We start from the raw sequence: 120,197 nt of genomic DNA, 5'->3' as shown, positions 1-120,197 counted from the left end.
AGGGTGGCAGCCCTCAGTGGCTTTTGGCTACTCCACTAGAGAGCAAAAACCACTTTTTTTATGGTTCTGTGGTAAAGCACTCTTTATGGGAGTTCAGCATTTTTATTGCACAGATGGTTGGAAAAAACATTGGATACTGAGGAAAAAAAAAGATCATTATTAGATCTGGGGCAGGAAAGGACAGTTTCTGTGAATCCCTCCAAACCACAATCAAGGTAAAGCTAAAGAGTTTTGCAGTGAGTGTTATTTGTGCTTAAAAGGTTTGCAAAGACAAAGGGTAGCAACACTCAGGCTGTACTCTGCAACATCCATGTACAAACCATAAGATTATGAGTCAAATTTATACTAAAGGGGTATGAAAGCACTAGTCTTATTCCAAAGCCTTACTGTCAGGCAGCTTCTACTGTGAGCAATGAACATTACACAGGTCGTTCTGGGCACAGGAGATACAGAGCAGTTTTCCTCCAGGAGCTGATTTAGCAGAACCAGAGTGCTGGAAATTTACAATTCTGAAGTTATCAAAGTCTGTTTGTAAACCTGGTGCTTGCCTGCGGGTTGTTCCCATTCCTTGCACAAGGGCTCACCCTATCAAGTATTCTCTAAAGGAATTGCCTCCCCTGCTAGTCTGGATGTTTTCTCTGTTCCTCTGTTAGCAGTTGTTTTGCTGATTCACTGTGAACTGCCTGTTTAAACCTTTATAACCGTGACAAGGCCACCTTTTGCATTAGGAGCAAGCAAAATTTATTCAAGCTGCCACTGACTGGTATGTCTTTATAGCTCTCACTTCTAGCAGCCCTTACAAGGCACATGTTCAAGGAAGTCCATCGCCTGACCATCTTTTGTTGCCTGTGACAGTTTCACAGCTTTTCTTAGCATTGCCACAAGCCATCTTCCTTGTTTTAAAACAGTGTGTTGTGTATACAGGCTTTCAGCTCCTTTCACGTATGTGGTGTTATTCAGATGCTTTCTGACATAAGGTGTCAAGCTCTCTGCCTTCACTCGAGTGTTTCTAGTATAAATCGGTAAAATTGCCTTTAAGTCCTGAAGAACTTAGGAGCTTACCTTAGCTGAAGATGTTTTTGCTTAATGTTTCAACATATTGTTCTTAATAGCACATCTGTGAACTGCTCGAAGCAAGTAAGTGGCTGAAGTGTCCTTGCAATGCAGCAAAACCTCGTTGGAAAGGGACACTTGGGACTAGTACCATGTCAGGGATGCTTAGATTATTTAAGGACCTGATAAAATACTTGGCAGGGTCAAGACAAAGAACCCAAAAGACAGAAGCTTTGTTAGTTCAGTCATGACAGAGTCACTCACAACTGCACACAGACCAGCTGCTCTTGCAAAGCAGTCATGCTCTGGTGTATGAAGACACAATTGGAGACCAGTCCAACAGCTGCTAAACATCCCAAACTCCTGGTGAGGTTGATGAGCACAGGATGCTCCTCACCTCACCAACACAAGCACATTGAAAGTAAGAGCCAAAAAGTACCTAAGAGTCATTTACTCTAAAGGCAGTCAGTACTACTTCTTAGATATTCCATCTATAGATCTGTTCATGTTACCAGAGGTATTTAGATCACCTGAATCACTACAGTTAGACCTGAATTTTACCAAAACTAGAATAACTCCCAAGTTTCCTGGTTCCTTAGTTTTATACTTCTTACTGCTAGCAATTCCAACCCATATGAATTTTAAACGTGTTTAGATGTCATTGAGTTAAGACAACAAAAAACCAAAATACAGCAACAAAACCCCATCAGATATGGTGTTTTCACATTAAATAGAATGTGAAATTCTATGATGCACAATGGAGAATGACAGAGGAGAAATGCTGTTAAGGCATTTTTCCAGGGTAGGGGCTGTCTGGTTAGTAATACTCATCTCCTCACATCACCCAGTGCTTCTCCCACTCTCCTTGTAGGTATTTCTTAAGCCCTTTCATTTGGGAAACTGTAACTGCCTTACAGCCCATTTGCTGCTTCCCAAATTTTTCTTCCTGCCTGGTGGGCTTATAAACTCCAGGCTCTTTTGTGGACTTGAATAATAGGTGACTTTCCATTAGAACATGGACAAAAGCCATTTCTGCCAATATACAAGAATATTATTCTTAAAAAATATAGGCAGAAGGACATCCTCTATTTGAGAAGATGCTTTGGAAAAAGTGTCATAACAATAAAGAGTCAGTTACCCGAGAGTGCAATTTAGAGAGACATCATGGGAAGAGTTGCTTTAATTAGTGTGGTTGTTATATCTGTTGCCTTGCTTAAATTGCAGATGTGCCTTCCGCCACCTCGTATCTAGGAGCAAGGACTCCACAGGGACTGGGCCCAGGAAGTCTTTTTAACCAAAATCAGATGCAACAATTTATATCAGCTGAGCTTGAGCTCTGTGGGCCTAGTGAAAGTCTCTATGGAACACTTGAAATGCAGATAGGTAAGAAATGAAGATCAAAAAAACAGCTAGCCAGGAAACAGAGCCCTTTAGATAACCTGCAAACCAATCTCATGCTTTTCCAGCCCAGTGCAAGCAGCAATGACCACTGCAAAGCACATGGAAGCAGAGTTCCTGCAGTTACAGCCAGGGACAGCTAGAGAGGAATTGCCTCCTTAGAACTGGATCTGTCATCCTGGGTCCTGCCTGACCAGGGCCAAACAGGTGTGGATAAACACCTCCCCTGCTCTGCTACCTTCTAATGCAGCTCAGAACACAATTTGCCTTTTTTGCAAGGAGAGCACACCGTCAGCATAGATGCTTGTCATCAGAGCCAACATTCAGCTTACAGAGGCTGGGACAGACCAGCCTTGCCAAGGAGTAGGAGGAGGGCACAGGCTACAGCCTTCTCTAAATGATACATGATTTGATCCCGTTCCCAATGTAGCCAAACTACCAGCACCAGTGGGTGTTTGACCCGGGAGCTGTACTAAGAATATCCAAAATCATCATCTTCTTATGCAATTACAGAGCTATCTCGTAGCTACTTTGTGTGCTGAGGCAAGATGGGCACTCAGCTGCTCAGAGAATAAGGCCTGAGTTCGACTTGCCCAGCTTTTATATGCTCTTGAAATGCTGCCCTATGGTTAGTGGGCTTGTGCCAACAGAACCAAATCCTGTCTGCCCTTTACTGCAAGGCATTTCCCACACCTCCTGGATAAATGTTCACTCTTCCTTCTACCTCCTCTGCTTCAAGCTCCAGCCAACTGTCATCCCCTGGGAGCCAAACATTTACTGCATGAAAACCCCAATACATGACAACTAACCTCTCTCAGTGCTTCTGTCAAGGCAACTGCTGCCTTTCAAGCTGATTTCACTGGCTAATTAAGCATGGAGGCACACCAGACTGCCAACTGAATGGTGGTTGCAGCATCCATCACTCCAGCAGACTCCAATCTAATGGGCTACAGCTTGAGAGCCCAGACCAGCTTGTTCACTGGAATGGAAAACCCATTGTTTACTGTGCTCTAAAATTCCCCGAGTTATAAAGAGGGGAAAAAAACCCAAACAAAAACCCGTTATGTTCTCCAGCCTTGAAAACATTAATTATGAATTATGAAGAGAGAAAAAACACCTGCTCCCCTTTTATCATTAACATTTTATGTATTACACCTTTCAGTCTCTTTCCAAACATTAAAGCTCCCAAGGTTCTTCAGAGGTAGTAAAAAGTACATCGCCACTCCAAGTCCCATTTGCCTACAGAGCCATCTCATCTGCTGTTTCCACCAGGGATGCAGTTTGCTTTCCTGCCATGGGTGTGCTTGGCTTCCTTTGTGCACGTGCACGTGTAGTTTGGATGCAGTGGCTTCCCCATGTGTTTGTTGGAGCATCGTCCTTCCTGTTGACTCAGTAGTACACACAAAAAAATGACTGTGAACTGTGATGTGTTATTTATATGGTTTCTTTTACCCTCTGCAATGGTTTAGATCCTTCTGAAGATCCTGACAAACAGAGCAGAGCCTAAATGGCATTTAGTTACATAAAGTGTAAGGCAACTAGACCAAGAGGAAGAGGGTATTGAGATGGGCCCAAGGATGTTGTGTACCAAAGCCACCTGGAGTGTCCCACACAGCTCCACGCTCATGTTCTCACCCCAGCTACATCTGAATTTGAAAAAGGAGCCCAAACAAAACACTTTCTTCTCTCACTGGGAGGAAATAACATATCTTAAACAGCAACAGAGATAACAACTACTTATCTTTAGTGAGGACACTAGATTACAAGATTAGGACTGTAATTGTTGATGCCTATCCTGATCAAATCAAGATCTGAACACATCTGGGATATGAAAGATCTCAATACAACACACATTTGTTTTAATGAAAATATTTTCAAACTAAAGAAGGAAGAATTTAAATTGCCTATTAGCATAAAGGGACTAGATGACAAATTGCTGCAAGTACATTTAAGTTGCAACTTTATTCAAAGAAACACCACTGATGTTTACAGAAAATGAAAATAAAGTTTCACTAAGTACTGAAATCTGACCTCAATGTATAATTTCAAATCCTTTAAGACAGGTACAACATCATAACAGGGTATTTTTGATTCATCAGAGCCAAAGATTTTACAGTCTGGAAAACAAAACAAAACAAAACCCTGATGACCTATTTTACATTTATATCCCAAATGAAAGAGCCAAGATAAAAAGAATAACTTTTTTCTTGACCTAGTAATATTGACAGAGACAATAATAATATTTCCGAGGCTGAAATTTGGCTCTGATAGATGAGAAAATAATTCATGAATTTGATTTTTTTTAAGAGAAGAGATCAGCAAACATCAGCAAAAATATCATGTTTATGCAGGTCTGTTTCTAAGAAGATAGCTAAAGAGTGGCTATCTGGATTGGGCAGGTTTTTGCTGTGGATTGACTATTAAAAATTAGATATAATCAAAATATAGCAGATATACAGAGCTCAAGACTGGTTTGACCCTCTCCTGCAATGGATTACTTTGTTTTGAGAATTTTAAGTAACGTTTAAATGTTTTAAAGTGACAGAATCCCACATGTCTTGTCTTTTTTTTTTCAAACCTGACCCTAATTCCCAGCTGCAATTTTGCAACCAGTGGTTTCATTCCAACAGGCAGTTAATCAAGGGCTGCTACTACTCTGGTAAAGGGGCAGGACAGAGTCTGTTCCTGGGGATGTGTGGGAGTATTGGACGCCACTGACCAGACAGGAAGCCAAGCCAACTCAACTTCTGCAGGGAATAAACAAAGCTAAAGAAACAAACAAGCAAACAACAACAGCAAAAAAATCCCCACATAACCAGGAAGGTATCAGGGAATATCTGTAAGTAAGTAGTTTTGGTTGAATGTCTCTGTTCCAGCATCTCCAGGTCTGTTTTGGTCTCCTCCAGGTCAGCCTTCTTGCCTGTCTTCAGCAAGTCATCATCCTCCCCTGTTCCCTTTACTCCCATTCCTGCCTCATCCTTCTGTGTAGTCCATTGTAATTCTATTGCCATAAAAATCCAGAGACACAAAACACTTATTCTGATTTGGCTGTACATTCTCCTGGCATCTATCCTCTTGACTCAACTAGCAACCTGCACAAGGCAGCAGCCACCTCCAGTCCTTCCTTCTGCACCACCAGGGGCAGAGGGGGACAAATTCTTCTAGATCCTCTCACAGTCTCACTGCTGGGCAGGTAACAGAAGGTGCAACCTGCAAGATCCCATCTTTGACAGCCGCCAATCAAACTTCCGAAATCACCATCACACTCTATAAAGTGCCACTTAATAATGACCACAGGTTACAAGATGAGAATGTCTTAGAAGACAGATGCTTCTCTCGTGAATAGCTATAAAACCACACTGAAGTGTTGTACATGCTCATACTTGGAGTTTCAAGATCATGAAATTTAGGAAAGTCCGTTTCTCAAAAAATCAAGGCATGCCAGCTTTTCCATGAAAATTCTCTCCTACCTCAGGGATGCAAAGCACCACACTATGGCATGCACTCCCAACCTTCCACCCTCCTGCTAAGGGCTGCTTTTGCAGTGCTTTCAACATTAGAGGAGAAAATGTTGTTTGTTACGCTGGTTTCCACCACCAGATCCCCACACTAAAGCATCTGCGTGCAGCATTACCGTACTTTCGTAATTTCATCCACAATCCCGATCGAGTTGCAAGTGCCATTAACCACAAGTTCAGCTCTTGCAGACCTCACTACAGGCAGTCTTTTTGCCACTTGAGTGTACAGCACAAAAAACCACTGGTGATTCATAAGCATCAGCACTGCAAAACTCGAGAGCAAAAGAATTTTTCTGAACTTCGTACAGCTCATCAAACAGAAAGTACTGAAACACAAAGAGCAGAAATTACTAGATCTCTGATATAAGCTCCAAACATTCTTTTACATTTGAAGTATCTGCCTCTTAAAAGTGTTTTTCCATCTCAGTTAAATAATACCTGTTAGATAACCAGAAACAGAAATTGCTTGGGAGCTTCCTGCACTTGTTTATCAACTTTCTTTGATAAAAGTATACATCTGAACAAGTTTATTTTGCAAAGAAACAAAAATAGCTTCACTGAGTTTATATCAGGTAATTAAGACAAGAGACAGGAGAGACAGCTTCTTTAGATAAATCAGTTCCTAAAAGGCATAAGCAATAAGTCCATGAAAACATCTGTTTTCCCCAAAAACTTTTGCTGATAAAAAATTTTTCCAAAGAATGGTATGGTATAGGACAAAATTTCTTGAATTTGTGTTCCCCAAGAGATTGCACACAATTTCTGAAATAGGATACAGCCAAACAGCACAGCCATTCTGAAAACATGAGCTTTTCCACAGAAACTGTTCATCCCCACAGCCAACCCCCCTCTCACTGCTGAAGAATACATTTAGTGCAGGTAATTCAATCTGCAACTTGCACTGCAGCTTACACACTGAGCTACCTGCACTAAAATTATTCCACAAGATCATGATATACTCACAGGACAAAAGACTTACCCAGTTCTATTTTCTTTTAAAAGTTTCCTTTTCATATTTTTCCATAAACATTTCTCTCCTACATAAGTTTTATTTGTTAAGTACCCATGCCTATCTGATCAGTGACAGAAAGTAATTGTGGTCATGCCACAACTCAAATAAAAGAACAGTATTCCAAACTTGAAGCTGGAAAAAAAAAAAAAAGTTCACGTGCAGAGCAGGTATTTATCTTCCTCTTCAGCTGAAAAGTGATTCACTCAGTCAGCTGTTTCCCAAGAAATAGTATTGGCCTTGATCACTTCAGCTGAGATTAATTTAAGGAGTATGACAAAGTATGGTCAGCTCTAAGAGCATTTGATTGCAGAAAGCCCTGCAATAAACACCAGTGTTACTGGAGAATGATGTGAAGGGATAGGTACTCAGATGCTATATATTGCCTTTTGTGTAGAAAACATTGAAATCAGGGCTGCAACTTACCAGAAACCTATTTATTGTTTGCTTAATCAAGATCAGAAACACTTGGCCATTTTATGTCTTTTGATCCTGATTCAGGAATACCTTAAAATCATGTGCTTTAAGGTCTGCCATGTCAGAAACACGTTTGCTTGCTGTGGTGAGTTAGTTCTACATCTTTGGTTCTACAACTTTGAAGCCTATTTCCATCAACTGCCTGGTGACACCATCTGAATTTCAGAAATTGTTGTCCTTGGTTTGAATGTGAACAGATTTGCTTCAGCTCCTCATGCTTCTCTCTACTAGTAAATGCCCAAAAGCATGTGTTTTATAACCAAGAGGGGAAAAAAAAGCACTGAGTTAACTTTACTGTTGAATTTGTAAAATTCCTATTGCTATCAAACCAGAGCAGGTGTTTGGACAGCTTAGGTTTATTGAACTTAAATAGCAAATGGTTCCCTTTCAATTAAAAAAAGGTCATTTCCCTGGTTGTCTGCGATGCCTCATGCAAGTGGAGGAGCACACACAAGTTGCTGTGTGGAGAAAATGAGCTAAATTTCACCAAGAACAGACAGTAATCAACAATCCACTGGTAAACAAAAGCACTGCTCTGTCCACAGCAGAACACAGTGGGGTGTTGCTCTGCCCCTGAACATGTTTAAGTGCCTATTTAAGCTTGCAGAGCTGATAGGAGAATGCAAGCATCCAAATCCTCATGTCTATGTGGGTAGTTATTTGAGCTGAACAGAGAGAGACGCAAAAACACACAGCTGTTGGACAGAACCAGGGATGGCTGGTCAGGATCTAGAGTGTCCATGGCCATGGATGTTCCTAGGATGCAGTGGTGCTGGGTACCCACACACACTTTGCCATGTTTATGGAAACATTGCATTTTGCTACTACTTTTTGTCAGGACCCACATATTTCACTGGTTCCACATCAGATGGAAGAGCCTCCCCCAGCTGCTCAGAGCTCAGTGCTCTCAGCTGCCAGGCCTAGGCAGGATTTAAAACACATGAGACTCAGAGCTTTGCTTTTAGGTGGCTGAGTACTGAGCCTAAATTTTACATCAAGATTTATTGGATGGCATCGAGACGGGGAAAATTACTTCTGTGAGAACATACATACAATAGCAACATTGCTTCATCTAAAAAGTCTAATTTTTGGTGTATTCTACATAATAACTTTCATCTCTCTCTGCTAATGTAATGAGGTCTGTCCAACATTTTAATTTCAAATCCAGTTTTGGATAACAAATCCACCTTCCCGCCCCCCCCCAAGGAAAAAAGAATCCAGTCTCCAGGAACTAAATCAATAACAGCATTAAAGGAGGACTGGCTAGTGAAGACAGTTTGGGAATTAGATTTTTTTTCTGTTTTTAATGCCAAGAAACTAAGCTATTACAACTAATAACACAGGAGGTATTCAATTTATTCCCAGCCATACCTGAATGCACCCACTTTCAACACTAATACATCACGAATTTGATCAATGTCATGGTATTTTTCCACTAAGTTACTCAAATCACTGATGCATTTGAAGTAAAGGTAGTGTTTGAAAACAGCAAATGAAACCTTTACCAAAGAAAAATTAGTGTTGAAATACAAAAGTAAAAGCAGGCAACTTTACATAGCTAGATAGATTAGCCTTCCAAAAATTAGCCTTTCACCTCTAGTCAGCCTAGCAGCATGTAGGAGAAAGCCCTAACATGCTGAAGAAATCAAGATTTCTTGACCCGCAATCCTACTAGCCTCACAGCTTGTCATGTCTTATTATTCCTGAGAGAGGCATATGAGCTAAATGCTGGTAGAAATCCTGCAACAACAAACATCTCATCATTGTCCACCTGTAGGAAGTAACCTTTCCTGCAACAGCTGCAATAAACACCAAAGAAAATACTCATATTAGTGGATCAAGTTCTCCGTCTTCTTGTACCAGAGACAAGAAGTGAAAGACCTATGGGTCAAGATTCAGAATTTAATTAATGTGCTGGTCTCTGATACAACGGCTGTGCAATGACCCTGACAAAAGAAGTAAATGCAGATATCTTTTCTAGTATTCCCACAGAGGCATCAGGTCATGCAAATAAGCAGAATGTGCTCGTATGACTTTGCAATCCATTTTTTTCTGACCCTCTCTCCAGAGCAGGGATCTGTTAGAGAAATCTTTTGTGCATGGCTGTTCCTATAGTGTGGAGGGCAAGACAACGCAATCCCACAGCTGAAATTTCTTGTCCCTCAAGAATTACAGTGTTAAATAACAAAACCAGAGATAAGAGCTGAGTTAAAACTAACGCATCTATGTCTAGGCTAGGAAGAGTTTGGCATGGAAGTCTTGCTATTATTAGACATTTCCTGCTATTTTCCTACCCAGTAGGAAAGAGATGCATTTTGAAGAACTCCAATCACAGTGGATCAGATGGGGAAATGTTATACTAATTTCCTCTTGGCTTTTAAGCACAGAGAAAGACAATCCACCTTTTTGTGGTTTGGGGGCTTGGTTCCCACTCCTCTCCATCTTGTTAGAGTTCCACTGTGATGGATTAAGTGAGATGCTCCTCATGCATCAGCTTCCATAAGTGTTTCTAAGTATTATTATCTCTTTGAGCTGCTTCTCTTCCACCTCTCACACTCTGTGCACTGTTGTAAACATGTATCTATTCTTCTTTCTATCCAGTATTCAGCATTTTAACTGGTGATTAGTACTGGAGATTCCAACACCTCCTCAGGATGCATCCTTCCACTCCAGAGAAGCAAGAGTAACAGGCTGTAAATGCCACCCACTCCTTTGAAGGGAACAGAATGTGGTCCTCCTGCATGGCCAGTCCTTTCAGAGAACCATCTGACATAGAAAAGCAACCCCCCTGCCCACACCACGAGGTATTCCCTGACGTTTTGCTAGGGATGGTGTGGCTCCCATGGGCAGGGACAGCATAGCACACGAGCTGCTTCACAGGATAGCAATTTATTCCTAAAGTTTGCTCGTGCTTTGGCAGGCAAACACACTTGTTGATTAAATACCACTAATAACTCAAGCCAAGAGCAGATTGTGGTCAAAGAGGTGCCTGGATACTTTTGGGCCACAACATCACCTCAAGATGACAGAACAACTCCTATTTTTTGTCTGCTTGCATTCATCCCTATTTATATGCAAGAGAAAGGAAAGCAAAGCTGGCTACATGTAATCATTACCTCATTTTATCTATATATGGCACATGAAGTTAATCAAAGGGATTTAAGATAAAAGTACTTTCTTGACAACTTTTTGGGTGAGTGGGAAATAACCATGAATGGGAGAAGAGTTTTGCAGACTTGGTCCTGCTGGACTCTGAGCAATGCTGTAATTCCTTTCTTTCCAAATGCAGGGCTATCAAATGGCACTGGAATTGCACTGAACAACAAAGTGAGTGTTTTTCTGGTCTGAAGGCAGACTTTAAAGCAAAAGGACAGAGGGGGAAAGGTGTTTTTCCTTCTCTGGGAGAGCAAGTTCTGCCTGAACCTCATGATCATTTCTTGCTGACACTGGAAGAAGCAGCTGGGAGTGAAGGAGCACTTGGAGGTGCTTAAAAAACCCATAAGGAGGTAGATTATCCAGCACTACAGAATCCTTCTTCGTCCATATTGTCTTTCTCCCCCAGCTCTGACAGGTTGAATGGCTCTTTCTTTTTGTCTGGAAAATGGGCATCTTTTATTGTCTACACAGGGATTTCCAGGTAAGAGTCTTATCAGTTGATAAGATGAGCTATAGAGAACAATACTTGTTTGCTTGAAGGGTGGATAGCTGCAAGAAAACTGCTAGCTGAGAGTTATTCACATTTATTGGTCTGTAAATCATTTCACTGTCTCATCAAAAGTGCTAGGTTAGAACACGACTTTATGTTTACTTATAGAGCTCCTTTCGTCTCAGAGGGATTACATCAGCACATGCTGGCATGCAGCTACCTCTGGGGTGTTATTCTGTTTCCATAAAAGCCATGGAAACACTAACAGAGCGAAGTGTGAAATCCAGTGAGAGCAGCAGAGGGCTGTGCAGGCTCAGACCAAGGGCCTGCCTAGCTCAGCGTCCTGCCTGCAGCACAAGCAAATGTGGGCACCCAGAGGAAAAAAAAATAATATGGCATGTATATGCTTTAAAAAAAAAAAAAAAAAAAAGAAGATACTTCTCTTTCCAGCCTTCAAGTCTTTTCAGTTCAGGGCATTTCCTGAATCCGTATGACAAACTTTTGCATCCACAGCTTTCTCTGGCAAGCAGCTCCACGTCTGCTGCCTGCTGTGTGAAAACCCACTTCCTTTTCCTTGTTTTGATTGTGTCTCCCACTAGCTCAGTTTGCTCTGACTCCTAGTTCTTGTACTAGAAAATAGTTTGAGGCTTAAGGACACACTAAACTGGGAAGAAAGAGAAAAGCTCATTGTAGGTAGGATTCTAGGGTTCTTTTTTTTTTTTTTTTTCCAAAATAAGAGAGGAAAACAGATCTTGGCAAACCTTGCAAATCTTTAGAGAGCAAGTATTTATACACAAATATTTCTTAAAATTCCAAGGGGAAAAAATGAGGGTAAAATACCCCTTCAATTACTTGAGCTGAGGTTCCCTCCTCCTTCCTTCCTTCCTTCCTTCCTTCCTTCCTTCCACCCTCCACACCAGAACTGTGGGTCTCAGTTCAATGAGCTTAATAGGTAGGTCTGCCATAAACTGGCAAGGACCAAGCTCCCTGATTCCTTACTTGCTGTCACCTTCAACTACCTCTTGCCTGTGTCATGAAACCAAAGTTTGCTAGAAAAAGTGGCAAATGCTCCAGCTAAAAACTCTCTGGCAGCACAATCTGTCTATAATGACAAGAGCTGTTTATTTCAATTAGAAAAATAAATTAGTTTTTTCTGCAGCTGGATCACTGCAGGAGGGCTTGGAGACATCAGCAGATTAAAAATATGGATATTAAATATTTGTTGTATTTCAATATGGCATCTCATTTTCTCCGCTATTAATAGAGGTGTTAACATCTTAAATTTGAAGGGAAGGCAGATTACATTCCATGTTACATTAGCTGCTAAAACACTATCTTGCATTAGGTACGTGCAGAAAACACTCTTAATTTAAGAGTTGCCTTGAAGTGGAGACTGGATCTTAGAATATTTCCTCTTTCCACTTTACATACAGCAAATTCCTTACATCTCACCTTGTAACTTGACTTAGTTGAGAGGCTACAACAGGTTATGCTTCTACACTTAACTTTTCTTTATATATGAAGTTTTCTGCTGGAATAATTTACCCTGACACCAACCAAGAAAATCACAATTCTCATTACATGTCTAGAAAACAACACAGAAAAGTAGAAAGTAAACAAAGCTGTAAAGCAAGGAATTGAAACTGGGAAAATCAATTCCAGAATGTGACTAATAATGGCTGCTGTGATTACAGCAACTAGCATTACAAAAATCCTTAGTACAACATGCAGGGTTCCAGACTGTTTGTTAAAGTGGTCCAAAATAGCTCCCTCACTCATTTAATGCCAGTAGAATGTGAATTCGAATGCATTCACCTGTAAGCTAAGTGGTTTTTTTGTTGTTGTTTTGGGGTTTTTTTGTAATACATCTGCCCTGCCGCACTTGCAGATTTAACAGTCACAAGGATATTTTAAATATATTCATGCTTGGCTTCTTTAGCTGCCCTTTATGAGAAGTTTAGAAGTGCTGTGTGAACTTCATGGTCCACAGAAACAGACTGAGATATTTACAGATACAAAGCAAGTCTTAAAAAGGCAAATGGGCAAATGACTATGAGGCTGCTGAATGAATCTTGTTTGTAGTTACAATTAAATGCTGCCATAAATAATTCCTATTTCTCATGCAGATTTTTTTTTTTAAAGTAATACCCAGGTGGTTCTGCAGTTTTTGTTTGGAACTCTAAAGCAAATGAGCAAATCATGCCTAGGGGAATAAACAACATTCTTCCATGGACTTTGGCCAAATAAGCCAAACCATTTCCTTTTTCACTTTCTGTTTTGAAAAATTCTGGATTTGTTCATGTCCCTATAGAGCATGCACTGTTCCAAAATGTGAAACATCTTTTATTGTTAAAACTAGGGGATTCTGACAGGTGAAATCCAGCATTACACTTCCAGGTCTTTGCTGAAATTTGGCACTGAATGCAGCAGACAAGGGACTATCTGTCACAGGAGTCCAACAGAAGAAAATACATCTAAAACAGCAAAGGGAGCCTGAAACTCCTGAGTTCAAAGAAAGAAGAGAACTTTTAAAAGCCAGACTTGCAAGCTGGTGCTGCCCAGGCACTGCTCTGTGTCTCACTGCCCATGTTTGAAAAGTCCCAGGCACCAAGAGACTGTGGGTGCAGGTCCTGAGCTGTTCTGTAGCACGTTACACACACGTTCCATCCATGATTAGAGTTTACTGTTCTTCCCTTTCAATTTTAGTTGCACCACTCCTCTACACCTATTTTATTTTGAAATAAACGTGACACTGCACAAAAAGAAGGAGACCCCATTTCTTTTGTTTTCAGATCCCGTAAATTCCACTCGGAATACATTAGGGAACTAAAGCTGTGATGGGATCCTGTACCACAAGAGGCTACATTTTCCTGATTAAGTAATCAGCACTACATTTAAAAAGGTCTGTTGTAGCATCTTTTTCTAGAGAAAAAGGAATTTGATGTAGCTGATAAGCAAAATAAAAGTCTTTCTCAGCATATTAGGCATAGCACATTCCTAGGTAGGGCCTCCAAAATTTCAGTGGATGTGATAAACAAAAGGATGATTTTTTTCCCCTCAAAATGTGATAAACATGCTGTGCTGCTTCTCAGCATCAGTTAAAATACCAAACATATTTTAAGGCTTTAAATGTGGAGCTAATAGTACACTCATATAAAGATTTTATGAACAGCAATAATCACCACTTTAAGAATAAGTTTTCTTTTATATGCCTTGGTTGTAGTTGGGTAAAAATATCAGCTTAAGAGAAAACTATGAGCTGGAATCAACTGGGGAAAAATTTCTATACCAGAATTTCCAAGTTTTTGCTAAGAACTCACTTTAAAGGAGAACAGACAACACTAAATAAATAAAGTATGTTGCTTCAAGCACCAGTGATTCGTTTTGACTTGCATTCTGTACTCCACAGAAACCAAAACAAGATGTTTTGACAGCATTCTGACAAGATTATTAGGGGTAATTAATCAATTCCCATGAAACGTTTCAATTTCAGCAGGAAAGTAGAACTGCCAAGATTGCTGATGTCTCTGGTAGAGGCACCTGAGAAGGTTTTGTTACAGTGACTGCTTCTCAGGTGACAGCTTCTCTGTGTTTATACAGAATGTGCTTCACCCATCTGTATTCATTTGTTATGGTGGTTGGTTGTGGTTAGATTTCATATCATGTACACCAGCCTGTAAAATTCGACATTGTAAGGGAAGAAGATAATGATTGTAGCTGTGGTAACACCTGTAGCCCTCACACATGCAGGCTTCACAGACAGCCAAGGAAAGCTTCACAGAAGCAATGGTCTTTGCTTTACTAGAAAACAAAACCAAAACTATTTTGATTATGTTTTAGCAGGGCCTGTTGCAGTAGGACAAGGGGTAATGTTTTCAAACTGAAGGATGATCTATTTAGAGCAGATGCAGGAAAGAATTTTTTTATGATAACAGTGGTGAAACACTGGCACAAGTTGCCCAGAGAGGTGGCAGATGCCACATTCCTGGAAGCACTCAAGGTCAGGTTGGACAGGGCCTTAAGCAACCTGATCTAGCTGAAGATGTCCCTGCTCATTGCAGGGGGGTTGGACTAGGTTAAGGACTTCAATTCTTAACCTGCTGGCTTCACCTGTGTTCTCTGACCCAGCACTTCTGTAAAGGTCCTTTCCAACCCAGACTGTTTTACAATTTTATGATTCCATTCAAAAGACTACTATCCTTTTCTACATTTTATTACTCTCTTCTCAGGCTCATGCCACAGTGTCTGTCTGGCCACACAGATTTTCAACACAAATGTAGAAGACAGACATTTGGCAGCTCTCAAAAATATAGACAGATACTTCATACCTACTGGGGACAAAGCATCATGGAAGCTTACAAGTTCCACTCAATAGACAGCCCAGGTTCTTAGAAAAAGACACTTTCTTTATTTCCAGTGATGCTTAGAAGTGGCAGAAGTAAACAGCTGAGGCCTTGGAGATGGGCTAAGCACTGAGCTGCCTGGGGAAGGAATCTGAGGTTGCTGGATATGGGGTTTTGTCTCTCGCTTACCCATCTTCCTGTATTTTACTCCTTAACCTGCTGGCTTCACCTGTCTTCTCTGATCTAGCCCCTTTGTTTTATACCATCATCCCATGAATTCCCTCGTACAGATCACCTGCAGTTCCCACAGTTGCATCCTTACAGGTAAAGCACAGGTCTAGAAAAAGACACCCTCAGCACAGCCGTAGACTCAGGAGAGGGAAGCAATACTTTTTATCACTTACACGAATTCCTGGAGTGATTACTTGGTCAATTCAGCACATTGGTACATAGTGTAAAGCCAACCAGAACTATCAAAGATCGGTATAAACCCACCCAGACACTCCCTGTATATTTTCCAGGTTTGGTACTCCTGGTTCATGCTATTCTGCAGCTGCCCAGCTGTGCACTCAAAGCATGTGCAATGAGACTCAGAACTGATTTCATGTGACTCTGAGTGAGTGCTACCTTGCTACCACCATATTACAAGCAGCTAGTCTGTTTGAAACCTTTTTTGAGCACGCGTGTATCAAAGAAAAACAAGTAAATCTATTTGTGGCCCCTGCCATCTTCCCTCACACCAGGGTGGCCCCAAGACTGGGACTCGAACCGACCATCAAGCACTGTACAGAAGTAGGGCACTGCCAGCATCTACACTGGAAAGCCAGAAACAGCATTTTCTTTTTAAGAACCATGCTGGCGTTCATAGAATCATAGAAAGGCTTGGGCTGGAAGGGTCCTTAAAGAACACCCAGTTCCAAGCTCCTGGCATGGGCAGGGATGCCACCCACTAGACAAGTTTAATCAAAGTCCCATCCAATGTGGCCTCGAACATTTTCAGGGATGGGGCAGCCACAGCTTCTCTAAGCAATCTCTCACACAGCCTCGGCAACCTCTGAGTAAAGACTTTCTTCCTAACCAAATCATTACTCTTTTAGTTTAAAACCATTTCCCCTTGTCCTATGACTATCAGCTTGTGTAAAAAGTTGTTCCCCTCTTTTTTACGATTCTCAAGAGTAGGTGGCAGCACTGCCATCAGTCAGGCACAGCTGTTGGCAAGCAGTCTCCCTTGTCTGTGCTGGACTTAATAAAAGGTTGCTCTACCCAGCACAGAAATTTTAACAGAAGGGAAAGGGTTTGACATTTTGCATCATTTAGTGAAATGCCAGACATCTGCAGGGCATGAGAGGGCACTCTGTGTTCCCACTCCACCTTCTGCATCCTCCCGTGGGGATCTGGAGTCCATGCCCAGGCATCATATCCTCCCCCTCAGCCCTGCACTGTGGGGAAGGCAACAGCTCTCCACTGCAGTAAATCATCTGTCAGTTCTTGTCGATGCCATATTCCCCTTCATGCTCTTGGACTGGCTCTTTACAGCACATGCCTGTAAAGATTAGGCTTTAGTAGAGCCTTCAGTGTGATGAAACCACCTTTGGAGATCTTGCACTGTTACGACTCTGGTCTTAACTCATAGTTTTCCAGCTGAAGCTGAAGGCAGTTGCCTAGACAACAAGTCTCATTCAGCAGCAGGGAATTGTCAGGGCAACCATCTCTGGCCATACCTGGGATGTGCTAAACAACCAGCCATCAGACATGGAAGGCCACACCCTTACTCGACCATCTCCCAGCCAATAATGAAATCACATGGCACAAATTAGAACACTGGCAGAGCTCCTGAGTACCTGTCTTTGGGTCTCTCTTCTGTGCTCTGCATGCTGTGCCTCATTTCCCTGAGAATTTGATCAGGGACATAAAAAATTGTAGCTGAGAGTTTGGGTTTGCCTCCCCAAACTAACATACATGAGAAAAACTTTTCCGTCTCCAAAATCCAAAACCACTCTCATCTGGAACATGTGGGCTCTGCTTCAAACTTTTACTCAAACTTGTTTCAGAGTTACTTGTCTGTGCCTGTCCAGGTTATGCCAGGCTCCCTTATTTCTATATCCACTTCATCCAACCCTACAGTCCTTTTTCCAAAGGAGTGTCCCATCTGCCAGATACCTCTGGCTGTCTAATCCCCAGCACCAAGTTCACTGCGAAGACTTAAACAGATGACATTTTTCATTTACTACATAGAATTAAAGGCTGGGTTCTGCATTTTTTAGTGCATTTTCACTATTTTAAGGATGAGGATTATTTGTGTAGGAGCTGGGGCTCAGGCTCTTTGTTTATTCTGCTCTCTTACAAACCGCTGGCAAATTTTGCTAAATCCCACCATGCCCTTGCTTAAAAGTGCTGTAAAAAAAAGTCTGAAGTCAGCTATTTTGTTCTGTCATATAGATCTATTCTGCTATAATGGAGAGTCTGGACTGAAAACTTCTCAACTGTTCAGGGACTGCACGAATTCACAGAAACTCATGGTGCTAAAGTCTCCGTGTTTTTAATGTGATCAAGAGGCTGCTTTGTGAAACATCTTCCTACAGAATTGGGGAACACTGTCACATTCTAGTCTAGGTTCACTTGTCATGATTTTTTTTATCCTTTATCATTATTTGAGTGTCAGGATCCCATTTAAGTTACTTTTAGCTGCTCCAAGGTCCATTACAAGGGCTGTCAGGGCTCAGCCACTTGGTCTTTAAAATAGCCCACCAGGCCATTGGAGCAAAGCACACATATGGCTGTGACTGTGATTTCTGATTGAACATTTACCCTTAACTTATCCTATAGGTGTCCAAGTATGAAAACCCAGCACTGCTGGGGCTATCTGGCTCTGGCCAGCTCTGTAAGAAGGATATACTTCAGAGATGCTCTCTTGCTGGTATGGACAGGAAGCAGATGTGATGTTTTGAGCATGATAGTAAAACAGTGTCTCCTGCCTGTACATAACCCATTTGCAGTTGCTGTGAGGCAGACTTCCCTGGATTTCCAGTGGTCCAGACTAAAATTTAAACCCAGGCATCTGTCAAACCCAGCTCAGAAAATGCCAACCATATTGCTGGACAATCAGTGCTTCCCTTTCCCTGCCAGCTTTTGCCAATATGGTAAAATGACTGCAAATGCAAATAAACGTTTCATAATAAAAAACATGTCCCTGCAAGCCCTCTGCAGCTCTGAGCCTCAGGCCAGCTCAATGTGGCCACAGATTTGCTTCTGCCAGTGGGACTGTCCTCCTTCCTGTGTACCCCTGGCACCTGGGGACAGTCTGGGGGACGGGTCCCTTCTGCTTCAGAAGCAATGATTTGTGCTCCAAAGAAAGATTTCTGCACAATATCACGTAACTCAAGTGTCTCAGAAAACAAGGAATTGGGGCATTCTTCTACAACCACTTTCTTGTCTATTTTGCTGTCCAGTGAAGCACAGGAACCAGCTGTATGAAGCAAGATCTCTTGCCTGCCAACCTCAGCATCCACAAGCAACCAAGCACAGCATCAGCCACATCACTTGTCCTGCGTGCCACAGGTCAAAGAAACTGTTATGTTTTCAATTCTCCATGAGGACCTGTGACTATTTCCATATTTCTCCTTTCTAAACTGTGTGCAAGTGTCAGGCTTATGTTTTCTTGATCAGAGGATCAGAAATGACGCAGGAATGAAGAGCTGCATGCAGTATTTTAAGGAGACCAAGGAATTTAAGTACTACCCTAAACACATTGGGATTTTTTTAGCACTCAGCCAATATGTTACCAATTTCCTACACTTCTAAAAATGCTAGATTTCTTATTCACTTATGTTTTGGGGTGTTTTTTTTAATCCTAAATGGGCTTTTTATATCAAGAATCTGATCGTTGATCAACTTTCTCACTCACAAGATGACACAATTACAATTTGAGAAACATACCTGGATTTATTTAGCAGGCTGATGCTCCATCCACCTAAATCACAGCTTAATCAGAACAGGACTGAAAATTTGTCACGTCAAACGGGGCCAGTACTTGCGAACTTGTTAACTCAGCTGTGGTTAAAAGAAGTAAACTCAAGTGACCTGGGTTGAAACTCAACTCACCTGAAAAATAAACATATCTCCCAGGTGAAGTGATTCCTTAATTAGTGACAGTAAAGTAAAGTAATATGTCATCAGTTTACTGTCAAATAACAAAGAAGGCATTATCATAAATATCTGGCAAGCAGAAGGACAAAAGGTGTAGCCCAAGGACAAAAGGTGTAGCCCAAGCTGAAGGAGGCAACTCATCCTTCCTCTGCCTTGTGGTTTAAGTGACAGAGGCTTGCCTTGCTTTTATAGCAAAACATGTCGCTGGCTGGAAAGAACTGGATAGAGTTACCAAAAATGTCTGTTTTAGCAAGGGGGATGAGCAGGCTCGGAACTGGTTAAATTACATACACTTCTGCACTATTCTCACATTTCAATATGATAGTCTCAATTACAGATGACAGTTTCTATTATTGGGAAAAAAAATGCACTGAGTGAGAGAAAAAAAATAAAGTTTCTGGATCTGGCAGGTCTCAGGAAGAAATCCCAGCCCCATGTTAGCAGCCTCCTCATTCTTGCTTGTGAAGGCTTGACCTGCAGGGAGGGAGGAAAGCCTGCCCTGTCATTAATCACTGTCTTCCAGATATCTTGTTCTTGGAGACAAACAATTCATCTAGAGGCCTCTGAAAGGCAGAAGCACCGCACCGCTGCGCTTTGGCATGACTGCGTGAGTATGACATAGTTGGACAAAAAAGCCTTTTTATTCCCCCTCCTACAAGAGCCTCAGGGGATTCAGCTTCCTCTCAGTACCTCCTGCAATCTACATAATTTCTATTTTTTGACACAGGGGCTTGGTGCTGAGTGACTGAGCACTCTGGGGTAACACTTCTTGGTAACACTAATTCCTGGTAACTAAACAGCCACTTGAGGCTTGCTCATAAAACGAGTCCAAAGTGGGGGGGGGGAATGTGCAGGAAAACTGCCCAAGACTGGCTTCCCCAAACCTTCACAATCACTGGAGGGTAAAGGATAGTTCATTTTCTATAGACATATAGACATATTTCCTAACTTTCCAGGCAGCTCTGCCTCAAAGAGTACTGAGCAGCTTCAGCTATGGCCATGATGTGTCCAAAGAGCTGAACTGCCTGTCTTCTAATCCATGGGGACACTGACACCACCAGTGCTATTTTTCATGATGCAGACTCCAGGGAAGAGACCTAATTTCCACATGAAAGTAATGTTTCTGATGAGTGTCTTAATTCAGCAAGTAGGAATAAGGTGTATTTATTCAATTAAGTAGAGCTTTGACATTGATTGAATTAAAAAAATGGGAAAGAATTATGCCTTGCAACACTGAGCAAGGCAGGTGAATGTGATACGTATTGGGAGGTAGAGGGGGGAAAAAAGAGTGCACATGCAGGGTTTGAGGCAGGGGACCTACCCAAGCTTTGCACAGCTGAACTCACAGGTGGGATTTGGTTGCTTGTTTAGGAGAGGGGTTCCCCATTCCCTCTATTCTTTGGTGATGGGTATTTTGAGACTGGGGGAGAGGAAAGGCAGGCACATGCCATTGGCACCTCTCCCCATCCCATTCCCTAAATGAGGAATCATAGAATGGTTTGTGTTGGAAGGCAAAGATAATCTACTTCCAGCCCCCCTGCTGTGGCCAAGGACATTTTCCACTAGATCAGGTTACTCAGAGTTCCATCCAACCTGGCCTTGAACACTGCCAGGGATGGGGCATCCACAGCTTCTCTGGGCAACCCATTCCAGTGTCTCACTACTGTTACAGTAAGGAATTTCTTCCTAATATCTAATCTAAACCTGCCCTTTTTCAGTCTGAAGCCATTCCCCCTTATCCTGTCACTACATACCTTTGTAAATAATCTCCCTCAGTTTCCCTTGCAGGCTCCCTTCAGATACTGCAAGGATGCAATTAGGTCACCCTGAAATCTTCTCCAGTTTGAACAAAACCCAATTCTCTCAGCCTTTCCTCATAGCAGAGGTGCTCTATCCCTCTAATCAACCTCGTGGCCCTCCTCTGGACTTGCTCCAATGGGTCAATGTCCTGCCTGTGCTGGGGGGCCCAGAGCTGGATGCAGCACTTCAGGTGGGTCTCATGAGAGCAGAGTAGAGGGGCAGAATCCCCTCCCTCGACCTGCTGGCCGTGCCTCTTGATGCATCCCAGGATATGGTTGAGTTTCTGAGCTGTGTGCTCACATTGCCAGCTCATGTCCACCAACACAGCCCAAGCACTTTCCTTTGCATTTCTTTTGAAAGAAGCACTCAGGATGCAGTCAGCACTCCCATCCAGACAGATTTCATAGCTAAGGACAGCATCTGAGAGCAGAGAGCAGTTTGCAGATCTGCACATAAGGACAAGATGAAATTTGGCATGAGTTGAGCCTGTTCCAGCTTCTAGAGACAGGTCCTCAGGAATCAGGTTTGCTGGCAGCATCTGCACAGCTACTTCACACAGCAGCCACTATTTGATGGTGCCTTTTCCTGCTCATGTTCTAGATTAGATGCCATGGTTAAAAGGAACAGGACAAAACACCAATGACAAAAAAGAAGACCAACTCATGTTCTGCAGACCTTACAGATGATACTTCCTCAGTCTGAGACTAAACCCTTCTGTCCTGACAGAGACTGTGTGCCCTGGGAACAGAGGGACTATCCAAAGAGTAGTACTGCAAAGGAGTCCCAGTGCACACAGTGCCCTCCCTTTTCTGCAAAAACCAAACTGCTAGTGGGGCAACAGTACATGCAAAGTAAGAGGGCAGCTAAGAGTGGGAGCAAGACCCAAGAGGCGTTTATCTGGGGAGAGTCTGTGTGACCCATCAGCACCATCACAAGCCATCCACACCACTCATTGCAAAGAAATCATATCATTTCAGATTAAACTTTTTAAAAAAAGTCATGCCAATGGCATTTCCAGCAGTGCACAGTCCTGGGTATTTTGGAGAGATATCAAAGAAATCGTCCCTCCCATTCAGTCTGACATACAGTGTCTTCTGCTGGGTAGGTACTATGTGGTGCTCACCTGGAGCAGGTCCTGTCTCTCCCTGAGCATTCCCAGTTACTGCTGCCTGTGGAGCTGTGCTGCTGGCACATGCAGCATTCCTCCTCCTCATGCTCCCAGGCCAAGGCCAGTGAGGGAGCGTGACTCTACAAACTGCAACACAATGACACCTCCAGCCTTATGAACTAGGGCTTATTTCTGAAATTAAACTAACTTAATTCACCCTTTTACAGAAAAGAGTCCTACCTGATACTTGAAAATAATTTTAATTAAAAGAATGGAAGGATCACTTTTGCTAATAACTAATCAAGAAGTATTAAAAAAAAAAAAAGGGTCAGGCATGATGTAAATTCCCTATACTACAGACGTGCCTGGCTGCAAACCTGCCACTGCACACACAAGGTTCTCAGCATTGCAAAGCTGTGCTCATTTCACAGCCACCACACTGTAATTCTGTTTCAGAACATGATTAATACCTCAAAATAACAGCTCGTATTTCTCTGGCCAGCTGTCAGATAATATACCAGTAAGACAGCACAGACTTAATTCAGAAGGCAATTGAATCCTCTGTGGGACAGCTCAGGCAAGTGAACATCTGTGAAGATCCACCCTTGTTTTCTCTAGCCTCATCCACTGCTAAGGTGCAACAAAAATAATACCTCTTTCGGGTTTTTTGTGATGGTCCATCCTCAGGGATATAACTGTAGTAAAACTGGAAAGAAAAGACAAGACACTAAAGCAGAAGAAAAAAAAAGGAATACAAGGGAGAGGATTTGAAAGAGATGGGAGTAAACAAACTGTCTTCCTAAGCTTCCTGTATTTTTAAAGGGGTATTTCCTGCACCAACACCTTTACAGACTGAAGGATGAGAATATGGATTTGGTTAAAAAAAGGTTCATCTAGTGGCCCTAAAAGTCTCCCATGATATCCAGAGGTTGTCTGAAAAGCATCAAGGAAAAGGTAAAGTTCACAGTCACAGGACAAAGAAGATGGCAGAGATAGCATGGAGCATGCTGGCAGCTCTCAGGGAGCATCACAGAGGGGACTTCACTGCAAACATCTAACTCTAGAAACTTCCCATCTTCCAACATCCAATAAGAAACATCCCTCCTACACCTGGGTGAGCAAAAGATGGAGAGTGGCTTGTTGATGTCAGCAATGCAGTTCTCTAAAACATGCTGGATAACACTCCTTGTTTCCCCAGCAATGTTCTGTGTCTTCCATTACGAGATTATTTTTCTTTGGAAATCCATCGATCAGGGTACTCACAAGCCCATCTGGGGCCAGGATGGAGAGCACAAGGCTGTAGTCAAATGTCAGCCCACAAGACTCTAATCAAAACAAAGCTGAGCTCGAATTTAAACAATCAGTATCGCTCCAGCAATATCTTCCCCTGGTACCTGTGCTCTCTTTGCTGCATCTGGCAAAGCCAGGCAGCGACACTTCCCTCATGCACAGCATTCAGGTGAAGGTGAATTTTAAGTCAGACTAACAAGCATATAAGAACACTCTCATCGTATCACACCCAGTAGGATCTGAGCACATACTTTAACCATCCATTGCATGGAGATGGGGTTTTCACTAGTCCCCCCACCCCCAAAAAGAGTTAGAACTTAAACCTGCTGTAACTTATGCACAGAATAACTTGACAGTGCCTAAGTTATAATGGTGCATAAGATATAACTTCCAGACCTAATGCATGGAAAAAATTGACAGTACTTGTGGACAGAATCCAAGTAACAATAGAAAACTTTTTGCATAATTTCTGCACCATATTAAAAGACTGAATCTAAGATATTTCAGAAAAGGCTCATTAAAGGGCTTTAGTACTGTTCTCTGCTAAATAATCTGTTTTATTACTCCCTCTCTCTGTGCCTATTCTTATCCAAGTCACCTACCCTGACTTTCCAACTACCTACACAAGAGTGGTGAAGAGAAACTTAGTAAAAAAATGGATCCTCTATATTTTCAGTGCTGACGTACATTATTTATTTTACCATACACAGAATTCACAGTTTGTGTACAGCTGTACTGTGACTGAGATAACATCAAAAAGGTAAACTCAGGCATTACAGCTGTAGAAAACAGCAATAATTGGTAAAGAAGCCAGATCTGCAAACAGACTCAGGCCCCCATGCCACTGCTGGAGAATCATACTGCTACTAGAGGTACAAGCACTGAGGCTTCTCATTTCATAGGAATGCAATGCATAAAAATATCAGCAGCTGCTCTTTGTGACAAAGTCTAGGCCAAACAACCAGCCAGGAAGGTAAGATGCAAACTAAGACTCTTTGCAATGTTGTTCTTGGTATGATTCATAAGAAACACAGAAAAGGGATTTAGGGACATATTTCAAAGCATGCAGAGGGTGCCACAGTTCAATGAGGGCAGGGTGTAGGCAAAGATTTTTAACAGAAAGATAATTGTGAGAAAAATCAATCTGAGTCAAAGATAAAATCCATGGCTTCCTCTCTCAGGAGGGTTTAGCATAGCAGGGGCTGCACGCAGCATCACCTGCACACACAGTCTGGGGCTGTCCCCACAGCACAGCTGCCCCAGGATAAGTAGGAATGCTTCACATGGGATGACTGGAGAAACACAGCAGAACACTCATAATGTCAATTAACAGTGAGACCTTACCTAAACAAGTGGGTTTTTTGTGTACTGAGACGGGAACAGATCCAACTTGTCTCCCACCCCAGCTCCCATTGGTTCATGTTAACAAGTCCACGGAGTAGTCAAGACAAATTACATTTTAAAACAAGCTGCTAGTCCCTGCAGATTTCCCAGAGAGTGAATCAAACGTACATGAAGGCATTACAGTGAACAAAACGGAGTTTGGTCACCACATTTGAGCTCCAGTTGCCCTCCCAGGCACGTTTGGGATGCCTGCAGTCCCAGCCTGCCTGGGAGGATGCCTGTTGGACAAATCTTGGCTTAGTTTCCTCAGGGGCACAAGAGTGGCTGCAGGCAGCACCGCCTGTTGCCTTATTGGCAGCCAAGAACTGATGCCCACGGGAGACAGTAAATATCAGGAAAATATCACCACCTTCCTTCACAGCCTCAAAGGAAAAAGCAGTGTATTTGCACTTAATGATACCATATTTGAGATGATGTATTTAATAATCCCTGTAGTCAGACTGAACCACAACTCTAGGAGCTCAAAAAAAAAAAAAAAAAAATTGTGGTGGCTTAGCCTCAGCTCTTTGCAAAGAGCAGCTCTCCTGCACCAGAAGCTGATGGGAAGAGTGCACCTTCACATAAGGTATAACACAGACATTGACAAAGGCAGTATAATACTGTATGACTGCCCATTCTTTTTCATAGGGGAAAGCAAATAACATCTGGGTGATACAACTCCTTCCAAACACAAGTGGACATTAGGAGCAAAAGCACAGGCTTTAAACAAGTCTGGAACATTAAATCTCAGCTCTCATTTAAAGGTCAAAGTTCCTTTTCCTGCTACATATACACCTGCATTCCAAGCACAAGTAAATTGCCTTGGATCTCAGTACACCCATTGCTTCAGGAATCATTTTTCATTTGTAAAAGGACAAGTGAAAATAGCCCAGAGCCTGATATGAACATCTTTGACTGTAGTATTCAACATCCCATACTCCTCAAGTTAATCCTCTTACTGTGATTAGCACAAGAACAGAAGGGTTGTGAGGAGGGACTTAAGTGGGCTTTGGCCTCAACCTGGGTTCATAGCCCAGACTGGCTCCTGTGCCTCTTGCGTGAGTGGCCCAAGCTGAATTTCAAAATCCTCACTAATTAAATACATTCAAGGGATTTCTAGGAAGGTGAGAAGAAAAATAAAGCTTGACGGAGAGGAAAAAAGAGTTTATGTGGCCCATGCTGAAGGTGAAAGGAGTGAAATTTGAGGTGGTAGCAATGTGGGTCATGTACTTCCTGGAAAAATGCGGCAGAGTGTCTGTGCACACCAAAGAACACACGTGGGAAGGAAACCACAACAGCTTTCAGCATCCCAGGCAAAATCACGGCTTCCAAGAGAAGGTGACACTTACCTGTCAGTGTCTGGATTTTAGGTCTGCTGAAGCACAGTATGTCATGCAAGTAAAGCTACTGCCAAACCCTCTAAGCTTCTGTTCACTCTGTGCACTGGGGCCTAGCTCCAGTCCCACTCTTTTCCAGCTCCCTCTCAATATTTATTATTCATTTGTTGCTAGTAAGATATAAGCTATTCATTACTTTAAAGGTTTTTTCTTGTTTTCACCAGAAATCCGCACTGTGCAAGTTAGCTCTTCTGAGATGATTTACTTGGACCCACCTAATGAAAACCAACCAAATGTACACACATGTCATTCTTGGTTGCCAACATTGCTTCCCATGTGCATAAAAATGAAGACACCTGTTCTAGGGCATTTAATAACAAATAGCTCCCAGCTTTGATACTGGCCCTCTCTTCATTTTCTCCTTGATTTATTTGCACCTTCCTACCAAAAAGTCTTTTCAGGTCTGAGTGCGCTTTTCGTGATCCAGATGATAACTTAATTCGGAAAACTGGTTCAAAAACTACTAGATCCTGTTACAAAGCCTAAGTGTCATTATTCTTCCTAAAACTTACCAAATTATACTAAAAAAGCAGAGCACTTCATTTGCTCCTTCTAAGATGTAAAGAAATATGATGGAAGGATAAACCAACTTCAGTTGGTTTCAGAAAGCCCATGCAGTCGCACTTCAACAGTATTGCATTAAAAAAGAACAAAGTTCAAGAGAGGGAAAAAGTAAAATTGTAGTTTTATTTTAGAAACCTGAACCTCCTGCAGACAGGCAGAACAGTCAGTGTGGAGCCAGCTTCTCATGGACTGGCTATCTGATTGATATCTCCTGCTGAGTCCCTCCAGGCTGCTTGCTTATGAAGCCTTCCTCAGAAGGCAGAGCTGGCCCAGCTCTCTGGGAGCACCTTTCACCAACCAGGCAAATTCCTAGAGTTTTGGAGGGATTTTAGGTAGGATTTAGCTCTGCAAAACAATCTGTGAGAGCAAATGTAGAAAAGCCACATTAAGCACATTAAGGAATTGGCTTTGATACTTCAAGAGTCCCAGCAGAAGATGTTTGAATAGGATTGTCGAGGAGGATTTTAAAGCAGGAAAAGTTAAACTTCAAGAAATGTGTTTTAAAGGATTGCCAGCAAACTCAGCAAAGACAAGAGTGAACTCAGATAAGCTTGCACGCAATTACCCAAGAACAAATCAACAGTTTCACATTAATATCAATGTCAGCAGAGCCTGTAGGGGCTATGAGGAACTGCTCCATCCTCCAAAACAGCTGTTTGTGTTGACAGGCAGCAAAAATGCACAGCATGAAGGAGGAGAGTGCTGGTGGTGCATGAAATGCTAAAATTTCAAAACAAATAGGACTGTTTCTGAAACAGAAGAGCATTGTCTCTAGTTTAGCACCATCTAAGTATGACTAGAAGATTATTGCTCCACATCTTGTCTCCCTGCAGACCCACAAATTGGTGGATGAATTTGAACTGACACATTTACCCAACCAACACGCAATTGTATGTCTGACAGAGTGTGGCAGTTTGTCAGCTACATGACCAAAACACATCATAGCCCCAGCAGGATAAAAAGAATCCAACACACAACTCAAGAAGCTTATAAAAACAAAGAAATAATCTTATTTTTTTTCAAGCAAGCTGACTTACCTGGCTGATCATCTACGTAGTAGACTTCTAGAGACAAATTGCAACTTAAAAAAATGCTTTTAAAATCGATTTTGAGCTGATTTGTTGACAGTTTACACTTAGAAGACCTGCACTCCTCCGGGAGCATCTTTGTTTTCATAACAGCTCTTGGAATCTTCCCCTGTTCTGACCTCAGCATTCAAGCATTTCAGATATATCCAAGCATTGACTAACATCTGTCTCTTCTACAAATACAGGTGACTGCTGACAGAACTCAGCCCAGTCATCTGAAAGGCTCATGATATACTGATTTTTCACAGACAGGGGAATAAACAAATCTCAACCGGTTTATTTGTTATTTGCTGGTGTGTGGCACTTATGGTTATCCAGGGCACCAGGGACCTTTTCCCATGTGAGCAGTGAGACCTTCTCCTCGCAGGCTCCAGTTCCTGGGATGTCTCTGAGGGGGGCAGTAGCCAATGCCTGCTGGAAGGGTTGCACCAGCCCAGAGCACAAAGCCAAAAGCAATGGACTTGCAGGGTGCTGCAAAGAGCTGCCACCCCTGTTTCAGTCTTCTCTAGAAAGTAATGGTTGTGGATATACTGATACAAAGAGGTGCTTGTCAACTTGGTGAATGCAGCTGGATGAGGCAGCGGTTTTAGCCCAGTTGCATGACATTTGACAGGAACCAACCCATCCCACCTGCTTTTGCACAGCAAAAAATAAGATCAGCTTTAGCCCTTGCAGAGAACAGAATGAACCAAACATTACTTTTTTCTCTTCTTGCAGAAACATCCCCTAAAACCAGTGATGAGCAAGCTTCCCCAGACCCCATCAACCTGCCACAGCCACGTTCACTGGTGTTTGCTGGCTGCACGTGCAGCACCTGCCCTGAGACACTGCATCAACAGCTAGGATGGCTCTTCTGTCCTGGTTCATTTCTGGAGGGGAAAACCCTCCCTGCTGGTGTTCAGCCAGGAACATTAAACCTCAGACTTCCATTAGAAGTGACATTTATGCTAATTGTATATTGGAGAAAAAAAAGGTTTTCTTTTTTATTACAATGCAGATCATGAGTGACGTGGCTGATTTTTCTTTAAGATATAATCTCATGCTGAAAGCTGCAGCGAGAGCACAAAGAGTATCTGATAGCTCAGAGCTGCAGTGTTCGATCTTCCTTGCATTGTGCACACACTCAGGCACAGCAGAGATTGACAACTGTGTGCCCCAGCACTGAAGACGAGGCACTTAGCGTGTGTGTGTCTTTTAAACGTGGTAACAAAAGGCATTCACACAGAACATGTGATAAGACCACAGAACAGGGGGAAGTGCTAATAGAATCATAGAATCATAGAAATAACTGGGTTGGAAGAGACCTCCGGGATCATCAAGTCCAACCCTTGATCCAACCCCACTGTGATTACCACATCATGGCACTCAGTGCCACATCCAGCCTCATCTTAAAAACCTCCAGGGACAGTGAATGCACCACCTCTCTGGGCAGGCCATTCCAATGCCTGATCACTCTCTCCTAATGATGATGATGGCCAGTCTCTTCGCGAACGAAGAACCGGGGAAGGTCTTTCCACCTTCCAGCCTGCGCATTGGATTTTTTAGGTGAGACACAGTGTGCGCGGAACTGAGCCCACCCTTTAATCCTGAGGTCCAAGCTCGCTTGGCCCCGGCAGATGAACCTCTCTCCTAATAAGGGATGGCAGAGCAGCATTTCTTGTGGCATAGCACATGCCATTCTCTTCAAGGCCAGTTCTACTGTTTTCCTATTGCCTCTTCTATCCTGAAGATGTTTCAGTTGCCTTTGCTGTTCGAGAGACAACCTGAATGCAGGTTTTATCACAAAGCTTTACAGAGGCTTTGGAACTTTTACAGAGGTCTACAACTGTACTGACAAAAGATGTGTATATTTTGTGTCTATTTTTATTGCAAGCTGAGTTAAGACTCTTAAGTAATTCTCTCAAGTAATTATCTCTTTCTTACTGTAAATTCTAAACTAATATGTTATCCATTGTGGATTAACTGATGACCAGCTGTAATACTGACTTTCCTTTAAAAACTTATCCTTCACTCTCACTGCTGAGCTGCTGGCCATGATATTTGCTGCTTCAAACACCAATCATAGAATCGTTTATGTTAAAAATGACCTCATCAAGTCCAACTATTAACCCAGCAATGCCAAGTACACCACTAAACCATATCCCTAAGTGCCACATCTACATTTCTTTTAAATTCTTCCAAGGATAGAGACTCAGCCACTTCCCCAGGTAGCCTGTTCCAGTGCGTGCAATCATTTCAGTGAAGAAATTCTTGCATTCATTAGGCTTATAATGCTTTACATGAGCCAAGTAGGTTTAAAATATTTTCTCAGGCTACTTTTACTTAAGAAGCTTTAAAATTTCTTCTTCAGTAAAGTGGGAGCTGAAGTTTCTTCTCCCACACCTCTCTGTCAGGCTGTCACAAGCCACCATGCAGTCTCTGGAGAATTCAGACACTCCCAGGATGGAGTGTACAGAATTCATACATCCAAGGATGTGCTACAAACCAACATGAAATGTTCATCCTGAGCATGGGAGGATGCACGTGAACACACCTGCAGATCCTTCCCAGTGTCTTGACTCGAGCAAGGAAACATCATTGCCATACTCTAGGTTCTCCTTTGGAATTGAAATTCAGATACTTTGTTATGAAAGAAAAATAAAGAAGCTATTTCCAGCAAACAAAATTCACAACGTTTATAATTGTATAAGGATTTATATATATGCGAGATGAATGTTTTATTCTGGCTTCACTTGAGGATTGGCTGATCTACCCTGCCTTTTGTCCCACAGAACAACTTCCACTTCTTGTCTCCCCAAGGGGCTTTGTCCAGTGACTACAGCTATAAAGGTACCTATTCCAGGAGGAGACACCTGAAGACACAAGATGGCAGAGGAGGAAAGTGTGGCTTTGCTGCAACTGGAGAGAGAATCTGCTCTTCGCTGCAGTCAAAGTGCACTCCCTGCAGCAAGCCTAGGAAGGTTAGACCTGTACATTCTTCAGGATTACAGATGCTACTTCAAAGAGGAAAAGGAAGTTTCCATAAGACAGCTTTTTTAGATGAAGTTTGGAGGCCAGCCCTTATTTACTCATTGATGACAGCATGTCCCAGAAAAATCAAGGCAGAAGAGTTTAAAAATCTTCAAAACCCAAGATCTAAGATCGAAGCCCTCCAACATCATGACCCAAATACTCCCTCAGAGCTTTCCAGCACGGGATAAAAAAACAAAAGCAGAAATAGCAGCTTCAAAAGGAAGTCACAAACAACACTGATATCCAGAACAGACCAAAGGTACAGATCAATAGAAAAAGGTTTCAAGCTGTCTCCAACAGTTGAAAGATCCTGAGAGTAGGTTTCCAAAAATATACTTGCAAATGCTAATGGATAAAACCTATAGCAATCACAATGTGGTAATTAGTGAATCTAGGATGGCTGCACTAAAGCCCTCCAGGAAAGGAATAAAAAACAAGTATGGAGATGAAGCAAAGAGCATAGGAGAGGAAAACTATGAACATATTGGTCTCAGGAAGAAATGTGAGAAAGGAGGGACAAAATTGCTTTTACTGACCCCACAGCTGGCATTTTGTTGTGACTTGTTGGTTTGGTTGTTTGTGTTTGTAAAAAAAAAAAAGCAACACTACCATCATTGTTCATGCATAGGTATAATGTGCAGGTTACCCATTCCTTCTGCAAAGTTTCCTATTGCTCCTGAAGAAATCCTGCTGGACTAGCCATTCAGTTGTGATGCTCCTCATAAGAGCTATGCATAGCTCACTGAGTCATGAAAAAAACCTTGCAAAATATGCTGAATCACTGTTTCCTTGCACAGTTTTTCCACATACAGACTGCAGATACCCACTCTGAAATATTTGCCCATATTTTTGATTTCAAACTGGTCTCCTGTGCCCCCGGGTTGACTGAATTCTCTACACTTTCCTAAATTGTGCCTTGACAGAGATTGAATTCAACTACATCCACAGTATCAGAGCTCCCTCTGATACCATGAGCCTTCATGAGCACCATTTTGACCTTCAGTGGTCAAATTTGGGTGGTGGTGTGAAGGGGTAATTATTTGGCAATCTGGTCTCCAGCTGCTGTGTGTGCTACGGACTCAGGTGGCTCAGCTCATGAGAATGGCTCTTCAGTCTTAGAGCAGCCAAAACCTCTTCTCCATTTTCACCTTCCCATCATTTTGAAGGTTCTTCTCTCTGAGCTTTCGTTTCCACCCATGTGTGATGGGTAAAACCTCCACCTGTCACCTCCATTTCCTGAGAGCACCAGCACAAGGAGGCTTCTGAACACCCCATCTTCTGTTTCTCACTCCACTCCTGACACCAGATGTTTTCAGTAACTGCTCAGCTACGAGTTGCCTGGAGGAAGTCACACAGTGTTCATATCCTACCTGATCAGTGCTAGCTACCACCAGCAACTGCCCCAGTACAGAGGAACAATTCTGTGTATGCAGACCATAAACTCCCCCAGGAGTGCATCAAACCCAAAGAAAGTACTATATGGAGGCTCTTAAACCCACATGGATGACATCTGAAATCAGTGAACTGGGATGGATGAAGGCTTCCTGAAGAGATCAATAGGGAAATGCTCTGCTAGTCCATGTGCAACATCTCCAAGAGTGAGGCACTGCATGAATCTTGGACAGAGCTGGTAGGAGGCAGCAAGAGAGCTGATGGGCAACACAGCCCAGCTGCCAAAACCTGCACCAGCACTAAACACTGAGAGCGTGAAAAAGAGCAGGTTTGTCTCTGCTCTGGAAGACAGGGATTTGTGAACACCCAGGGACCACAGGTGTGGTGAGCAGGGAGCATGAGGATGCTCAAGCGTTAAGGATGCTCAAAAGGGAAAGAAACCAAACAGGAACTGAATATAAATGAGTAGTAACTGTGCAGAAAACAGCTTATCAACAAGGGCAGAAGGTGAAAGCACAGCATTATTTCACTCTAGAAATTACCCATCTGAACCCAGAAGTCCTAAATGTTTCTAGGATCACCAAAATACCCCCAGCTTTTGTTTAAACTGGTTCTTATCCTCTGCTTTTGCCTGGCAACATTCAGAGTGACAAGGAAATTGTCACAGCACTGAAATGGGAGGAAGGCAAAGACGTGCACAAGTTAAGGCTGGCCTTGTAGGAAGGCCAACAAGCCAGGTCTGGAGAGGCCACGTGTGATCATTAAGAACCTTTTCATATTGCACCTGTTTCCTTTTCACACACACACACGGGTCTAGGCTGGGGGCAGATAATGGCAGTGGGTGGGGGGAAGAAGAGCTTTCCTTTGGTTAGGAGAGTAACTGAGGTGAACTGTGTTGAACAGTCTCATTACCCAGGGCTCCCTCACCTCCAGTTTTGCAGTCAGTGATTGGGCTTGCCCTTTGTTTCACAAACTATCTGCGGGAATCATCTGTGGATATCCTGGTCAGCGAATCTAAGGAAAGATCATAATCCCATGGCCAAATGCTACAATACACAACAAATGTGGGATAAACCCCACTAGAAAAGCCTCTGCATACTGCACACAAGGGCTTTCATCTGTAAGACATGTGCTTGGCCATGTAGAAGGGACATAGCATCTCCCGACATTTCCATGCATGTTCCAGAGTCCAAAGACCAAAACCTTTGTTTAATTTCCTTCATTTGATAGATATTGAGTATTTTTTCTTTTAAGCATAGATGGAAATGTATTGAAGGGAGGCAGCACCTGCTCTATTGGCCCTGTCCCTCTTTACCTGCAATGCTGATCCATGGAGGCCAACATGGAGTTCCTGGGTGTGCATCCGGAGAACCACAGAATCACAGAATATGCTGAGTGGGAAGGGACTCACAGGGATCATCAAGTCCAGCTCCTGGCCCTGCACAAAACCATCCCCAAGGGACTCACCATGTGCCTTAGAGTGTTGTCCAAACCCTTCTTGAACTCTGTCAGGCTTGGTGCCGTGACCACTTCCCTGGGAAACCCATTCCCAACCACCATCTGGGTGAAGATATCTTTCTAATATCTAACCTAAACCTGTCCTGGCACAACTTCAGGACATTCCCTCAGGTCCTGTCACTGGTCACCACAGAGCAGAGATCAGTGCCTGTCTCTCCTCTTCCCCTCACCAGGAAGTTTTAACTGCAATGAGATCTCCCCTCAGTCTCCTCTTCTCCTGCTGAACACACCGAGTGCCCTCAGCCGCTCCTCATATGGCTTCCCCTCAAGGCCTTGAGGAAGCTCTGTAACAGCTTTATATCAGAACTGCCACAATATTCCAGGTGAGGCTGCCCCAGTGCAGAGCCGAGTGGGACAATTCTCTCCCTCGCCCAGCTGGTGATGCTGTGCCTGATGCCCCCCAGGACACAGTTGGTCCTCTTGGCTGCCAGGGCACTGCTAACTCAGATTCAACTTACCCTTGACCACAACTCCCAGGTCACTTTCTGTGGCACTGTTTTCCAGCGTCTCATTCCCCCATCTGTCTGAACATAGAGGTTTGCCTCACCCCAGGTGCAGAAGCCGGTACTTCCCCTTGCTGAACTTCATATGGTTCGTGATTGTCCAGTCCTCTAATTTGTAGTATCCTTTCCAGTTCTGCATTGATGAAGGGCCTAAGATGGAACCATGTGGAAGCCCACTACTGACAGGTCACCAGTCTGATGTCACCCCATTCACTATTACCCCTTGAGCTCAACCCATGAGCCAGTCCCTCACCCATCACACGATGTGTTTATTCAGCTGTGGGATGGACATTTGGTCCAGGATACTGTCAGAGATAGTATCAAAAGCTTTAATGAAATTCCAAAAGACTATATCAACTGGCTTCCCTTGATCAACCAGGTGGGTTACCCTATCATAAAAATAAATTGGGTTTGATAAGCAGGACTTTCCTCTCATGAATCTGTACTGGCTGTGACCCATGGCTGCATTGCCTTTCAGGTGTTTTTCAATACCTCCTCGAATAATCTTTTCCATAACTTTACAAGGCACTGAAGTGAGACTGACAGGCCTGTAGTTTCCAGGGTCCTCTTTCTTGCCCTTATTAAAAAATCAGGATAACATTCACCAGCTCCAGTTGTCGGCTTTCACACAGTGCTTGGCTGTTCACATTGTTGTCCCAACTTCTGTGGGCACTGGTGAAGAGCAATAACTCCAGCCCTATCAGTTGTTTCACAGGACTCTTGTGAATGAGCTAAGAATCATTAACACTGCTTCACAAGCAGCAGTGTTTCTTGCCCAGTGGGTTACAGTTGTCCCCTGAGGAAGGGGCAAATTATGTCATTTAACTTTACTAACAAAGCTCCTACAACACACAAAACTGGAGCACAACTTTCATGAAATCTTGCAGTAACTTCATGTTCCAGTCCAAGCACATATGGAGCCATGGGAGGGTGTCAGCCTGTGGTGGCTTGGTGTGAGCCTGCCAGACAGAAAGGCAGCCTGCACCCAGCCAGAAGCTTTGGCATGCACCACAGGTGCTCCAAGATGCTCGAAACAAGAACCTCTTCTTTCCTTCCCCTCCTGGAAGAAAGCGCCCCCAGACTTCTGTCACTGCTCAGTGAGACCAAAGGTGGGGCAAGGGACATGTTCCAAAAGCAAACGTCAGCCACAAGGGTTTGGGGTACAAGAGAGTTAGATCCTTCTTCTGCCAAGGGCCTGGGCACCAGAGAGGTGCGGGAGGGTAAGCTCAGTGTGTGAGAACAACTGTGCACCATTTTTCAGAAGGGAAGACTGTGAGTAAAAGCAGCAGTTCCCTCCTCAGCCTCCCAGCACTGAAAAATATATGTATAGTACATGGGTACCAGTTCAGGGATCTTGGATTTATTAGGAAAAATCTCAAAATATGGAAACTGGCCACCAAAAAAAAAAAAAACCAGCCTGGGCACTGAAATGTTGCATTTCTCCCCCCAGATGAAATACAAAAGCCAAGTGGGGTGGACACACAAGTGAAGCACCTTCCTGGGTACAAGGCTGATAAACAGTCCTGAAGACTGAAACCTGGAGAAACAGGCTGAAAGCAATACATAAAGTCAAATCATAGTGGAGTAGCTCCAGGAGAAGACATTCAAGAGGAGTTTGTTTGACATTCCTGGACTGTCCACTGTAGGTTTGGGATGCCAAAACCACTTCAAACTTGGGCTGCATGGGACAGACTGAACACTACAGGATCTTAGTGCTGCTGTTTGAGGACACAGCATCAGATGGGACGTGGGGCAACCTCTTTGGGGGACAATATCTGCATAAAACCACAGCTTGTTGTGTAACTCAGCTTTACATACACATAAACATATACACCTTTTTTTTTTTTTTTTTAAGGACACTGTTCCACTGCCACCACTGTGTGCATCTGTACATTTTCTGCTGAGGCAGTAGGACTGCACTGAAAATGAGTGATACTCTCTAGATGCACATATAAACCATATACACCCACGCACCCAGGGAGCATGGGCAACACCAAATACCTGTTTAAGCACTAAAAACCACTTCCATGGGCATTTCTTCGGGATATCATGGTGGCCTGTGGGAGTGACTCAGTGAGATGCTAATACTGCTTATGCTTAGCATCTGGCTCCATTTCAGGTGTAACATTTACACAGACAAAAAGTAAAGAAAAAAAGAAAAAGAAAAAAGAGAATAAAGTTTGTACCTTTTTTTTTTTTAATCCAGGCTTGAAGAACCTGTCAGTCACAACCATGAATCACATAAAAAACAAAACTAATGGTACAATAAATTTCTGTTTCCCATAAGAGAAAAAACACATATGCTGATATGAAACACGGTGGGAATATTGTAACTGTCTCACTGAGACACCAAATTCAGACCTGTCAGCTCTGTGGTACCCAGGTTGTACACAGTGTTTGCTTGAAAATATCACTCTTTAGCCACATCCTGGCTCCCTGCTGTCTCCATTCTCTCAGGTTTAGCTCATAAGGTGGAAAATGTGTAGGCACCAGCTTTGAGCAGCAGTTCCCACAGACCACCTTTCAGAAGTCTGGGTGACTGCTGAGGTGATCACTGCGTCTCAGTGCCCTGCTCAGAGGAGAGAGACGGGGAAAACTGTGCATTCAGGGCTGGAAGCACCCCCAGTGCAGCCACACAGGGTGAAACTACCACCCTGATTTCCAGACAAACACCTGCTAAACAACAGCAAACGCCGCTGCTCGAGTTCCTGGGAACCCGGGGTGTCTCAAGTGTCTTTCAGACTGTTAAAGCGTCAGTAAAAGGTTTTGTTTCCCTGAAGAGGGCTCTCCGTCTCGGTTTATATAAACAGGGTGATGGTTTTACAATATCAGGAAGGAAAAAGAAAGAAAACAACAAACCAAAACAAGACAGACAATACCTGTTGTAACTCCATCTACTGTAAGACATGTTCCTGTTGCTGCTGACACTATCCATCTCCGGCTCAGCTACAGCACTTCCAGCATTGCTCGTCTCCCACAGGCACCGGCTGCCGGGCTTGGAATTCAAACACCTCTCTGCAGACGGGCCCGCCGTGGGGATGCGGGCAGACGCCTCTGGCCTTCCGCGGCAAGACCGAAATTCACCGCGGAGCAGCGGCTTCGCATCGAGCTCTGGATGCTCGGAGCAAACCACTGTCAGCGCAGGGAGGGAGGGAGGGATGAAGGGAAGGGGAGGCTGCCGGGGTCCCTGCCGAGGGGACCGGCGGCAGGATGCTCTCAGCCGCCCGGCAGACACGAAGGCGCTCAGGTAATAAACTGGAGCAAGGGTGCTAAGCTGCTTAAGAGATATTCAGCGAGCCTGTGCTGAGGAGTGCAGCAGCTTGTGCGCCTCCTGCTCCAGCACACACGCCTTATTTATTTATTTATTCTGGTTGCCACAGATACGGGTCCATCGCTCTGACATCAGCCGCCTCCCACCCACCACCCGTCCCTGGGTCTCGCCAACATGATCCTCCAGGCAGACACCGATCACATCCCCGCATGTGGGGTCAGCGCTGGGAGCCGGCTGCGCTCAGGCAGCTCCATGGGATCATCTCCCCACCCGGGGCATGGCCTTGCTGCTCATCCTCCCGCAGCACTCGCTGCAGCCCCTGTGCCTGGCAGGCTGGTGTGCACACTTCTCCGGGGGTCAGGTCACTCAGGGTTCAGAAAAAGCCCTTTGCACACCCCGTTTCAGTCCCTGGTTTTGCACAGCCCATGGCCCCAGTTTGCCCCAGAGTTGGGGCAGCAATATCACAGCTCTCCAGCTTCAGCGTGACCCTGGTCTTGGGTGCAGGACTGAAAGCCAAACCAAAACACTTCATGACAGCTGCCCTCATGTCCCTGGTGGTAACCTGCAGTGTTCAGAGTCAGGGCCTGGGCTGAGGACCTGAGGGTCTCTCATTTCTCCTGCCAGCTGCAGGAAGCAGAGGGGATCCGATGATCCCAGGTGCCCACAGCTGCCAACTGGTGGGAATCAGATCTTTCTTGCCCACTAAGTATTTTCTGATTAGTTCTGATAACCACAATATGAAGGGACTGTGAGAGAGTAGTTTACTCTGAAACACTTTACCAAAACAAAAACAACAAAAAACTTTCTTCAAATTGACTTGTGGTTTTCCTTTTACGAAAAGAAAATTAAACAGAGTTTGTCCAGCACCTTTGCCTTTTCAAGAGGCTTTATTACCACTCTGCCTTCAAACTGCGCAGTGGTTTCTTGCCTCTCCTCTTAAAATATTTTCTTGCTCTCAGCTTCCCAGTGTCACGTGATTGTGAAGCTGGCATGGCTGTGCAGTGTCAGAATCATGACCCTCTGCACGGGGCAGCCTTCACAAATCCTACCAAAGCGCCATCCTACTGATGGTGCTCTGAAGACAGTCCCAGGACAAGGATGTCTGCAGAGTCAGGTGTAGACAGACACAGGCTTGTTTCTGCAGATGCTGCTTCAGAACTGCCGAGACCTCGTGGTACACAACACTGCCCAGGCCATTGGGCCCTGCCCTACCCTTCCCTCCTGATTTAAGGAGTTATCCCTTCTCAATCTCCCACACCACCACAAGCACAGGGGGCTGCTCAGAGGACATGACCATACTTTGACCAAGAGTGATGCTACTAGAAGCAGTGCCAGGTCAGCACAGTCACCCTGAGGGTGACGCAGGATGTCTAAACACCCCATATGTCTACATACTGCTCTCAAACCTTTCCCAGCCAGTCTTTGGCCTGGGCCCTTCCCTCACTGCTGGTCTAAGCACTTCACACTCCCAGCTCTACACATAAAATCTCTCAGGAGAAATTACTAAAAATCCCAAGCTTACATATCTAAGGACTGGAAGGGACTTGGGTCAATCAGGCTCAACATCTCATCTCACAAGCAACACTATCTGATGAGTGGTTTGAGGCTGAAGCTCCAGAGGCTGGTAGTGAAGAGCTCCTTGACCTCCACTCTGCCAAGAGACAAGAGATTTCCCATTCCTAGCTCAAAGGTATACACAGACATCGGTTATCCACTTGTTCATGCACCCTCCAGTTCCTTCAGTTCAAGTAAATGAATACCTGTCATCAATCTTTTAATTTCCAGCCTTCATTTTCAGAGGCCAAACCCTTCATGCCTTCCCATCAGGATAGGCAGAACCAGCCTAATAGCTTTTTTCATGTACCAATTTTGATTCAAATCAAACCCTTCCTGAATATGGGTGATATTTGTCAACACTTCTTTCGAATAGGGAAAACATTAAGCAGGTTTCCCCGGAATGGCAATTAAGATGCCCAGACCTGGGCCTTGCTCCTTGTAATTGCACACACCCTGCAAGTCTGTCATCCTGACCTCTGTTACAGGTGCTGTTATGTACAGGCAGCACACTCCCATTTATCTTATTTATAATCCACACTGAGTAACTCGAATGATATGGACCATCTGAAAAGGAGGAGGGAGTTACAGTCCATCTCCTCCACCTACCTGCTCTGCTTACACTGAGGTAATTGTAAACGGGCAAACTGAAGCCTCACCATTTACTTGCCTGTTGGATTACTCAGGCCAACACTTTTCACACGGGAGCAGCTGAAAAATCACCCTGATGAGCCCTTGTATCCCAGAGAAGCCTCCGGCAGAAACAAACACTTCAAGGCACATCAATAAAAGCAAGGAGCACAGGCTGGCTGTTGGAGTAAGGGCCCTCATCTCCACATGAAAGAAGAGTAGTTCACTGGCACCTCAGGCTTCTTCTCACCATCCTGGACCAAAGCATTGAGGAGGAGAACATCAACCATGGTGGTTTGTACTGAGATGGGGCAAACACAGCCATACACCCATCGTCATCTTGTCCCAGCATGCTGAGGCAGGTGGGCTTTGGGTTGACCCTGCTGACCCTCATGGCAAACACAGCCTTTCCAGATGGGTAACACACCAAAATCAAAACCCCACATCTAAACAGAGCACCATTTTGGCACAAGAGTGCTTGACGAACTGGTCTATGTCTGCCTCTGAGGATCCCTTCACACACATACTTGGAGAAGAGGTGCTCCAGAATAAAACCAAGTATGCTCTCCGCTGCTCTGCTATGGGTAAACAAAGGTTTAAGACTTCTCAGAAAAATATTCTGGACAGCAGATTTAGCCTCCTAGGACATAAGTATCTCCTTGCTTCGTGCATATGGTTGACAAACTCCCTGAATGCAAAAATCTCCCAACTCTTCTACTGAGGAGTTTCTCAATTTTTGTTTCACTAATTCAAAACAAACACTAATGATTGACAGTGAAGCCTCTGCCTGTGATTAATTGTGATTACCTCCAGTTCCACTTCTTCCCCCTGACCTCACAATCTGCATTGCTGACAGTATTACTTCAAACTTGAAATCTGCAAAAAGGCTTCAGTGGGGAAGCATGGGAACTCATAAGCTAATGCAAGGTGAAGAGACACAAAATGAGATCCATGCTGGAATTCAGTCAGAAAGAGAAATGGTTGTCTTGCCATGCATTCTGCTCTGCTCCCAGTGCTGCAAGGCGTGTTTGTGCATGGCCACAGATACACACATCCAAACTGACTCACAGCTGCTCCCTGTTTCAAGAGATTCCCTCTGACCACTGCAGATACAGGGACATCTCAAAACAAGCATGTTTAATCTGGGGGAAGCAAGGGGCTAGATTTCTGGGTTAGAACATATGACTGCTGGAGCATTAACAGAATTTCAGTTCTTAAGTGCTGAGAGGCTGCCCCACAGAGTGCCCATCCCAGTGCCAGTTGGGCAAAAGGCTGGAACTGAGCACCAAGAAAACACAAAACCTTCCTTTTTTTTCAGGTGTTTAGTATATGGCAAGTGACCTTATCACCCAAATTAAAGTGATCTAGAATGTTGGCTTGAGCTGTTGAAATACTACAGGAATTGAACTGGCAGCAGGACTGAAGCAAATAGGCTATTCCTGCATTTCCATGCTGGCACATACCCTGCTGCAAATAAGTGACAAACTGCCTGCTGAGTCACTGGATGGAGCCTAACAGGTTTAACAGCAGAAAGTCCAGAACCCTACATAGAACAACTCCAGATTAGGTATTCTAGAAATACTCTGAGGTCTAAGTGCACATTTGGGCATGCCCAGACTGTAATTTTCCCAACAAAACATCATGTTTGTGACCAACCATTTGTTCCATCATCGGGTGCCTGTGGCTGCAGAATCTGCCCCTTCATTACAGTGCAGAGGTGAGCTCTGCAGAGACACAGACAGGTCTCTGCTCTGCCCAGCCAGAAAGGCACTGAACAGAGCAGGCTATGGCATCGGTTTTCCTGCTCCAAAACCTCAGCACCAGCGCGGACCTGCTAGATGGCTGAATCGCCAGATCTCCCTTCCTATCCTAAGGACCGCAGCTACCCCCACCAGGACTGCTCAGCGCGTTTTCCAGCCACCGCCCCAAACAGTTCCTCAATGAGATTACGAGTCCTTCAGCAGTGCTAATTAGTGCTTACGCAAACAAGGATTTCTCCAAGCCCTCGGGGCTGCTGCCTGGAGAGGACGATGCTCTCTGATCTACAGGCAGTGCCCAGAGACGGGGACCTGCACAGGGGCAGTGGGGCACTAATGCCCTTCCCCTGCTGCTTCTACAGAAAAGTTTCTCCCTTCCTCCTCCTGAGAGGCTGCCCCGTTCAAACTCTGACCAGCCAGTCTCCAGGTGAGGAGGAGACGAAAGGAGAGTGAGGACAGAGGAGATCTGGTCCCCTAAGCACCGTTTTAAGAAGGGACTTTTTCAGAACATCACCATCACATGCTGTGAGACACCCGCTGCCTCCAGCAGGCTGCGGGGGGGACAGTGCCAGGGTGACATTTACGAGTTACCAGCAGGAGACTATTGTCACCCAGCCTCCATGTCAGCTCCAGAGTCAGGCTGGCTTGAACAAAACACGCGTGTTTTCCTTCAAAAACCAGACGTGTTTTAGGACAGCTGCAGGAAAACCTCAAAAATCTGTTACAAACCCTTTCACACCTGGCAGACATCAGTGCATTCCTCTGCAGGACAAATATCTGGGCCCCACTTAGGCTTATACTTAAGCCTAAATAAAATGATCCCCTGGGGTTTGAGTGCACCCCTGAGTGAGGTCCATAAAGCAAGAGCCTCACACCTGCTCCGGACAAATTCAGGAATTTAGAATCTCGACTATGCGTGTGAGACACTGTGCATGGCCAGGGATTCAGGAACAGCACTGCAGAGCCTACACCCTCACAAGGGCTCTGCTGCCTTACAAGAAGCATGAGATGCCTGTGGAAAAAAAAAAACAAAACAACACAGCTTAAAAGGGAAAAAAAAAAAAAAAGGCAAAGACAGGCTGCAAGGTAAACTATATCCCAGCACAGCAGAGGACAACAGCACAAAAGCACTGGAGAGGAGAGGTTAGTTAAAATGAGGAGAAACACACACCAATGGGACGAGCAGAGGCGACCCTGGGCCACCTGGCATCTGTGCTGGGCACTCATAAGCCAGTGCCTTGGATGACATAATGTTTTATGCAGGGAAACTAGGGAAGGAAGAATGTGCCTGTTTGCTTTTCCACATGCCCTCATATTACTCTGCCAAAGTAAAGCTCATGAAAGTTAGGCTTAACGATTTTGTCTGAAAAAAGAGAGTATTTACATCCTTAAGAGCATCTGGCATAATTCAGTGTTTCATCTTCCTTTCAAGGGATAATGCAGCTTCTAAAAATTGCCTCCAAGAGCCATTATAATTTTACACTGCTCCTGATATAATAAACAGCTTCATTCGTCAGTCTGCAGGCACTTCACTAAGAAGCCAGCATCTCTATTTACATCTTGCAGAAAGGAACCTGAAGCAGCACAGCTTTCCCAACAGCAACCAAGAAACCCCAGGAGACATCCCCACTGCCTGCAGCCTCCTGAGTCCTGCTGCAGCACCCCACACACTGCAACGCCCCCGAGTCCCACACAGCCATAGGATGACCCAAGCCTCTGATAATCTTCTGCCTGCAAGTGTTTAGAGATCTGACTATGCCATTTGTGGTGGTTTCAAACTTCCTCTCTTTACAAGGAACTGGCACTGCACTCATGAGACCTCAACCTCTTCCTTCTTTTTAAGCAAGTAGAAAATACCATATTTACTATACATATATTATGTGTATGCTATATTTGCTCTACAGAAAATACTATAATTACTAAACCAGAGGAAGTCCATAGCAGCGTGGGTGCTGATCTGTGTTTTTTAGCAGGCTCTGTCTTCCTCATGGATCATATTACTGAAAGGACAGCATGCTGGTTTCCTCCATCTGTACAGTGATAACTGCTAAAGCAATCTCTTAGTAGCTCATTAGCTCCTTTCATCCCCTACTCATCTCAAATATTTCCTGAGTTCCCACATGTACAGAAACAGTGGTACATAAAACATGAGACTGTGCTGACAGGTGACCATAGTGGCCTTCTGTGAGGTATTGCTCTGTTAATCAATAAAAATACAAATTGAAATGTAAAAACTGCTTTGGTATTTCCCTTGTGTTAAAGAAGGTATAAAGCAGCTCTGGACACTGATGCAACCACATGCCCCTCCTTTGGGACACCAGCAGCCTCCCAAGGTTTCCCTCAGGCTGCAGCAGCTCGTGTCAGCCCTGAAAGCCCCCCCAGGAGTCAGCTGGCAGCACTGCTCTTTGGGAAAAGACACAGTGCATGTACCCAAGAGTGCCTGTTGAATAAGGGTTTTGTTTTTTCCCAAAGTTTTTGTTTCTGTTAGTTACAAGGCCCTCACAGCACTGGGCTGTACACGGGCACACTATCTGGGCAGGCAGCACGAAGACAGGTGAGAGATGCAAGACCCCAAAACACCACTCAGATCCAGCAGCTTCAGCTGGATCAGCTGATGCTTCAGCATCATCAGATGCTTCAGCTCCAGAAACAGGTTGTGAAAGAATCGTTCCTGAGATTCAGAGGACTGAAAGTTATCTTTGTCCTTCATTAACCAAAACAAAAAAAAGCAACCAACCAACCAAAAAAAACCAAACCAAACCAAAAAATTAAGTAGCTCAATTCCAGTCACCATCTGCTAGGGATTTTTATATTGCATTCTTCCCTCTGGACTGCCACCCTCCTATCTGTGAAAGAAGTTCCTAGCTTTACCAACAGAAATTCAGGTTTAACGAAACCACAGCAATATTTCTTTAATACATATATTTTTTAAGGGGCTTAGATAAAAGAGGTACTGTGCTTACAATAATCCACATCATCTAGCAAAGCACAGAAGTTAAAACATAACATCAGGTCTTACAGTGTTTTAAATCTCTGACCTGCACTATACATGTTGTTCCCCTTCCTGTTCCTCCATGGTTCCTGCCAGCTTCAGCATTCAGAAGCAAACTGTCAATGCCTTGTTTGGTTGTGTCCTCAAACACAATAGTGCTGCTCCTGCAGATTTCTGAAGCTACCACAGACAGTGGATAAGCGGCCAGCCAGGCAGTCCTGTCCTTACAGCCGTGCAGTAACAAGGACAGACAATGACTGGCTTCTAATAAGGGGAATTTTAGTCATAGAATGGAATCAGAGAGTGGGTTGGGTTGGAAGGGACCTCAGACCAGTTCATTCCAACCCTTCTGCCATGGGCAGGGACACCTCCCACTAGACCAGGCTGCTCAGAGCCTTATCCAGCCTGGCCTTGACCACTGCCAGGGATGGGGATCCACAGCTCCACTGGGCAACCTGTTCCAGTGTTTCACCATCCTCCAGTAAAGAATTTCTTCCATAAAACAACTGTACATCTTACTAGAGAAGACACTCAGTAACAGAAACATTAAAACAGTGCTCCTCAGGCTTTACAGATCAGTCTGGAGAGAGGAGGGGGAAATTAGGAAACTTACTCCTTTAAAAATTAGTTTTTAAAGCTTACCAAATAAGTTACTGTTGTTCAAATGTCATGAGAAATGTCACTAGGAAAATGGAACATGAAGTATTTAAAAATATAGAAAAGTTAATTTGAGATTTTACAATGAAATCCAGAAACACACCCACATCCTTCAGGCTGTCCTCTCAGCTGGAAAATGGGAATTTGTCACCTCACTATAGTGACAAGCCAAAAATGAGGTGGCCAGCACATCTCAAAGGGCAAAAAATGTCATCCTCAGTAGAACAGGCAAAAAAGCACCAACAAATCTGCCTGCATCTGTCAGCCCTACCACATCTCAAGGGATTTGTGAGAAACAATGACAGATCTCATCCTGGAACATGCATACACCCCAGTTTCACTTTCCAGCTTTTTAACATTCTGAAATGAATAATATAATTTCCAGATATGGAAAAAAGTCACTTGATTCTGCTCTGGCTGAGAAGAGTTTTGAATTGCAAAATCCTTCACTAGACCATAAAACTATCACAAAGATCTGCTCTTGTGCAGGGCACTATTCCAGAGGATCCACATGCTGGTAGTAAAGCAGCCGAATCTTTTGGCAGGTGACCAGTTGGAAACTAAACTGCAAGCCTTGTAATGTATTGATTTCTCATTCATGGGCAGCAGCCCATAATTAAAGAGCAAAACACCTTGTCCTTCTGCACACAAGGTACAATCCTTGTTTCGTGGTTCACATAAAGCACCTGAGCCTGAGCTGCAAGCCTTCACCACTTGTGTCCCTGCCATCCTGCTTGACAAGCTACTTCTTGCCCAGAAACAACCAACTTCTCTGCAACGGGAAGCAGCATTTAACACGTTCAAAAATATAACAGAGGTACCCGATTACCCCCCCTAAAACACACTCCTGGAGCTCTAAGATGCTTTAACTAAAAACTGTGGGTTCAAAAGGGGGCTTTGCCTTTGTCCTTGTAAAATTCCATAGGCTCCTGTTGACCCATTCCACCAGCAGTTTACCAACTGGATCTTCCCAGCTTGGTGTCATCTGCAAACATGGTAAGAGTGCTCTTGTCTCCTTCAGGTCACTGACCAAATGTTTAAGATGAGAGGTTAGATCCAGCACTCCTCTTGTCACCATACTCTACCTGGAGCCCACTCCATTACCCACAGAAGCCAACCACTACCCTCTGAGCCCAATCCACCAGTCAGTGCTTTACCCATCTGGCTGTCCATCCACCCAGTCCACAACATCCTAACTTGGACACAAAAATGTGTGGGGAGAAAGTGGTGAAAGCCTTGCTGAGTTGAGGTAAAAAAACATACGCTTCTCTCCCCTTGTCCACAAATTCAGTCACTTTATCACAGAAGGCCATCCTGGTGGTCAGGTTTGAGTGACTCCAGTAAATTTGTGCATTCATGTGGACCATTCCCAACCACTTCTCTTTTATACGCCCAAAACCATGTCCCTGGAGGACTTGCTGTATGATTTGCCAGCCAAAGATGGGAGGCTGACTCCCAACAGTTCCCCACATTGCTCTCCAGGCCTTGCTTGAAGGGGGGTGCAACACTTGCTTTGCTCCAGTCACCAGGAATTTCCCTGATCTCCAATCAAGATGGCCATGAAAGATGTCCCAGCAGCCTTGTGAAGGCAGTAGAAGGTTCTCTCACCTATCTTGGGTGGAGCCCATCAGGTCCTGTGATTTTAGATGGGTTGAGCCCTCTGAAGTAACCCCTGCCTTGATATTCCATCCACTACTCCTGACTCTTCTCCTCATTCTACTTTCTCACATGGACCTGGGACACCTGGCTTTGGGTACTGTGTCTACTGTCCCTAAATAACCCAGTAACAGTTCCCCCTTTTCCTTATCCAACAAGTCATACCTAACTCTTGAAAGATAAACACAGAGAAATTGTCTGGAATAGTATGAGGAACAGTCTGGAGGATTAAGTCAGATTCAGTCCTAGTAATATGAAGAAGTCAAATAGTGGTTCTAAGGCACTGCTCTAGTACTACACATGGGAAACAGGTGTATATTCCCTATTTGCACATCCAGAGCCCTTCAAAGACATTTTAAGTAATACTGCTGGGAAGAAATCATCACAGAGCAGCTTCTGGCAGAAGTGGTGGAGCCCAGACCTCAGAACTTGGCAGTGACAGACGCCTTCCCAGACACCTTACAAAACCAACAAAACATGCTGTTAGACCCTGGCAGATGCCAACAGCATCATGAAGCTGGCTGTTGAAATGAGGAGCTGAATGACCTCAAGCTGGTCGTTCAAGAATAAGGTAAACAGGAGAGGTCTCACTGCCTTTTAATTAATTGCACACTGGATTTCCACAAGACAAAAAAAGTACCAAAACAATCAGAATTCACAAGGTATTCCCTTCCATTTCCCAGAAACACAAATGGCTGAATAGATACTTTGAAAGTGGTGCTAGGGAAGAACAGAAAGTTACAGCAAACACAGGGTGCTTTACAAAGCCTTGAAACTGCAGCCCTCAGAATGGCCAAAAATCAGCCTTTTGCAGGAGAGGGAACGGCTGTGTAACAATCAGCATCAGCTCTCAAAGCCAGTGTGGCACTCCACGCTTGCATTAAGGCACTTGATTATTCACAAATAATAAAAATCAACTCAAGACACAAGAGCAGAGCCTCATGAGGCACGAGAGAGGAAAGAATGCCTTTTACAGTCAGACAAGCAGACATTCTTCAGAGAGGCAATGAGGGACTGGCACATTTCAGAGTGTGCAGGAGGAATACTGGAGTATACATGAACTTTTACTCTGTTTGGAAGTCGTGGCAGGTGTTGCCTGAAAATTGCAGTAGAAAGAAGAAAAGCATTACAACACCAATTCACTTTCAGGGGGGCAGCACCACAGTCAAGAGATTTCCCCACCCTGCTCAGAGAAATGCCAGCACTGGTGCCTAGATGAGAGGGACCACATTTTTGTCATGCTAACTGCAGTCATCATGTAGATGTAGTATTTAGCTGAACATGAAGTGTTTATACATAACTTTCTGACTGCAAATTGTACATGTTACTAATGATACACAAATATTACTCATTTTTGCTTTGCCTCCTGTATTCCTAGCACAGCCGACAACTATAAAAGTTTGGCAAACTATAAAGAAATCAAGAATTTGTACAATATTTTAATTAACAGGCATCTAATGTTTTAGACTGCAAGCATAGTTCCTGCTTTTCACATCAATTTCTTTACAACCTCTATTTATAAATCATTGTTTTTTCCCCAGCTACTGACCATACCAGATTTTAGAGAGTTCATGGAAAAAAAATTCCTCTGAAACAGCCCTGATACATGGCCCTGTTTAATTTTAGATCAACAGCTTCGTTATGGTTCTCGTCGTTCATTCCTAGCCTGCTTGTAAAAATAGGCACTTTAACTCTGTACAGGGATTTCGGTGAGAGCAACACTTGCTAACTGCATGTAGGGCTGCCCCTGGTGCCATCTCGTGGTGGCCCGTCAGAGATCCCCGGGCATTCAGAGGAGTACTCGTGCACTGCTATTGCTCTTCAGTTCAGTTTAAGTGATGTGAAAACTGTCCCTAGTGCGTGTTAATCCACGCCTGGGACTAAGAGACAATGAACCAAGAGGTTTGGTCACTGCCTCTACGTGCATTTTTAGTGCCTGTATTTCGCTTGGTAACTTCTCTCTCTCCAATACTTTCACACCAGAAGCATTTTTTAAAAATGTAGTAATTTATGAAGTCACTACAGAGCAGTGAGTGCCAAATATGGTGTATCTTACTACAGCAGGATCCAGCTCAAAAAGCAGCTGAACAGAATAGTATTTGCTTTCCAGCAACGAGGCAATGCATTTACTACCTGCTGGCTGGCTGAGGAACATGACTAATTATATTACATGCATTAATATAATTTAGCTTTTGTGTAGATTTGTCCTTTATATTTAATCCACAGGAGTCTCTCAAACTCTCCAAAATAAATGCAGTCTTACAAGTCTAGTAAAGCAAGCAGAAAGCAAGCCTAGCACATATTCACAGTGTTGTTTCTAAGTATTAAGCTCTCCTTGGGGTTTAATCCATTGTCTTTTCCACACCTGCTGCTACTCATTTAAAGCTTTGTCTTGCCAGCTACAGGCTATTTCAACTGCTACCCATCCTCATTGCTTCACCTAAACTGTTGCATGCCACTGTTTCCATGGTCAGAGCTCTACAAGAATATTTGAATATCAAGAACACTCCTAAATTTTCTGGCCTTACAACATGTGTGCACAACATTGGGATTAAGACCTTGAACACACCTCTACTCATACCCGTGCAAAACCTAGAACCTGCTTCAAGCCTGAAGTTTTAACTTGGCTTAATAGTAGAGCCAAGTAAGAGAGGCAGAAAAAGCCACATTTAGAAAGTGGTAAGCACTGCGTTTATCATCTGGGATGCTCTGATCAAGAGCCCACCTCAACAACTTTACACTTTCAGATTTTGACAGACTGCTGTCCTGCTATAAGTCAGTGCAGCAGCATGGGAAACATGGCCATGCCCCCACATTTCCAGCTTGATTCTTTTCCTAAATTCTATTTCATTAGGTTTTTCTTATCATGGTTTTGGTACATGAGGATAATCAACTTCCAAAATCCACGCTTAAATCAAATGAACAAACGCATCCTATTTAGCAGATTCCTGACCCTTTCAAGGCAAAACTTCTAAATAATAAGTGCAGATAATTTTTGGCAGTGCTGGGCTTGTCGTGACTGACTTCAAAAACATTCTGTTTAGAATAAGCTCATTAAAGTTTTGTAAAAGATTACATGGCAAGGCCAGTCAGTGACAACTACAGCTATGCCACAGGTAAAATCTTGTCACATAAATGATGTCAGAAGAGCATTAGCTAATATTTTTGTTTGAATCCAGACTCGAATTTTATCAATGATGACTAACCACAAGGCCATGCATAAAGTCAGAGTTTTCCTTGGCATTTGTGGGAGTTAACGCCTTCCAAATGTGTTTTGCTCTATTAACCCTTTCACCACATCTCATGCTCCTAAGCTGGGCCAGCCAGGCTCACTTCGAGCATTTATCTGATGGTCTCTTGCCTGAGGGCCAACACCCAGCACTCCAACAGTAGCTTTGCTTCTGCAGAAAGAGATGGGGCATGGCCAGGCTGCATTCCATCTGTACCAGCAATGGTGTGGCCAGCAGGACTAGGGAGATGATTGTCCCTCCACACTCAGCCCTGGTGTGGCTGCACCTCGAGTCCTGCTCAAGTCCCTCACTTCAGAAAGGACACTGAGGTGCTGGAGCGAGTCCAGGGCAGGGCAACAAAGCCAGTGAAGGGGCTGGAGCACAAGTCCTATAAGAAGCAGCTGAGAGTTGAGGGTGTTTAGCCTGGAAAAAAAGGAGTCTCAGGGGAGACCTCATCACTCTCAACAACTACCTGAAAGGAGGATGGAGCTAGGTGAGGGTTGGTATCTTCTCCCAAGCAACCGCCAACAGGACACAAGGAAATGGCCTCAAGCTGCACCAGGGCAAAACAACTTTTGAGAGAAAGATCATCCACCTCATATACCTGCACAACCCTGCGGTTCTACCACACTGGGTTAGTTTTAACCTGCAGCAGAAAGAATGAGCAGTGGCAGACAGCTCAGGCAGATGCCTAGTGCAACCAGTTGGAAACAGACTGAGCAACAAGTTCTACTCTTTATTTATCTCCTTTCTTCACAAAGTCAATTTATAATTATCAGCACTATCACTGGCTCTACTACCCCTGCTCTGAACATGTCACAAAAAAAAGAACAGATTTTAGAGCAGGTGATGTAATAATACTTCTGGAAATTCTCCTCTTCACCTGAATGTTAGATCGCAAGTGAGTACTGATGGAGAAGAATTGCCAGGTCAGAGAAAGCAAATATATTAACCACAACAGGCATAAGGAACTAGACTACTCATGTGGAAGTAATTCTTCCCCAGTTCTGGACCAGTCATAAAACTTGTCCAAATGCATAAAAAGGCTTCTGCCTGTGAGCAGGCCAATCCATCTCATCCAGTGGAGTGGCAGCTTCAGCAGTGTAGATTACAAAGAGAGTAATTTTGTGCTTTGAAAAACAGATTCTGACCATCATCTTGCTTTAAGAAGAGCAGGAGGTCATTTCTGGGTACTTTTTAAGCATTCCAGATTCCTGAACTGTAAGTTCAAAGGATTTATGGATGTGGCCTTGAACTGAAGTAACTTCAAACATAAGTGACAAATCTCTAAGCACTGCTTCTGCCAGGTGAAGTCATAAGAATCTCTCTTGGGTTGTCAGCTAAACTCTATCCTACAGCAAGGTGGCAACGTTGTAAATTCATAACTAATTGAAGGCATGTGGATAGGGGCTACTACTTTTGGAAAGACTGACAAGAACCCTATCGTATTTTTCAAGCTCCACACTAGGGCCAGAAGTGTCATTTTTCACCATTACCTTCAGGTACAACAATCAGAAAACCAAATCATTTAGACACCTTAAGCTGTTTTGAACTCACGACCACCTAGACCACCATTACTAGCCAAAAATCTGTATTACTGTTCTAAATATTTCCTTCAAGTCTGAAGAGTAGGCTCAAAATGCTTACATTTAACATCTCCTTGATGTGCCACATACGAACCAGTTTTAAAAAGAGACCACAACATCACACAGAGGAGATTTTTCTGTATGTTCTCTCCAGTAGAAGCCTTGAAAAGCACATGGACATGCCCTGAGTTATTAAACTTAGAGCAGACTTCCACAGCAGCTGCTGGTGGTCCCACTTTTGTTCAAGTTGTTTGTAAAGCTCACCATGTTTACAATGTGGCTTAGCAGGAGTAGGTTGCTTAGCATCAACCACCTCAAAGCTCTGCAGGAGGGAAAGCAAAGCTGTGGGGCTCTACCACCTCCCCTATCAATTACAAGGAATTGCACGTTAAAAAAGACCTATCTGTATAAGTCTATTACTTAAAACGATTCTACCATGAGTGAAGAGCTTAAAAAGAAAGAAGGAAAAAACTGATAAAACCTAAAGATATTTGCACCTCAGAAGTTCAGTCCCAACACACATGCTGTAATTTGTTGTCTTAATTCATTCTAATGCCACACATTCAGTGACTTAACTCCAGAGAGGCTTTACATAGTTGAGAAAACACGTGGTGTTTGCTACAGGCTCTAATTTCTTACATTTGACTTGAAAAATGCAATACATCTCCCAAATGTGCTCCCACTGTAACTTCTTGTTTGAGTCTTCCACACATTCCTCCTAAGCAGCCTTTCATCAACCAATAAATCCTTCGGAGGAGGGTGAAGCTACCTACTCTCTCAAAACTGCATTACACAAGCTAATCTAAATTATATAAAAAACCCCTTCAATTCCTCTCAATGCCTGGCACCAGCACTACTTCAAGGTTTAATTCTTTTCTGCTGTAAAGGTAACAGAACTTGTTAAAGTCCTGTTGTCTCAGGAGACATGTACAGATTTATGGCAGAGCACCTGAGAGTGAGCATAACCTGAACACACAAGAATTGTCGATTGGACCACTGACTACATATTCCAAGCCAAAACAAACACCAGCTTTTATCATCTGTCATGATTTAAATTGAAATAGCTTTTCTTTACTCCCAAGCTTGAAGAAAAGGTTGTGCAGACACGCACATCCATCCCCTAGCCAGGTTCCATCCCTTCCCCCCAACCACCCAAAAAATTCAGGTTTTGGCAGAGAGTCAGAAAGAGGCAGTGTGCTTACCCCCCAGTAATGGTTAGATCATCTTTAATTCTAGCACCTGAAATTATACAAGGGTTTGCTTAATAATCAAGTTTCAAAGAACTGTTGGACACATTCAGTAAGGTGACAACTGTGCAATACCACTCAGTATTTCAATATCAGGGACCATACTCTTGAATTGTTTAAACACAATCCACAGAACTCAAAATTAAACAACCATCCACAGTTTAACTAAACAATCAGTTAAAAGTCTTACAGTTTAATAATTCACATAATGGTCAGTCTTTAGTAAGGGATACTGAAATTCATTAAAAGACAACACTAGATTTTACTCTATGGGTGTGCTGGGCAGGCACATAATTGGCCATTCTTGGGTATAACGGGAAAGGTAAGGAGAAGTTTACCACAGTTTGGCAAATCCCACATTTTGTCAGTTAAAAGTGAACTGTGAGAATTAAATACTCATCTTTACATATACACAAGTTATGCTGTGAAAGCATATTTGCTTACAAACATATAAAAATACTTGTTAACTAGTTTGATAAGAAAATAATGTATAAAAGTATATAGCAAAAACATTTAATCATCTCTGACAATGGAAAGATCAAATTCAATTTCATATCACATGAAACAAAAACAGCTACAATTTAGTTTTCCTTAATCCCTTACCCAGAAATACAAAGGAAGACACAATTTGTTTTCAAACATAATGTGAAATTTCTTAAGATGAAATGCCTCAATCCAGAAGGAGCTCAGGTATTTGGCCATATCCTAATAGTAGTAGTAATCATCCTGTAGCTGTTCTGGATTCATAAAATAAATACAGTAGACTGTTTTGGCCACCAAAATAAAACTGCAGCATAGACAAGAGATGAAAATTTTAGCTGACAATGAAATTCAGTGTAGGTTTCTTAAGGCTAGCTGAATACTCAAGTCTAATTTAACTGAGGGCAAAAAGAAAAAAAAAAAAAAGCCAATCCACCCCTTTTTAAAAAGTATTCTCTATACTTCAATATAGGTCTCTGTAATAGCTAATGAAATGTCAGAAGTAAAAATAAATTAATTCACAAGAGACACCTTATGCATCACTTCAACACCTTGTCCTACACGGTTTTGTTTCATCTCCTTTGCGAATAAAACTCCACAAGGTGCAAGCTCTGAAGGGAGAGAAGGAAGGAACTGTGGTATTAGAGAAGCAGCCTTAGTGTTTTGGTTTGAAGTCTGCCCCAGGATGACCGAGTCTTCTTCAAGAACTATTCTGCCAGCTTCTTGGACTAAGGCTATTCTGGTGACCACTTTTAGGACATGCACATATAAGGCTAGACCAATACCAGAAGTGATGTAAAATGATGGAAAGAAAAAAAAATAATCTGGCAGTTGACAGCTTGGTTCTTGGGATTCTCAGAAAATAACACAATGGCAGCCTTTCTTGTCTTTTTCTTTCCGTGTTGGCTCTGGTGAAGGAGGGCACTCTTGTTCCTGAAATTTCCTGGAAACAGGTATTTCAAATTAAATTCACAGAATCATTTTCAGGTAAAGAAACATAACTACCGCATCTAACACTTTCTTTTTAGGGTATGGACTTCCTTTTTACACACAAATTACTCATTAAATGAGTGACAGTTTTTGAATTCACCTTTTGGTGGTTTTTTTTGTTTGGTTTTGGGTTTTTTATTAAGAAAATTTTTTACTGAAGGTCAATCTCCGATTTAGTTTATCACATTTACTGACTGGGTTTTCAATCAAATCTGAGAGATTAAGGTGACAAAATTATCTTTCATATATATTATATTAGTCATGTAAACATTTTTCCCAATAATCAGGACTATTTTATACTGGAGAGCATTGGTCAAAGCTTACAGGTAACAGCAGGCAGATTTCCCACTGCATTTCAATACCTTTCCTGCAGCTAACCATTAATATAGGGACATGAATTATCTTGTCTCAAGTTATCATACCTTATAACTCTGACAAGTTCATGAAAAGCTTGGTCTACATTCAATCTGATTTTTGCTGAGGCTTCCATGTAGGTTACTTTAAGTTGCCGTGCTAGCTGCTGGCCTTCCTCTTGTGTCACCTGCAACAGACATCAAGCATTAAGTTCAAGGGTTCTACAAGCACATTTGGATCAGTAGACATTCCATATACATGCTAAGGATCCATTTCCCTGGAACAACAGTGCTTATTTGGCCACAGCATAGTTTCCGCCCTGTCCACACAATACAACTGGGAAAAAAATCCATGGAATGTATCTTCTCAAAAGCAAGTGAAGACTATTTTTTAAAATAAGTTTCTGCAATAGTCCTCTTGGAGGGCTGACCCTCCAAGAAATTTCACCCACTCCAGCTGCCTTGTCTTCAGTTTTGCATAACAACAAGTTTTCCTTCACAGGCAGACAAGAGTTTCTTGCTTCTCCTTAAAGCAAGTACTTCAGTCAACATCTGCTGGATTACTAACAAATGTGAGTGAATACTACCGCTACACTTACTTTCTCATTGTCCAAGCTAAGTTACAGAAATAAAAATAAAAATCAGACTACTTTTAAAACAACAACTGCTGTTTAGCTTCTAAATCTTTATAAAAGACATTAAAAAAAATCTGTTTATGACATAGCAAAATACTGATACAGCCAGTTTTAAACATAGCTTAATTTATCAGAGCTCTAAAAATCCATGAAGCCTCAAGGTAATCCAGAATATTAAAGAAACCCTGTCTACATATTGACTCCTTGGGACAACAAAGGAAATAATAAGCATCATAAGAAGTTGGTGTAAAATTTAAAGTGGTGAAGCAGAAGACAGGAAGCTAGTGGACCACTGCAGAAAGGAGGAATAAGTCGGTCATAGGGCAAAACCAAAGGAGATCACTGTGTATTTTAGGATGAAGTGGAAAGCAGAGAGAGGTCAGAGAACAGAAGGCCACCCTGCGTGGCGCAAGGCATGTGAGGCTTCAACGGGAAGGTCACCCACAGGGCCGGGGAGGAAAGGGCAGCTTTCGGTGATAAAAGGAAGTACAACAGATCTTGCCAAGACAATGCCAAGTGGAAGAAATGTCAAAGATTATGCTGCTTTCACAGAAAAACACTAAACCAGCACATAGAGGACTGACATAAGAACAAAAATAATGAGGGTTTATTTTTGTATTAGTTAGGGCACTCAGAATATTCACTTATATTAAAAAGCTACACAGAAATGGAAATAGGTGGGACTAGAAAAGCAATGGCAGCTTTCACCACAGTGCAAGACCTAGAAGTACTTTTTAGCTTGCAAAATAGTTTCCTAATAGTTTTTTTCCTATTAGTTTTCTACACAACCGTTTGAGAGCCTTCATGTTTCATCTCCACACGTTTGATTCCTCTGTCCTTCACATCCCCACCAGAACTACATTAATACTTTTCCTGCTGAACTGAGGGCTGCTTTCTCTAAAGCCTCAAAGAGCTCTACAAGGAGCCCCCAGCACCCTGTGCCATTAGCTGGAGTAACTCAGGATACATCTGCTTATCTCAAATGCTCACAGAAACTATGTTTATTTCAGTGCTATGATCATCTGCTGAAGCCAAAACACAAACCCTCAAAACTGAACCCTGAGATCAACTTACACTGGAGCTGCCCTTTAAACTGCAGGACACATAAGGAGAACAACTGGAATTCTTCAGTCCTCCACTGGTGTTTGAAAACTGAATCATAATGAAGACTCTTGCTCCCTTAGAACAATTCCACTTCAACCCCCTCCACTCTAACCCCAGATGTTGAAATATCCTATTTCCAAAGCTTACGAAGACTGCACTTTGACAAACACTCGTAGCTGTTTTCTGGCACATCAGCGTCACTGTAGAATCTCCCAAAGTTTGCATCAGAGCTTCCAGAACCTTCTATATATATCTCTGCCTCACTCAGACAAATAAGTTTAGTATGGATATAACTGTTTTTGCAAAACAAACTCCTTGTACTTTTCTTTGTCCCTGCATAGTTTATCGTTAGCCCCAGAAAGCGAGAGGCTGAAGTCTAATAAAAATAAATAATTGGCAAGGAATCTACAGTCCTGAGGAGAAACTGAACTCATGCTTTAAACATATATGGTTACCAATTTCTTCACTGTTGTATCTAAAGCACATTAGAGGTACAAGTCGAACTAACACCGTAATAAAGTCAAGCTACACTTCCACAATATTCTGCATTTAAAATATTATAGATACATTAACATCCTTGTTGCCTTTACTAGAGTATCTGTAACTGCTTAATTCAAAAACTATCTTTCTTGTCAATCTTACAAGTATATTGCCGAGTAGCTTGTGGTCAATTTTCGTGACCTCAAAGTCAGTTTAAAAAAATATTTGGTTTGGAAACACTACAGAAACGTTTGCAGTGCCCAAGCTGTAAATTAGAGGCCAGAAGATACCAGTTACATCTTCAAAGCTGAGAGAAATATAAGTACAAACAAAGAAATGTTTGAAAATAAGATCATGAATTTTCATCTTTTTGTTGTCCGTTCTCAAGTACAACAACTCTATACCATGACATGTTTTTCAGTAAGTGTGATGGGACAGCTTATTTAACATCAACAGCAAAACAAAAACTAAATCCTTTTTCCTCAAAGAGGGCTGTATGTTATTTTGACAGAAGTAAAGAGAACCACAGATTTTATGGTAGTAACTGTGTGTACATCTGTGTGTGTTGGTTCTGCAGTTTTAGCAAGCTTAAGGCTGAATACGAATGAGAGTCACTCAGTGCTTATCCTTTTTGCCATAGGATATTTTATTGTTTGTTTTTTAGATAGCACTCACACTGTTCAGTCATTTAGTAAAACTTTCTCAAATTAAAGCCCCCTACAGAAGATGTGAGCAAGTCAAACATGGTAAAGTTTATTCCTCATTTCGTTAAGTTATCATTCCTCTTTCCAAAACAGTTTCCATTTTGAGTATCTGCACAAGAATCCTGTGAACATATGGCCATCTCTCTTCACTATTGTATCTGATATCTGTCAGAAATACATTACTTTCTGAAGTTTCTATGCTTTCCTCCAGCTAAAGCAACTCTACAAGGCTGCCTAACCTAACACCGCATCTGTCTTTTGTCTGGACACTTATACAAGACTAAAGGACACATCATACTCCTGTCAGCACGTAGCAGTGAAGTGTTTCCTCAAGTTTGAAAGAAATCCATTTCTACCACCTTGTGTTCACCCTACCGTGTTCTCGGCACAGAAACATTGCCCATTCCTGCTCCATCGCTCCTGAAGATGCATTTGTCATCCTGATTTTCTGCCTCACCAGCCCACCCACAGGTGCTGCTGGTTCATGCTTCCAGAGGGCTGCCACAACATTTTCCTGCAGGGGTAGTTCACTATCCACGAATTCTAGTTCGCCCACGTTCTCCTATCAAAGGTTACTCTGGCACATGCAAACTGTGGTTATGAAGCACTGAGACACACTCAGACTCCTTGCTGTGTTCAGATACCAAAATCAGATGCCCAGCTGCTCATTATCTACAAAGCTCAAATCACACAAGCCATGGGAAGACCTGAAGGTCCGATCCATCTGTGAGCACAGAGGTGTCGCTATGAACGACCGTAACGTCCTACCACTGCAGGAAGTTGTTGTCACACTTTCCTCTAACAATAGGTAAGAGAAAGGCCAAAACAAAATGTTGAAGACTTTGAATAGGCCACCACACAGGTCTCTGTACTGGTCCACCCCCTGAAATAAGCCATCTCAGGCCAAACTATTTGTGAAGCAGTGACTTTGCAAATCCAACACGTTAAACTGCCTGTTTGCCGGCACTTACGCTGCTGCCAGGCAAGGTCAAGGCATGAGGCTGCTTGCCTGGGATCACCAGCTTTGCTCATCATCTCTCTCCACATAAACTGAAGACCCAAGAACCTCTCTTTAAAATCTTGCTTTTAAAGAATCTAGCAGCAGAGATGATCTCAGCACTAGGTCACTGTGTTAGTTCAGTCATGATGCAAAAGCAAGAACTAACATTTAATGAAACCCAAGCACTTTCCTGTTGCAACTTGGATATTCCTTGAAAACCTGCCATCTGGGGAATGATCAGACTTGACCCAGTTTAAGCTAGTAGTTATCTACAAAAAGTCATATATATCCTGCACTGACAAGTCTACTCCTCCAACAGTAGTGGTTATTATTAAAACATCTGGTGCTTTACTGAATTATCTTACTGTAGAAACATCCAGTGTCGAGTTGTACAGAATTAACCCATTTAAGAGAAAGACGGCTACAGTGTGAGCAACGAGAGATAATGCTTCAATTCTAGTTTCACAGTCAGCAATCAGTGACTGATTGGGGAATTTGGAAACACTGGCAGCTTCATTCCTTATCATATATTCTATAGATTAATGTTTGCTTGTCCTCTAATGACTCATTTTTCTTAGTCACCCTAACCTGTGGATATTGAGAGACAAAAATTACAAGAAGGTTGCTTAACTCCATTTATCTACACAGTTATTACCATATTAAATCACTATTTCAAACTTATTCTTTCACATCTCTTCTTCCAAAAACACTTGCGAGTTTGCCTGTGGTATATGACAGCCACAACTATTTTAGACTATATCTTTAGTAAGCCTCAACAATTCATCAAGATCACGCAATTGTTTGTGCGCTTCTGCTGTACAACCCAGCTCATGTATTTCCCGAGAAACAGTTGCCACCACACAAGGATGGTTAGTTACGCCTTATTAGCTTCCAGATTTATGGTGTCACAACGATAGTACTCTGTTCAACCTCAACACGCAGTTACTTCGATAAAGGTGTGGTCAGACCCCTGAGACATCCAGAACTGTTGTACACATTTTACTTTCTTGGGCTCTGGGAATACTTGTTAGTTCTATTGAGTATCATTTGCCAATCCAAACACACACTAAATTACTTTAACTTAGTTTTAGTCACTCTGAGGCAGCATGTGTTTCACTCGTCTACCTCCTGTCTTACACAAAGAGCAGGCAGATGCTCAGTACAAGCAGGTTTGATACCCAGCTTCCTGAATTTCTAAAAATGTTGCTTGAATTCTGAAGTTGAAAAATGTACAGCTGGGATTAAACAAGGTAAGAGAGAACGACAGCGTCTTGTGGAACTAGGTGAGTAAACAGACCACAGTGCAACGCCAGCCTTGCTGAACAGGTTTTTGGTGGAATCCCAGTGAGGCCTCACAGACCACCAGACTGAAAAGGCAAAAATGAAAAGGACTAATCCTTCTCCTGGTTTTGCCTACAAGTTACAGCCTGGGGACACCCAACACTTCCCACTCACCCCAGCACTCTCAGGCAAGCTTTTGCTCCAAGACCTCCCACCACAGCTGCCTGTGCAACAAACTTGTAGCCAGAGAAGTATGACCTTGCTTGTCAGGCTGAAGTTTTCCCTTACTTTGGGAGACACAGTGGCAGGACTAATTTTCAATGGGATCAGCGTGCTTGTCCCACTCACTCACTGGATGCCTGTGTCAAGAGTTCACATGATGGAGCCCCACAGATGAACTGGAGATTCAGGCTGCATTTAACATTCAGCTGATAAGATCTAACTGCTCAGTGCTGCCAAAAGGCGAGGTCTCACTTTCTTGCCCCCACCCCAACTCCTCCCTGCTTTGCTGCAAGCCACAGTCCCACCCCTTCCCATGCTTACAGCACGGGCACTTAATTCTTTCTGCAAGCTGATTTAGCTCACATAGGTCCCAGGAAGTCATTCCTGCTCATCTGTTTTACTCCCCTTCCAGAGAGATGATTCAACTCGAAGTACTTAAGTGAGAGCTAGGGCCAGCAAAGGAAAGAGTGGGACTGTGAAGTCAGAGGGACAGGAGCCTCTCCCTTCTGGAGAACAATTATGTCAGCTCAGCAACCCCAAACTGTTCCTTCACACCGACTTCAGCCCAACTGAAACACACCAAGTGATGGGGAAGGGGCAGGGAAGAGTTAAGAACATACAGGGAGCTGTTTCAGCAAACCTAGAATTATTTGGGGTTTTTTTTCAGCTACATCTGCCTTAGCCCCAGCTTATGATAGGAGTGACAAATCCACCAACTAGCATGTAAATGGTGAGTGATGGCACCAAAAGCTATGCTCATCAGCATCTAATCAATTAAGGTAATTAATATAGCCATAAAAAGCAAAAGGAGATTTTGGGAACATATGCTTTTGTGTTCAGATAGAAGCAGCAAAACTGCAAAGTTAAGCAATTTGACAACAGCTGCTTAGAGCAGCCCACTGTCAACTGAAAACTTAGCAGGAACCAGGCACCTTTCTGCCTTCAGGGGAGAAACAGAAGTGGTTTAAAAACATTAGGAGGGTGGAAGACAGACAACAAACTTGGTAACTGTTTCTAGAAAGGGATCTATAGGATTACCAACTACATTTGCAGGTATCCTCTGAGAAATGGGGCTGACAGCAATGATGTTACTACCCTCCCAAAGCATCTGGATGTCTGCCCTTCAGCAATTACGATTAGAAGAATAGTTCAGTTTCACTTACATGCCAACATTTGTGCATGAGATAAAGTATATATGTTTCAGGACTTGAAAGGTTAAAAATCTGGGAATTTTGATGGGGGCGTGATGGTAACTGAAAAATGAAAATTTCACTTCTGCCTCAGGGACAGGCTGATAGTTCAGTGCATGAAGTTACTTCTGTTAAGTTTGTGAGCTACTTCTGTGAAAACTTTTTTCAAGTCAGTATCTTTCAGCACAGGTTTTAATTTAATGATCTTTCTACACTGGTTTTGGGATAAAGAGGCTGTGACAGTCAAGGAACTATACTCAAAAGCAATTTCTTTTGTATTAAATGTTTTATGTAGTATTTGAGAAATTCATTTAACAATGTACTCACCCACTGAACTCTTTAACATTATTTGATTTAAGCCTATTTTGCATCTGCTTTTTGACAGATGAAAGATTTTATTTAGCAAAGAACAAGAATCTGTGTGAGTACTTTTGAGCAGAAACTAAGCCATGTCCTGGTATACAACACTAAGAATACCTGATTGTTTGAAACTACGTTTTCCCTGTTAAACTTCTAAAATAATTACTGCAATTTTAGTAATATTTAGTCTACTCTCAGAAAAAAAATCATGTGTTTGCAAACAAGCTTTAGATGTCATCTTACTGTCTCAAGAGAAAACATTAGGCTTCTCAAATAAATTGTTGAAGAAAATAGAAGTTTGGCATCTGTTCCTTTCCTGCTGCTATAGTATGATTATTTTCTTTCAGCTCAAATTAGTTTGATCCATTAAAAATCAACAGCAAGTAGGGAACACACATTTAAAGATCCTTCTTTAAATCATTCTAAACTAAATCTTTTAAGCTGCCTTACAACCAGAGGTGAGGTTGAAATCCACTAATTTCAAAAAAACTGTAATTTGAAGGCACATGAGTGCAACAGTAACTGTGTTGCTGTGCTTCCAACTTTTAAAGCATTAAGTCGGTTATGCAGATGACAAGTGGCCAAAGAGAAAACAGTGCCCAGCTACTAATTTATACATAACAGCAATGAAAGGTAAAAGCAAGGGCACTGAAGTCCAAGGATCGTTGGGGCCAGTACTGGAATGTACTCTGCTTGGCACAGCGCTGTGGTGAGTAACAGAACGGAGGAATTAGACACGTTCATGCCTGAGTAATCAAGTCATGACAGAAAGCTCTCAACTCTCTGAATATATTTGGTCTCAACATAACCCCACTGAGTCAGTGCTGTATGTGGAATGCCATCATGCTTTTAAGAATCTTCAAGTACAAAACCCAAGTGTAATTTCTTGCACTGGAGTTAGCTTGTATGATATGACTTTTTTTCATTTGCTTGTTCCCATTCTGGCTTTGGAAGGAAAACGGCCTGGAAGAAAGTGAGTAGTAAGTAATAGCAAATGAATTACCTGTCTTTGGTGGTCCAAATCTGCTTTATTGCCAACTAGAATCATAGGAAACTCATCACGATCTTTCACTCTAAGAATTTGTCTCTGAAACTTATAAATTTCTTCAAAACTGTAAAAGAATAAAAGTAGAGCATCAGTGTACTAATTCATAGATTCTCATGTTCTGCAAAAGTTCAGAAATGATGAGTCACCTATTTGGACTTGCCCTGCCATGACACACGAGCACAGACAGCTGCAGGCACTCCAGAGTCTGCTGTCACTGCATGACCAGTTAGAGAACCATTCAACACTCAAACAAAAAAAATCTGAAGTTAAAAGCCTGCTATGCACTGGGCTTAGGTGGGGCTGCAGGGTGAGCAAAATGCTTACTGTGCCCCTGTTCCCAGACCCAGAGAACCAAACAACCACAGTCCATTCTACAAATACAGACTTCGGAGTTCAACTCCAGCTAGAATATTCAAACTACAGCCTAGAGACCTTGATGATCAATATTTCAGCTGGAAACATCCATAGCTACTTCTAGGAATTTTGGGGGATCAAAGATGGAAAGTTTTATTTCTTCAAAAACAGAAAAACGGCAGGGCTAAATGATCAGAAAGCTTTCCAGTTACTGACTAAGTTATATCAGGTACTGATGCTGTTCAAGCAGTAATGAATACTCCAGAAGCTTCTTCCAGGACAAAATTAAACAAGCTAATTTTGGCCTAAACAAGGATTTTTGGAGAATAAAGAAAGAAATCACTGCTTTCAAGTGAACACTGTTAAAGCTACATAGCTAAATAAGGAGCTTCAGCACAGATGCTTACAGACAATCACATCCCTTGGAGCCTTCCCAGGCACTCTATTTAATTCCAGGCATATAATCTGAAGACATTTACACTTAGATTTGCCCGTTAAAATTTATAAGCAAGATGATCATCAGTAAGAAAGTCGCATTAAAAAAAAAAAAGAGGTAGCCAGACTCCTCATCCAAAGGTGAATTAGAAGGAAGGTGTGCCACTAAGAAGAGTTCCCCATGAGCTTCTAAGAAGATACGTTTCATTTCCACTCTGAAGCCATTCAGTCAATTCATGGGAGCAAGCAGAGTGAGCCCTGCCTGCACAAGAGTGAAGAGACATATCCTAAACTGGATACACCCATTCAAAAACCCAGAGCCAGGTACTTGACACTGCACATGGCAATGGGATGAATACTGCAAATACCAGCCAATCCCAGGAAACTGGTACTCTGGACTGCGTAATAAAGTTCTTGAATAGAGCTGTCATTTTTTTGTGTTTTGCTTTCAAATCCTCTACTGGAAGAAACAGATACTTTCAATAAGTGATTGGTTCAAAATTGGTTGTTGTAAGTGCTGAAAGACTGTCACACCTAGAACCTAAGAGTGAATGCATACTTAATGCTTCTGTTTGAGATTACTTCAATTACGGATAATTTGAGAATAATTACAACTTGTTTGTTTTAACAACTTGGCATCAGGCTTACCTTCCTCTGTCTGTGACTGAGAAAACAAGCAGAAACCCCTCCCCTGTCCTCATGTATTGTTCACGCATTGCTCCAAATTCTTCTTGTCCTGCTGTATCCAGAACTGAACACAAAAAAGACATGGATTACTACATTTCACGTTCTTACAGACTGAGAAAAAAATTAATTCCTAAAAAGACATTATTTAGAGTCCCTCCTGCACATCACAGCTAGACAAAAACCACTTTTCACAGATACTCTGGATTTTTTACTAATATTTCCAACAAGTTCTTGCACTGACTGAACAGCTCAACATGTACCGAACACACTGAACAACAAAATATTTGAGGACTTCTGCTAATTCATGGCCAGCTGAAACATCTGAAAAACGCTTAGAGATACAACAGATGAAGTATGGGAGGGTTGTTGGTTTGTCCTTAAAGAAATCACTGACAAGGGAGAAGAGAATTTTTAAAGCAAAGCACTCATATTGCAGCTGGGAGAGACAGCCCAGAACAGCTCAGAGATGTGCTTTTTCACTCCACCCAGGTGAATACCAGGAGTTAGATAAACCCTCCTAGTTTTGTGGGCACTGTGGCTTCAAACAGTACCAAGTTCAAAGAGTGATCCTTACACACAGGGCAGAAGGACTTCAACCCCTGGGTGTCTCATCAATAAAACAAAGGGAGGCAGCTTTTATCAGCCACACTCTTACATAAAAAAAAAAAAACCAAAACACATCCTGAGCTGTTGTTGAGCTGTAATTTCATTTGATGCCTGCAGTTTGTAAACACAGGCACCTACAGCTCCAGGTTTGTTAGGCTGAGCTTCAGCTGGGCTACTTACTGTCCAAGCGCGCAGCTCTCTCGTCTATCACACATTGCTTGGTGTAGGAGTCTTCGATCGTTGGGTCATAATCCGTAACAAAGTAGGACTGCAGAAAAGAAAACAACAAGTTTGTGGGTTAGACAAGCACATAAAAAGGACACCTATCAAGGGAGATGATATAACTCTATGCTCGGTGGCTTAGGGAAGATTTGCGTGTTCATTCACGTGCAACTGTTTGACATTTCATCCAAAGATAACCGGTAATGGCTTTCCTATTCCTAGTAAATGCTCATAAATCATAGAAATTACCAGCAGAGGCACTGAATTTACTGGATTCCCACAGGATTTCTAGCGTTTTCTAGATATTAGTGGTAGCTCCTAGAATTTCTCAGCAGGAATCCCTAGAAACTTAGTTACGAGAGACCTTAGCAGCCCTTAGAAACTGAAAGTTTCTTGTAACTAAGTTTCTCTGAATTTCTGGTAGGGTTTAGAAATACTTTGGAATTCTCAAAAGTTTCCAGGATTTCCCCCCCACCCCCCACTCCATTCCCAGAGTCAGTAATTTCTAGGAAGTGCCAGGATTTTCCCAGCTGTTTCTAGAACTCTCTAGCAGTCTTATAACAAATTTCTAGCAACAGCTCCACGCAGCGCAAGTGACACCTAGTTTGTTAGCTGAACGAAGCTTACTGGACCATTCTTGTTCCCAGAATTTCTCTCCTGGTTTCAAATGACTTTTAAGTCCACAAAGCCTCCAGAAAGACAACCCCTGAAAGCAGAATAAGCCACAAAATGCCCGTGTCACTGCCAGTCTGTTCCTTATCACCCAAACTGCAGAGCAAAGCACATTCTGGTACATCTCTCTGGAGACTGAGTGACCTGGTATTGATTACTGGGGTAACAATGCCATCTGAAGACAAGTTTAGGTTTCAAAGGATGAATTTTTCGCTTGCATGCAGTCAGAGTGAAGTTGTCTTCCTCTAAAACTAAAGCACACTGGCATAACTAATCTGAACCCTGATCAAATTCCTTCCCCTCTGTGCTCCCAGCAGGCACTAAGGATGTGCACTACCCTGACTGTGCAGAACTGAAGGAGTACTACCTACATACATTATTCAGTTCTGTAAGCCAGTAAGGAATTAAAAATGTTTTGAAACTAAATAATGGTTTGTAGGAAGAAAAAAAGAGGGCTTTGTTCTTGCATTAAGAAGATAGCACCAAACCCAGGATGCATCTCCTTATTTGTGTCAAAATTCATAGTCCTCACTGAAGCGTCCTTTCCATTGCACAAATTCAAAGACACCAACAAGGCACCACTCTGTTCCTCCAAACTTACCAAAGTCGAGTTCACAGATGTCACGGTAGGGAAAACAAAAAAAAAGGGAGGGAAATAAGGAAGAACTGAAATCACAGCACCAGCCCACTAACCTTCTTCAGACACATCACTGTCAGTGCAGAATACAGTTAACTCTGTTTTTTGCAGATGGTTTATTGAACACGGTTGTCTTCATTCTTGTCCTGTTTCAGACTGGAGCTGTCCTATGAGAGCCGGCTGCAGTGTGCTGTCCTGACTGCACCCAGCTGACCCCACCAACTGGACATGTCCACACTAAGGTTTCTAGTTCAACAGCATGGACCTGAGTTCCCCAGCAGAGCTCACCAACTGAGTTGCAGCTGCCCTTACTGGAACACATCACCAGCGGTAGCACACCCGGCCAGCTGTGTATGCTATATATAACCTGCGCTCATGCACTGCAACCATCACGCACTCGGCCACAGGAAGAGTATGCACAGGTTGCTGTTCATCTGCTCATTTAGATCTGGCACCACACTGAAAAACTGGTGACCCCCTCCCAGCAGAGACACTGAGCAGCTCCTTTGCATTTCAAGTAGACACCGGTAAACTGTCCCCCCAGGATACACCTACACAAGCAGTCTCAGTCGCTTTGCACTCAGACTAAGCAATCTCCCTGCTCCAGCCCCTCCCGCAACCCCACCCACACAAAACGAACAACAACAAAAAAACCCAACCAACAACAACAAAAAAAAAACCAACCCCCCAAAAACAAACAAACAAACAAAAAAACAACACCAAACAAAACACCAAAACCCAACAAACAATCTTCTATCCCCTTCTATCTATTCAAACAAGCCAACAGGCATGGGATCCTAAACACAGCACCTAAACTTCAAGATTCCCAAGAGAAGTGCCCATCTGTAGACAGCAGAACATCTCATCACAGAACAAGCCAGCAGAAGATGCTCTTCTAACTACAGGTGGTCCCTTTACCTTGCTTCCGTGAAGATTTTAAAAACGAGAAAAACTCAGCCTTCAACGCTGTTCTTTTCTTTTGCCTGTATCCTTGACTCAAAATGTGCTGTTGAAGAGCTTAAGAACAGACTTTCTGAGGAATGAATTTACCCAAACTATAAATTAGGTCTCAATTCTGCGGTCTTTAATCTTCGAAAGACAGGTGAGAAACTTTTGTGAACATACAGTTGTACAAAATTATTCACAGAATCTGACTTTAGGAGGGATGATCACAAAGAAGGGAACTTAAGTCCTATGTTTTATTAAGGAAACAAAGTGATAATTACAAAAAAGCATTAGGTGACTAAAGGATGGTGTCACACTCAGTGTATCTGGAAATTCAGGATTCTGATTTGGAAGATAAAGCAACGCATGTACTCTGAAGTTACTCCCTGTCCCCCTCCAGCTTCAGCTTTCATTTCTCCATCATGCAGAATTCAAAGTTCCTGTCTGAACCTTTACGTCTGTAAAACTATAAAATATGCCTGCCAGGTTTTAAATAAAAGGGAGAATTTGGAATAATTTTTTTTTTTACTCTCATGAACCAGTATTCATAGAACACGTAAAGCAGCAAGTTTATATCCAACAAGGGCAATGTTTTTCACTAAAAGAGTTCAGAAAAAGAAAACCATAATAATCTCAGAGGAATTCTTCTTATTTTCCTCATTATCTGTCCAAGGTCCAAGAACTACAGCATGTTCTGTAATCTCCAGGGCATTTCTATGATTCCCTCCACCCTTTTTAGTTTGTGGTTTTGTTTTGGTTTTTTTTTTTTAATTAAAAAAGCAAACCCCTACACACAAAGCAGGAATGCCAGACTAGGTACAGAGACATGGAACATGGTTCCTCCCTCAAAAAAGGAAACAAGATTAAGTTGCCCTGATCCAGCATCAGCCACATCTCAAATTCAGAACGAGCAGATGCCAGAGCTCCCCCATTTAACAACTGCTCTTAAAAGCATTTTCTTCCCTCCCATGGAGCTGCACTGCCAAATCTGCTGTCACAGCCACTACAGCAGAGGTTTGCAAGGCAATTAGTGTTGTGGTTTACCTCCAGGCACTGGACAAGACTCATGTGCCTGAAACAGCTGCTGGTTTTGAAAGAGTTGCACAGGGACCATGTGCCACAGGACACATGACAACTACAGCTTGCAGACCTTGTGCAGTCAGGGTTGATTTACAAAAATTAGATGTAGCAGACACAGTATTTATCAATTTGAGCAGAATGGACCTTACTGCTGCTGTTCAGGAAGTGATTAAAGAATTAAGGCATGGCAGAGCATATCCTGAAACATTCCATGAGGCCATATATTTACTCCTGATTGCCATCCTGCCGCAGTGGCAAGGTGCCTGCACACCCAGCAAGCCCAACAGCAGCATAACTAGCTTTGAAGAGGTCAAGGAGTTTGTGGCAGAACTGCTTAAAAGACTAACGGGAGCACAATTCCAGCAGATACAAACCACTGACAACCTACTGGTTTTAAACTGACGCCAAGCCTGGACAAATTAGAGGAGCAAGCACACACCAGAGTGCGGGATTACTCAGGCCTGCCTACTGCTGCCTCCTTTATGAGGGCTGCATGGGCAAGTCTTGACACCTCAGAGCACTTGCCCTGATAAACTACAGCAATACTGGAACACTGCAGCAGGTGTCTGGGGTGGCAGCTGGTAGAGAACACACCACACCACCCTTACAGACCAGGTAGTCAGATCTACTCTTCCAGGAGTAGTGGAGTTTCCATGCGAGTCAGAGCTACAACTCATTCAGCTGGCTCCACTGCAGTTGGCCACTGCCTGCAGGAAATAATTAGGAGCAGCTAAATTTCTTCAAAGAAGATAGTAGCTTGAACACTCTCCTCTGTTACACCACTCCCTTAATCACTAGCAAAAATCAAGGCTCTTTCCACCCATGTCCTAGAAGGGAAATGAGAAGGCAAACCCAGTAGTCTCATCAACCATTCAATTTACCCAAAATATTACGCAACAGGTTTTCTAGGTTTTCTCTTTCTAAGACTGCTGAGGCAATCAAGTCCAGAGATGGGAAAGCCTGCTGCCAAGGACATAAATCCTTATGCAGAGGGGAAAAAAAAACAGAACAAAACCCCATCCTTACACTACCTACATCACGTATAGCTGGGCAACCCACCACCAAAATTCCTTCCTATACACACACTTGTCATCTTAAAATGCTTTTCAAACAATCTCCCAACCTTTGCAGGAGTTTCTACTGCACATAAGCAGTGACACTACCATACAGATTACTTCTCTAGCAGTCTTTCTCCATTTAAGGCAACAGCAGTCCCTAAATCATTGTTTCAATCAAGTCTTTCAGTAAGGAGAACATGTGAAAACCTGTTCTCTGTTTATCATCTTCCCCCTTTTTATGCTGCCTTTAATGCACATTGAGAAATTCCCCCACTAGCAGGACTTGCTAACGAGCTCAAGTTCTGCTCCATACATTAATAAAAACAACTAAGTAAAGACACCCCAGTGCTGATTCACGGCTCTTATGCACCTTTTCTCATTTACTCTTCATAAAGTAATCAAGAGTCCACAAACCAAAAAGCCACAGGATTACTTTCTTTTGCACTTTTATGTTTTAAGGGAGGGAGAGAAGAAGGATGCCATCAATGGGAGGCTGCTCTAAACTGCAGTCCAGAGGTTGGCTGCATAACATTCTTCCCTTTATCTTTACACAAAGCTTGAAGGACACGCAATGAAGGGCAGCCTAGCAGTCAAAGCACACCACTACGAGTAAGCTAAAGGAGTGGTTCATGCCAAGATATATATTCATCCTTGCTGTCTCTGTAATCTCCATCTGTATTTACTAAACATACAAATAATGTTTCAAAGAGCCACTGGTTGCTTATTTAAATTTTTTCCACATGTTTAAGGTTTTGATTCCAGCCCAGTGAAAGCAAGGAAATAGAAGGGTTTCCACCCTCCAGCTGAAGTTACAGACCAGCTCTGGATTTAAATAAGCATCTACAATTTGAGCAGTGCAAACAGCCCAAAAATCCTTCCTACCTATAATTTGTACGCTAGAACTTAAAACAAACATGCTGGTGAATGCTACACACCAAAGCTTCAACTTTAGACTTGAGTACATTCCCAAATACCTGAACACAGGATCCCAAGACATCTCCTAGGCTGTAAGTGCTACTTCACAGAGTATTTCTTTTGGCAGTTTCTCCTTTTGGTCTATTATCTCTTCTCTAGGTTTTACCTCATTTCCCCGGCACTTCACCAAGAACACGTCTGCTCTCAACCCACTAGATGGACCTGAAGTCCAGTTCACTATCTGCAGTGGCACATCTTCACCATGGGCATGGAACAAGTAACAGTATCACCCACAGCCCTATCACACACCACGCTGATAACATCAGAAATACTTAAACCCAAAAAAGACAAGGACCCCACTGACTTCCCTTCATTTAAATGGGTATTGCTGGCACTCATTCCAGGTGACAAAGTCGGTGCTGTAGTTTAAGACCAGAACTCTACTGCTCTGGCCAGTTAGTAGGGCCATACATTAACATCTTTTTGGTTGGGGTACTTGGCTACACTGTAACAGCTTTCTCAGACCACGAATTAAGATCTGAATGACTGAGTGCACATATCAGTTCGCAACCTCCAGTCTTTCACCAGCCATGAAATCTTCAGCCTCTGCCTTCCACTCTTCCACCTCGGAGGAGCGGCACAGCAGCCAAGTCTACACTAATGTGACCCCAGTGTCACACTGTGCCTTCTTCCAGCCTACAGAGGAGGTGATTGTTTATAGGTGTTTTAATCTACATTCCCATCCCAAAGCAGCAAACAGACAGGTTCTATGTCACCACAGACATGTTCCTAGAGAAAGGGAGGCAGTAACCCCATCACCTTGCTCAAGCACTACACTGGCCCTGGTCCAGAGCTAACCTGCCCAGCAGAAGGGGTAATTAGGCAAAGCAGTGGCTCAGGGCTCAACACCTCAAAAGATTAAAAGAACCACCTCCTTTCACAGCACAAAGGAGGCTCCTTAGGTCATTTCTTCAGAGTATTTGAGTTGGCTGGCTAGAAAACAAGGAAAACATGCAGGAAAAAACTTTAATGGACTTCTGGAAGCAAACATAAACCCAGACTGCATTCCAGAATAAAGGAACAGACACAGCAAAAGACACAAATTTAGTATTTAGCAAAGCCCCATGTACTTGGGTCACAGAAAAACTAAACAAACTAAAAGCACACCACTGATCAGAGAGCCTCTGACAAGCCTGTTCCAATATTGAACATTCACCTCCCCAAGGGCAGGTGATTCACTAGGACCAGATATTTCTGGGCAGGTCTAACTGGGTGTTGCTGGAGGAGCAGGAGGTGGATGCTGTTGGGGTTGATGACTTGGAAGCACCACCTCTGCAAAGGTTTTGTGCGGTGCCCACGCCAGTACCAGAAGAAAACGGCAAGAGCTACCCAGAACAACCCAGAAGTGCTCAATATGGCAGGAAAGCAATCTAAATGCCATCAACAGTCACACTTTATAGGATGAGATGAAGTATTTCAGTGTTGAACATTGCACAGAATAGCAGACTAAATGTCTAGAATTATGCTGATAAAGACTAGATTGAAGAAATAATGATTAAACCACTGCCTCAAACTACAGAAGGCCAGGTGTATCATGCTCCAATCATCCCATATTCCTACCAATCTTAAAGAGTTTTTTTTTCTTTTAATTATACAAACAGTAAGAGCACCCACTCAGAAAAATATAAATTGAAAGATAGTCAGCTTGCAAGTAATCAGTGATGCTTCCCTCAATTTACATTACTTCCCACTGTTCTAATGTATACTGCCAGTGTTGTTATGGCTATCCAGGGAAACACATGTCATTTGTCACTACAATTACTGCCATTATCCAGTGATGTGAAACACTTAATTTCATGAACAGTGAAAATTGAGACACAAAGAGAGAAGAGGATTAAACTGAAGAAAGTTACAGTGAAAGACTGATGACATAAGTTACGTACAAGCTCAACCCTTTGGAAATGCATACACAGGTTGAAAAGTTTTTTTTTGTTCCTGAAGAACTAGCAATACATATACATATAATACCAAACTTGATGATTAAATATATGCCTAATCAAATCTTAATGGTTCAGTTAAAGAACAAAAGCATAACGGAAAATGTAAAGTTCTTGAATAATCCATGGTAGACTTAAGAACGTATCCATTAAATTGCCCCCCCGCCAGCAGATAGTTCAAAGACAGAAGAGACAGTAGAATATAAAAATAAACACCTGCCTTGGTTAAGTATAGGTAAGTCTTCTCCTTAGCTTTTGACAATCCTTGCACTGCATGAAAAAGTTGTGCTTGGTCTGGAAACACTAAAACCATGAGTCAGTCAGACTATATGGCCACATACTCTTCTGTCTCTCCCTTTACCCTTCCATGGACACTGACCACTGAGTGAGCACATCAGAAAAAGAAAACTACTATGAAAACTGTGTTCACTGTATGGGCATATTTAATGCATTTGGCTAAATATAACACAGCTCTTTTCTTTATGGACTTTGTCCTGCTCACTACTCAAAGTACCTAAAAACTAAACTAGCTTTGCTTCCCTCACAGGTGTGGGGAAACATGGGCTAGAAACAGGGGGGAGGAAGGGGAGAAAAGATATGAAGGGTATAGTGTCTTCAAGCTGAAGACTAACACAGATATCTAATTCTGTCTATGCACCTGTAATTTTTACATTTCCTAAATGAACACTTGAACTCTGTATCCATAAATGCAGTCATTTCCAATGATGTTTCTCCAGACAGCCATATGCTAGGAAGTTTCAGATTTTGTCCCTGGTTCAGCAGGACTGACTTGGTTACAGATTTAAGAGCCCTGTTGGTACCGAATCATCAACTTATCTTGCAGGAATAAGTTTGCAGTGGACCAGGACTCCTCTATATGAAATACTGAAATCAAACTGACTTTTGTGCACTGACAGGGAACATTTACCAGCTCTTACGCCTTTCAACATGCCTAAAAAAACTGTCTGCTAAGTTTTGCCATTCCCCTAATTGCTACTTGTAATAAAGAAGCTTTACCTTCCCCAACCCCACTTGGGCTGCAGAAGCACAGGAAAGAATCTCCCTTTTTCTCCCTCAAACCTGGCACCTCGGGCACGGCTGGCAAAACAGCTTGGGTTTTATAGATAGAAATCTGGAGAGTGTGACTGCTAAACACAATTAATTAAAAAAAAAAAAAAACAACACACCTAAGAATAAACTCAGAGCAGATTTGCTTGGGGAAAAGAAAGTGTCTTTGAAACATAACTAAGGCAGCCTCTCAGTGCGTGTTCAAATCACAGAGGTTTAAAGAATCATCATTAAATCTACTTTGTTGAAAAGCTACATGCCTTTTTGCTAACATCCTGCCAAGCTTAAACACACCATTAGGGTAGCCCTTTTAAAGTGATAATACACCCTCAACTTGATGACCTTAAATGTCTTTTCTAATCTAAAGGATTCTATGATTCCAATTATGGGCAGAGTGGGTACTGGTTACATGCACATAACACGAATACTGATGAGAATAGGTTTTCTTTGAATATATATTTTGCAGTGCATGTGAACACCTTTTAAAATAGTTCCTTTAAATGGTTCCTTAAAACCCAGCAGATTGATACTTTTTTAAAAACAGCTTTCACCTTTTAAACTGAACCTGCACTGTTGCTTACATCTCCTTTCAGTTCCTAGCTTACAGCTTCCCTCACGGTACAGCAACTCAGTATTACCAGCTTGCCCAGCCTGTGAACATTTCCCTCCAACTAATAATTCTCAAATGTCTCAAAAATCAAACCACACCAAACGCCAAGTACACTCACACAGAGACCTGTTTTAGGCAATACGTGCATTAAACTTTGGCCTCTTGAATACTTCCTGGTGGTGCAGTTTTCATGACTCAAGATCAGAGAATGTACACTTTCACTGTCTGTGAAGACTTCTTTGTAATGCCTTGAATTAATGCCTTTTAATGCCAGTAAGCACCTACAAAATCCTTTGAAGGCGGCTATGCAATTTCTCAAGTCGAAACACGTCTGACTGTAAAACATACTCTGTACTGCAAGCATAGATGAGCCTTGATTTAATTTAATTTCATTTTTGCTTCACAGTAAGTATGTGCAGGAACTGTGAACACACCAAGTACTTCATCCTCCTGATCTTAGCCACTTGTAATTCAAGGAATGTTTAAAATATTCATGACATGCTATCTTTTCATCCGTAAAAGTTTATCAGGTTTTCAACCTAGCAGCTCACACAAGCTCTTCACAATGAAGTCTTTATCTCAAGAAGCCAGTGATATTTTTGAAAAAGTACATATCTGATTTTAGGACTTTGTATAACAAGCTTAAGTAGCTGTAGAAGAAAAGAAAGGTTGCTCAAAAATCCCCTGCTGCGACAGAAGTTATAGAACACCTTTTCTTGTACACATGAAATCATTAGGATGCCTCAAGATAGACGGTCTAATGCAAGAGATTTTGGTTTATAAACTTAAGTACCTTAACAGGAAAAGATGATTTACAGTTAATTAAAATAGCTCTTCACTTCAGTAACTTAGGTCTAACTCATAACAGTCAGCAACAGCCTTCAGGTTAGCAGCTCTGAGGAAACCCATATTTAGGGCATTTACAGTCTAATAGGAAAGAAGCCACTTCATAACTCCTTGAGGAGTACACAAAGACCTGAAACGCAGATCAAAAAAGTTCATTCCATGGCAAAAAAAAACCTCTCGAGGATAGTGCAAGTATTCACATCAACTCAGAACCTTTAAAATAGGTTCAAGTTTCACATAAATTGTTTGTTAATTAGACTTTACAGATTGTCTAGCTTAGGTTATGGACATTTGGAGCCATACAATTACATTAAGGGAGTAACAAGTTCTTCTAGCCCAACAAGCCAGTAAAACAAAGCTGCACTCCAGCAACTTATTTCACATTTTAAGTAGCTGAAAATGTTTGATCTCTGGGACTCCATAGCAAGCTAAGATCAAAAACTTCTGAAGTTAATGTCTTTCTTATTCTGAAAGTAGGAACTAAAGATCCATTCCTACCTTTCTATTACATCTCAGATCTGTACAAAGCCAGTCTGCTATCATCAGTTGTGTAGGTTTTGTAATAGCTCGGAAACAGATGTGGGCTTGGACCACAGTTCATCAGAAGCAGTCAGGTAGAAAGCCTGAGAAAGGTAAATTCTCAACATTCTTCATCTTAAAACATTTGTTTAACATCGTGATACAGTCAGGTTACCTAGACCATTCCACCCAGAGCCTGCAGTTTTCTAGAATGAATCAAGTTAGGATTAAATATTTCTACGCTAGTATTTTACTGTACAATTAAACTACAGCAACTTCCTGCTAATGGAAGACAGAGGTTTTATCATCCCCAGTCCTAGTATTCCACTATAACTCCCTACTGCCTTCAGGACTATCAAGAGATCAGACAGTTCAAATAGCCAGCTAAAAATTAAAGCTATCTCTCATCTAATTACTAGTCATGCAAACTACTTTTATATGTCCAGGCACTTCAATAAAGTTCCTATCACTAGAAGATGCATTTTCACCCAACTCTAATATATATAACTAACTTTTTAAATATATAATTTATGCATCTATCTACATATCTATCTGTCTATCAAGTGCCAAACAGGGACTGAACCAAGAGTGAAAGCTTCCAAAAGTTTTAATCATACCACTTATTCTGTTAAAAAGAGACACAGAATCTATTAGCACACAGGCAATTAAAAGTTGAAATGACTCTTTCAGAGCCAGTAACAGATCTTGTTTACACTGCCAGATTATTGTAGGCATTGATAGCAATGCATTAGTTCCTGTCCTATAGGAGTTTTTTTCAATTACCAGTAAATTCCATGGAATTTTTGAACACCAGCTTGGACAATATCCAACATAAAAACATTCAATTTCATTAGCAAAGTCTGGAGTGCTTTATTTTTCCAAGATTTGTTGACTGATCATTAGAAGCTAATTATTTAGGAAAAGGCCATAAAATAGTACTTATATCTAATAAGAACTATTGCGTCAAGAAGATAAGCACAGCTCTAATAGCTTTATTTGCCCAAATTACATATTTATTCAACTCCAACCTTTTGGCCTTAGATTAGACTGTCTAGACTAAATTTCCAGACTGCAGACAATTACTATCATCTTTAAGTTTTGAAAGTGTCATAACCAGAAGAATCAGGAATGCTGAAATTACAGCTATAAGTGCTATTTAGCCATCTATTTTCATTAGAAAGGCTAATAATTACTAGCCTTCCCCACAAATCCTCACCCAACTAAGTAAAACATATAGCAGTTATCCTGGAGCATGACAATTTTAAATGATAATTAAATAATTGGTTGCCAAGCCGTGAAATAATGGACTCCTTGAAAGTGTGTTAATAATTCAGGAGTGCCAGCATCTGAAGCTGCATGATGCACACATTATAATGGTAAAAATGCAGCAAAATCAATTAAAATGAAAACATACTGGGTAACTCACCCTTCGAAAAGGGTATCTGAACAGCTTGCAGGTGGCAAAGCAATCAACAAGAAGTTCATGCTAAAAAACTACAACAGCAATAACACGTTAAACGCACACTTCTAACACGGCATTTTCTTAAGATTTCCACACACCACAATGACAGGGCATGAAAGCCACAGCAAACCAGTCTGACCAACCCAAGCACACGAGTCCCACGCTGCAGTCCCACCCGCCGTGGCAGCTCAGCAGCCGGGAGTACCCAGGTATTTTCACACATCCACATCAGTCACCGCACTGTATTCTAAGATGTGCTTTCTGCCTCCTGAAACCATTTCTCAGAACTTTGTGACTAAGCAGCAAAACCTCTGAAAGAAGGAGAATTTGTACTGGTCAGTAAGTGGGGTTTTTTTCCCATGTGATCTGTACTTTGAGATTTGGCTGCCCTGAGCAGGGCCAGCACGTAGGCTCCCACAGGGACCAGAAGGAGAACAGAGCACCTATGTGCCACTCACTCCCAAGTGCGGCAACAAGCTCTGTAACCTTAATGTCCCCTCCACAGAGTAAAGCTTTTCAAGAGACTGACATTTCAGCATCAGATTTTTAACCCAGACACATCAAGGAGAAGCACTCATAACCTTAATTTGGGATTTGGAGCCAAACAACAAAAAGCTTGACATTATTTTTTGCCTTGTCTCCAACTGAAGGTGTCAGGTTAACCCACCTAATTGAGAGTGTGAAAAGGAAGGAAGGGGATCTCTTCCAAGGTACGGCAGGCTGCGTCAGCCTTTCCACGCTGGGGACAGTGTGTTCAGACCTTCCTGGCACACAAGCAGTCCCTTTGTTTTGTTCCACTGTTCGGGCGCAACGTTCGACAGATCTGATTCCGACAGACGGGAAGAAAAAGAGCCCAGACTTGGTCATTGTCAACCGAACTTAACAGAGCAATGTGGGGAGTTACTCCATCTGTGGAGCACGATGGAGAAATCCTACTTCATCTCAGCAGAGATACTAAACACAGATATTTCAGTGATGCAGGCTGACCTGAAATCACGATGAGGCATGATGCCCGTCGAAAAGCACAAGCATTTTAAAGAGGCTGTTCTCACAGATGTGGGTGCTCCCACTTTGTAAGTAATGGTTCAAATTAATACCACTGTTTTCAAAATTCCGGGTTTCTATAAGAATAAATATCAGAAATCAAGTACACGGATGGCAAGGAACCTGCAGAGTGGACTTGTTTAACTGAAACAAAGCTTCAGCTGGACAAAACGCTTTGAAAAAAGTAATACTGAGTATTTTCCACCACAGATAGCAGCAGAGTACAATGCTTTCCTTTCCAGACTAATCAGTGCTTGCAGGGAAGTTAAATCTTAATGTCCTTGAAGAATGTCTTCACAGACTCTCTCTCTAACTACCACCAGCAGCAGATTTCAAGATCAAAGGTTATTACTCCTGCCCATCTGACAACAGTGTAATTCAGCCTGGTTTTCTCATCAAGCGGTACAGCACATCAGGATTGTTTACAATAGGACATGTAGCACCTCATTTCTGACTTTTCAGAAGCAAAGCCATGTATATTGGAACTTCTACATTACAGACAGACAGATGAAGTTCCTAGAAGAAATACATGAGATAACAGAGAATGTTTTATCCTAAATAGAAATAAAACCAAGAAATACCAAACCATCAGACTCATGGTTGGGAATGCTTGGAAGTTACTGCTCTGTGTTTTGCATCAGTGTCCCACAAGTCAGCCCAAATGTACCGTCCCACGGTATCTCCAGCACCTGCATTTTATTTCCCTTTGAGGTCCGTGCCCATGCCTGTGCTCCACTGACATCCACAGCTCAGTAGCACAAAGTTGCTCACGATCAGTGAACTTACTTTTAAATCAGCAAATTTGCAAACTACCACATGAAGTTCATGTGCAACTTAACACTTTCTGTGCACCTCCCCCAGAATTCATGCTCACTTATGCTCAGTTTAAGAGCATCGAATTGGGCAGTACCCATTTTACCCAAATTGTTTTCACAGCGTGCACGAAGTTACATCAACATCAGAATTGCACAACAACCAAGAGGAAGATGCCCGGATGGCCCTCCCTTTTGCACCACCAAGCAAGTGGCTGCACACAGGCACACCCCAGCAGCATGGCAGTGGTGAAGCCAAGTCACTCACAGCAGGAATATTTACTAGGGAGACTGACAGAAGCAAGTTCTTGAGTGGCATTATCCTCTCATTTAATCAAGATTTGAAAAGCACAATGTGACCAATATTGTTGCAACTTACATATGAGGAAATGTGCACATAGCCAAATTCCAGGAACCAGAAACTACCAAGTGGTTTTACAGTTGCTAATCCTGACATGTAAGTAAGATTTCATTGCACAAAACTGGTTATAAGCACTACTTGCTAAAATTAGCTTGTTAGCTGATCTACAGGGAAAATGAAGAGATCCTAAGGCCCCAGTAAGCACAATTAAATGCTCTTAAGCAGTGTCAGAATTTTCAGCCTCAGCAACTTCAGATTTTAAAGTCAAAAAGAGTGTCAAATGGCAACACATTTACGTTCTCAAATTTTAATAAAAATGCTTTTATTGTCACTAGTCAGTCAACATATTTAAGCAAGCAACAATTTCCATCTAAAAAAAGCATATTTACCAGCAAAACATTTGGCTGTACTAAAACCAACCACAGTGTTTCTTCCCCTTCGCCTCTGCACCTGTGGGCGTAGTACCACTCTTAGTCAGCATCACCCCACAGGGCAGGGAAAATCACAGGGCAGGGAAAAACGTAGGAAACTCAGAGGGAGTTTATTTTTTGCTTTGAATTATCAGAGACACACACGAAATAAAAAAAGTTAGAGATAACTAACACTACTTAACATCTACAGCATTAACAAAGTTAATGTTAAGAATGCTCACAAAAAGACTCAGTGCCATGGTCTAGTTGAAAAGGTAGTAATCATGGCACTCAGTGCCATGGTCTAGTTGAAAAGGTAGTGATCAGTCAAAGGTTGGATTTGATGATCTCTGAGGTCTTTTCCAACCTAATTGATTCTCTGATTTTGTTAGATGAATATTTCACATGACCTTACAGCCGGAAGACCTAAACAGTTTAGGGTCTTAATCACGCCTTTTACACTTTTAGAGACTGTATTATCTTAACAGCAAGGACTGTTTTACCCCAGTGAGAATATAATTACTCCCAAACCATGCCCTGCTGTAACTAAAGCAAGAAAATCAAACGCATCTGTGGTGAGGGAGCATCCTCATCCGATTCAAACCCAGAGACATAGCTCGCCCAAGATGCAAGTTAGCAGACCTGTTCTCATGTCAAGACCTACTTCACACTACACGACGCCACAAACTAGTTTTATGTGCGAATATCTACTTTCACATTTCAAAAAGCCACATCTTGTGACGAACCACATCAAGAAACTGCAAGCAAACATTCAGCTGAGGTGCTACATAATCAAACATCGCACGCAGTCAACAAGTGTTTTTACAGTATGGCCATTTATGGTAGCAGTAAAGAAGGCAAATGAAAGGCTGGAGCAGTCTTACACCAAGTACCATCACTTCCCATGGTGGAGCTGATTCTAAGTAACAGATAAAAACCCCCATGATTTGTATTAAACTCTACATCCACAAGCAATCTCTTGTTTAGAAAATTCACAGCTTGAGCTAGAAGCATTTTCTAGAGTCACGCATACCTTAGGATCACTAGAAAGCAAGGTTTAGTATTTTCTTCTCCAACATCCTATTTGGCACCATGTTAGAGCAGGTTCCAGAATAGTTCTCTACCCATCTCCATGAGGAAGGAGACCTTAAATTGAGACCAAACACGTATTCTCATTCAGAAGCACAAGCTGCTGAAAGGAAACAGGGCCTAATTTCCTTGGAGAGCTGGATGCTCAGGCAGAACCTGAGCTCTCCACTGAAGACCTTTTCTCACAAAACAATGGCTATTGTAATTTGTTGTTTGAAGCACAAAAGCTCCATATACTAACCAGGTCACACATGCTGTGATAGCAGAGTCCTGAGACAGCCATTCTCTACTCTTGGTTCTGTCATCTAAAGCTTGTAAATACACTTTTGCTTAAATAATTGGCAAGCAAATTAATACAGCAAACAGGGCTTTAACAGCAAAGTGCTCCTCCTTCAGTATAGCAGCAAACTCTCTGGAAACTATTCACTGCATCTACACAACCTGAGACCATCACAAGCATGCAGACCTCCATCAGATCTGAAAACATTCATCCTTTTAGCACTCTTCCCTTGCTTCTTACCTGACCCTCATATTAAAACCCTCAGGGGGACCATCTGCACTGTAGGTACATAAACCCTTCCAAGAGTGTATCGCTACTGTGGCCTTTGCTGGTGTCCCAAAGCTTAGCAGACTCACCATCACCAGAAAGGAGAAACCTTCGGCTGAGGGATCTTAGTCTTTCACATGCTTTGCTCCAGGGAAATCCCCCAGCCCAGCTAGGAGCTGGCAGAAGCACAACCAGTCTCTGTACAACAGATCTCACCTCAACTCAGTTAAACAAAGTATTTTTCACATCCTTTTGCAAAACTGTAACTTTCTGTGCTTATTTACACACATTTGAGATGAGTTTTCTGTTGCCATTTCTTCAGAGGAGCACGGCTAACTCTTCAGAGCCACCCACATATTCCATGCAAACCTTCAAGGACAGCTCTTTATCAAATTTCACTTGCGGAGAATAAATTCTTCTCTCCCTCTCCTGCTACTCCTCCTCTGAATAAAACATAATCTAGTATTTTAGCAGGCTTTCAAGTTTTAAGGGAAAATAAGGAAGGCACATCACGAAAAATTTAAAGAATTTGTTTTCTCCTACACCATACTCATGCTGACCAGTGTGTCCTCCCCTCCTCAAGAAGACTAGGAGGTTTTTTGATTTTCAGTTTGTTAAAAATGTGAACTTAGAAACTAAGGGTTCAAATTCAAACACTTCAGCTGAGTAGCAGCACATAGTCAAGATCTGCTCTGGGGGTTTCCAGCAAGGTGATTTCCCTTCTGTCCCCTGTGTGCACTCATTCTTACAAGAAATTTACATAAATTCTCAAATAAACTTGTTTTCTAAACTTGCAAGCTTCTGCCAGCCTGCACTGAGCAGCCAGATCACATGATTTACTTCATTTGCATTAGAAGATACATGCTGACTTCTCTATGTATTATTCTTTTACAGACATCGATTGAGGAGAAAAGGATCATCATCTGGAAAACAGAGGTGCACATCAGATGAATATAGGTCATGAAAAGCACTGGTAAACATATTGTCTAAACCATGCACAAGCATGATCAAAGTGAAGAAGGACAAGGACTGATGAAAAAGAACTTGATCATGCTAGTTTTATTTCTCCACTTCAGACAAGTTGGTTCCACTACCTGTTGCTATCTATCTCTGATTTTATGATTACTAGCTTGTAACAAATCTCTAATGAAGTAGGTTATTTGCTTCGGGACAAATCCTGGGAACAGCCACTGCCGCAAAAGTAACTCAGTAATTTGTTGATTACTAAAACATTTTGCCTTTAAAAACCCAGAGTACTAGTATGAATTCCACCAACAGCACAGAAAGTACTAGATTTCTACACAGGCCAGTACCAACTTACAAGGAAGATCTTTTTTGTTTGTCACAACATGCCAAGTTAAACTTACGTGCCACAATCAGCTGCACTATGCTAGTTTAAAGTCTTCCAACTTGACAGGTCCCATAAGGCTTTCCAGGAGGGAAGTCATTACTCCTGAAATGTAACCTCGCTGCTCTTACTTGCTTTTTGGTCCCCTCCAAAGCAATCCAGCCATTCCCCACTTCATTTCTGTAAGGCCATAATCCTTCGGGGGCTGATTTTACAGTGCAGAAGGCACAGCACCAGAAGAACTATCCCATGCAGAGAGCAAGAAGAAAGAAGAAAACCCAAGAGTTTCTGTAGCACGAAATACAGCAATTATAAAATCCACAAACAAAAACATTAGAAGCAAACAAAATTCAAGTTGTTCTCTCTCAAAGCAAGCTCACATTGACAGGAACTAAGCAGCTAACAAATAAATTACCTGACCCGAATTCAGAATATGTACAGAAGGATCTCATACCAAACTAGCCAGATTCACTGCATGCCAAGTCCTCCAGTTCTGTAACTGACTCTGTAACTCTACTCTGGTAACTCTTGAAAAAGTGGCTTTACCAAACATCTAGTAGGGAATACAATTTAAAACATCTTGCCCTGAAGGAAATAACGTATTCCATCACTGACACCCACTCATTTTCATTAAGAAATTAATCCACAGAGAAACACCTAAATGCAAACTGCGGTGTGCAATATTCTTCCCTGACAGGTCTGACAGGCATATGTAATAAAGTATCATCTCAAATAAATAGGCAACATCATTATTTGATTGCTTTCTTGAGCAAAGAACTCCTGCAAATGTTTCACTTAAATCTATAAAGAGGTAGCAGTACAGCAAATGCCATCCTATGATGTGTGAGTGGTGTGCAAAGACCTTCAATTTGTTTACTTTCAGAAGGCAGCTTTAGAATGCACAGGGTTTGATCTTTTTTTTTTTTCTGTAAAAAAAACCCTACTGCTATTTCCGCTCCCATATTCTACCAAGTGGAGATCTTGCGGTTAAGGCATTCAGTGAAGAGAAAACAGAGCGTGGAATGCACAGGCAGCCAGCCTTCTTGCACCAAAACCACAGGAAAGCACATTAGTTTCTCTCATTTTTATAGATTAGAAACAGGTTCTTCAACTTCATCATACTTAGAATAATGGACTATTCAGAGTTCCAGTAATCATACAGGCAGTACATCAGTTTGACAAGCAGAAAACCTTCAGAATACCTTATCTTCTTGTTGGTTAACTCGTATGTAGCCAAGTGTGAACGTACCTCTAAACACAGGATTAGCACCACACAGCTCTGCCAGCTTTTAACGTGCAGCAAAGCTGGTGTTATCTACACAGACCGGGTGGATGCTACCAATTAAAGGCAAGTAGTTTCTCTCTTAAGCTTTCTTCCAGCATTAGAAAATATTTTAATCTAAATCATAAGTCTGTTAAGTCTCATTTCCTGGGCATGTGTTAAACTCAACCTTTCGTGATGACCAAAACTCAAAACTGCTTAGAGGGACCATATGTGTTACAAACTTCCAAAACAGAATCAAGACCCAGTAAAGCATTGCTGGTTTTTTGTTTGGGTTTTTTTTCGTGGGTTTGTTTGTTGGTTGGTTTTCAAGAAAGAAAGCAGAGTTACAACAAAGCCCTCTTCAAATATCTTTTGGCATTGACAGCCTGCTTGCTTCGGGTTTGAAATGACCGTCAGATCCCAAAGACACAAAACGAAATCTGGGGATATCTTCGCATGACTCGCTATGGTAGCCCATTGCCAGGAGAGCAGCCAGTCAGGCACTTGCAACAGCACACACTTAGAAACACTAGTGTGGAAGCTGACAAAAAGTCAGTGTTTCAACTCAAGAGCTTTTTATTCAGCAGTAACAGTACTACCACACACATGGGGTTTTGCCTAGGAGAATCAAGTAGCATGAGCCCCTTTCCCTGTATAAATCATTGAGGAGAGACCAGAGGCATCATAATACATTCAAGGAAGAAGCTACAGAAATATGATAAATACCTGGGTGAAAAGCATTAAGCAGTCACAGTAGCATCTCATAGTAACTCCTAGCACAAGGGGAAAGCTGAGATACTTTTAAATTTCTCAGGCTGCTCATTTGGCGTGGGATTACTCATGTACAAAACAGCTACCTAGAGTACATGCACTGCAGGGAATTTTTAAAGTTTTAACATAAGCTGTTCAGCTGTTAGAAAACCCAGTCTCAATTATCTAGTCTGAAGCAAGTGGCTGCAGTTTAAATTATTCATCTTCTGAAATCACCCTGAACAAATTCTTCCAGATCACCACCTTCCCTCACGCAGACAGGCAGCCAGCGTATTTTTCAAGAGATCAGCTCAAGAGATGCAGGGCTTTTGTTTATCTTCTCTCAGAATATTTGTAAATTGAAGACAGACACAGAAGACTACTTTTTTTTTAGGTTTTGGTTTTTTTTTTTTAATAGTTTAAGAGCTAAAATTGCACCTTGAAATTCTAAAACTCTTAAACCTCGAGCAAAATCCCCAACTCAGTTGGATTTTAAAACCGCTGGTCACAATTCCAGTAAATAGACACTCAGATCAGCCACAGATCAGATTATTTTCAAATTCTGCTCAAAGTGAACAACTTCATTATCAGTTTCCTTTTTTGGGAGAAGACCTCTGGTGTGTCAGTTGAAATATTCAAGTCCTCCCACAAAACAAGTCAAAGCAGCTAAGGAGGAGGGGAAGCCACTATTAAAAATGTGTGGAATGTAACCTACTTGGCAGAAGGCAGATAATATTGGGACAAGGAAGTCAACTACTTCAGATCTGAGGCTTTTTTCCCCATACAGTCCTACAAACAGAGATACTGGACAATTTTAGGTTTACAAATATTAGTGAATTTTAATCAACTACTGTAGAATGTACATGACTAAAATATTTAACAGACAAAAATAATTTATCAAATCCTTCAATTACCTGATACACACTGTATCTATTCTAATGGGTGCAAAAACTTGTAGATAACAAAAGGAAGAAGTGTCTTTAGCTACCTCAAAAGGTAGCTTTCAGGTATTTTTTTCTCAATTCAAAGAAGTTGAGATAGATGCATCGATATATTCGGGTGTACCGCTCGAGCAAGACAGAAACAAAGCAGAAACCGTATGAGACAAAACAATTTCTCTAGTCAGTAGATTTAGGTCACAGATACAGGAATTCAGACATGTTTAAAACCTGAAGCATCCTTGATAAAACTACAGCACTCAATTTAAAATGTCTCTTTGCACTAAGTAATGCTCTCAGAACAAATACCAGGGGATCAAAAAGCGGATCCACTGACAGGCAGTGACCTCACTTCCAGCCTCAGTGGTCTCAGAGATGCACAGGCACCCACAGCAGCTGGACCAGCCAGAAGACCACAACAGCTTGAAGACTCAGAGCTGCCCTAACATTTCCAGCTGGACCTGAAAGAAATCAAACCTCTGGGTCCATCAGTTGATCTGACACAGTCTAAATTCTGAGACTTCAGCTGAACACCCTCTTATCAGTTAACAGGACTCACTCCACAGGATTACACACAGGAGGCATTTTGCAACTCTTCTTGCACCCCATGCAATAAGAGCAGCCACTCTTGAGTCTCAGTCTCCATCTTAGGCAGAGCTGGAAGAGGTTAACTTCCCCCCCTGTTGCACAAGGCTTCACCCAGTTGTACACACATCATCTTCAGCGGTTAACCTGCTGCTGTCTGTCCCATCCCTCCCCCACTCTCTCTGCCTGCAGAAGGGTCTCACCATAACTGCTAATGTTGGTCCACATCAGCTACAGAGAACTCTACCTGGATGCTTGTACAGCAACCTTTCTACAGCATCACCCCCGAGGCTGAAGCAATATGACAGAGTAAGTTACAAATCACACAACTGCTAGAAGCAGAAGCATCTCAAATTACTTTACTGCTGAAGACTTCTTTTTATGTAACATTTCATCCTAAAATCATGCTCAAGAAGTTACATTGAGCAGCCTGATTCCCTTCTGGCAGTTTCTCGATGATTCTGGAGTGCCCCCAGTTGATTAAACCTCCCATAATCCAGGTATGGTATGCAGCTTAAACGTTTAGTTATTGCAGCAATCAAACAAGACAGGAGCTTTACTACTTCTTCAGTTGGTAGTAGCACTTGCACAACATAAAATTTTGCCCTAATTGCCAGAGAAGTAACTAATTCAAAAGAGCTGGAAGCACAAGCCTCCAAACCAAAGCTAAGTAGTCAACAGCACTGTTGGTTGATGACAACATGCTAAAAGCCAGCATTAGAAGTAGCGAGGCAGGATATTCAAAACAGTAGGTCCACTGGATGCCACAGGCAGACCACTTCATTTCTAGAAAAAAAAAAGAAATTCCACCACACACCCCCCTCTCTTAGGCTTACAGAGACAGAAATAAGATTATCTTCACAGTTTAAAACTTCTCATTAAAGTACTCGCAGGCGGTAAGACAAGGACCATTGGCTTAACTTTGCTGATGTGCTAAGTAGGGTCTTGGCTTCACACATTTACTTTCAAACTTGAAGGTCTGAAAAATGTTTATCATGGATACAACCATTAGATAAAGTCTTCAGAATTCACTGCAACACTAAAGGGGTGCTGCTGAGCACAGGAGGCTATCTCCTCCACCAATGACATTTTAAGACCCCAAGCAGGATCTCAAGTTGGTAATTAATTTCCAGCAAGGTGAGAACTTGCTCCATGGGGAGGGGGAACATCAGTTAAAGGAAAGTCAAAGTATAAGAAATCAAAGTGATAGAGCACCTTGGAAATCTCAGGACACGTAGTCAAAGATTCAGGTACTATTGTTTTGGGTCTGAGGGGAGGCAGGAGAACAGGATGGGAAGGCAAGGATACTGTGTTTCTGGAGGACTTCAAAGACAGACTGCTAGGGAAAAAATCCTGAGCAGCAACTGAAATTGCAAAATACACTCGTAATTGCATTCTTAGTAATACTGGGTCATGAAAAGCCAGAATCCATTTAAATACATCCCCATTACTTTATTTGGTTTTGCTAATGAAGGCCTCTTAGTGTGAGCTAGTAGAGGAAAACACTGTATGCTTTTTTAATAGAGTTGGTAGCACAAGCACAAATATATTATCAACAACTACTTTTTACACATGATTACAAAACACCTTTGTAAAAGGAGATAAACACAGAAATATTATTTGTGAACACACAATTTAGAAACTCCCTACCTCAGGCTGCACATATTACTGTAATCCCACTTATTTTTCTTACACAGAAAAAGTCTAATAACAGAAGAAGTTTAGCAGATCACTTTTCTACCCAAAGATGACAGATTTTTCACACAGATTTATCAGCGGTATCCTACCATTTCATGGTCTACTTACCACATATGAAGCAAAATATTCAGATTTGCTTGCACATTTATGGATTAATGTTTTCTTAAATGAGGAATGCTGAAGATGCTCTGTAATATGAGCTGGGCATGTTAGTTTTGTCAGAAAAACTCAAAACAGTAACTGCAGTGATTTTAAAATGTCTTTTCCTAGCAAATGTAACTAGTGATACAACATATTATATACAATATCACTACAGTTACAGAATACTCTGAACAGGACTGGAAAAATAATTTTCCTTTAAGTTGCGTAGAAGCTCAAGTTTACTTTCTGGCTTAGAAGACTTGAGGAAAGTGACACAGTTGATATTAATATGTGTGCACCTACAGCTAATCTGCTAAGAAATAATGCTTCTCATAGGGCCTCTGAATAAAGTTATTTGTAGAGTACTTTCAGTTACGAGTGTTACACCAATTTTTTTCTTCAACTGTAGCATTTTTATGTGTCAGTGCTAACATCTGGTTAATTATTAATGCACGCCGGTGCTAGCAGCTAGTACTTTACGCTATCTTTACTAGTGCCCTTCTGCATACATTCCTGCTGCCTGAACTCACTCCTATCTGGATTCACCAAAAACTACACTTTGCTTTCTGGTCTCAGCTGAGAAGCTGGTGCAGGTCTGGTTAAATGAGCACGACTGCCAGATGAAGCTGTTTGCAGAGCTGCACAGTGAACCAGACAGGGTAACTGATCCCGGGCAAAAACATTCCCTGGTTATTTTTAACTCCAATCGCTTGTGGAGTTTCAGAGAACTAGAGGGAGTAAATAGCTATAGTGGCAAACTGCTGTGGCAGCGTGGGGACCTTCTGAACATTTTTCCTTACTAGTACTACTAGCTTACCAAATTATACCTTCAATTACAACAAAGCCCTGTTTCTTCAGGCTTGCAGAGCAGAAATATTTCCCTAGCCTTGTGCCCGTCCACTGTCAGTCCCTTCTAAAACGCAAATAATCAACTTGCCCTCACTTTCAAGGCCCTTCAGTTCCTCTGTCTGCACCATCACACCACTCCTACTGCTCAGCACAGCCCTCGTGGTCACAAATGCAGCTCTCACTCGCCAGTTGCAGTTCTGGTGAGCTCCACACAAGCCTCTTACAGAAGCTTCTCCTTTTTAGTCCTTTGTGGGATTTTGTGTGAACACATCTGTATGTTACAAAAATTCACAATGAACTCCACCATTCAACAGGATATCCAAGTTCATGGCACTTCCCCACCTACATAGGGAAATGCACACACAGTCCTCCCCAGTAACCCTCACGCAGTCAGGTTTGAGGCTCTGTGTATGCTTGAGGACAGCTTAAGTGCAAGTTCTCCAGCCTCTCCCATTCCAGCAGCAGATCAGAATCCCTGACCTCGCCGTAATGACAGCCCTTGCACACAATGCTTGATGAGTCCCAAGATCAACCACTTCAAACGTGAATACGTGACCTTCTTTAACTTAAGCAAGAACAGCCCATGCACTTCAATCCAGCCAGTCCTCTTAAAAACAACCTAGTAAAAGCAAGCAATCCATAAAAAAGTAATTTGAACCTCATGGAAGTTCCACCTAGAAGCACCACGGCACATCGGGCACTTCACAGGCTGGGATGTGACCAGCTTAAGTATACATATGGTGTGTCATCAGAGGAGAAAAAGTAAGAAGAGCAAACAGATTAGGTAAACATCCCTTGTCTGCTATCTACTTAAAGTAATTAAGTTAGAAAGAGAGGAGAGAAATATTTTCTTTTGTATTACCTGTTCCCACTAAAAGCCCTACAGGCTACCCCAAACCAAAGCTGCAATCACACTTAAGCTGTGAGACAGAACATGAGAAATAGCAAAGAAGAGAAGATAAAACGATTTGAGGGAAAAAAAAAAAAAAGTTGTTCACAGTCACAGAGCATATCTTAGTAATGAAGGATACAGTTCAAGACAAACAGAAAGGGCCTCACTCACTGCTCAGATAGAAATAATTCATCTGGGATCTAACTCTAGAAATTTGTAGTGGCAGGCTACCATTGCTGTCTGACAGAATTTCAAAACCAAACTCCAGCAACTTTATAAGGCAAGCCACTTGCAGGCAAACATTGCCTAATGGTATTAATTGCAATTCAACTTTTCAATCTGGTTCCCATTCACTCCTACTCCTTACAGTAAGAGTTTGTCTTGGATGCTCAAAGTTATATCCAGAAATCTTTGGACGTGTTATACACAGAGCAAGAAGGAAAAGTTTAAGAAAGAAAAAAAAAAAGGTTCAATTACAGGCATGATTTCAGTTTTAATGTTGGTTTTACATATTTCTTGAACTAGAACACATTCACAGTAAGTGATGCATTTATCTGGTTGTTAGATTTTCCTTTAACAGTGCCTTATGACCATAACTGAAGACAAGATTACCAAACCCATGCAGTTAAAGCCACCTGAATTGCCTGAACCAACAGAGAAGTTCTCTGCTTGTGTCACACCAGTCTAGACCTGAAGAGTGACTCATTTGGGAGGGTCTGCGAAAAATCTAGCTTCCTACCAGCTAGCCAGGAGACTGCTGCGCTCCACTTCACGAAGCTGGTATTTATCTTGGGATATATCAAGGAGCTCAGTCACAACATTTTCAGTGCTGGGAATGCTTGCGGTGAGTGCGAACAGGTTGCACAAGGTATACAAATACGAGTCATTTGGGTCCTTCAAAACTCTCGGAATATAAGGGCTCTACTTATGAGAGCCACCCTCTACCACCACTAGTGCACACTGGAATTCAGAGCTCCAGCCAAAACCAGAAGCAGGAGCCTCTCCCTCTAGTACGGGAAGGAGGAACAGGGCTACAGGCCAGCGGCTGCCTATTCATCCCTCGGAGTGCAAAGGGCATGCCGGCCAGTAATCTGGGAAGCTGTGCCAGTACTCCTTGTGCAAGTGGCAGTAGAAGACAACCTGATAACCAAAAGGTACGTCAATATTTACTTGCTATATAAGCAACCGCTGCTAGGAGTTAACACACAGAAAGGTGCTTCCTGACTGCGATGCTCGTTAAGTTATCCCAAAGGAATGTCAGCTTTGGGAAAGAACTGTAAATTGCTCAAAACCAGAATGATGACTGTCTCAAAACTGCTACACTGCTACAAATTTATGCCAGCTTTTGAACCCAGCTCAGTTCTGTCCTGTATGTGACTTAGGACATGGCATCCCTGCTGGGTAGCTTAGGATGTATTATGCCACTGCTGGCTATACTGGAACACTCACAGGTAACTTAAAGTTTCCTTCTTGCCTGCAAGGCAAGCCTGAAGTCATCTACCACATTCCCAGGCTGTAGATCTACAACTAATCAGAGTGAGTCCAACCTTTTGCTTGTTGGTAGCAATGCTCCAGGAAGCAAGAAGCCGAGCGGTTCAAGTTTCACAAGAAAGGCAACAAGCAGCCCTTATTATTCCAGGTGACTGCATCACAAGTGCTTTGTTTTGATTAGGATTTTTATTTCCCACCTTTAACCTCAACAGATGTCAACAATCAGTTGTTCACTCTCCTGGACTGTATTTTGTCACCTTGAGTTACACTGCACTACTCAGGGCAAGAAGGCCCCACACTTTATCACAGTGTAAGTATACCAGTCCCAGCATAGCCCTGTGTGAATCTGCGGCCTGGAATTCATGGCATTCAATTCCTTTGGTTTCCTTACGCGCTTACTCCAAGAGCATTTTTTTTTTGATGGTCAGAGAGAGTTAGTCAGAATACCCAGAAACTCTGGAGGGATTTGCACATCCCGAGTCCAGCACACGGAAGTGGTACACTAAGACATCAGGGTCTGTCAAACATCCAGCACGCTGGCTCCAACACCAGCTGCATGTTCAGTTGTTGCTTTTCAATCTACTTCACTACTCTATTTTAGAGCTTGAAATTCATATTTAGAGCATAAAATTCAGAACAAGCTATTTTGTTGCCCAACAGCTATTTCAGAGATAAAAGACACTTTGAGATAACCCACCTTTAGCTTTATTTCTAGTTAAGGAGAACTAACAGTCTTGTCATAGTAAAGGCTTGGAAAAGGAAAGAAAAAAGGGGAAAAAAAGCCTGAACAACTGCTCACCATCCATCTGCAAGTCATATGTTTGCTTTCAGACAAGTGTCTGATATTAACATTTGAGAGTCAAAAATTTACATCTCATTTTACTCACTAGTTCATGGAACAGTAAGCTTAGCTCCAATCAGAGTTTGTTACCAACAGTTTAAGAGCAGTAGGAAAAATACTTTCTTTTACAAATTTGGCAGTAAGATCTGAGCTTGTAAATACAGCATGAAATGACTAAACAAAGAAACTCCAAAACACTGAACCTCTACGTACATTTTGTATCACATTAACTGTTTTAGCAGTTTCAAACATGTTCATGCATTACCACAGGTAACATTAAGCTGACTGACAAACTAAGCTGAACTCAGTAACACTTAATTACAGCCAGTCAATACTATCTCAAGGATCTAGGAACATTTATTAACTAATACATTCATGTAGGTCACTAGAGTCTACTCAGCATGCAAAACTATACATGTCCCTGTCACAAAACAAAAGCTATACTTTTATGAAGAGGAAAAAACATACAGGACAAATATTTTATCCATTCTGCTCAAAAACATCCACTATTTTGCAGAGCAGATCTGAAAGAATAAAACATTAGTACCTTTCTTGCTGAATACTGCTAAAACTAGCTATACATTGTTCAGTTCGGGAAAAAAAAAAAAGGCATGAAGTAAATGGCAACTGCAGGATAAAAAAAAAATTCAGAGGGTGATTAGGTAGTTGCTAGGCTCTACTCCCTTTGAGCAAGGAAACCTGAATATTACAAAGAGCTGAGTTACAGGGGAATGTGGGGTATTTTGTGACAGACCTCTGCATGACAGCTGGAGAAAAGCTATTGTGGCAACAGCTGTGTGCTCTGCACAGCTCATACTCCCAAATACCTCAGCCCGCTAAGAGGCCAGTTAACTGGCTGCAATGCATTTTAAAAGTTTTCTGCCTCTTGGGATGCGAGCATGATGGATTATTTGTGTATGTTTTCAATAAGAGAAGGAATGTTTGGTTCTACCACTTAAGACTTCTATAAAATGCTGTGGTGTAATGCTGAGCTATCATTCACTGCTGCTTTCCTAGAGTTTATGGCTTCAACATCCCATCAACTCTCCTCCCCAATTAAAACATCTTCACTTCCTGTCTTAACAGTGCACAGACTCAACAGCACTAAGTTCATCTATCATATCCTGATTTAAAGGAAATGATCTGATATTTCCAGGATGAAATCCTTGCCCACCAACAGCAATATCAAGCTGTGTTTATCTCCCCAGAGGAAGAACTTTGAGGAACACACTATAGTCATCTAACCATCGAAAGCTTTGATCTGCTAATTTTTACTCTAAAGTTCCTCCAAACTGTTAGGTGAACATCTGAGAAGTGAACTGTGGACCACAAGCAGTTGTATACATTGTATACAAGTGACCAGTTACACCTCTGTTACCGCTCCTCCTGCACTACTAATTAGCACAGTGATGCTGGACCCAGTAAGTGAAAGAGCTTCCATTGTAAGAGATGGGTTTGCTCACTCGGCCTCCTTACAAAAACGTTGTTGTTTCAGCTCAGATTGAGCACAACAATCATGGGGAACTGATACTCTCACACAGGACAGAGTGCACAGGAGCGCTTTACATGCTGATCCTGCCACAACCTCAGCCATTCCTACCCCAGTAGGAATGAATGCTCTCTGCTTCCCCACCAACACCTAAACAAGGCAGGAAAGGAGGAACTGTGCAGGATCCCAGAAAGCTGGCAAAAGAAAGAAAATTCACTAGTTTTTCTTCTTACATCCTGTGTTCCTCATGTTCTCGATTGTTTTATCTGAAATCAAGGAAGACTTTTCAAATACAAATTCCTTGTCATCTTTCAAAGATAAAACGTAAATCACAGCACATGCTTCCCCATGATATCCTGTCCCCACAATAGTCTTATTTACGAGAAAATAATCAGTAGCAATGAATTAAAAGCAAGAAAAACTGTACTTGAGTACTGATTTGCTGAAAATTAAAGAAAGAATTATAGGAGAGCAAAGCCAAGCTCAGAAATATTTGCAATTATCAGCAAGGAAAAAACACTTTCCTTTTTAAGCTTCAAAACTGAGTTGGTGACAGCCATATTTTAAACACAAGGAATAAAAAAGTAAAAGAGAATTTAAATCTTTCACTGACATCACAACCTGTCATGTGGCAAGAGCTAGTACTGATCCACGTTTTAGTGAAGGCCACTACACGTTTGTCACTTAATCCTAAGAAATTCCAAAAATGAAGCACGTGACTCACTTGTAATCAATTTTAAAACAACTTGGAGCAGTTTCTGTGCAGCCTTAAAAGACAAACAACATATTTGGCAATACGCTTGCCATACAGAAACTACCCAAGTGCCTGCACGGCTTTGCACACTCTTGATAACATCACAGCTTTAAGAGCTCAGGAAGACACTGTGGGATATAAATAATACAGCGAGCCTCATCTCTCATTGTCCATAATCACACGGCAAGCATGGAAACAACACAAAACTCTTCTCTAAGGTACCCGAGGTACTGCTCGGGAGGTCTTGATTCCTCAGCTATTTCTCTTTGAGTCTGTTTTGTTGGGGTTTTTTTTGGTTTTGTTTTTTTTTTCTTTTTTTTTTTTTTTTTAAGGTTGAATTTTCTGCTAAACTTCACTTTGCGGTGGCAAGATTTTATCTCAAGATAAAGCTGCCGAGAGGGCAGGAGATGATAGATAACTTAATGCAAACTGACAATATGTTGTTTTGAAAAACTCACCCTCAACGTGTCAGCTTAACACTACAGTGGTGTTCCCTCAACACTATTTCAAAGTGAACTATTTGTTTTCCTGCTATTAATTTGAAGAGATACGTGACAGAGCAGACACAGGTTTCTCTTTTGCATATATTTGCTGGAAGACAAGTGTCAGTCGCAGCACTTGACCCAAAACTTCTATTTACATTTTATATAAGCTCAAATTTTTAGTTTAAAGAATTAATTTCTACCAGTGCTCAACAACTGAAGCTATCCAGTACCCAGCAGAACCTTACTGCTCTTAAAATAAGTGTATGTGCCAAGGCATCAAGTGTGAACTTCACTTTTTTTCCCTCCTTGTGCCTTTAATAGAAATTACAGTATTTTGGTTATGAAGTTAAAGCTATCCAAAAGCCTTTCATGCTGCCAAGGAATCCAGAAGTCCATTCAGCAACATTTCCCAAGACAGCAGCATCTCAGAACTGAAGCCACGTCCAGCTGCACACATTACTGTTACAGCCAGCTTAGATGTTCACAGCAAGACACAGGCAATGCCAGCTAAAGCAGCAGTATCTTGTTTGAGTGAATGGCACCGTAAACCAGGTTCAGACAACCACGGCATTTAATTATCTCCATACGCAAGCAGTGAGGAATTCAATCCACACACTAAGAGGACTGCCGTTATTCCAGCCTCAGCACCTTCAAACAGACCAACAACTCAGTATTTTACCAGTATCTGACCAGCCATGTACGCATCTGACAAAAGACACCTGTGCAACACATTTCAATCTCAAATACACCATTCAAACCAACTTCCAAAGAGCTAATTCTCCCAAAGTGCCTGTCCTGTACAATACTGGATCTTATAAACATTCAATTATCCAGTACTTACCCAAAATTTCAAAGTGCTGTTTTCTATGTAGTTACTTAATCTATGCTGCAGAGTTTAAATTCTCAACAAAGTAATACAACTAATGAACACATGGATATATATGTTAGCAAAAAAAATCTGAAATAAAGAAATAGTCCGTTTGCCATCAGATCACCTGTTTTAACAAAATACTATCTGAAAACACCATTGCCCCAAGCATTAAAAGACAAGTCTGCCCTGCTGTCAAGCAGCCTATCTTAAGGGCTGATAGAGCATTATGGCCTCTCCTCTGTGAAATAAAAGAAAACAAACAAAAAGCCGTGCTCTCCAGATTTGCTGATCTGCCGTCAGCTACACCAGCAAGCAGAACGCAAGTGATTGTCTCCTCCTCCCACCATAAACAGGCAGAGGTAGAAACGCGAAGAGCAACAGGGCAGAGGATGAAAATAAATAAAGGAGCTACGGCTGAATTAGTGGTGAAACAGTAAAAAGGGCTCTTCCTCGTGACACTGACACGCATGTTTTGAGGAACCTATTCTGTCATGCTTTTTACTGAAAACCAATAAAAGTTCAATTGTCTAGAAGTTGCAGGATCAACAGCAGGAGCTCAGAGAGGCGGTGGAAGGTGGCTGCTCACAGCTAGCACGGCGTGCCCACCGCAAACCCCCCTCCTCTCTCGGGGGGAGCCGCAGGAGCTTCCTGGCCCCTCGCCGGGCCGGCACAAGATGCTCAGCCCGGGGCAGCTATTTCGGAGCCGGACGCCGAGTGTCACCGCTCCCCGGCCGCGCCTGCCGACCGCGCCTGCCGCTTCCCGGGCGGAGCGCGGGGCCAGACCCCGCCCGCGACACCGGAGCCGGCGGTCCCAGCGCCGCGGCGGCCCCGGCGCTCAGCGAGCCCGGCCCGGCCAACCCCACCCCGGCGGCGGCGCCCGGCGGGCCGGGGGCGGCGTCCGCCCCTTCCCGCCCTCCAGAACCTTCCCGGGGGCTCGCACCACCCCGGCCACCGCCGCCGCCCCGCGCCCCTCAAGGTCACGCCGCCGCCGCCTCCCCACCCCTGGCTTCCCGCTGCCCCGCCGACAGCATCCCGCGGCGCCGCCGGGAGCTGCCGCCCCGCCGCGCCGGCTCCGGCTCCAGCCCCGGCTCCGGCCCCCCCGCGCTGCGCGCCGGGCAGCGCCCAGGCCCCGCCGGGCGGAGCGGTTCCCCCCCCGGCGCCGCGGCCCCTCACCTGGATGAACTGGATGGTGAGCGCAGACTTGCCCACGCCGCCGCCGCCCACCACCACCAGCCGGTACTTCTCCTGCCCCGGGCCGTCCCTGCAGCCCGCGGCCATGGGGGAGCCGAGCGCAGCCGATCGCGGCAGCGCCGCCGCCGCCGCCGCGGGGTCCGGCGCCTGCCTCTCTCCCCGCCGCTCTCCCTCTCCCTCTCCTCCTCCTCGGGCTGAGCAGCCGCAGGCCCCGCCGCGCCGAGCAGCGGCAGCGGCAGCTGCAGGAGGAGCAGGAGCAGCGGCCGCCCCGCCGAGTGGAGCAGCGGCAGCGCCGAGCGGAGAGGAGCGCAGCACAGGGCACAACACCGCCCGCCCCCGCAGCCACGGCGCCGCGCCACTAATGGCCGCCGGGGGCGGGGCTCATCGCCATGCTAATGAGGACCGGGGTATGCATGAGGGGGCGGGGCCAGCCGGCGCCGCGGAGCGAACGACCGGGGGCGGGGCCGGGCGTGTCGCTATGCTAATGAGCTATTGCATATGCATAAGGGAGGCCCCGCCCCCGCGCCGGCCTCGCGCGGGATGTGCCGCCACGCGTGTCCCCCTGCCCCGCTCTGCCCCCCCCCCCCCACGGGCACGGCGCTGCCCGGGCCATCAGCCCTGTCCTCATGGGATCTGCTGGGCCGCCGGTCTGAGTGCCTCATCAGCATTAATGAGCCGCTCTGGGTACCCATGGGGCGGGGAGGGAGGTCTTAGTGACCCTGCGTGCAGGTGCAGAGCCAAGGCAAAAGGAGGGGTTTAAAACCAAAACGTCGCTAATGTCGCTTCCCACCAAGAAGGGGGAAAAAAAAAAAATCATAGAGACTATATTCCTTCACCGCTCTTCATCAGGTTTTCTTGTGACCGTGCACATGAATGGGTTTCCCACTCATTTAGGCCGTTCAGATCAAGGCCACCCTCTCCTCCAAGTGTCACCCACCTCTGGGTGTCACAGCCCCATATTCATGCCTTTTACTACCTGGTCAGAGCACTCTGTTTACAGTGTGTGACAAATTCACCCTGGTCCTCTGCATGTCCACCACCTCAGCTGGGGGCAAGCTGATGCTTCCAGTGGTCACCTCCCTCTTTGGGTGATAACTTACTGCCCAGTGTGTTTCTGGACATCCAAAACACTCAGCAGGTGGCCATAGTACAAAGAAGCAGAACCTCTGCTGTTAGACCTATTTTGAGGTAATTCCTGCTTCCCTTCCTCTCCCCTTTTTATACAGGTACATCACCGTGAAATCATGTATCCATAGTTTTACATCCTTGTATACACACACACACACACATACATCTTTCTGCCACCAAAGAATGACAGATAGCTGTTTTCATGTTCCCAAATGGCATAACCACATCAACAACTTCATAAGGCAGACACACTCCTCCTACCTAGAAATGAAAATAAAAAAAAAAAGACCAAAACACAGGTAGTGGCCATGCATGAAGTCTTTGCTGAAGGGACTTGCCCTATGCAACACTAGAGCTGTGTCAGGAGGGAGGGACAGCAACCCAGGCAGTCTCATGCTTATTCACCCAAAAACCCCAGACTTTCTGCATTTGACACACATTTTGGCTCTGCATGGAGGGGAGGGTCCCACAGGCAGGATCCTCCTTCCCACCACAGACCCAGTTGGAGAGCACTGACTGCTTGGCACAGTGACTAACAGAGATCCACAGAGAAGTAGCAGGTTGTGGAGCTAATTAAGACCTAGCATCACACCATATGTACACATGGGGGCAAGTCAGTGATGTACCCATAATCTTAATTCCACCGTTTCCCAATTTGTCATGCTGAGCTTTGCAATTCTTTCATCAGATTTCTCTGCTTAAAAACCAAAAGCCTTAAAACCAAGAAAAACATAAGGAATAACATCCTTCAGCACCCGTTCTGTCTCACCGGAGGGGAAGGGTGTTCGAGGCATAGGAAACAAATCGATACTTTGTGAGTTAATAGTGTAACTGTATGAGAAGAAGGTCCTTTGTCCCCGGAATTCACAACAGTATTTTGGAAGAGGAATGCCAGCACTCAGTCTCCACTGGCTTTGTATTCTCCTGTAGTGATAAGCTGTTTTTTCACATCCGTTTCCTTATTGCCCTGGCCGATCAGAAATAAGGAACAACTCACACGGGAGAGAATACATAGCCTAATATTTTCCAGTTCGGAAAAAAAGATAAGTGAGAGGGAGATAAAAGAGAGGTCTGTAAATTCCTAAGCAGCACAGGGAAATTGAACAGAGAAAGTCTCAAAATAGGAGAACTCAGGGACACCCAGTGATACTATGAAGAAACGAGTTTAAACAAACAAAAAAAAAAGATACTGTTTTCCACAGACACAAACACTGGAATTGTGGAAGTCGCTGCCACAAGGGGCTGTGGAAAACGAAACTGCATCTAAGTAACAAAAGGTTAGATAAAGTCACAGAGCATAAAACAGCCACTAAGCACAGCGATCAGGGACACAGATTTGGCTCGGAAAGTTTCTAAAGCACGGGCAGCCCGAAGGCAGGTTGGCTAAACAAAGAAACGAGTTTCTTCCCACGTGCCCTTGTTCTGGTGTTCTCTCGCCTGCAAATCAATTACCGGTCGCTGTCAGGATCAGGGACCCGTGTGAGTATTAAGCCATCAAGATATTCTTGTAATTATTCATTATGTTCTCTAGCTTAAGAAAAATCAAAAGTACAGGCTATGATAAAGTGAAGCTGCTGCTAGTTTATCAAGTGTTGGGTGTTTTTAATAAAAATACAGCTACAATCTCATTGTTGGCTATTAGTACAGTAACCAGTAAACTCCACATGAAAAGCAGATTTTAAGTGAATTTTAAGAACACACTAATCTCTATGCAGCCTATTGGAAAAGGATATCTGATTCCTTCGTTTAAAGTTACATAAAAACCCAAACATTCTTATTTTCCCTAATATTTTTTTTTTAGGTTTCAGTTTCATTATACATAATTTTAAATAACTATTCTCATTGATGTAGCTACCCAATCTTGTGAATTCTGCAAGAAAATCTTCTTGTTCTTTAAACAACACTGACAGATACGTCAAAGGATTAAAACAATTAACACAATCATCCATTATGTTCAAAAGATTCTATTGAAAAAAAAACATTACTGTTACATTCCTTACATTGGTAAATTTTTTAATCCGGTTTCATAAACAGAGTGGCAAAGCACAAGGTAGTGATCACAGAAAAAAACAGATGGATGGCAATTAATGAACAGTGGTGTTTTTTGTAGTTTTATAAGTACATCCAAAGATCCCAGTAAGAATTGTTTTATTTTTGTTGTATAAACACAGGTAGAGGGAGAAAGCCTCAAGTATAGAGATATGATAGTCTAAAACATCTATGCATAACAGTAATTTTATACATGGAGGTGGTTGGCTTGTACTCCCTGTGCTGTCAGTGGACAGAAGGTGGGCCCTGCAGAGGAGGGTACCAGGACACCAGAGGATGTACCAGAGGGCCTTGGGCCCTGCAGAGGAGGGTACCAGAGCAGATCCAGCCATGGAATGTGGCAGTCTCAACTCCCTGCACTCTGAGCCCTGGTACAGAGTCAGCATCTTGTCTTCCCTCCCTTGCTATGAATCCTGGTTTCAGGAGACAAGGATTATTCATGTGAGCAAAGACATGGGCATGAGGATCCCACACCTTCCAGGATTCATTTCAAGATCAGCTAACCTGGAAAAGACTGAGTGGTGAGGCACTTCACCTAGCAGATAAAGACAAGAAACTTGTGACTGATAGGAGGCTGCAGGGGAAGATGTTTCAAAGGTGGGGGTTGTATGGTCCTTGCAGCCAGGAAGATAATTTTTGCAGCACCAATTTTCATATCCTTATAGGGGTAGAAAATGCAGGGTTTCATAACAGAGAGGAAGAACTTGAAATACCAAGACCTGAGATGATGAAGCCATAACCAAGGTTTTGATGAAGCAGCTGGGAAAGAAAACAGAGCCTTTAGAACCGTTACATAGAAAGAAGCTGCGTCATTTCAGGTCTAGCCTGAATATGCATATTTAAAAAGAGACAAAATCAAGAATGACATCCAGATGGCAAGCTTAAAAGAAAGAGCACCATAGTGCTTTATATAATGACAGGGGGGAAAAAAAGACTTCAGGAAGTGCTTGGGGGAAAGATCCAGAACTTTATTTTACATTGGCAGCCTGGCAAAGATGTGGGTTTGGAAGGTTAGAAGACGTGTATGCAGTGAGTGTCATATTGAAAGCTAAAAAGCGCTCTGTGAGAACATAAAAGCTTAATGAAAAGAAAACTTGTTCCCAGGCTTATCACAGGAAAAAAGTTATAAAAATCTTCAGGACGTGAGTCAGCATGGTAGGAACTTTAATCCTGAGTTTTTCCACTAATTTAGGATTATATGTGTACCTATCATTGGCACCTGTTTATTGACCTTGCTCAAATAGGCCTTAAACATCACCCCTCTTACCTCCCATGTGGAGAGTTTCACCTAAAGGAGACCCATGTGCTGCATTCCCACCAAGAACTCCACTGCTGACCACAAAAATATGTGAGGAAAGTGGTTTTCTCAAAGCCATGAGACAAGAAGCCTAGGAGAAAAGTGATAAACAATTTGGTTTTCCTTGGAATAGGAATGTAAGACTTAATTCAGAAGAAAACAGGCAGTAATTTTTCCTGTCTATTAAAAAAATCTGAATTCTTTGATGAGCAATGAGCATCCAGAAACTAGGAGAAAAGCTGTTTCTCCTCAGACACACTTATTAGTTTCTATCTGAGTAAAAAGTAAAACTATTTTCAGCCAAGTAGCTACAGCTTTTTATAAATCTTCGTCTATTTTTGCATCTACCTATTCCAGTAAAGTAGTCTGTAGTAAACACTTCAAAATGTGTCATTTTCTCTGAGGCTTGAAACTGATCTACAAAGGAAAATTAGTGATTTTTTTTTTTTTTTTTTTGCTGTAATTTGTAATATGGGCTTGTCAGGTTTGTGGTTTTTTTTTTTTTTTTTTTTTTTTTTTTTTTTTTTTTTTTTTTTTTTTTTTTTTTTTTTTTTTTTTTTTTTTTTTTTTTTTTTTTTTTTTTTTTTTTTTTTTTTTTTTTTTTTTTTAATTATTGTGATTACTTTAGCAATTCAGATGTGTTTATACCCGGTAGTAATTACAGAACAATAAAATCCCTAGAGAAAAGAGTAAAATAAACTGTGTAGGAATAGAATTTTTAGACAAGATTGTTTAAGTTCATGATGCTAAATACTTTCCCTAACATTTACATAATTACACTGAGCAATTAACATACGGGTCAATTTATAGGGGGTTTTTTAGAGGATGCACCAGCATCATTTCTTTAGTGAGCAGCTCAGGTTTTGCACACCCAGGCATTCAGGCTATTCTCTACCAAACTGAGCAATCCTATCTTGATTGATTTGATATATATGATTTCACGTCATGCTATGCATTTATGTATTTTTACACATGTATTTATGTGGCTATTTATTTCATTATATTGCTAGGATAAAAAAGAGGCAAGAAAGAAACTAGTACCGTCTAGACCATAAAAACATGAAATCCAGCCCAATTACTACTTGAAAGAAGACCCTTATCAGAAAGTGTATCTTTCCCGGTCTCTTCCAAGCTGAAGTCAGAGACTAGGGGTATAAACACTGGCCACGATATAGCACAGAAGCAAGCTCAGGGCAGATGGCACTCCATCCAGAGCAGAGTGGCCGTGGCCGTGTTGCACCGGGGAGCGCGGTGCCTTCAATCCCTTACACTGCAAATCTCTTTACATGTTTAGTCACCACTGACTCACCCTCCTCACAGTATGGGACCACATGGGAGCTTTCCCCAGAGCCTGGTGAGCTCCACATGTGCCCTTGTTCGCTGCTTGTGCTCCCTGCAGAGAGCTGCCCAAGACCACCATAGGGATCTCCATAGCATCTTCTGAGAGCTGTCTCTGGGCCAGAGGGAGAGGACAAGGCCAGACCTGGCTGGCTAGGGGTCTCCCAACATCCCAGGGGAGAGAGACTGTGCTGTGGTGCCTGTGCCTTGATGGATAACTGCATCCACCACTTCCCAATGCAAGGGCAGGTTGAGCACTGTCTCTCAGGAGAAGGCAGCTGCCACGTGGCACCACAACATGCCCCCAGTGAGAGTGCAGAGCCCTGCAGCTCCTGACTTGCTGCAGTGAAACCGTGGGTGGCAAGTTCAGAGTTGAGTGCTGAGGTAACACCTGCAGCTCTCTGTCCCCGTGCTCGTCTCAGTGTGCGTCCCCAAAGGCAGCACGTGCCACCTGCATGACGGCAGTTTGGGGGATTCACAACCTGCCAGGCTCACACTCACACCCCAGAGAGCTGCCCCTCTCTCCTGTCACAATGAAGGAGGGTCCTCTCCAGCCTGATGGTGCTCAGCAGCCAAGTTTGCCGCACCCGCCACCTCCACAATGTGGGGGGCTTCAGAGGGGAATGACCTGGCCATGCTGGAAAAGGCAATCCCACAAACCAGAGCTGGATTTCCTTGGCCAGAAAATGAACTACTTTAACCAATGCACACAGCCACTCCATGTACCACAGTATGACTGGAGCTTCTGTGCCCACAAGACTCAGAAACTGGGTTTTTTCCCTTCACTGTCAGAAGGTTAAACACTGCTGGTTTCCATTCCCCTCATAAAGGATATAGGAAACTTCTTACTACCCCCTAACACTCATAAGCCTGTTTGCTTTCTTACATTTATGATGATACCACAGAGCTACAAGAGGCAGCACAATAAAAAGGTGGTTCTTGTGTAGCAAACACCTGGATGTCCAAACCAGCCTCTGAATCTCAGCCTTGGGAACAGCCAGATTTTCACACAGCTTTCCGTGATCCTGCTACCCTGAAACGGAGAGAGGCAGTTAGTTTTCATCACCTGCCCCAAGAAACCTCTGCTACTCACCTCGTAAAAACCTGAGGGTTTGTGGGCACATCTTCGTAGGCTTCTCTTGCTTTTTTGGAGTTGGTAAGATAGTAGAGCCAAGAGATCGTGTTTCCACTTCTCACCAAAGTTCCCACACCAGTACTGTTCTAGATCCTCTTAAGTGACAGTTAAGCTTGATTAGAGAAAGAAAGAGCGAGAAATTACTTAGGTAGGTTGTACTAAATCATCTGAACCTGACAACATTTGTTGTAAAGTACAGGGTTAGCAATCTTAGAGACACTGGTGATTATTTTCAGCACTTTATAGAAAACAGGTGAGGAGTCTAGGAGACTGAAGAGGATAAATAGGTTAAAAAGGGAGACAAGGAAGAGTAGAAAATTATGTATCAGTCATTCTATTCTAATTTTCTGGGGAAAAAAGTATTTAAACAAATAATTAAACCATTTGTAAATACCTGGAAGAAAACAAGGAGGCAACTGACAACCAATATGTTCTCCTCCAAGAACAAATTGTGTCAAATCAAAATATTTTTCTTCTATGATCCATTAACAGGCACTTGAGTGGGAGGAAGCAGTATGCATCCTATATCTTGATTTTAGTAAAGCTTCTGATGCTGTCTTTCATGACTGTGTTTGCTCAGCCTGGAAAAGAGGATTCGGAGTGACCTAATTGCATACAAGGGAGCCTACAAGAAAGCTGGAGAGGGACTTTTTACAAGAGCACGTAATGACAGGACAAGGGGTGATGGCTTCAAACTGAAAGAGGGTAGGTTTAGATTAGATATTTGGAAAAAAATTCTTTACTGGGAGGGTGGTGAGGCATCGAAACAGGTGAAGATGTGGATGCTCCATACCTGGTGTGAGTTTAAGGCTGGGTTGGTTGGAGTTCTGAGCAAACTGATACTAGTGGAAGGTACACACACCTGCTCATGACAGGGGGCTGAAAGTAGATGATCCTTAAGATTCCTTCCAACCCAGGCTATTCTATGATTCCATGTTTCTCTGTGCTTATAATTAGGCTGGTCCCCTGTATCATGTTAGATGGCAGCGCTAAAGCTGGAGCAGGGCAGTGGCATAACTGGGCTTGGTGATTTTCAGTGGTTCATTGACAAAACTGAGGATAGCATCACACAGCTATCCAGAAGATCTGACGTGATCTAGTATTATTAAATATTTAGTAATAACCTAGATTATCAAACAAGAAAGCACATGTCCTACATTTTCAGAAGCTGCTTGCTAGGGGAGAAAGCAAGACTTGTGAATAACCACAAGAATTAAAGAAAAGTTCTAAAAAGAGAGAATGCAATTCAGAAAAAATACAAATATTATTCTGTATGTAGACAAGAACTTGTTAGTTATTTGATTGCAGTTAATAGAAAAAAAATGGAAAAAAAATTATTTTCCCTTTCCCTGGTGCTTTCCCTTGCTTCCTGGAATTGTGCAATACCTGAGCTTGAACTCTCTCCTTTTACATATATACTTTCAGAAATATCCTCACTTGCATTTTATTTCTCTTGCTATCTTACAGTGTAATTTCCACGATAAAGGCTTGTATTACCATTTTAGTGCAACTCTTCAGTATGATGACCTACATTTCATTTTCTGCATATTTCCTTCTTATGCTGAGATCAAAGGAGAGCTAATGATTGAGGCACGCTGGTCTTACTGAAATTCCTGCCCTCCTTTCGCACTGAGGGTGAGCTTGTGCTTCATAGCATTTATTTAGCAAACTGCCTACTCTGCTATTTCCTATAAACTCACTTTCTGTAAGGCCACTCATTTCCAGCCTCATTTCTACTTCTTTTTACCCTTCATGACCCACTCCCATGGATTAATGTTCTGATGCGATTTTTCTAGAATTCATTGTCCCAGAATTTCTGTACCTCAGCTGGATGCAGAGAGATGCCTGGTTAATTCTGAGAACTCTAAATCCACACAGGAGCAAAATGCAGTACGAATCATTTACTGAAATGCATGACCTTGAAATAGCAGAGTTCCATAGCACAGATGGAGTTTACCAGATGTCTGAGACTATGAAATTATGAGATTTAAAAGAGTCAGTACTTAGGAATGGCTTTTAAAAACTGAGATTACTGTAAAGGATAGAGATAAGGGAAGTATATTTAAACAACCACATTTATACATGAATCCATGACTTTGGTGCCCAGACTAGTTTGCCCACCCTGCCTCTACAGTGTGTGCTTACCTGTCCAATGCAGGCTCATTCTGAGGACAGTGGATTTTCTCCTCATTGATATGAAATGTAGGGTTCTTCCTTGAACCATCAGAATTGGTCTGGTGGTGATAAACTCTCTGCTGTTGGTTGTCCAGTGTTTGGCTCTTTAAGATGTTTGGCTCTGATCTCCTGGTGGTGACTGAAACGACTGAAAATCCACAAAATGTGGAATCACAGTTTGGACAGAAGAGCTGTTCTTCAAAACAGTCACATCATCTTTTAAATTTCTGGTGCTAAAAATAGGGCAGTAAGTAAGGATTCTTCACCTAGTAATATCTTAGAACAGTACTACGGTTAGCAATGGGTTTTGTCCTGTCTGCAGAGTTTCATGGATACATAAACATTATCCTTTCTCAGTCTAAAAGCTGCCTGGGGACATGAATTTCTTTTAAGAAGACACTTTTCCTGTCCCCATTCTCTTTTTCATGCATTCTATCACTGAAGTGCCACATCTCTTTGTACCTCCAAGATGCCCCAAGCTTCCCTTACTATTTGGGTCAGTTCAGGTACTGACCATAGTTGGCTATGGAACATAACAGGGCATCTCCACTGCTAGGGAATAAAGGACAGGTTAGCCTGTCTGTGTTTTCAAATGTCACAGTTTGCTGAAATCACTGCTATTGCTTAGGGAAACTGTTTTCTCAGCTTACAACAATTTGCCTCAGCACTGTCATTTCATCACAAAGGTTAGCTGTGGGTGAACAGTAGAAGGTTCAGCAGTTTATTTTCTTTGGATATGAGAACTGAGATCCTGATGTAAAAAACATGTAAAATGTATCTTTTTTTCTCCTGTCTACCATTCTTGCAATTTTTTCTTCCCATTCCCAGTTGGCAAACTCCCTCTTTACTGATTTCCTCTGATGGAGTTTTTCTAAGATTCCTCCACCAAGTCCTGCAGTGTAGCAGTCTCGTCTCACCCCCTGTACATCTCAACACATGATGAACAACGAAATCCACCCCCTTTCTGTGCTATTCCCACCATCAACAGGCCAAGGAGCCCCTTCTCAGGATAGGAGGCATTGTGAGGTACTGCTAATGACAGCTTAAAGACCTGCAAGAGTGTTTCTCCAAAACTCAACAGATGTACCATGCACAAATATAATTGCTGTCTTCTGACTTGCCCAAATTTAGGTATAGGGAAATAGGAGTGGAAGAAGAATTGCTGGAGGAGAGAAAATAGCCTGTTTCAGAGGGTCAGCAACTCCTCTTCCCCTCATTTTCTTCCTATCCCAATCTACACACCTCAAGGAAACCATATACATATACCATACAAATATAGCAAAATGCCCTATATTCAGAATATCTTCTATCTGCTTCAGAGGCACTTGAGGCTTTGGTTCAAAGGTGATGGTAGCAGACTTTACCAGATCCATCACATTTTGACCTGTGAGGCCTACTGCCAAGCAGAAGTAAAGCACTCGTTCAAATATTTGAAATTAGGTTGTATTGAGATGTAAGCCAAGGAATTAACATTTCATTTTCATATTTGTACAAGTTGGTTTTTACCACCAATTTAAAGAGCCAACATCAGTGGATCACATCAGTGGGTTCTGCACCAACACGTTGTAAGACCCAGTCTCTGTCACATGGAAATTACCATCTAAACAGACAGAAGAAATATTACTATCCCATTTGCAGACAGGGCACTCAAGCACAAACACGCTACGGAATACGCCTGAGGATACCCAGAAAGACGGCATCAGTCAAGCGAGCCATATTGGGGTATAAACAACACAAGCCCTTCACTTATTGCTTCTCCAGACACTCTGTATCTTCCTTTAAATCAGCCTATTAATTCACCACCAGGAACACCACAGGTGAGGAAGGTGTTGAAATGTATTTTCTTTCTGTTGTCTTTTTCGTATGTATATGAGAACAAAGGACTGAAGTCAATATGAATCAATTACATCAATATACCTGTTGTAGGAATTAATTACCTTTAAATATATATTTTTAAACAAATTATATTATGCTTGTTTATGCTCTTATGTCACTGAAAATCAGAACCTATCTGAAATATGAAAATGTATCTAAGGACTGAAGAATGGGGAAATTCAGGTAAAAGCAAACAGGCCAGCTTGATAACAAGTGCATGGTAAACAGACATTTCACTGAGAAGGAGACTTTTCAGATATTTCCATGACATGTTGTTGCCACTTGAAATGTGGTGCCTTCTGGTGCTGTCTCAGAATATCTGGCAGAACATGTTGTATGTAATCAGACACTATTTATTCAATGTACAATTTTTTTAAATCCTGTCTTCTCTGATAAGCATCGTGTAAGACAAATGTTCTACTTGCCAAATAATTTCCTTTAGAAAAATTGAACAAGCACATCTTTAGGATTTTCTGTTGCTAGCAACTCTGACTCCCGTCTTTAAAAGTCCTTAATGCCATAAAACAAAATCTTTAAGATGCTTTGGCACACCGTCAAATCTTCTATTAAAGGAAAAGATATTTAAAAGATATTTAAAAATAGTAGTACTTACACAAAATAATAACTATAATAATCATTAAATTTACCATTAAATCTAACTTTATCTTTCTATTACATAGAATAAACAGTCACATTGAGGGGCTTATATTGTGAGCCCACTGAAATGAAATTCACCACTCATTGAACTCAATCCTGTGCTTAAAACAGCACTTGCCTCTACTACTTCATAGTAAATGAATGCTAATGAGTAATATTCCAGCTAACTTTTAGCCAACTAAATAATTTCTTGGTTCCCCGTGTAGAACTTGTGCATGGACATTTTCCAAAAGCACTGTCAAGGCTAAGGCCTGATTTTAACCAGAGACATTTTAAAAAGCACAGGACAAAAAGGAAAGTGGCGAAAACGAAAATCATCAGAGACAATGTTAAATAACACCTCCAGTCTTGACAAGAGTGTTGGCAAGATATCCGACCCCGAGGTTAGCACATCTTCCCTGGCTACGGCAGAGCTTGCGCAGGAAACCAGCCACTTTTTCTCACATTATCACATCGATGGGAGCCGTGCAGGGAAGCACAAAAGTGACCTGCAGTTTTCCTGGCTCTGGCATCAGGTCTAGTGTGTTAGATTTGCACTTCTTCAAAACAGCTTATAAGATGCAAGAAAATATTTGTCCACTTGGCTACCTGGAAATGAAGACATTTAAGTTCTCACCTGAGCACTGCCTGCTAACAAGGAATGCAGTGAAACAGGAGTGGATCAGGAGATTAAATCCAGCTGTGCTGAGATCCCTACAGCTGCAACATGCACTGCTGTACCATTTTGGATAACATGCATTTTGTTCCCCTGGACCAAAATGGTTTGAACCTATGCCTTGTTGCAAGTTGTTTTTCCACCTGCCACATCGCACCCCAGCCATCCTCTCCAGCACAGGACTTTTGCACAAGCTTTTTGCTTCTGAACATGTTCCTGCTTGACTCATTCTTTGTCCTATTCCAGGGGACACTGCGGACCTGCTGCCCAGGCCTCCTCCCAGGGCTGAGCTGGGCCACAGGCAGAGGCACAATAGGAAGCCTCACATGGAGGACACGGCAGCTCCTCGGGACACCCGGAGTGAACTGGTTCTAAACAGCCTTTGCCTGGGGAAGAAGATAAAGGCATTGAGTTTCTCAAAGTCTTTGTGGGCTTTGTCAGCTGAAGGCTCTGGGCCACGGAGATGAGCTCGAACCAGTGGGTGACCCAGCACTGACATGCAGAGTGTCAAAATTAAACACGCTGGCACTAGGGCTGCACTGCACGGTGGCTGCCTCTTGGAGCCTTGTGACCTCTGAATCCCACCAGCCAGCAGCCAAACAGGCTGCGGTGGACAAATCCAACACAGGCAAAGTCACGGTTAAAGATCCTGCAGACACACTCCAAACTTTTGGAGTTTGTACCGAAGGAGTCAGAGGTATCACTGAAGCATCCAAGACACTGCTTTCCAGTCGTTCCCTATCTGTCAATCTGATTCTGCCTTCCAGGGCCTATCCCAGAGCAGCTCCAACTACATAACTTGCAAGGACTGCCACTCAGTGGTCAGTGGGCCTCAGCAGACCCAGCAGCACACTTTTACAGACATCCTGGCAGGCTGTAACAGGAGGCCTCATGCTATTTGTGTTTGCCCTTCCTCCAGCATCAGGTTTAAAGGGGATGCTGAAACCTTCTTTCCAAGCAGGATCACTCACAGCATGATGAAGAGACTCTCTGCTGTTGAGTGGGGAAGCCATACCCACACAACAGCAGGTAACAGGGCTAGTTTAACCACATGCTATGAAGTGCTATGAGTAAATGGAATGTGCTTTTTTTCGTTGACTACAATATGGCAGGTCCTGATTGACAGACTAGACACAAATGTGCAAACTGCACAGGCTGCACAAATCAGTGCAGCCCTGATGGCTGCTGTGTCCTACACAGCTTCTGCGAGGAACTGGCTGAGCCTTTCCATCTGGCCCAGAGCAAGAACTATTTCTTCAGCAGCTTTATGCTCATCTTCTGCAGTCTGTGGGTAACTGGAGAAGCCAGATGCCCCCATGTCTGATCATGCCTTCATTAATGGGGTGAACTGAGCAGGGTAAGCTGGAGTTCAACGACTTTTCTATGCCATTCTGTTTTCTAGAGGAAGGGTTTAGGTGTGTTTGCTTTACCCTTGCTCCCCATGGGACCTCAATCCCTGCTTCTTCTGAGCAAGTATAGTTTCTCTGACTATGTCTGTCCTGGCCCTCTATGTCTTTTTTGACCTTTTGAGCACTCTGGCATGCATCTGTGGCTGCTGCCTCCACAGCCCTCAGGAAACATCACAGGCTGAGGGCTACGTGTTTTGCTAGAGAAAAATGCGGCTGACAAGAGCCTGTGCCATGCAGTTCAGGAAAGGGGGGAGGGTGAGGAGAGCTTTGCTTGCTGTCTGTCTGCTTCCTGGGAGGTAGCGGAGAAAGTGGCAGAAGGAATAAGTCTGCCTAAGCAGCTCGTATGGATGGGGGAGTAAGACTTGACGAGAGCTAGAAAGGCAAGGGGGGGGAACCAGCTGGTTGGATAACATAGGACAAAATAAGCACCCTTCACCAAAGAAATCTTTTTTCCTTCCTGTCCACAGTGACACAAGACCTTCTGTCCTGTCCCATTTCTCCCTTTTTTATACCTAGAGAAGCTGGTCATTTCCCCTTTTACCAAGGCTTTTGGTCAACCCCTCTATACAGTGGCTGTGCCTTCTGAACCTCACAAAAGGCCACCTACACCCTAGATGTTATCAAGCACCTCCATTTCATGGAGAGCCTCCCAAATGGTCACCATGTGGTATGGAACCTGCTGCCGTTTTGTGTCCTTCAGCCCACACCTAAAGATGACTCTGAAGAGGGGAGGACAGAGCAGACTCTTCATTGTGCTCCATTAACAGGCCTACCTGGCACTCCTTGGGAGCACAGCCAGTGGAGCCAGAAACTCTCCTGGCGGAAAATGCAACTTGTACTCCATGACAATTGCTCAAAAAAGGAAATTCATAGAAAAGCAGCCCACTTACTCAAGCTGGAATGAATAGTACCGGTACAGGGGATTGCTGATACAGGCTTGGAGTGGGCTGAAAAGGTTTCCTGGATTATTCTTCTCTGGAGGACTCTGTGGGGATCCAAAGGATAACTTCTCCTTGTGACTCTCCTGCATGGACTGTCCAGAGCACAGACATCTAAGGGAGTGTCTGATTCAGCACTGTACTCTCCCTGGAAGATGTGTTCAAGGTGCCTTCACCATTTCTGAAGCTGTGGAACAGCTACCATGTCACCACCCTGCATGGTTCTTTCCTCGGGTCTTCAAGGATATGGACATCTAGAACTTGTTCTCATTACCAGCCAGCAGCCTCCTGATAGTACTGCAGTGCCATCTCCTTCAAGCTCTAGGTCAATGCTGGCTTCCCTGAAAGAAGAAAAGGATGGATGTTATGAAACAACAACAGCAGAAGGTACAGCAAGCAGAGCAGGGAAAAGATTAGGCAGGGGAACTGTTACAGAAGATGAAGCACGAGTTTCAGAGGTTCAGGGCCTGACAGTCAGCTGGAAACATGAGGGACCTGGTATGTCTTGGGCTTTGGTGCATTCTGAAAAAGACCTCAGAGTGTCACAGAATCTCCCAGAGAACTTCAGTCCACTCTAGTGAATTTTTTGACCGTCTGGCTCAGGCACTGCTTTGAACACTTTAGGAGTGGGCACACAGTAAGATCCACCTGAAAGTGGTTTGGTTTCCTCTAGAAAGGCCCAAGTCTGCATGCACCAACCCTGCCCTGTGGTCCACACCAACAGGCAACTTGGGGACAACTTGGGGTACCACTCCAGGGCCACACCCTCACCCAAGGCAACCTGCATCTGCACCTGCAGCTGCACAAAGTACACACAGAGCTGCTGCCGGTGTGAGGGAATTACAGACCAAGGACGAGACAGCGGTACAGCCCTGAGACCCAACCGAGCAGCAGAGTCCTGATCACAGCTTGGCACCACATCAGAGCACAAGCACAGTCAAACCAAGCACTGTCAGGAGTGTTAGCTGTCCCCAAAGGGACTGGGAGCAGGAGAGTCCATGGCTGCAGCTGCAGCCCTGTCTGACTGTGGTCAAGGAGCCTCTGACACAGCGGCACAGTGCCCAAGGCAGGAGGAAGAAATCTCAGCTTGCTCCTCAAGAGGGACATACAAATCACATCACCAGAAGTCGTTCAGTGACACAGCCAAAAGGTATGGGCTGTTCTTTTTGTTTAGATTTAGCTGATATTAGTGACATGATAGACATTCTCACTAGTACTGGCATTAAGATTTTTCACACTTAGGCTTAAAGTGATTAGAAGGGTTTGTCTTCCACGTACTTTCATTAAGCCATGCCTTCAGATTTGCTGAAAATGCTTTTCACTTTGTTGAAAACAAGATTTCACACTACATGTTTGACCAAACTTCTTTGCAATTCCCGCTCTCAGAAAAGTAAAGTCATTTCTCATTTCACTGTAGGAAGTCATAAAAACAAACCTGTCATTCATCTATGCCCTACAGGCTTTTCAACTCTTCTTTTGGCACTTGCCTTAGTATTGGAGAACCTTTACACATAATTGGGAAGTGAAGTGTTAATGCTTTCTGGTGTGGAGAGTAAAGGATAGGCTTTTTTTTTTTTTCCAGAAAGAAACAGAAAAATATCTAATGTTGACAAAACTTCAGTTTTATTTTTGACCTTTTAGTGTGGTGGTGTATGTGAGCATGGATTCATCCTCCCCTCTTCTTTCTTTCATGTCAATCTGTATTTAATAACAAGAGGCACAGTGCAAAGATCACCTTTTCTCACCATGTGGGAATGGACTGGACACAGTTATAGACATGACATCCACAAGCAGCATGATTATATTATTTTTGTGTTTCAATATATAAAAAAGCTGCCCTAGGGATAATAGGCAGGTCTAAGTAATGTACACATAACATATGGGCTCCTGCTGTGTATTTTTGACACCCCTTAATAGTGAGAATTAAGATCTATGACTCCCATCTCTCAGCTGATAACATCAACACAGGCTGCAGTGACTGCACAGAGCCTTTCTGAAATCAAATTGGTCTTTGAGCAAACACAGCAGGTCACGTGGAAACTGCTAAATAAGAACAGTTTAGAACTGCAACATATATAGAAACAAGGCCCATTTATTGCACCAGGTGAAGCTGTACCTGGTAGCTGTGTCTGACTCGGTTTTGTGATACAGGGTCATGCTTTTACTGGGGATATAGACAGGAACTACCAAGAGCAGCTCATAGCGATGCAAAGAGGTAATCTCCGGTGGAAAAAAAACCAACCGTCACCGAATAATTAATCTTGCATTCCACTTGAGATCTCTCCCACACAAATGGGGGAAGGTGTGTCATGATTCAGATCGCTGCCAAAATAGCACGACGTGGCATTTTGTAGTTTAATTGTCTCAACAGATCATTCATTTTTTTCTGTAAGACCAAGTTTGATTTGAGCTCTCATCCTTGAAATACCAGGGCGAACTTCATTAAATGCAGTTTACTTTTTCTGAGTGACTAACAAGACCTCTGGTGCTGTGGGAAGTACAACAGACTGCACATTCCCCAGGCAGCTATGCCAACATCACACATTGCCAGTCACAGCCATGTCCTCCCATGTCCTTCAGCATGTATTAACCATAGGACAGCCATGATCTGTAGCAAGTAGTAAGAAAACTGCTAGTAAGACCCCTTAAAAGGCTGGACTTCGAGGCAGAAAGTCCAGGACAAATAGCATGATCCCACCACTGGGAATTTGAATCAGATTAACTTCTACCTTTTCCGTTTTTACTTATCGTCCATAAGGATGTTCTTATGCCCCCAGAGTTTCATGAGTACTACACACAGCACTGAGATGAAGCCCTCGTGTGCCTGCCACACACCTTACTCACATGTATAACTTAGTTAGAGATACTTATACATACTTAGTTAAACTTCATGAGGCCATATCTGGAGTACTGTGTCCAGTTCTGGGCTCCTCAGTACAAGAGAGACATGGAGATTCTGGAGTGGGTCCAGCAGAGGTCAACCAAAATGATTCAGGAACTGGAGCATCTCTCTTATGAGCAACAGTTTAGAGAGCTGGGCCTGTTCACCCTCGAGAAGGGACAACTGAGAAGGGACCTCATCAATATTATAAGTATCTGAAGGGAGGGTGCCAGGAGGATGGAGCCAGGCTCTGCTCAGCAGTGCCAAACAATAAGACAAGAGGCAAAGGGGAGAAACTGATGCACGGGAAGTTCCACCAGGATATAAGGAAGAGTTTGTTCACTGAGTGAGTGACTGCACACTGGAACAGGTTGCCCAGAGAGGTTATGGAATCTCCCTCACTAGAGATGTTCAAGAACTGTCTGGACACAATCCTGTGCAATGTGCTCTGGGATGACCCTGTTTGAGCAAGAAGGTTGAACCAGATGACCCACTGTGGTCCCTTCCAACCTTACCCATTCTGTGAATTTAGTAATTTTTCAGTAAATGGCATTTTTTTCCCCTAGAAATGTCAGAGGTGGCTTCTTGCGTTAGTAGTTTCAGTTCAGCACTTACATATTAGGGATCTAATATTTTAAAATAGTTTTGTAGTAAGTTCATAAAGCTCTCTGTAAAATCTCAAGGTATTCAGCTTTTATATGTCAGTTTGGCTTTCTCAGAAGTTAAAATTATTACAGTTAATCCCTAGTTAGACAATTAAAACACTGGATACCCATGGAAGACACTGAAATGCTTTTTAGAGAAATACATGAGTGCATGTGACTACTACCAAGTTTTTGGGTTTTATAATCATTCACTTACCATATTAAAAGAAAAATATACAGCAATACAAAGTCAGTTGTAGAAAAAAATCAGAGTAATGGGCTACAGTTTCTCAGATTTTTCCATACGGAATTATAAACATGTAATTCTACCACTTACTGATCCACTACACTGAGATTAAGAAGAATTTGATTTGATCTCAATACTGGGCTGCTGAGCTCAACGTAACCATGGCAAGCACGATGAACAAGGAAATTGGAAACCACAGCAAGGTAAGCAAAGTACTCAGCAATTCACCCCAAGAGTGCCATCTTATCTATGCCTTGTTAAGGGATTAATGCAACACTGGTTGAAATTGGTGAGCTTTTTACTGCAGAGTTAATAAGAATTGTGAGCTATCAAATATGACAGAAAAAAGGGCTCCTGCAGCCACTAAAGAGGATGCATGAAGAAATAAATCTATTTTTTTTAAGTGTCCTAGTGTTTATCTGAAAGGAATCTGTAAGTTCACACAAAGCACATTATTTCTTTGCAACTGATAAACAGAGGCAATTCCCTCTCACCTTTACACAGAGACAGCCTTGCACTGCACTGCAGGAGGGCAAGCCACAAGTCACACGAAGAGGCAGATTTCTTCAAGGCAACATGGTCACTTCCCTCATTTTAGTCATGAAAAATGGAGCGTGCACTGTTACAGAGTCCCCAGGACCTTCCTTCGATATTGCCATAGAGGTTGTGTTCCAGCTTTTAGAAGTGTCCTTCACATTTTACTGCTGCAATGAAATGTTTGGATTTAATTCAATAATAATAATAATAAAAAAATATAAATATAGGGACTTGATCCAGCCACCGATATTTATGTCTACTTCATATTTTTAAAGGCTAAGCCTAGGAGAGGTGAAGCACAAGGGCTTCAGTTCAATACATACATCCTTACAGAGCGAAGCCTCCTGAGTTTTTCAGCTCCAGACAGCACCTGCCCAGAAGGCAGTTTGCACTAGTTACTACTGAACTTGTACTTCGCCTTTCCTTAAATAACTCATATAACAAATACCAACAATATAAATAATACTTCCCCCCTCATTCCCTTCAGTAGCTGAAACAGAATTAGTGGAATGAGAAAAGCAAATAAACTCACAGCATACATGATGACACTGAACAAATGTGAAAGCAGAACTGCAGTCTGGTTTGCATCACAGCCCTTCACCTCCACTTGAAATCCTGGAACAGACAGCCATGACTTAACTAATATACACATTGGGGACAAAGAGTAGATTTACTTACACAGTATTTGCAGTGACAGTTATTTATTCAATAAAAAGCAGCTCATGTCCACCCTGTCACAAATCTCTAGCAAATAGATTCTATTTGTCTCTCCACCTACTTCTTATTTCTGTCATTCTTGCTATTCATTATTGTCTCCGCAGTCAAGAGTCACAGCATCTGATGCATTGCTTCACTAGCACTTTCTCCAATTAAAATCTCACCAGAGACATCCCTCTCTAGGAAAACTTGATCCCCACTCAATAGGACTATTGCTGAACTCCCTCCATGGCCTCCCAAACCCCTCACAGCAATTCCTGACTTCGCCCTAGTCTGAATGCAGTAGAGCTCTAACAGTAAATCATCTTTCCCTCCACACTCTCTTGGAGTCCACTACTTCCAAGGAATTCCTTTGCTGGTCTCTTGCCTTTGCGTTCATGTTTTCCAGCTTCAGTGATGGACACAATCTCACTTCCACCATCTTTCCATTTCCCCCTGTCTGTCCTTAAAGCCTTCCTGAGCATCTCTTCTTGCTGAAACCCTGCATCTTTGCCATCATCTCCTTTCTTCAGCTGCAACATGCTAAAAATGAGATTTCGTTCAAGCACGTTGGAGACAGAATTACAGTTCATGTAAGGTGTTTTGAGATCATAAATGTCTGAGATCAGAAGGTCATGTATCAGTCTAATACAGTGTGTATTAAATGTGTCCTCAGGCTATATTTGATGCACCTGTAAAACCAGAATTAACAGGAACACTAAGGAAAGGAGTAATTGCTGAGAATTTCTAAGAGCTGTAGCACATGCTACAGGGATAAAGATGACAGTAATCAAGGTTAGCCTCCTCTGTCAGAATCATCTACTTGCCTCTCACAGTGAGATTTTGCGCTGAGATGTGATGTTCATCACCACCAAGAGGAAAAAATGAAAACCCATTATCCCACCAGTTAAGGTGAATAGATAGTAGGTGTGTTGGGAACACCATTTGAGGATTGTAGTGGCTCGTTTTCCCTGTTATTCACACATAATCTGTCCCCTAGAGTCTTTCCTTAGGCATTGCAAACAGAGAGAGAAAGAAGATTTATAAGTTCAGTATGTCACTAAGGGCATGGTTGAAGGCCAAATTAAGGAGAAGAGCAATGGAAGAAGGGAATGGAAGGTGGGAAATAGTATCAAAGGTTAAAATAATTTTAAGTTTAAAACCAGAGAGTGGGAAGATAGTGAATGTGACTAAAAGTAGAGCTGAAATAACTCTGAACATCAAAATACTCCAATATATAACATTTGATCATTCCTATCAGTGGGAATAAAGCAAAGACATTGAAGCAAAATAAATGTAATGTAAGAGTGTAAAGGAGAGGAGGATGTCTAGAAGTGTCCTTTTCTATATTGAGCCACTTCACAGTTTTCTCTGTTTCACTAAAATAGATCTTCACAAGCAAGTAATATTTCCCAGAGGGAAGCTAGTTAATAAAAAAATATTATAATTTCTTGCTATAAATGATACTTGTCTCTGTGCCCAGATATTTTGCCTTTGGGTGCAAAGCAGTTTTCTCCCCCATCTGCCGCTATTGGAGAGATTTTACTCTGAGTATTTCCTCATGCTGCCTCCCCATGGTTCCAGCGAATAATTTGGTGTAGACTGGGGCTACAGATAGATCATCATCATATGTTTTATAGAGAGGAACAAAAGCTGGAGAATCTGGTTCTAGAAAGTTAGTTTTCAGGTTTCCCATGACTACCAGATTACTGTTTTAGTTAAGGTACTGCCTAGGAATATCAGTCAGAAATTAAGGGTCTATTTCTAAACATAACATAGAGACAAATAACATAAATTACACCACTTCTAATGAGAATTTAAAAATGCTAGCCGAATCCTGTGCCCAGTCAGACAGTTCCACTTGAGAAGCTCTCAGTCCAGAAGTTGATTCTGACACAGAAGAGACACTAAAGAGAAAAGAGGGACGGGGGATAGGCAAGAAAACAGAAAACAAAAAAGCAAATGAAGTCTAACAGGAAGCCAGGACTTTGAGGATGCAGCTCCCTATTTGCTCACTCTGTCTTCTAAAAGCTGTGACAGTGGCCTCCACAGCAGTTTGCCATAGGGCCTATTCATCCTTTCTGTTTTGTTTTATTCAGGAGTCACTCAAAAGTTAGATAATGGAAAGTAATATTTAAGATACTGAAAAAAGCACGGTAGAGTTTAAATTTTAAACAGACTTGCAAGTGAGCTTTGCCCTTACCTCTTCACTGGAGGAAAAGGGTGGGAACTCCTATTGTATATCTCTGATAAATATTCACCTGATGTAGTAAGACCTGAACAAAATACAATCTCAAGTCAACCACTTTTAAGAAGTTCATTGGAATTTTCTGCTTTTTTATTGAAGGATCTTCTGACTTTTGCAGATCATTCAGTGTGAGGTTCTATAGAGCTACAGACACGATATAATCTTCCCTAATTACTATCAACCATTACTTCTTCATTATTCATTGTTTTTTCACACTCTGGTAGATTGATTCTCCTCATTTTAATCAGTCAACTCATCCCACGAGTCAGAATCTGTATAAATGTCAAGTCAATACCTAATTCTGTTAAGGCTGAAATTGAAAACCTTATCTCATAAACCAAACTACATTTTGCAGTCTGGGCTCTGAGTCAAAGTCAGGTGATGTGAGGGAAAGCTCAAAGAATCAGAAGAAATTCCTGGAACATTTTGTAAGCCAGTGACAATAAATTGTGTGTCTCACCAAATTCCACCTCAGGTAGATTCCTGCCACCCTACACTAGAGTATACTGTAACAGGCTTACCATTTCCAGTAAAGATTTTAGTATTTTAGTAGGGACTTATTCTGCATCCATTAGTGCCCTGCTCAGTGCTGAAAGGCTTAATGAGTTGCTTGAGATATCTAGAATAGTATATTATCACTCACTTATTGGAAAAGTACCAGGTAGATTATCAAATTATTATCTTTTTTCCTTTTATTTTTTTTTTTAATTAATAACTGAGGAGACTCTGCTTTTAACTGCAGGAAAATTCCTTAATCCTTAAGCACACGGAGATCACAAGCCATAGAGAAATTAAAAGGATATATATAAAAAGGTGCCTTCAGACAACAGTAGGTTCTGAATCTATACATATTTTCTAATTTCAAAGCTTCATGAGGACACCATTTTTGTAACTTGACAGGAAGAGAAGAGTGGAGACTTGTGCTCCTGCTTAGATGTTTGCTGGGAAGTCAGTCTCCCAGCATGGTGACTTTTTTCTTGATGGTTTAGATAGATGTAAGATTGAATTTACAGCTAAATTAGCTTCATAATATTACTAAATGAGATTGCACTGCTCTATATTTATAGTCTTCTTGGAAATACAAGATTCATCTGCCCTTTCAGAGACAGACATCAATGAAAAGACTAAGAACTCTAAGCCAAACATTTTCCAGTAAAAATAATTTTATCTATTTTTAGGTTCATATTATTTTACTTATTGCAGATATAATCAAGCAGAGGCAGTAAAAACATGGGGTTTTCAGCTGCATTTTC

General features: G+C 42.6%; 1 protein-coding gene and 1 long non-coding RNA gene across 2 annotated transcripts; one reads left to right on the top strand and one right to left on the bottom strand.

Moving 5' to 3' along the window:
• Window positions 1-53,176: 53,176 nt before the first annotated feature.
• On the bottom strand, window positions 53,177-97,337 carry RRAS2 (RAS related 2). The gene is made up of 6 exons (XM_027889882.1): window positions 97,018-97,337; window positions 65,335-65,422; window positions 64,510-64,612; window positions 63,028-63,136; window positions 55,118-55,236; window positions 53,177-54,648 (listed from the first exon to the last, which is right to left on the bottom strand). The coding sequence occupies exons 1-6, from the start codon at window positions 97,120-97,122 to the stop codon at window positions 54,561-54,563; spliced, it is 612 nt and encodes a 203-aa protein (XP_027745683.1). The 5' UTR covers window positions 97,123-97,337; the 3' UTR covers window positions 53,177-54,560.
• Window positions 97,338-98,112: 775 nt separating this feature from the next.
• LOC114060393 lies at window positions 98,113-114,883 on the top strand. Its single transcript, XR_003571876.1, has 4 exons — window positions 98,113-98,123; window positions 101,744-101,750; window positions 112,048-112,054; window positions 114,726-114,883. It is a non-coding gene; the product is annotated as an uncharacterized LOC114060393 (long non-coding RNA).
• Window positions 114,884-120,197: the final 5,314 nt, after the last annotated feature.

Source organism: Empidonax traillii, unplaced genomic scaffold (assembly GCF_003031625.1).
Source record: "Empidonax traillii isolate 1590-97213 ecotype Southwest subspecies unplaced genomic scaffold, ASM303162v1 scaffold274:size1118153, whole genome shotgun sequence".
NCBI lineage: Eukaryota > Metazoa > Chordata > Aves > Passeriformes > Tyrannidae > Empidonax > Empidonax traillii.
This window is presented reverse-complemented; position numbering and strand designations above follow the sequence as displayed.

Bases quoted from the DNA above. Each gene is read 5' to 3' on its own strand.
- RRAS2 (XM_027889882.1), bottom strand. From the start codon at position 97,122: ATGGCCGCGGGCTGCAGGGACGGCCCGGGGCAGGAGAAGTACCGGCTG. The intron at 65,423-97,017 runs GTGAGGGGCCGC...TCTTTTCTGCAG, and splicing joins TCACCATCCAGTTCATCCAG to TCCTACTTTGTTACGGATTA. The intron at 63,137-64,509 runs GTAAGCCTGATG...ATTCTTTTACAG, and splicing joins TCAGTCACAGACAGAGGAAG to TTTTGAAGAAATTTATAAGT.